This window comes from Acipenser ruthenus, chromosome 23, assembly GCF_902713425.1.
Source record: "Acipenser ruthenus chromosome 23, fAciRut3.2 maternal haplotype, whole genome shotgun sequence".
Taxonomy (NCBI): Eukaryota; Metazoa; Chordata; class Actinopteri; order Acipenseriformes; family Acipenseridae; genus Acipenser; species Acipenser ruthenus.
Window position 1 is genome coordinate 18,579,483 of NC_081211.1, and position 125,274 is coordinate 18,704,756.

At 38.8% G+C, this 125,274-nt stretch overlaps 3 protein-coding genes, 3 long non-coding RNA genes and 1 pseudogene across 8 annotated transcripts in view; 3 read left to right on the top strand and 4 right to left on the bottom strand.

Moving 5' to 3' along the window:
* Positions 1-215: 215 nt before the first annotated feature.
* On the bottom strand, positions 216-5,501 carry LOC131699729 (uncharacterized). The gene is made up of 3 exons (XR_009308280.1): positions 5,373-5,501; positions 4,665-4,740; positions 216-872 (listed from the first exon to the last, which is right to left on the bottom strand). It is a non-coding gene; the product is annotated as an uncharacterized LOC131699729 (long non-coding RNA).
* Positions 5,502-15,993: 10,492 nt separating this feature from the next.
* Positions 15,994-31,849, bottom strand: LOC117412802 (sodium-dependent phosphate transport protein 2A). The gene is made up of 13 exons (XM_058996756.1): positions 31,783-31,849; positions 26,291-26,407; positions 25,689-25,850; positions 25,365-25,499; positions 24,850-24,993; positions 24,314-24,425; positions 23,666-23,861; positions 23,044-23,139; positions 22,655-22,775; positions 21,010-21,177; positions 20,063-20,179; positions 18,819-18,943; positions 15,994-18,183 (listed from the first exon to the last, which is right to left on the bottom strand). Exons 2-13 carry the CDS (start codon positions 26,385-26,387, stop codon positions 17,611-17,613), a joined length of 2,046 nt encoding a protein of 681 aa, XP_058852739.1. The 5' UTR covers positions 26,388-26,407; positions 31,783-31,849; the 3' UTR covers positions 15,994-17,610.
* A 9,905-nt stretch (positions 31,850-41,754) lies between these two features.
* Positions 41,755-61,599, bottom strand: LOC117412741 (uncharacterized). Its single transcript, XR_004545970.3, has 5 exons — positions 61,446-61,599; positions 50,073-50,160; positions 48,312-48,389; positions 47,023-47,079; positions 41,755-46,831 (listed from the first exon to the last, which is right to left on the bottom strand). It is a non-coding gene; the product is annotated as an uncharacterized LOC117412741 (long non-coding RNA).
* Positions 61,600-68,951: 7,352 nt separating this feature from the next.
* On the bottom strand, positions 68,952-95,922 carry LOC117412872 (regulator of G-protein signaling 14). 2 transcript variants are annotated; one of them, XM_058996757.1, is made up of 16 exons: positions 95,732-95,922; positions 92,714-92,836; positions 84,240-84,261; positions 80,495-80,670; positions 79,548-79,640; positions 79,125-79,268; positions 78,586-78,768; positions 77,208-77,352; positions 76,518-76,630; positions 75,993-76,196; positions 75,615-75,688; positions 74,837-74,963; positions 73,960-74,041; positions 73,718-73,764; positions 73,042-73,162; positions 68,952-72,119 (listed from the first exon to the last, which is right to left on the bottom strand). In XM_058996757.1, exons 1-16 carry the CDS (start codon positions 95,792-95,794, stop codon positions 71,683-71,685), a joined length of 2,154 nt encoding a protein of 717 aa, XP_058852740.1. In that variant the 5' UTR covers positions 95,795-95,922; the 3' UTR covers positions 68,952-71,682. The 2 variants fall into 2 exon arrangements, with proteins under 2 accessions (XP_058852740.1, XP_033877378.2); XM_034021487.3 differs by lacking the exons at positions 92,714-92,836; positions 95,732-95,922 and adding an exon at positions 89,952-90,072.
* Positions 91,097-91,409, top strand: LOC131699623 (histone H4-like; annotated as a pseudogene).
* Positions 95,923-117,020: 21,098 nt separating the features above from the next.
* On the top strand, positions 117,021-121,565 carry LOC117412914 (uncharacterized). Of its 2 annotated transcripts, XR_009308265.1 has the most exons (4): positions 117,021-117,451; positions 118,209-118,392; positions 119,861-119,954; positions 121,350-121,565. It is a non-coding gene; the product is annotated as an uncharacterized LOC117412914 (long non-coding RNA). The 2 variants fall into 2 exon arrangements; XR_009308264.1 differs by lacking the exons at positions 117,021-117,451; positions 118,209-118,392 and adding an exon at positions 118,847-119,360.
* A 2,331-nt stretch (positions 121,566-123,896) lies between these two features.
* LOC117412772 (sialoadhesin-like) overlaps positions 123,897-125,274 on the top strand; it is a 12,380-nt gene continuing 11,002 nt past the window's right edge. Inside the window, exon 1 of the transcript XR_009308222.1 lies at positions 123,897-125,226. The gene's annotated coding sequence lies outside the window, so the exon portion shown is untranslated. The remainder of the gene's footprint in view (positions 125,227-125,274) is intronic.

Below are 125,274 nucleotides of genomic sequence, written 5' to 3' on the forward strand. Positions count from 1 at the left end.
GTCAATTTATGACAAGTGGAAGACCACAAAATACTGCCAAACAGGAAACTAGTAACCATGCTAAGGAAACCAGATATGGGAATGGATACAAAAACACTTTTTTCTAGTCTTGATATGTGGGCATAAGGAAGACACAAATGCATGATGACCTCATATGGGGATAAAGCAATGGGAAAAAAAAGTTCAATAAAAAAATATTTATTGTGTGTGCAAAACTGCTTTTTTTCAGCTATTTTCAATATTTCATGCATGAAAGAGTTACGTTTTTCAACTTCTACAGTTTTGAAAATGATCACAGGTGTGTAAACATTTCCGAATGAATGTACATTCAGGGGGTCTACATATGACAGGATGCCCACACAGCCTGTTGTATGCTATGACACTTAAATAATACTTTCCATACACATATTCTTTTGTATTCTTCTGCCATCATGTGGCCATCATTTAATGGAGCATAATACTCTGAATAGAAAAATACAAACAACAATAATAATAATAATAATAATAATAATAATAATAATAATAAAAAAAGAATATTAATTGACTTACTTTAGTTACTTTTAAGTTTTACCTTAGTTATAATCTATAACCAAGTGTATTGTAATTTATAAGTAAATGATTAGCAAGAATGAACTTGAGGCAGTTTTGGGTGAAACAATTTAGCTGCAATATCTTCATACAATTGGCTTGAAAGTTTGGTGAGCAATCATGTACGGATTTAATGGAGCCTTCTTGTTTTTCCGAATCAGTCTCTTCTTCACTGTGAAAATGATGACGTTTAGTAGGAGCTCTAGAAACTCGGCCACTGTGCAGATTGACACTCCGATCCACAGACCAACCAGACCGCCGATACTGGACACGAGATCGATCGCCTGGGGGGGTTCAAGAGACATGTAAGAGGTAATGCATACAGAAACCAGACACCAATCACAGCAGCTGTATACTGGCATAGATAGGAAAAGTCAATGTGCTTTCTGCATAGCATTCTTTCGGAAATGTAATGCAGGGAATTAAAGAATAAAGAGTCAATGGTTGCCTGCTTGATATATACTGTATGAGAATGAATAACGTTGCCGGCACGTATTTGCAGTGGAAACAGGTGTGTGTTCTCCAGTGTCGAAGGTTTCTGTAATGTGGGCATTGTTGCACCTCTATTGCTTGTGACCGGAGTAGTGGTTTCCGGTGGTGATTTTCAGCAAACATTGCCATTCCAGGGACATAAGGGAGACTGTCTTAATGGACATGTTGGTCAATGCAAGCCACTTCATTGAGATGAGCTGATTCCATGGGCAACAACTATCAAGCCCCTTGTGAAGTATCTGATTTCTCATGGTTGTTGCTGAATAGTTGCGCACAACTGTCAAACAGTTTTTCTAGGGCAATTAGATCACAGGACACATCACATAATACTTCACGTGACCTCACAACTTTGCATACATTTCAGGACACATTCTTCCATTTTTGGCCAGACACTGCATGGTAAATTTACACTGTATTTGTTTACTAGTCCTTTCTTTTGTATTTAGCGTAGTGTTCCATAGTTCAACACGCTTTATCATTCTTCACTGTTCTTAACCATGCTTGTCTATGTTAACTTTTACAATGCTTTACAAAATTGTGGTATGCTTTACCTTAGTAAACATTTATAAGAGTGGTCAGATTAAGACAAATCTTGAATTGGGTGTTAGGTCAATACCCCCAGAAACATTTTTAGGCTTTATTTTCAGAAATCTGGGTTATGCAATTATTAACTTGCAGTTCAAATATGTGAAACACATACACAAGTCCACAGTGAAATATAAATTACATAATACAACAACACAGTACTGTATCTGCCACTAAAAAAACTAAACACTTACTACAACAGGAAATAAATGAATTCCAGACTGTCCAGGCATGGATGGGCTCAATCATAGAACTAAAATTAACATCCAGCCAATGCGAAATTGAACTGATTAAGGTAAACTGGCCTACAAGTGACGATCCAACCACTGACCCTCCAGTTAGCAATCTAACTTCATTATAAGGGGGCTAAAATAACAGTTACACAAATCCTGTATCGTGGTAGGGTTGTCTCTATTCCAAACTAATTCAGTAGCTTCACAATGCATTTGAATGCTTCCATATGATTTACTTGGGTAGTTCTGATTGAAATGTTGCCTCAGTAAAACTGCATACTCTACTTTCTAGACATTTTGTTCTATGTTCAAATTATCTCCAAAACTTGAAACACTTAAAATTAGACAAATAACACCAACTGCAATTATTTCAAACCATCTGTGTTGAAAAAACTAAGCAATTTTGCCAGAGGGACTTGCAAGGGTGCAACAGCAAACCAGCAATACAAAAATAAAAAAGGTAGCCTGTGTCATTTAAAATATTATCCAGGAATATGAAAAATATATTCTGGCACAGGGACCTTTAATAACTCTTTAAATACGTTTTAAAAACAATCGTCAGGCTGGCAGACTGTGGCAGCTGTTGCTAACAATCTGCAAGATATACTGTACACTATGCCACTATATTTTTAGTTGGGTTTCATGACAGCTTGATTAAAAGCAGACACCAAATTCTGGAATGTTCAATGACATTGCTGGTTCAGCTGGCTATTTTGGAGCATGCATACCCTTATATGTCCAGCAGAGGATAATTGGTATACACATAGAATATCAGAAGTTTTGAATTTGGCTGTGTTACAAAAATTGCAGCTGTTTTTAATTAAAGGTGTTGGTTGTGTGGATAACGTGTTTTAAAGAACATATTTTTTTTTTATGTTATTGATAAGCTGGTAAATCACTCCTCTGATGCTCCTCCTCATTTCAAATCCTCAACTTTTAAATGTGAAGAATTTCTTAATTACTTTCAAAATAAGATTATTAATATTATGAATCAAATTTCCACAGATGGCTCTCTTTTGAATATGCAGTGTAATCAGATTCGTTTTGCTATGGAATCTTTCTCTCAGATTACAGTATAAGAGCTCAATAAATTCCTAATACCAATGAATTCTTCCACTGGCTTGTTGGATCCAATTCCAACCAACATTCTAAAAGCAGTTTTCAATGATTTGAGTAAAATTATCTTGGCTATAATAAACAGTAAACTGACATCAGGAGTAGTTCCCTCTGCCTTAAAAATGGCCATGGTTAAACCTCTGCTTAAGAAACTAAACCTAGACCCTGCTGCTTTAAACAATTATAGACCTATTTCAAATCTGCCATGTCTGGCTAAGGTTCTAGAAAAAGTGGCAGCAAACCAGCTGAATTCATTTCTTGAAGGTAGCAAAGTGCTTGAAAAGTTTCAGTGGGGTTTCCGTTGTGCGCACAGTACAGAGACTGCGCTCGTCAGAGTGGTGAATGATGTTCTGTTAAGTGCAGAGTCTAGCTGTGTATCTATTCTTGTTATTTTAGATTTAGTGCTGCATTTGATACAGTGGAACATACCGCTTTAACTGATCATCTCAGAAGTTGGGTTAGATTGTCCGGTATTGTCTTAAAATGGTTCAAGTCATATTGCACTAACAGACAGCAATTTGTTTCATTAGGAGACTGTGTGTCTAGATTTTCATTGGTTGTCTGTGGCATTCCCCAAGGCTCTATACTGGGACCCATTCTTTTCTCTTTGTACATGTTACCGCTGGGTGAGATAATCTGTAAACATGGTGTTAACTTTCACTGCTATGCCGATGACACACAGCTCTACATCTCTGTAAAACCTGCTGATACCCTGGCTTATCAGCCTTAGCTGAATGTTTTACTGATGTGAAGAGGTGGATGTTCCAAACACTTTTGCAGTTAAACTCTGATAAGACAGGGTTCTGTTATTAGGTTCTCAGCAGGGACTAGAAGCAACAAAATCTCTAAAAATAGATCTGGGCAATTTGACCACAAACATAAAAATGGAAGTGAAAAAGCCAGGCGTCTTTATTTCACTCTGATTTATGTTTTGAGTCGAATATCCGCAATGTCACCAAAGTGTCCTTTTACCATTTGCGCGACATTGCTAAAATTAGGTCATTTCTCTCTTCGTCTGATGCTAAGAAACTAATTCATGCTTTTGTGTCTTCCCAACTTGACTACTGCAATGATCTGTCCGCTGGGTTTCCGGGTCACACCATAAAACGCCTGCAGCTGATAAAGAATGCAGCTGCTAGGCTTCTCAGCACAATGAAAAAAGGAGACCATGTAACTCCTGTGCCGGCTTCACTGCACTGGCTCCCAGTGAAGTTCAGAGTGGATTTAAAAATGTTACTTCTGATTTATAAAGCGCTTAAAGGTATGAAATCAGATGATATAAAGCAGCTTCTCGTCACATATATACCTTCTCGTGATTTGAGATCAGCTGATGCAGGCCTGCTGTGCCTCCCACAAGTGTGCACAAAACGGAGGGGAGAGAGAGCTTTTCAACACTATGCTCTCAGACTGTGGACTGCACTGCCACCTCATATCAGAAGTGCTACATCAGTTGATGACTAAGTCAACATTGAAAACTTATTTTTTTTATATGAGCTTTTTAAAACTGAATTCTAAACTCTCTTTTTCTTTAATTTCTATACACTTGAATTGTATGTATGATTTTCTTCTGTTTTGTCCATACAGCGCTTTGATCTACTTTTAGTATGACAGGTGCTATATAAATAAAGTACTGTTTGATTGATTGATTACCCGGATGGCTGGGGCTTCCTCAATCAGCTCATAGTTAAGTTGCTGGTAGTTGATAAAAATTTTCACAAGATTATCCCTGAAAAACAAAAGAAAAAAATCCATTTACTGTAAATGTATTTTGGTATTATAAATAATATACTTTTTTTGTGCCAGGACCTAGAACGTGCATTCTTGGTTCCAGAAAACCCTACAGTATTGGATTTATAAATGACCAATGTTATGGGACTGAGGTAAATATACCCATCTGATAGGATTTTCATATTGTGGGGGTTACCTCACTCTTTCACTTTATGAATCGAGTTATAAACTGTTTGAGTAACATTTGGCAATGCTTAAGAAATATTAAAACCATGATAAAGGTGGAGTCTATTTAATAGCTCTTAAAACTCTTGTAGATCGAAATACCACAATTGCTTCGATTTTGGGATGTTTGTATTTTAGTCCTAACAGAAACACAGTAACTTGCATGCACTGTTAGACGTTTGATTTTCAAAACTTTGGTACATAAATAAAAAAATGATTTTCATTACATGAGAGTAGATGTTAAAACTTCAAGCTAATTTGAACTCGGCTCTCGCTAAGGGTCACATATGGCCAAATTACCAAAAAAATCAAAAGACCAAATAAATCAAGCACTTTCTCAGTTAAATGTCTGTTAATATTTGTCTAGTAAGAGCAGCAAATGGAAATGAGATCATCATGGCTTACCTGATACTGTTGCTAGCTACTTGTGCTAGCTTCCCATCGGAGATCTTGAGTTGTCTTGCAAATTCATCCTGCAAGAGGGAACACAGAGGGTCACTGCAAAAACTGAAGATTCATCCTGCAAGAAGGAACACACAGGGTCACTGCAAAAACTGAAGATTCACCCTGCAAGAGGGAACACAGAGGGTCACTGCAAAGACTGAAGATTCATCCTGCAAGAAGGAACACACAGGGTCACTGCAAAAACTGAAGATTCATCCTGCAAGAGGGAACACACAGAGTCACTGCAAAGACTGAAGATTCATCCTGCAAGAGGGAACACACAGGATCACTGCAAAGACTGAAGATTCATCCTGCAAGAGGGAACACAGAGGGTCACTGCAAAGACTGAAGATTCACCCTGCAAGAGGGAACACACAGGGTCACTGCAAAGACTGAAGATTCACCCTGCAAGAGGGAACACACAGGGTCACTGCAAAAACTGAAGATTCATCCTGCAAGAGGGAACACACAGGGTCACTGCAAAGACTGAAGATTCATCCTGCAAGAGGGAACACACAGGGTCACTGCAAAGACTGAAGATTCATCCTGCAAGAGGGAACACACAGGGTCACTGCAAAGACTGAAGATTCACCCTGCAAGAGGGAACACACAGGGTCACTGCAAAGACTGAAGATTCATCCTGCAAGAGGGAACACAGAGGGTCACTGCAAAGACTGAAGATTCACCCTGCAAGAGGGAACACACAGGGTCACTGCAAAGACTGAAGATTCATCCTGCAAGAAGGAACACACAGGGTCACTGCAAAAACTGAAGATTCATCCTGCAAGAGGGAACACACAGGATCACTGCAAAGACTGAAGATTCATCCTGCAAGAGGGAACACACAGGGTCACTGCAAAGACTGAAGATTCATCCTGCAAGAGGGAACACACAGGATCACTGCAAAGACTGAAGATTCATCCTGCAAGAGGGAACACACAGGGTCACTGCAAAGACTGAAGATTCACCCTGCAAGAGGGAACACACAGGGTCACTGCAAAGACTGAAGATTCACCCTGCAAGAGGGAACACACAGGGTCACTGCAAAGACTGAAGATTCACCCTGCAAGAGGGAACACACAGGGTCACTGCAAAGACTGAAGATTCATCCTGCAAGAGGGAACACAGAGGGTCACTGCAAAGACTGAAGATTCACCCTGCAAGAGGGAACACACAGGGTCACTGCAAAGACTGAAGATTCATCCTGCAAGAAGGAACACACAGGGTCACTGCAAAAACTGAAGATTCATCCTGCAAGAGGGAACACACAGGATCACTGCAAAGACTGAAGATTCATCCTGCAAGAGGGAACACACAGGGTCACTGCAAAGACTGAAGATTCATCCTGCAAGAGGGAACACACAGGATCACTGCAAAGACTGAAGATTCATCCTGCAAGAGGGAACACACAGGGTCACTGCAAAGACTGAAGATTCACCCTGCAAGAGGGAACACACAGGGTCACTGCAAAGACTGAAGATTCACCCTGCAAGAGGGAACACACAGGGTCACTGCAAAGACTGAAGATTCACCCTGCAAGAGGGAACACACAGGGTCACTGCAAAGACTGAAGATTCATCCTGCAAGAGGGAACACAGAGGGTCACTGCAAAGACTGAAGATTCATCCTGAAAGAGGGAACACACAGGGTCACTGCAAAGACTGAAGATTCATCTTGAAAGAGGGAACACACAGGGTCACTGCAAAGACTGAAGATTCATCCTGCAAGAGGGAACACACAGGATCACTGCAAAGACTGAAGATTCACCCTGCAAGAGGGAACACACAGGGTCACTGCAAAGACTGAAGGCCTGAATTACTCTTTCTAGAATACCAGCTGACATCACTTAGCCCCTGCAGTGCTTGAGCTTGATTACTAAGTCCCAATGCCTCTCGCTTGTCTGCCTATTTATAATACATTGACATTTTATTTTTCCTATTGGATCTGAGACATTGCTTTTAAAATCAAGTGATAGTGCTGCATCTGCCATTACAATACTACAAGTACTGTATACAGCCCTTTCATGAGAGAAAAAAACATTACAAGGAGCAAATGTTACAAGGTGATTCGTTTCAGTACTAATTACAAATTTAAGTATGTATTATAAACAGTAAATACAATGCATATATAAATATAGCATTTACAGGCTCTTTTTCTGTGTGTTCTTAAGTGACAGGCCAGACTCTGTGAGACCCAACAGAAGATATATGTCACAAATTACATTTTGAAATAACTTTCAAAAGCATTTGATGTACTGGTTCTCTCAGGCCAAGTGGCTGGCAGTCAAAATACATATTAATACACTGTACCAAAAATGATAATGCAAGTACATGACAGTATTTACTAAGAGTATCTGTCATTCTTACCATGTAGACAGCACTGGGCCACTGGGATGAAGACAGAGTCAGTTCAAATATCTCCTCCCTGTTAAATGAACATGATTGCATGGTGAGTTTACAGGCACTTTACCATTATTATTTACCATACTGTTCTTATCTGTGATTTAACTCTTCACCTTGCTTTCATTATGCTTTGCTGCACTTTGGAGAGCTTAGCTTTTACCATGATATGCCACGGTACACATTTATAAAGAGATGTGATGAACATGTTCTGAAGATCCTAAAGATGTTAAATAGAATAACTATTTACTAAAGAAGGAGGCAGTACACACAACATCAAATCCTGAACACTATACAGTAGATTAGGTATCACTAGTGAAATGGCATAGTTTACCAGGTGAAGTAGTTATATAAAAATCATTAAGACCATTAAGAAACCTTTAGATAAGGAATTACATTCCATTAGAGGCAAATAGTGTGCCAGGAAGGAATGGGCCCAACAGCTTCATGTCATTCACAACATTTTCTGATGCCATCACGTTTTAAAATATGCAATGTATTTTTATTAAAAGATGATCCTTCGGAAAACTACAGCACAAGTAAAAGTAAAATTATCATTGAACTGACGAGAGCTGGACAACGTTGTTCACTCACTTGCACTGCAGTGGGCAGCCACAGTCCAACTCATCGTGAGCAAACATGTCTTCGAAGATCTGCACACAGCGATCTAGAGAATAGCATAGCATCATTAGCCGTTCAGTGGTCAAGGCAGCAATTCAGTGTGGTTTGAATGTAGGAAAGGTATAGAGCTAGAAGATCAGGGGCAGTATTCACAAAGCTTTTATTTCTAGTCTACACCTGTTCTTTCTGAATAGAAATCAAAACATTTCAGAGCTTCAGATAGATCATTTTAGAATGCCTTCATGCATGTTTGCCTTGCTTCGTGTCGCACATCAGCAGCTTGATTTTTGTTTATACATGTGAATAAAAGCTCTTCAGGTCTGTTCAGTATGAAGAGGGCGATCACACAGTAACAGGCTATTTCACTTGAACTGATGCCTTCATGGATTATCTACTTACTAATATCCTTGTTAGTAATGTTGCAGAAAGGTACGTTCATCTCTTTGGGAACAGGGAACTCCCACATCCCACAGCCACAGTTGTTAATGATGTGCATCTGCCCACACGTCTTCTTACAGGCCTGGGTTAAAACAGTTTGTTTACAGCAATATCGTATATGTCGAAGGCAGGAAAATTGCTAGCTTGAAGAAAGGATAAATGAGCTACTTATCCCAGCTGGATCAATAAAATGAATACAAAAATAAAGCAGAAATAAAAATACAGATTCCTTATCTTCACTGACAAATAATCGCAAAAAAAGTACCCTCCTCCCGTTACACCTCGGGCACACCATAGCCCTTGTTAATACCTCACGTCAGGTACCATATAATACTGCTTGTTACTGACCTCCCGGTGTACCCAACTTTGTATGCATCTCGGTAGTAGTTTTGGATCCCATCTCCATTACTGCATTTGCTAGCATAGGGGCCTTCAGTCGATGCACGTGAAGCTGTCAATAATAGGACCTACCTTATATTATTGTCTATTAACATAATTTGACCTATACGTTATTTATTTTTAATACTGTATATAATCATTTCCTGTAAACATAGTTTAATAGTGTTATTGTTCAGTAGGTTTGCAACAACTTAGATAACAGTAGATATTAAGGCTTCAGACACTTAGCTTTAATTAACATTGCCATCAAACCTGCAACAAGAGTTTGGGATGAACTTGAATTTCATCAAATGTAGGAATACGTTCTAGAGCTTTGCAAAAATAATCTCATGGTGTAATTTTGTATTTTCAGTACATTTATTCTTATGGATACTGTTACAGTTTGTTAAGTGATTGTGTGAATGTACACCTGGGACCTCATGGTGTTGCACCTGAAGAGCATTCTCAGTATGGACTATTTTAAATACAATTTCTTACACATCTGCTCATGTTTGACCAGCAGCAGAACTCCAATAGAATGATGACAGACTAGTACATTAGCTGTTCTTGAGGAGTACTTTTAAACTTTTGTCTGTTTGCTCAGCCAGGCTGTTGAGAACATTACATTCCTTATCAAGTTTAATCTGTGAATTATCAATAAGTTATATCTATAGCTATTTTGTTTCTCGGACGTCTATTTTGATAATTAACAGTTAACCAGTTAATATTTATGGGTGTGTTGCTACAGTGAAAGGATATACACTTGTGTTTTGCAACATAAAAAATTACATTTTAAAGGTTTTTGTCCAACATTGTGGCATCCCACTTTTCTTTTTATCCTTGACGGCACCTCTGACATATTTCTGCTAAAGATTGCTCTGTCCAGTTAGTGTTTACATGTTTAAATCGACCAGCCTGGCACCCTGGAGACAGGCTTCAAGCAGAAGCATATTTCACTGATTAGGGGCTTTCCATGAATCGGATTAGGAGGCAAGAAATGATGTGAATCATTTTATTAGAAACATATTTCTCTACTTTACCTTCACAATGGAGAGGTCAGACTCCTGCCCAGGAGGGATGTTCACTCCATCGTCTTCAGGAAACGGCATGTCCTTCTGGTCATGGATGATAAAACGTAGTCCTGCCGCATGACTCAGCAGCTCCAAATACTCATCCTGTTCTATGAATAGCTCCAAGACTAGACCTAGTAGAAGCGAAACAAAATCCCTACCCTTAGCTGAAGCCAATTGAATTTCCCAACAACAGCGCTAGTTTTTGCTTATTTGCAATGCAACTGAAACTTATTCGCTTCATCAACCTTTTCCCTCTTTCCAATGAAACTGACAATGGACTAAAGAGTGGGAATGATTAAAAGAATACAGCTATAGTTGTATCATTAATAAACCAGCATATAATAGTTATAGGACAGTGAAGTCTGTTATATTGACACTCATATTGCTTAAATGGACCTCAGCTTTCAGCCTCATTCGCTTCTTCTTGTGGTGAGGATATTTTCAAGTATATGGCCAGTGCAAATAGGAAATATAATGCCCTTGAAACAATTACATTATTACTCAGGTTTGTTACAGCATTCAGTGACAGCATTAAAAACACCCTCCTTACCTTAACTTTGTCGATGGCATTAAAAAAACAAAAAGAAAAAAAAACTACAAAGCGAAACAAGGTAATGGGAGTGATTATTTTAAAAAAGGGATGAAATTGTTAACAATGACACAGCACTCACCGTAACTGAATCCTGCCTTGGTGGCATTCAGAACTTCCCGTCTCATCAGCTGCCCACGGCTTCCCATTTTCGTCAAGCTATTGAACGTGTAACAGTTTCCAAACTTGTGATGCAAGAAGGTACTGAAGAAACTGTAAGCATTTAACAAAAATTATTAGACAAAACACACAGGGATTTTAAACACATACAAATTTAAATATTCTGAAAACATTGATGAATAAAACAGGGGTGTACAAATCCAGTCATAAAGATCCTCCAGGTTTTAAAGGTATCATTAAATAATGAATTGATGAGGACCTGGAAGATGGTTAAATTGGTTGTATTAAATAATTCAGGGTACAGGTGGAACAAAGACCAGGAGTAGTTCGGACCTCAAAGACTGGAATTGTGTGCCCCTGGCATGAAGTCTCAATGGGTGCTGTCAGAGTTGATATCCCTACCTCTTGTTACATCTGCTTCCATGGAATTTACAAGACAGGAGCATGTCTTCCAGCAGATGCCCAGCCTCTGCCTGATTCTCAATGCTCAGTTTGGACAGCGCATAATCCAGGCTGTAGGAATACTCATGATCGTTCTCCAAGCTCCTCGTCAAGTTAGAGCCAAAGTCATTGTCCAGAAATGGCAACTCCTTCTTCAGGAAGCTGTACTTGGAGTTCAGAAGGGATTTGCGAACCTGGTTGAGGTCGCAGAAGGTCACAGCGGGAAACTTCAGCTTGGAATTGTTGACCAAGGTGGTCCTCTCTTGCGAGGGATACTGGAAGAAGGCAATGATGAGTTCACTGCATTGCCACAACATGCATGTTATAACAAAGATGACAAAGACGATCCAGCAGTTCTTCTGAAATGTGGACTTGGAACGCAAAATGCTGGAGATGCCGTGTGCTGTTGTGTGAGTCATGGTCTCTCTACAAATCCTTCGCAAAGATGCTTTCTGGCAAGAAGACATGTTGGCAAGATTTCCTTGGATACAGCTGTGGTACCACGTTACCAAACAGCTGGTCTTATTGATGGAGAATATAAGGACAATTCTTTATATTCTCTTCACTCACACACCTGCAACTCCAATAGCTCATGGTTTACTACAGGGAGAACAACATGTAATACACCCTGGTTAATTCAGTGCTAATGAGCTATGTGTCGCTTTGCTCATTGCATTTATATAGCATGTATGGTTGTAGAAATTACCATCAATTGATTTCCTGTTTTTTATCAGAAAATGAGCTACACTCATTACTTGAGTTAATTGTGCCTCAAGAGAGGTTTAACATATTAACCAAATAAGATTATGTAGTCCTCACTGTATTGAAAAAGGGATTGTTTGAATAATACTTTTTTAAGTATTCAAATCCTCAACATGGAATATACCTCATTCCAGTTTATAAATCCTGTATATCATAATGATGGCAATGGCACTCAGCAGAAGTATTTATTTACATAAAATTGATTTTATTTTAATGATCTAAACAGTAGTAAATCTAAATTCCACCACCTTTTAACTATAGTATTATTTCTCATGGTGTTGCTCCATTGGCTTCCACTTTTTGTCCCACTCCAGACACTGCAGGATATAAAATAATCACATGACTTTAATTAACTCCTATTTCTTGAAAGGAGATTCCTCTGTAAACATCTTGAGTGCTTAAAGTGTTACACAACACCCTGTAAAGATGACATGAACTGCATTACGTTACCTTGCCCTGACTGTCTGTACTGTAATGTTATATTTTTAAACATATCGCTGACTCATTTGAAATTTGTAATCACACATCATGGGTCATAATCAATAGGGCAATACATTACCTCTGGAGTGTTCGCCAGGAGAAAAGGCTTCTAAGGATCGAGCCCTAGCAATGCAGCTGATGGGAGCATGAACTGGATGCACTGCAAGGTTTAGAAGAAGAAATCTCTGCAGGTGAAATATGCACAGCACAGGATACAGCAAAGATAAAGCCATGTGTTTCTTGTAAGCATTGCACAGGGTTATGTAACACTTTAAAGGGTTTTTTAAAAAAAAATTATATTTCATAGTAATTTAGTTTCATGTCTGTAAAATAACAGATGTTTCTCTCCTTCAATAAATATAAGTCAAGCAGACAAACTTTTAGGAAGTGCTTTTTTCAGTGTACATGTACCTTAGAATTCTACCTTAGAGTATTTTTGAAGATATAGATAATAAACGTAAGTTATTAAAGGCTTAATAGTGCTGAATTTAGAAACACTGAAACACACTTTGTATTTCTAAATAAATATAAGTAAACTAAAGAGTAATCTTTTTAAAATATCCCCTGTACTTTTACAAAGTGTAGTTCAGCAGAGTCTGAATTCAACCTTGATTTTGCTTCCTTAAAAAATTAATAAATTGCATTTGCTAAAAAGAAAAGAAAACTACCGAGTTCCAATAGCTAAAACACATACAGCATTACATTACAGTGTGTATTACAAACTAGGGAATGCAAAAGTTAAGGTACTTATAAAGAGAGGTTGGATAGCTTTGGCAGAGCAATTTTTTTTTTGTTATATGAAGTGTCATCCAAAATTATTATCCTGCTTGATCCGTGATTCATAACTGACGTCAGCTCTTCAAAGAGTTTGAGTGTTGCAAATGACAATTATTTCGTATCATTGTTTGAAAGAACTAATGCTCCTAAATTCTCCACGGGAAAATATGAAATTATACCTCTAAAGTGTCCAAACATTGGCAATCACAAATTACCTTCATGTTCCATTGTTTAAAGAAGCTGAGAAGGGATATACACAGGATGTCAGTTTCATATAAATACACTTGTGAACCTACCAGTATGAGATATTATATCTGCACATTTAGGAACTCAAGCTTTTAATATGTTCAGTGGCTTAATTTATGCATCAATGTTATCAATGTAAATAAGTAAAAAAAACCAAATCTAAATAAATTGCTATGCACGGAAACAACAAAACACACACACACACACACACACACAGCTTCCATTATACCAACATTGCATCTGCACTGAGCCTTGTGAAAGAGAAGACGTGGTGGCATTTGTAGGATTGCGCTGATGTGGGGTGCAACACCTTTTGCCATGTACCCCCATCCCCATAGACAGTATGCTGGCCGGGTCAATTCAATCAGTTAATAACTCTTTGGGGTTTACCACAGAAAATAAGTGGTTGATGTAGTACAGGCAATGCAACTAATCCAGCCATAGATATTTCAGCTACGCTTCAAACTTCAGGTGGTATAACCTTAACTGGTACCAATTAAGAAAAGAAAAACACTCATCTTTAAAACAGAGGCTATTAAAACATGTCTCAAATCAATCTGGATTTGCTTATAGAACATTTTAATATATTTACAAGTAAACATTAATAATATAATGTTTTTTTGGAGTTGATGCTTCAAATAAGTTTAATTTGCACAAGAGAGACCTCTGCTGGCCATTCTGATAACATTAAAAAAAAATGCTCTAGTTGGACAGACATGAAAAACTGAATTAGCATTAGTAAGTAATTCAAGAGTTTACATCAATTTATAGATGAGATTGTTTTAAGTGATGTGTCTTAACTGCAGACTGACCCCTGTGATGTAAAGGAGTAATAATTCATTAAGTACAAATACAAACATATGCTTTTCAGTCTCCAATTTCAGAGCCCTCTTCTCAGTGTTCAGTTCAGATATTAATTTTTTAAGCTTTCCTCTTTCAGGGTCTCATTCTTTACTTCAATGACATGCCAGCTAATTCATGACAAGAGTCTGCCTTTTGACTTCTAAAATAGGGAGATACCAATTGGACTGTCAGACACTCTATTTATTACAAGGTCTTTAAAAAGGTCAAGTACCAGTACGATACCACAAATGTGGAGAGTCGTCAATGGAATACTGCAATTTCCTTACCAAAAAGAGTTGTGATTAAAGAGGTCTTATTTCATGTTAAATCGTGACATGACTGCTTTACATTCTGTCAAAACAAAAAAATGACCTTTGCATACCAGTTGTTACACACAGTGGAAGATACTAGAAGAATATTGTATTTATTCACCAGAGGAAGCTTTCTCTGACAAAAAAAATGCATCTCCGTAGAAACCTGTATTTTCCCCATGATTTGCTAAGTTATTATGGGCTACATCTTAGAAGCTGCTTGCCCTGAATTTCAGCTGCTATAAACAAGATGTGTAAACTCTAAGATGGATGCTAATTATGGAACCCAGGGATTGAGGATTAAGTCAGGCAGCGAATGAGACACTCAAGCAGTTAGTTATTAGTATGTTTAAGGCATTGGGGGAGCTTCTAATTTCCACATTTGGGAATTCAAAAAAGAGAGTGGTTTAAAAATGTATGAACTGTGGATTAACCATTTATTTCATAGTCCAACCTCCCACCAGACTCATATTCATGACTCATAATCCTGCTTTGATTTACTGATTAGCAGGTGTAAGTGAACACTGGGAGCTTCTGCATCCCTACCTGGTTAGCCATACAAAAGGATATGAGAATCCAGGGTCAGGATTAGACTGTTCAGGAAGGAAAATGTATAATTGTTATACTCATGCCAAACCACTATCTTTAATAGTGGTGTGTTCGAGCAATTCTTAAAATTAGTAAAAATGATCCAAAAGTGTGCACACAATAGTAGCTAAACTGAACAGACTCTCCACAGGGGGTGTTCACAACACCAAAGCATGAACCCCATTCAGAATTTCAGATGCATGTGGGTAGTGAGAGAGCATGCATACATCATGCACCCATTACAAAACACATTTCTCAATAAATACAATCATCAATGAGCACATTATTTGCTATCACTGGTTTATTCTGAAATGGAAACACCACCCCACCCCACCCCCGTCCCCGTCCCCGTCCCCGTCCTGTCCCGTTACCTGTAGGCAAGGAGGACACTGATTTAAATAAGACACACAAGAATAAATTGTAGAATTCAGATTTTCATTTACAAAATACAACCAGCGACTATAAAATCTACAGTATTTTAAGACTCATCAAAAAAAAAAGAGGAGACCAACAAAGTGAAAGATGTAACAGAGCTTTTATTGTTGACTTTTGTCAGATACATTGAGTTCTACAACCATGTATACAATGTAATGCTATTAAAATAATATAGTCATTGATACAAAGTACAGTCTAACCCTAATTATTATTTATTTCTTAGCAGACGCCCTTATCCAGGACAACTTACAATTGTTACAAGATATTACATTATTTTTTACATACAATTACCCATTTATACAGTTGGGGGTACAGCAGCAGTATCCCCCATCTGGGATTGAACCCACAACCCTCCGGTCAAGAGTTCAGAGCCCTAACCACTACTCCACACTGCTGCCCCTAATGCAATCACATGGTCAAAAAAGAACAAATCATATTTACTTACTACTGACATTACAGGAATGATACTACTAGTAATACTTGTACTTGATAACCAAAACTGTTGAAATGTTACCTTTCCCAAAAAAATATTATAGCACCGTTTAAAAAATAAAGAGACTAAACAAGACTGCTCTTGAGTTTTGTGCAGTCTTTGAATTGTGTGACTGCAATGTCTGACAATATTGTATTATGAACACCCCAAAAAAACACCCATCATGTTGTATTAGTATTGCTAAGATGACATATATTTGAATATTTTAACTTTGAAGTTGATAGAAAAATGGTTACTGTAGACAGACAATTTCAATATGTTCAAATTTAGCCCAATAAATGTGTGAGCAAGTTGAAAAATGTCGGATCATTGAGCCCGAGATGAATTAGACTGTTTGCCATGGAGGTGCCTGCTATTAGGTACAGTTTATCATAAAGTCGGTCAGCCACAAATCAGATCTGAACTGTACAGCTGCCTCTATTGACCTTTCACTTATTCTATTGCTATGAGGGACTCATCAGTTATCCTGTCGACTGACACACTAGAGACCTTGATGGCTCATATGATTACAAAAGGCACAGCACTGATGAAGCTATCAAAGGTAATATGTAACTATTAAACTCAACTGGGATTCCCTGGGGATCGTTCGTCTAAATTATGAACTGGGAGATTTTAGAAGTATAATAGCTAATCTGCAGCAGTCTTGTTGCATTTCTGAAAACAAAATTGACTTTTTGTAAGTTGATGAATACTTTTTTGTGTTAATTCATGCTGCCACCCACTTATCGATCCGCAGGACTGAAGATCAGCGGACAACTTCCGTTCTAGTCGTCAAGTCAACTGCCTTCCTTCACCCACAGATTCTAAGGCAAGGGAGTTTCTGACTGACCAGTAGAGGTCGCTAAAGCAAACCTGCCCAAGATAACTTTTTTCCCCTTAACCCTGCAGAGAACAAAGGCAACTGCAGCGTTCTGTAGTTCCCAGCCAAGAATATTGGAAACCTGGCACCCTTTTTCAGTTCCTGCTTTTTCTTTTTATTAATGTTATAGCACAATACAAACAATCATAAAAAAGAAAACATACACTTTCCTATTTAACAAATGTCTAAAAAAAACTACCTGCCATTCACAACCACAGGAGAATCAATTGGTTCTTTTGTATACAAACATGCCTTTGGCTGGGATCCTGTTAAAACAGTGTGCAGTCAAACTAGTAAAGATTGATCAAATAACATTGAAAAACAAATCTACTCTGTAACCCATCACCTAAAGCTGTGTGCTTTTCTGCCTCTCAAGTCCGCGGAGGGTCAGCACAGGGGTGGCTGTTGGGCTCTCATCCAGATAGGCAATGGCTGGGTTCTCATAAGCTAGCTTGTCTTTCCCCTGGGGAGACTTCTCTGGGAATGCACACAAGTCTTGGGTGTCACTCTCCTTTGAGAAGCTGCAATGGTCTGTGCAGCACAGCGTGGCGTTGGTGATGAATGTGTCCATTGGCTTCAGAGAATGCATCCATCCGGGGAGGAAGTCCCAGCTCTGCAGTTTCTTTGGCAGGTGGTCTGGGCTTCTGGTCTGAAGGCAGTTGATGAAGCCGATGAAAACCAAGATCCCTGCAAAGGGAGCTCCTACTCCCACCATGACCTGCCACCCAGCCATGGAGAGCCCGAAGACCAGCGAAGGCAGAAGGAGGAAACAAATGATCAGGTAGAGCACTGCGAACCAGCGGTACTTGGCGGTGCGCTCCCCAAGGGTCTTGGCCATACGGATGGGCAAGCGTGTGCAAGGGATGGGGTACCACAGGAGGATACCAAAGATGTTGAAGAAGAAATGGCAGAGAGCAATCTAAAATAGCATAAAATAGGGGGTTTATTCAATTAGGATATACAAGGACTGGAGAACCACTTCTGTGAACTGCAGTAATACCCTAATAATACTATCATGTCAAATGAGACTGATCAAAACAGGTGACAATGGGGGGGTGGGTGTTATCAGGAGTTCACCAATACCCTAGCAAAATAGGTATTACAAACATACTGTTTTGCTATGCAACTCAAAATATAGTGCTATGTATTTGCATTGATTTAAAATGATGTATTAATGAAGACTATTGTATTCAGAAAAGAATGCAGGACATGCAAATTAGTGTTGACATGATAGTCAGAAATGTAATACTTTACCTGAACCTAAATTACATATAATTCCTATCATGCTTCACAGTGAGACATTTCAGTGAGATAATGTGGAGATGGTGGAGAGAAGATGACACTAGCAGATATTGAAAGTGTTAACAGTTTGCAATGTTTCTTAGACTTCTCATTCTTAGACTTATCGCTATACTGCTTTGTGCTTTACTACGCAATTTTATGCTTTTTTTTAGATGGCACACTGTTGAACATTTATAAGGGATCAAACCTGGCAAATGAGGTAACAAAAAAAAAAAGATATCAAATAAGTATCACCACTCCAGTAGCTGTTACCTGAAAAGCTGCTGCCAGCTTGTCCCCCGGACTGGCCAGGGCAGCGAGAATGGCAGTGGTGGTGGTGCCAATATTGGAGCCGAGAGTGAGTGGATAGGCACGTTCAATACTAATCACACCAATACCTGAAACCAAAAGAAACAGGAGCTAAATCCTACATTTCCCTTTCTAACGTCATCTTAATGATTAACAGTTCAATGATGTAGCTCAGCTGCTCTGAACCAGGTGGTTTGAACTTAAGCTGCTTGTTAATTACAGGAGTCAGGGAATGAGAATTATTAAATACAGATGAGTCACCTGCTAGTTAATTATCAGCAAGGTAATTAAGCTATTGGGATGCTGCAAATTTCCTCCATTGGGAATTAGAAGAGAACTGTAATAAAGTTATGAAGATTAGACAAATCCTTATCTGCACATATTAGGCAGTTTCCACTTGACTTAAATTGTGATTTTGTACAGCTAATTAAAGGAACATTTCAGCAGGATTTTTTTTTCTTTTTAAATTCTGTAAATCTATAATTGAGGACTTAATTCAATCTAGACATTACATATCCAAGTCATGGCTAATCATCACCACAGTGGAAATGAGGACAGACAACAGAGTTTAAAATAGCGGACGTGGAAAAATTTTCAATTTTAAAAAGGAGCAACATAGTAACTCATGGATGAACTATTTGTAGGTCATGAAAGCAGTTCACTGAGTGCAAAGCATGTCCAGTACATTGGGTAAGCAATTAGAAAGGTGTCGTTGAATGGGTGGAGACACACTGGAGGACCTAGGAAGCGCATGACAGGTAAGATTATTATTATTATTATTATTTATTTCTTAGCAGACACCCTTATCCAGGGCGATTTACAATTGTTACAAGATCACGTTATTTTTACATACAATTATCCATTCATACAGTTGGGTTTTTATTAGAGCAATCTAGGTAAAGTACCTTGCTCAAGGGTACAGCAGCTGTGTCCCCCACCTGGGATTGAACCCACAACCCTCTGGTCAAGAGTCCACAGCCCTAACCACTACTCCACACTGCTGCCCATTGGAGCTGCCAACTGATTAAAGAAAACTACCCCACTAAATAAAGTGACTATTTTAAAGTAGACTGGTTTAATGGTATTTCAAATGTTATGTATGTTTAAAAGTGACGCCATGTTTATAGTTTAATGGTCTTTGCTTCTGAATTGGAACCAAAACACTTCCCTTAGACCCACAAGGCCTAAAAAACCCTGCTGAGTCTTACCAATAAGTGGGGTGATGGCAGACGTGAACACTGAGCTGCTTTGAACGATGAATGTCATCCCTGCTCCTACAACCATGGCCAGGTATCCTGTCAGCCACCCAAATGGATATGGAAAATCTGCGGAAGACAACAATTCAACAACTTTGCTCATCTTAAATTCACTTACCAAAGAAATGGATGGCAGCATGCCGCAACAATCCACTGAGAGTTAAATTGTTTACTTGGGATGACTTAAAAAGAAAACCTGTTACAATTCAAAAGTATATTTATGGTAAAACTTATGAGGAATGGATGAACAAAATTTAAGGGGTAAACATTTAGGAAATCAAAAGGAAGAATGAAATAAAATCCTTCAAAAATATGTACATTTTGTACTATACAAATCCCTCCAGTACTGATACTTTACACATAAATATAGACTTTTACTCATATGGTGTAATACATTACAAACTAAAAAACTAATACATTGAATTTGAAATAAATGACCTTAAACCAGGGGTGGCCAACGCTGGCCCTGGAGAGCCACAAGGTCTTCTGGTTTTCGTTCCACCCAAGTTCTCAGTTGAACCTATTTTCTTAATTGGTCAACACATTAATATTTTCCAGGTGTTTAGCCACTGATGATTTAAAAAGATACCTAGAAACCCTGCAGGATTATGGCTCTCCAGGACCAGGGTTGGCCACCCCTGCCTTATACTGTACAATTGCTATTGTATAAATAATAAGGCTAACACTTGTATTTGATGTTTTTCACAACTGTTAGGCAACATTCAAAATGTTTATAGTCATCAAACATTAACTGCTAGTTTCACATACAATGATTAGCACTCATTTTGGACTGCGATTGGTATCATTTGGTAGTCCAAGATTAGTTCTAAATTGGGTCTGTGAAACCACCCGTGAAGCCTTTAAATGGTACACCAGTGATGGGATACTGAGTGACTCACCTGTGTTGATGACTTTCTGGATCACTTTAGCAACCTGCCCCTTCAGGACAGAGTTGAGCAGCTTGACCAGCAGCAGCAGGCAGGTGCAGAGAACCACCAGTGAGGCAGCTAACAGAATGAGCCCCACCACCAAGTCTGGCATGCCGGAATTCACAAAGAGGTGATTACCTGGAAATGGACACAATGACAACAGGGTTGAAGGGCTGACACAGTATGGTTAAACAAGGTTTGGTTATTCAAGTTGTGGTTATGAATAAAAATGATATTCATGTGAGTTATATACTATTGCAACAGGGAATTCTTAATGAGAAATAAAGCAAATATGACTAACTCAATCTCTTTCTTTAAAAGTACATGGTTCTGTGACAGGGTAGATGATTTCCCTGCACTGAAAAGTTCACCTCCCACCAGCAGAGGGAACAGGAGGAATCTGTCCATCCTGCAGGCTCTGGCAACTACGGGGTTAATTTTCCGTAGGCGTTGGCTTGATAGGAGGCTGGTGGAGGGGAATGACATGCACCTGCCTCCAATCCCAGGTAATGGGGAGGGGGCGGAGCTAAGGTGTACAAAAGGAGCAGTTCTCCACTGTTCAGGGCAGTGTTCATGAAAATAAATGGAAAACATCTGGAAATGGTTTCAGGTTTAAAAAAAATAACAAAAAGAAATAAAAACCCTCAAAAAAGACATTCAGATTTCATTTGTTTCCCCTACAAACTCTCAGAAGCAAATTGTGTGTTGGATGCATTCCTTCAATGGGAAGTGCAGCATGTAAAAGTCTGCAAAGGGCAGTTGCCAGTTGTATGGATTACAAATGCTATGAAAAATACCATAACAATCCAAAAATATGTTACAGTTATGGTTTTCATCGCTACTCACAACATCTATTTTGAAGAAACTAAGGAGACATTTACAGTGCACATAATCTAATCATCAAGAATAAATAGGCAGCATAGTTTATAATCTGGCAACATATTCCCAGCTGTCCAGTGCAAAACAATCAAGCAAGAAACAGGTTAAAAACTGCAACTGAATATGTTTCAGGGCTCCTCCAGTCTGGTGGGCTGTCATTTTTTTTTTTTTAATACAATTCTTTATTTTTTTTTCATAAATGTGTTTATTAGCTATAATATTCATGCTAGTGCCTTTGCATATTCCCATAGCAACATCTAGCAATTTAAAACATATTTTAAATTTTAAGCTTGGAGTTGATCAGCCTATAACACCCCCTGGAACAATCCATGGCTGGATTTGTTAGAGCATTAAACAGCCCTGGGGAATCATGTGGTTATCACAGGATTAGCCCTAAAAAGAGGTGCTTAATGCAATCCAGGTGGATTCCCTGGAACTGTAGAATGTTCTTATTAAGATTGGGCTTATCCAGGGAGACATAAAATTGATCAATGCTGGGTATTGATTAATTTCACCACTCAGTAACTTTTCAAAAATACAACTATTAATAATCAAATAATGTCAGACTCTTAAGAAAATATGATATAGGGTTATACTGGTACCCAACTGTTGATGCAACACTAAGGAAAGGACAATAAAACTTCTGTTCTACAGAATTGCCCACAGAGAGAGAGAGAGCTAGACATTATTGTACACAGTTTCATTCTAATATAAAAGTGGGAGGTTATAGACCTACATTTATCAGTATGGGTATCCAGTGTCTGGTTAACCGTGGTCCAGGTTGTGTCTCCCTCTGTCCAGCAGAGTTCAGATGAGGTGCAGTTCAAGGGAGTGCTCACTGTGACATTCAGAGAGGACTAAGGATGGATAGAAAAAAAAGGGAATTGGGGTTACACTTCCAATAGATAACCATTACATGTACAGTATGTTGAGGACATAGCCTCGATTTACTAGGAAGCAAAAAAAGGGGGGGGCATTGCATGTATCACTAAACTAAAGCAGAGAATATCTATGTGAAAAGGTAGCAATGCTACACATGTCTGTTCTACATGGGGTTAAGCAATGGTCTTCAGTGTTCTATGGAAGTAAGGTGCTGGCTCTGTGTGTGGCTGCAGAGACTCTTACCACAGAGACGCTGGTCCTACACCACACCTTCACCAGACTCTTATTCCTCAGACTCTCGTCTCCAGTCGCAATGCCTGTGATCACAGATTTGTCCAGCTGTATAAAATAAATAAAAAAGAACAGATTCACTACTGTATATGAAAATGTATTTCTTGTCCATCATAATCAACCCTTTAAGTACAGAACACTGTAGCAGTGCTCTCTGTTGGATGCTAAGAGGGAAACGTTTTTTTGTTTTAATCTGCAGTGTTTATCAGAATTTGGACATTGCTGACAGTACGCACTGACAGCAGTAGGATGTTGTGGGCCTTTTTTGTTTTGTTTTGTTTACATTTAAAACAGGAAATTCCATAACTGACATTTTCTAATGCAACAAACATCTACTTAAATATACACTAAACCTACAGTGCCAATACTATAAATGAAAGCAACATTTACTAGGCTTTGACAGAAGTTAACTCTGTTTCAATTTAAGGGAAACTTCAAGCACCCTGCCAGTTATTTTTAACATGTTCTAGAACATTACCAGTTTAACAACAGCGACACAATTTGCACTAGAGTAAGAGCCTAGTAAATCTTTAGTTTCTGCACACTTGGCATGTCCCCGAGTAGGAGGCATTACTTGTATGATGAGTTTTGTGAAAGGCTCAGTGATGATCTTCAGCAGCTCAGGAGCGTCCTCTCCGCTCCGGATCTGGAAAGTCTCCACTACAATCACAGTGAGGTGATACAGGAGCCCGCTGGCAACCTCGAGGGGCAGCAGCACCAGCACAGAGAGCCAGTTGAAGCAGTCGTGGACTGTGGCACCAGCAAACGCACTGCAAGGAAAAAGAAAAAACTCAGCAAGGAACAACTGAACTTAAAATATATATATTTTTTTTTTTAAATCCCTCTATGTCCTTAATGAGTCATGATACCAACAGTTATTGGAAGATTTATAGAACACAAGAAGCACTATTTTGGATGAAAAGCAAAAGGCACATTTTCTTAGAGAAATTAAAATTAACACATTATCACACTTGCATGAAATTACTTTGAACTGTTACTTAATGCAACTAAATGTAAGTTGTTCCTTGCTAGATTTATTCCATTGCGATTGTTTTTTTTCTCTTAGAAAATGTACTGTTAGCCTTTGCCTTAGGTTGTTGATTTGTTTACTGCTAAATGCTCCAGGAACATCCAGACTTTGAAATAGTATTTCTCTATGCAATAAATGCTGTTTAATTGTCAGGGTTGAGCAACCCACAAAGAACCCTGAAAAGCTGCTTACCGCTTAAATTCATTCCTATCTCCAGCCTGCATTAGCGCTACTATGGTATTTGTGACTGAGGTCCCAATGTTTGAGCCCATGATAATAGGAATGGCAGCTTCTACTGAAAATACTGCAGGACAAAAATAAAACAATACAGGCATAAGAGGTCATTGGCAAGACATTTTAATATGCCGATACAAGGTGGTTATACTGTAAAGTGAAATATGGTTTTGGAAAAAAAGCCTAAAAACTGCAACAGTATTAAGTAGTTAACGTAAGGCTATAAACTCACAATGTAACCTGTACTATATTGTATTTTTTTTAAATGACCAGGTGCTAGGAATATGAGCAACCAGACCCCTGCTAAAGCTAACCATGTGTTAAATCTGAATTGATCGTACTTATCACAGAATATTTACTATGATCTTCTTTATGATTCATCATTTGGTACCTGTCAAAAAACAAAACATGCTGTACCATAAATAAAGCGCTTTAAGAATTAGTCAATATCTTTTCCACCTTAAGCCCTTTCTATGAATCATAAAAAGGCTTACATCCTGAGGATACCATGCTGACAATGATAGACGTTGATGTGCTGGAGCTCTGAACCAGAACAGTCACCAGGATCCCCACCACTAGCCCAGCAACTGGGTTTGACAGAATAGCGTTGTCCTTGAAAATATCTCCAGCGACTTTGCCTGCAGGAAGAAAGTGGTAATACTTAATAAATGAAAGATGCTCATTCACAACACACCTGCACAAATCCTGACAGTTTCTTTATTAATTTTCTCAGTTTGTTGCAAAGGGTCAGTTAGGCATCCTACCGCTGCCACCATATGTAAAGCGATAACAACTGAAACCAAGTTGCAAGGTTTCATGAACAAACTGATTTGAATTCAAACCCTTCTGACTTGTGAGCTTCTACTCTACTGGGTCAGGTGACGCGAAGCTCCTTCAGTTTGTTAGACTAGCTGTCCATTTCATTTTAGTACCCTATCACACTGCAACATGGGAGCATAGCCCTTTGCTAAGCCTACGGTACTTTGTCATAAATGAACATACAAATTACCTCCTGCCAACTGGAAGGCTGAGCTAAGGACATCCAGGGAGCACACAAACATGTAGAGAAATAAAAGCAGCATTGGGACCTTCATGAAGGAGATGAACCGGGACTTTATTGTCCATGTCTCTTCTTGTCTTGGCTCTGAAAGGAAACCCAACACGTTACCAACCTAACACACAAGTGATATTCTAAAAGCCCCGAAGCAGGCAGATTTAAATTTAGTTTACAAATTGCTTGTGTAAGCTTCATAAGCAGTGCTTCAATTTTTCTTCATGGCCTTAGCCTACAATATCTTGAGCAGCATATGGCCCTATCAATGTGACCACTCACCTTGCACCTTAGGCAGTCTCTGGCATTCCCATGCTTTGGGCAAGTGAGGCTCTGGTTCGAATCGGTCCACACTGCCAACAAGATCTCCTGCTGACCCTGGGCAGAGGTATCCATGGTCAGCAACTGGGAAGGGGTAGGGATGGGTTCCTGGAAGCCTCATGCCTGAAATAGCAGCAGAGTATAATCTTGTTAGATTTGTGAAGGTTAACAAGGTTGGGCCTGGTCAGTACTGCATAGAGCACCTTTGAAGTGCTTCAGGAAGTGGTGCTGGTGATGCTCTTTAATCCAAGCCAGAGTTACACCAACTCCCCAGCAGAGTGTAGGGGGACAGTGCAATGAACATTCAAGACCTCATGATTCATCCATATTTATAAAACACTCAAATATGTAGCAATACTAAGAAGCTTTCTATAACAAACCACATTTCTTAAAGACCTTGATAAATCTGTCCCCTTGTCTCAAAGAGGCCAGGGATTAAATAAACCTTGAGACTGAACTACTCTTGGGTCCCTCCAGGGCAGATTCGACGTGTGTGGACGTGACAGTAGCAATGCAACTGTTTTCACGAAACCTTTAAAGTGAATATATTTACTGATGGTTACCATTGCAGTTAGCCAGTGGGCAGGGTGCTCCTTTGTGGAGGGCCGTCTGAATTCTGGACACATGCGGACTGGAGGTTTCAAGAGAACGGGAAGCCATAACCCCTTGAGTCTGGGAGACTAAACAGAAATTCACAATGACATCCTATTAAACATTAAAGTGATACTTTACAGAATCCACATTTTCCTGTTTGTTCTCCTATGATGTGTGTTCAGTATGGATTCCGCTTGAATCATTATTTGCCATGCTTACTAAGCCACATTGTTGGGAAGTGAGGTGGGGAAGCAGATCAGTCATGCACAGGCTTCAGTGGACAAAGCTTCACTGGACTTCATTTGGAAAGTGCAACAATAATATTCTTCCCCCACAATCAGCCTTTAAGAGTTTTTTTCTGAGGCAATTTATGCAGGAATAGCATGGTAAATAATAATTTTACTAGAATCACAAACCACACAGAACACATTTAACAATATATTAAACTGGCAAGAAATGAAAATATAAGTCCCTTTACATGGGGCAAAATGAGGTACATTATTAAATTATATAATATGACCATTTTAAAAGATGATCTTTAAATTAAAAAAAAAAAACACACACACATTATACTGATAATTGATTCAATTAATTTAAATTACTAATTTTACAATAGATCCAATCCCAAAATATCCAATTGTTCCCATTGTCAAATGTATTATTACTGTATACTGTTATTGGATTATAAAAAAAAATACATCATTTAACCCTATTCTTAAATTGAAAAGCCTCCAATGTGTTACTTTGAAAGCAAGTATACAGTCATTCATTGCAGATACTGTAAAAAGTGTAATGTTGGTAACATCCATAACTATTAAACACTTTATAGGGCTGAATTTAGAAATACTAAAAGAAACAAAACATATTCTGACAAACATTTGAACGAGAAGTCTCTCAATGTTACACTGTGGTGATCCACATGAACATTAGACAGCATGTCCTATTACTTCCTGTGGCGGAGTGTCCCGCCCCTATTTATTATTATTTGTATTTTTGTTTGCGGCGCGGGTAAAAGCGCCGCGTCTTTTGTTATTATATTTAAAAACCCCGTGAGGATGCATGGCTGATCAGCTACTGATTATTTAACTAGCTGACAGTCATGCATCCTTACCAAACGCGTGCAGACTCTGGCCGAGGGATAATAAGATAATTACCAACTAGTTAATCCCTCGGCCAGAGTATATAAACCAGCAGCACTCTGCACTCGGGGTTGAGAGTGTAGAGGAGAGTACGGGAGAGCGGAGAGCGAAAGCCATATTTAGAAAAACAATTGCTAAGACGTGCTGGATTTCCCAGCACATCACTTACTTGTTTGTTTGTTCATTCGTTTGGCCCTCGTGCCCTTTTGTTTTGTGTTTTGGTGTTTTGTTAAATCTTTTGTTTTTGTTTTGTTTATTAAATACGCTGAGTGCACCAGCACTCAGCTTCAACCGCCCATCCACTGTTTTGGTTTCTACTTCCTGGTCCGTGACGTCACCACTGCGAGCCAGACTGTCACATATGGTGTCCTGCGTGGGACAAACAACGCCTCCAACAGCCGGACCAGGATTGAAAAGTGCGTTTTTTTTTTGTTTGTTCGTGTTTTTTTTTCAAATTAAAAATGGGGAAAAGTAGCCGGAGGAGAAAGCAGCAGCAGCAGCAACAACAGCAGCATCAGCCTTACCTTGCCACACTGGATATCTGCCTCACCTGCCTGAAGGGTGAGGAGTGGTGCTTCGCGGTTGGTGAGGTTGGGCACGTGGCACCAGACCAACCCCCTCCATGGCAGGAGAAAGAGGAGCCAGAGCGTCCAGTGAGGGAGGACCTGCATCCTCCAAAGAGGACGAATGCACTCTCCTCTGAGGGAGTCTGGGACTGGCTGGTGGAGCCGGGGAGGGATTATGAGGAAGCCCTCCCTGCAGTGATCAACCTCCTGTGGGCAAGAGATGGGGAGCGCTGGGAGGCCTGGGAACAGCAACACCACCCAGCTTCCCTCCCAGACATCGCAGCCATGGTGTTCAACTACCTGGCTGCGGATATGGGAGAGACTCTGCTGCTGCCATCTCCAGCATCAGAGGGAGAGGAGCCATCGCTGCCGTCTCCAGCATCAGAGGGAGAGGAGCCATCGCTGCCGTCTCCAGCATCAGAGGGAGAGGAGCCATCGCTACCGTCTCCAGCATCAGAGGGAGAGGAGCCATCGCTGCCATCTCCAGCATCAGAGGGAGAGGAGCCATCGCTACCGTCTCCAGCATCAGAGGGAGAGGAGCCATCGCTACTGTCTCCACCAGCAGAGGGAGAATGCCTGCTGGTTTCGCCTCCACAGCCTGGGGAGGAGCCCGAACGTCCTACGCCCGAGTGGGAGGAGCCCGAACGTCCTACGCCCGAGTGGGAGGAGCCCGAACGTCCTACGCCCGAGTGGGAGGAGCCCGAACGTCCTACGCCCGAGTGGGAGGAGCCCGAACGTCCTACGCCCAAGAGGGGGGAGTCGGTGCGTCCACAGCCCAAGAGGGAGGAGTCGGTGCGTCCACAGCCCAAGAGGGAGGAGTCGGTGCGTCCACAGCCCAAAGAGGGGGGAGTCGGTGCGTCCATAGCCCAAGAGGTGGAAGTCTGCGCTTCCACAGCCTTAGGACCCAAACTGCAGTCCCAAGAGCCAGAAGGGGAGGAGTTACAGGCTCAACCCCCTGAATTTTTCTGGGGGGGAGAAGGGCAGGATGCTGGTGTTCCCCAGCAGCCTCTATTTATGCTGCTGAAGGGAGCACGGCACACACCAGCCCAGCCGCCACAGCAGAGGGAGCCAGCACCGCCACAGCCTCCCTCTGAGTGGCCAGCATCCGCCCCATCGCCTCTGCCTCCACCACCACCAGGAGCAGAGCAGCAGGAGCTGCCTCTGTCTCCACCACCACCAGGAGCAGGGCAGCAGGAGCTGCTTCTGTCTCCACCATCACCAGGAGCAGAGCAGCAAGAGCTGCCTCTGCCTCCGCCACCTGCACCAGCAGAGGGTGAATGCCTGCTGGTTCCACATCCACCGTCGTGGGAGGACTGCTTGCCCCTCCCACCTCCACCAGCAGAGGGTGAATGCCTGCTGGTTCCGCCTCCACCGTCGTGGGAGGACTGCTTGCCCCTCCCACCTCCACCAGCAGAGGATGAATGCCTGCTGGTTCTGCCTCAACCGTCGTGGGAGGACTGCTTGCCCCTCCCACCTCCACCAGCAGAGGATGAATACCTGCTGGTTCCGCCTCAGCCGCCGTGGGAGGACTGCTTGCCACTCCCAGCTCCACCAGCAGAGGGTGAATACCTGCTGGTTCCGTCTCAGCCGCTGTGGGAGGACTGCTTTCCCCTCCCACCTCCACCAGCAGAGGGTGAATACCTGCTGGTTCCACATCCACCGTCATGGGAAGGACTGCTCCTGCCCTGCCTCGCACCACCCAGGGATGCCTGCCTCGCATCGCCTGGGGCTGCCTGTTCCACATCGCCTGGGGTCGCCAGGGATCCTGCTTCGCCTGGGGTCGCCAGGGATCCTGCTTCGCCTGGGGTCGCCAGGGATCCTGCTTCGCCTGGGGTCGCCAGGGATCCTGCTTCGCCTGGGGTCGCCAGGGATCCTGCTTTGCCTGGGGTCGCCAGGGATCCTGCTTCGCCTGGGGTCACTACACTGTGGTCGGAGCCCCACGGAGGGGAGCTGCCGGCCATGAAGAAAGGGGGGGAGGTCAGGAGACCAGCTCCCCCAGCCGCACTTTCGCGGCCGGAGATCATGTGGTCAGAGCCCCACGAAGGGGAGCTGCCAGCCATGGAAAAGGGGGGGGAGGTCAGGAGACCAGCTCCCCCAGCCGCACTTTCGCGGCAGGAAATACTGTGGCTGGAGCCCCGTGAAGGGCAGCTGTCAGCCATGAAGAAGGGGGGGGAGGTCAGGAGACCAGCTTCCCCCGCAGCAATTTCGCTGCAGGAGAAAGGGTGGCCAGAGCCCCACGGAGGGGAGCTGTCGGCCATGAAGAAGGGGGGGCAGGTCTGGAGACCACCCCCAAAAATTTTTTGGCCAGAGGAGCTGGCCGGTGCGCGGGCCATTGGAACACTACGGCTGTTTGGGTGGGAGGAGGACATCCCACCGTGGCCGCCACCTTTGGCCCGTTGCTGCCCCTGTTCCTGCGCCGGGACTGCTGACCGGGACTTTGGGGACTAAGGGGGGAGGTGGCCGAAAAGGCCATGTGTGCTGCGCACAAGGGGGGGCATGTGTGGCGGAGTGTCCCGCCCCTATTTATTATTATTTGTATTTTTGTTTGCGGCGCGGGTAAAAGCGCCGCGTCTTTTGTTATTATATTTAAAAACCCCGTGAGGATGCATGGCTGATCAGCTACTGATTATTTAACTAGCTGACAGTCATGCATCCTTACCAAACGCGTGCAGACTCTGGCCGAGGGATAATAAGATAATTACCAACTAGTTAATCCCTCGGCCAGAGTATATAAACCAGCAGCACTCTGCACTCGGGGTTGAGAGTGTAGAGGAGAGTACGGGAGAGCGGAGAGCGAAAGCCATATTTAGAAAAACAATTGCTAAGACGTGCTGGATTTCCCAGCACATCACTTACTTGTTTGTTTGTTCATTCGTTTGGCCCTCGTGCCCTTTTGTTTTGTGTTTTGGTGTTTTGTTAAATCTTTTGTTTTTGTTTTGTTTATTAAATACGCTGAGTGCACCAGCACTCAGCTTCAACCGCCCATCCACTGTTTTGGTTTCTACTTCCTGGTCCGTGACGTCACCACTGCGAGCCAGACTGTCACACTTCCTCTTACAAATTGTTCATGTACAGAAACGTTTGATCAAATACATTTTGGCTGCAAGGCATTGTTTTAATGGAACTACAGTACCACAGGGCAGGGGTTCCCAGACTTTCTTGACTCAAGGCCCCCCCCCCCCCCCCGCCATAACATTATGCATCTTGTCCCATTTACAAATAAGGCACTATAGGTTCATTTCCAGGAGCCTCCAAAATTGATGGTAAAAAATATCAAAATTCATTAAAATTCGCTGTGCAGCAAAGCTACTACTACTACTACTACTAATAATAATAATAATAATAATAATAATAATAATAATATTTCAAACATTGACAGAGGCAGATTTGGTAGATGGATATAAATACAATCCAAGCAACTGGGTTCTTAAGATATAGTCTTAATTAGCCCAATAGATAATAAGCATTAGAATTAGGAGGTGGAGTTTGAAATTGTGAAGAGTATAAAAATACTGTACTGGTCGGGATGCTGAATAAACTGGAGTCGCTTCTCTAAGCTCCACTTAAACCCAGCATTACTAAAGCCTGTCGCCCTTCCTTCTTTACTGTTGTCTTCCATAAAGCAATACATTCTGTATTTGAGACTGCAGTCAACAATAATTTGTATAGCCGTACTGGTTAAATAAGGATAGTGAAGAGGCACTATAATTCAACAGAAATAATATAAATAAATCAAAGTAAATAAATGTTCCTTACCAAGTTCAAATGAATGCTTCTGTTGTTACATTCACACATGCTCGCCTGAACCAAACCATAGACAGAGAATAACTTTGCAAATATGTTTTTTTATATATACCAGAGTCCAGTACCAAAGTCTGAGAAGCATTCTGTGCTGTTCCACACTAATTAACTTATCATTGATTACAAATTAACAAACTGGAATTTGATTAAGTGAGCTAGAGTTTACAAGAAAATGACTAAACATTTATAGCTGAAAATTCAGTTTGGTACATAATGTAGGTTAGTGCTGTGTGTATGCAAAAATGTGCTTGCATGTTTTTTTTTCCATGAACAGCTTTTGCTTTTTCCAATACCAAAATGTGTTCTATATAAATATGTTTATATAAATGTACTTTATAAACCAAATGCTCCAAAGCATTCATAGAGTGCCTTGGTTATGAGGACAGCCCTTCAGTGACGTACTCAATCAACAGCAACACTGTACATGGGATATTCTATAGATTTCTTAAGATACATCTGTTACCATTTTGTACTTATTAATCAAAGTCCAATTCATGCAATTCCTAAACATTCCACGCAATAGAAAGGTACCAATATTGTAGCTAGTTCTACAACTGGAAGTGTATCCATATTGGATTCATTCTAAAAAAGGACCAGCCTGCCATTCAAAGGCTTCCAAAAATCCATGTACCTGTGGGACTATGACCTCCGTGACTATCTTGATTGCACGATAAGACAGATGGACAAACAAATAGACAGCTACAATTTAGTATTCTGCGTCTTTTACAATGAGACATGGTTACCTGTGTACAGTACCTTGTTAGTGTTTACTTAAAGTAAATCCCTATATTTAGACTCATAATATGCATGTTCCTAGAATCTGCCTTTAATCATTCTCTAATGGTTGACACAATGCAATCAAAGTCTAAAGAGTATGTTTATTGACCCTAGATTTTTTTTTATGTATGGTCCACTTGCTTTAAGGTGCGTGGTACATCAACAAAATATTAAAAAGTGTATTTATAAGTTCACCCTTTGAATTGATATGGAACTGCATAAAGGACAAGGTATCAACAAGTGACTGCCAAAAACACCACATTTACTGTAAAATAAACCCTATGGAAGGGGATCCCAAACTGGGGGCCGCGAGAGGATTTCAAGGGGACCATAGCACATACAAAAATGTTCTCTCCCAAATGACCCAGACCGGGGGGCATCAATTAATGTACACAAATGCTGCTGTTATTTTTTTTTTTTTTTTAATGTAACATTGTTTGTAGCACTATGCAAACATCTGAGAAATAACACTGAAAGCAGTAGCACTTCTACCTGTACCAACAAACAGCCTCTCTCACTAAAGGTATCAAAATCTAAATTTCAGGTGGGGGTCCTCAATGACAATGCCTTATGTTATGGAGGGGCTTGGAGCCAAAAATGTTTGGTCACCCCTGCCCTGTGGTACAGTAGTTGTGCAATATAATGTAGGCAGAATTCCTCATCTTACAGACCCTTGTCCTTTAATGTTTGTGTACATTTTATTTAGAAAGGGTACTTAACCCAGTATACTACAGAATGTACATCATGGTTGTTGACCTTGGTGGTAAGCCATGGTCAAAAGTATCATGACTGGACCATGGTCCACCATGGTAATTTCTTTGTATTTGCACATTCCCCAAAATATAAATAACAATGATTTGGGCATTCTTTTAATTGAAAAGGTTTTTTTTATTATTATCTAAATGTTGTTTCTTTATTCTCTTTACATATTGACCATTTAAATAAAAAAAAAAAAGCCAGTCAATTTCAAAATATGATCGTAAAACTACATTACATGTCTGTACTTAGTACAAGACTACTTTTTAATAAAACACATTTCATGGTTTCCGAGTGGCGCATCCAGTAAAAGCACTCGCTAGAGTGCAGGATGCGCTCTATAGCCTGGACGTCTCCGGTTCGAGTCCGGTCCGACCACGGACGGGAGTTCCCAGGGGGCGGCACTCAATTGGCCGAGCGTCGTCCGGGGGGAGGGAGGGTTAGGTTGGCCAGGGTGTCCTTGGCTCACCGCGCACCAGCGACCCCTGTAAGCCTGTAAGCTGCCCAGAGCTGCGTTGTCCTCCAACGCTGTAGCTCTGAGGCGGCTGCACGGTGAGTCTGCAGAGTGTAAAGAAGCTGACGGCACATGCTTCGGAGGACAGCATGTGTTCATCTTCGCCCCTCCCGAGTCAGCACAGGGGTGGTAGTGGTGAGCTGAGCCTAAAAATAATTGGGCATTTCAAATTGGGGAGAAAATAATAAAAAACTAATTGGCAACGACTAAATTTAAAAAACAAAAAACAAAAAAAAACAAAACACACATTTCGGTTCCTGAGGCTGCAGCTTATTTTGCAGGTCATCAACAAGTGTTAAACCTTAACTGATCCATTCTGGGAATATGTGGTCAAGCCTGATTGATCATGATTACTCACAACACCAGCAACCATTGTCAGGTACTGAAACAACCACTGTAAACAATTTCCTGCCTGGTTTTGAATATGGTACCATGGCCTGCTGTTGACTAATGTCAGTGACACCATTTCTCAATGTTAGGTCAACTGTGATTTAAAAAATAAATAAATAAAAAAGCAGTTGGCTTATTTATGGAGGTGTTCTTCGACATTGCTCCATAAATGTATTTATTTTATAACAAATAACTGATAGCCCCAAGCTCAGCTATTTGATCATCTGAAACTCCCTTTAGGAATGGAAATAAGTTGCAATATTATTTCGTCAATAGATTATTTTGGAAGAATATACTAAAACAGAAATCAGGAAACAGTTTTAGTGTCCAATTATTTCATTGTGCCATAATGCAGCCTGAAACACAAAAGGCTACGATCAAAACAACCGATCTCCAGTCCTCCTGCTCCGTAAGTTACTTTAGTTTGTAGCAGTTAAACAAACAAGCAAAACAAGTGTCTCCTTTGGGTTCCATCTTGGGACCCATTCTTTCCAGTGACACATGCTGTCCCAGTCACTTCTGGAGGTTAGTATTTGAGATCCCAGTACACTGCCCCAATCTGTTCTACCTTGACCTGTCAGGTAAGGAATGGAGTTAGCGCTCTTCTTTGTGCCCGTCCTCACTGGAGAGTTCATCGCGCATACCTCCCCGAGGTATTTTGTGGAGGTTAAAACACGCTTCACAGCACAACAAACTCAATTTCTCCATCTGCTCTGGAGGAAAACATCTAAAAAACCATTGTTACCATATCCCCAGCAAGAAAGGTTTTATCTGAACCAGTTGTTAGGTAAAGCACATTGTACATGAGACACATAGTATGAGACTACAGAGGGAACTTGTACGTGCTGTCCTCTGAAGACCAGGGCGAGTTCAGCAGAATGCCTCCAAGGTGAATCGCTTCATGGTCTTGAAACCTATTTCACGCTCCCTGAAGCACAGAATCTGAACTCCATGCCACTGGACTTACAAAACTGGATGGGTGCCTGGCATGTTTTGCTTCAATAAAGGAAAAGTGTGCAATCATTCAGCTCATTGTTGTGCTTTTTTAGAGAGAATAAAATAAACTTTTAAAAATGTATAAATCAAAATGATGCTAAAAACCTCAAATTAAGTAAGGTTCAAAATAAATACACTGGAGATGCTTGCTCTTTGGCATAAGTTGCAAATCTCTAGCACTTTGCAAAGGCGACTATGGCCATTTTGGTAAAAGTATTTTCACTCTTGGATAGCAAGAGTAGTTGTGGGCTTGACATGTCATCACACAATGTTTTTTTTTTTAATAGTAAATTAAGCAAACTATTATTACAGGGGTGCAAATCATTTTGAAAATTAGTGCTAAACTGTTTTGAAAGTTTATCACCAGAGAGCCTACAATAAAGCATTTTATTGATATGTACGCTGGAGCAATTACTCAAGATGGCTTTGGCAGCATGATATAGTACAATGGGGATATTGTTGTGTGTTTCTCCAGTCTATATTATAACAAGCTCCTGATGATGAAACACATGGAATGTGTTCGGTAGCATTCCCAGGGTACGAGAAAAAAAAAGTACAGTAGGGATTCAATATCTATATTGCCAACACTAATCAATTAATAAAACAAAACAATCTTGAGTAGTAAAAGGCATATTTAAGGATATTTCAAGTTGCAGTCACAAAAGGTTTTTCCAGAACCTAAATTAGTAAATTATTAAACACCTGATAGCAATGTCAGCATTTTCTAAAGTTACTTTCAAACGCTGTGCTTGGTATTTGTGCCTGCAGCATAGCTGCGCTGTTTGCCAGTTTACCTTGGGATTAATGGTTTACTGCAATTATACAATATATTCAAAGTAATACAAGACCAGCAAGTTTCTAATAAAAATAAAATTACTTATTACAAGTCTGTCCCCAGTCTGACTCTTTCATTCCAAATGGTACATACAGTACACAATTACCAATACAACCCACATCCAGCTTCCCTTGCCTATATGAGGAAACAGAGCATTGCCATTGTGATTAGGATCATACTGTTGACATGGTGTCATGATTGCAATAATTTATTAAAATTTGCTCATGGTTTCTTAACAGCTAAAAACAGCCTTGTCTGGCAGGACTGAGTGTCTTAAAGATGAACAGGGTTCATGATGTTTCAATACTATATACACACACTGTCAACATCCCGGTCTGTACGCACCAGTGAAGTCAACTCTTTTGTCATAATAAGAAGCGAGCGCTGTGTAACTGCCTCCAATACGAAAATCATTTTATGTTGCAACAAAGCTCGAAACTATATTGATCTTTTGAAAAAAAGCAGTAACGCCATGAATATAGGTTGTCACAAAGCATTCTTTTTTGGCTTGTTCAGCAACCATTCGGCAAAGCAAAATTGATTAAAGAAAAAAGAAAGTTGATGATCTCATTAACTTTTCATAATCTGGATGATTTGGAATAAAAGCACAGTTTGGGTTTCTTGCATGTTGGATTAAGATTTGTCTTTTACAGTTGGTGGTTTTAAAAATGCACTTGATTCAAGGTACACTACCTATGAAACATTTTGAGGCCTGGAGAGAAGTGTTAAATGTGTCAAGTTGAGAGCTTGGGTGGAACAAAAGCCAGAAGACACTGTGGCCCTCCAGGAACTGAGTTTGACACCCCTGCGCTTTAACGAACAAGACAAAAATAAATTGCAGGTGTAAGAGACCAATTCTGTTATATTAGTTGTTTGGCTATATTTAGTTTAATATGTTTTCCTCCTTCCATAGACTGAAGTAAAAACTTTGAAAATATGCCCCCACATAATGTTACCCATCAATTCTGTCTGCTTTGTTCGTGCTGGTTTGTCTTGGCCAGGCATACAGTACCGTAGTTGTTCTTAGAAGTTTAGTTTCAGGATCAAGACAAAACACCACGATATTTAGTAGAACATGATTGTATTCTACAGATTTGTGAATACAATGAAAGTGACAACAGTGTATTGATACAGTATTTGGCCTCTTGCCTGCTGGGCTTCTTGAGAAAGTCGTCCAATAGGTATTTTAGGGTGACTGGAGACCCCCACATATATAAGACAGGGCTGCTGTAGAGGTGGAGAGGCGAGAAATGAAGAGATGTTGATGCTGGCACGGACGCTGTTGGATGAATAGAATACTAGGAATGTATTCCCTGAGGGAAGTGGCGTAAAACACTGAGAAAGTGACGTCTCTCCTCCTGAAATCAGGATAACAATTATCATTTGGTGGAAACTTATTATTGAATCTTCAAATTATTGCAGCACAGAAAAGACAATGCCTGGCACACTGATCAAGTTGGACTGAAAGGAATCCCCAGGAGAATAAACACTAAAACAACATTGGGCACCAGGTTCTGGAATCTATCCAGCATTCCACTGTAGCAATGGCTGGACTGCTTTGGAATGCCAATTGAGAATTGGCAGGAAAACCATATAGTATGGTTGCAACTAAACCAAGGTTACAGCCAATTTGTTTAAGCAGATTATCTCACATTACATCATTTCAATGGAGAAGTCCAAAGCACATACTAAGGTGCCAAGCAATGAGTTACAACAGCAGCAAAGAAGTATTCAAACAACAATTATTCTTGTTCCTGACCTGCCCATTGTTTTTGTTTAAAACACAGAATGTAACTTGGTTTCTGGACAGTTCAGAAATTCCAGGACAGTGGCTAGTTGCCTTGTGAACTCTCCAGCTTGCTTATTTATTTAGTAAAAATGAGATACAACAGATACAGACACTTTGTGTTTTACTCTTTTGTTTTAGTGATTAAATGTTCCACAACTTATTTGGTCATCCCAGCTCTAGCGAACAATATGAGGAGGGTGTTTCCTCCATTTGTGGTTGATGATTCTAAAACCCGACATGCGATTGAGAAACTGATGCTGGTGTTCTGTGTAGAAGAGCTGTGTAACGAATGGCCTGAAGGTGGTAAAAATGGCTATTTTGGACACCTTTGACCTCCTTTTTATCCAATGTGAGGAGATGACCCATTATGTTATTTTTCAGGTCAGACGGTCAAGTAAAGTAAAGTATCATAATTCATGTAAAGAGCATTGGTTTGGAAACATTACGCAACAAGCATCAAGGACCAATTAGCAAGTCATCTCACATGCCGTGGACAGAATGTAAAATAATGTACGTGACCCTGCACAATTATGCATTTCAAAATTGAATTTAACATAAGCAAGCGTTCATATTGTGAATGTCATTTTAGATGACACAGCAAAGGCAAGGAAACAAACATTTCAGTTATGTTAAGGACAACAAAAAATGTGTGCAACGCAGCTAGAAACAGGTCCTTCCAAATTTCCAAGTAAGATTGGTGTGCATGATGGCAACAGCTACAGGGTTAGAACACACATTTAATTGCCTATAGTCAGGGTCAATAGTTGAAAAGGTCTTGCCATGGGATGAAGCATGTGACCCCTATATCGTACAGTGGCGATCACATGCAGGTTTGTGTTGCCACCAATCAGAACCTTTAGAAGCATTTTAGATTCTGTTTAGAATACTGAAATGTAAAAAATAAAATCCATATAAAACAGAATCTGTGCTGTATGCAGAATAGTAAGTGCATGTAAATGTATTGAATACCTATTGCTGTCCAGACCAGTTGTGCAACATGCAGAAGTCAGACAGCCCGGTCCACGCTCTGCTGCCTCCCTTATTAGAACATGTGTACTGGAAGAGGGCAGATTTTTGCTTAGTACATAAAAAAAATAAAAACAATTCAAAGTAATAATTTTAAACTTAGAACTGACCCAAGGACCTTGGCTGAGGAACAAGTCCAGTTAACCATTACAACAGTAGGTCACCGTTTATAAAAGTTATCATGTGTTTTAGTTTCAACTGTACCTTTTTATTTGTGGCTGACTGTGGCAATGTGCCCCGCCCCTGTGTGCATGTGTGTGTTATATGTTGTATGTTGCGTATGGTGTGTTAAATGTTGGTGTATAGAGATTGGTACACGGGATTTAAACGGGTCTGTGTTTCACGTGTGATTTAAATTGTATAATTATATATAGGCACGGGATTGCACATGACTGCACGTGCATTTAAAGTATAGTATGTGAGCACGGGGTTGCACAGAATTAATTCACGTGCTGGGATTCAAGTGAATAATTAATTAGTAATTGAATCCCAGCACAACAGTATATATAGATGCACATTTCTTTCACTCGGGGTTGAGTGTTTGGTGAGTGGAGAACGAGTGTGGCGAAGGAGAAACTAAATAGTAAAAGAAAGTAAGAACGTAAATATAAGTGTTTCACTCACCGTGTTTGTTTTGTTTGTCTCTTTATTTTGGCGTATAGTGCCGTGTCCTGTTTTGTGCTTGTGTTTTGTGTTTAAAACCTTTCATTTTCTGTTCTGTTTATTAAATGCTGAGCGAAACCATTCGATCAGCTCCACCAAACCACACATCTCTGTTGTTTTATTTCCTGCATCTGGTCTGACGCCACCCACTCCGGCCGTCTTTGTGACACTGACTTATTAAAAAGATATTAAAAAGATATTAGTATCTTGATATATTTGTCAGCAGCAAACATGGTTGTACATATGTAATAACACGGATTTAATAACCACATTTAGTGCTTGCTAACTTGTATTATGAATTTATTTACATTTGCCTTACTATTGTATGCCGTTTGCAATCGATCCGAGTAGCTCTGGGTTATCTTGTTCCAGTATGTAGTTTATCATCATGTTTGCCTTTAACTGGCTTTGCACATGTCTGGCAAATCGTTATTGCCACGACTGTGACAATGTGACCTTACCTTTGCCAGACCCTCATAATCTATAAATATATAGACAGGGGAGGCTGGCAGAGTTGAAGGTAGATCCATGTTTTTTTTAAAAAAGCAATAAAATGACATTTGAAGCCAACTACTTTCATACCCATTGTTGTAGCGAATACTTTTCCACTCTCGGTAGAATATTGTGTTTAAAATGCAGGGCTCAAAAGCCACCATCATCATAAGCAATACATTTTTTCTAAAGTAGCAGGGTCAACATGAATGATTCTACCCTTAGAGATATTCAGAATAAGACATTGGCTTTATAAGATGCAGCCAAGCAGACGGCTAATATTATTTTACTGGTAATACAAAGTCATGAGGATAATTCTTGAAAATAAAAAAAAAGGTCATCATCTGTGCGAATTATAATTTTTCTGGACAGCAGACAGCTGAAAGCCATGCCTATATACTGTACATACAGAGAACATAATTTTGCTGGAAATGTGAATATTGTCATGAAAATTCCAAATGCTAAAGTGTTTGATTCTGCACCTGATCAATCTAACATCACAAGCAAACAGCTACTTGTTTCATTATACAACAATAACAAAAATCCAGGAGATGGCAGTAATGTATTGTATGAATTGTGTTACTGCACTATGTTTGTAAGGAAAAAAAAAGGGGGTTGGGGGGTTATTTTCTGCATGGTAAAAATTATAATTTGTTTTCTAAAGACTTCGAGTCATAATTTTTGTCAAAGAATGTTAATAGTTTTTAAAACACCCACCCACACACAAACACACACAAAAATGAAGATAATCTTTCCTCATAGCAAACAAAAATAGTAACGGTGCTGATGTCCATTTCAATGAATTAGCAAAATACCCCAAACAACCTCAAAAGAGGCTGTGTGGTCCAGTGGTTAAAGAAATGGGCTTGTAACCAGCAGGTCCCCGGTTCAAATCCCACCTCAGCCACTGACTCATTGTGTGATCCTAAGCAAGTCATTTGTGCTCCGTCTTTCAGGTGAGACGTAATTGTAAGTGACTCTGCAGCTGATGCATAGTTCACACACCCTAGTCTCTGTAAGTCACCTTGGATAAAGGCGTCTGCTAAATAAAAAATACAAAAAAAGAATGGCACTTATCTTCAGAAATCCAGGGCTTGATCCTCCTCATGGATAGGCTCCACAGGTATGCCCTTCAATTGCAAATCCCTCCCTTCACAAGAGGTAACAAGGTTGAACAATATTTATTTTTGTTCCCTTTAGAGATCCTTCCAGGAGGCCTTTTACCAAACATTCTCTCGCCAAAGAACCCCCACCAGCTGACTTTCATTGCTTAATTGATCATAATTGGTTAAAAGACCAATTCTCTCATCTCAGTAACAAATAAAGTGACAGGGGGTGCAGAAACTCTCTGGTATTTTTTTTTCTACAAAATGAGGCCAGCACTTTTCTTTTAATCCATATCTGGCACAAAAATAAACTGAGACTGAAGTTGCATATACATTTCTTAACAGACAATGACAGATAAACCAGAACACACGTTATACAAACAAGACAGGGAATCATCCTTTTTGTATAACATAATACAGTAGCCTAATACATTTTGTGTTTCTGAAGAACCTTACTGTATCTCACTATACATCCCATTGTTCAATTAGGTAGATTTGATGTGGGAAATGGCACTAAACAGTATCAGCTTGTATCTTTTTTCATGTATTAGTCAGTAAATTTACTACAAAATATGTTGGAATCGCAGCAATCCTTTTAACCCCTGCAGATTACAAAGCAATTGTTAGCAGGGCAGTTGAAGGCAAGACAGTCATTTCAGTCACACCGAGTAATTGTGTATTGTCGGTATTCTGTGAAAATGGTGTAAGTAATAACAACCACTTAAAAAGAAACACTATTCCATTCCCAATAAAAAGCAGAGCATGTTGCTTCATAATACGTTTAATTGATAGTTTTACAAAAATAATCCACACAGCACACAGCAATAAACCATATACACTGACATCACAGAATTAAGAGAGCTACGCTTTGGATGGATTGGCTGAACTTCAGATATTAAAACAACGCTGCCTGGAAATAGAATTAATAAAACACCAATACTGCAACATGCTGCAATTAAACCAATACTGTAAAGTGAAAAAGGAAAAGTAATGTAATACATGTTTTCATTTAACAAAGCAGAAGCAAAATATATACACCTGTGGCCAAACGTTTAACATCACCCTATAGAATTCACAAATTTAGCTTCATAAAGTCAGATGAAACCTGCTGAATAATGTTACGTTAACATACTGAATTACACACCGCTTTGTAGTTTTCCATATACTTAACGAAAAATACGACATTTCAAAATCTAACATGAAATACTGTACTACTATTATGGCTTCTGGTAGACTTTTGCAATATCATTTAGTAGTTTCTTTGATTACATGATAAAATATCTAAATTATGTTCATATAGTTTTTCTTTATTTATTTTTTTAAATTATTTCTCTATCCTAAAATTCTAGGTAATACAAAACTTTTGACCATAGCCGTCTATATATATATATATATATATATATATATATATATATATATATATATATATATATATATATATATTGTAAGGTAGTGTAGTCCTGGGGGAATGGGACTACATCTCCCAGAGGGAAAAACCTTTAGTTTGGTTAATTGTTTAATTTAATTTGTTAATTGGTTTATTGTTAATGATCCCCTGCACCTGGTAGTGATTGTAAATTAGGACCAGGTGCAGGGTATATAAGAGGTGCAGTCAGTCTGCACAGGGCCGCTGTCTAGAAGGAGACAGGTAGAGTGTTCTGTGTCCAAGCAGCCACTGGAAAAAGTAAGGGTTTTGTAAAAATACTGTGTGTTTTTGCTTTGTGTTGTGGGGAAACGGCTTAGCCGTCCCACTTTATAGTCAGGGTGTTCCTGAGGTTTAGTTAGCGCTCCGAAGGAGCTAGGTGTTGTTTTGTGTTTGTTTATTTTTGTGCTTATTAAAAATAGCGCAACCGCGCTGAAAACTCAATTTCTGTCTGCTGGGTCAATTTGTAAAGGGGCTAGAACCGAGTGAGTTGCAGCTTTATTACAACGTGGTGTCAGAAAGTGTGGGCGCCCCTACGACCCTAGGAATGGAAACCATTGAGGAGTTGGTTGCAAGGATCAACCAGAATACCGCTGCTCAAAAGGAACAGACCGAAAGGTGGAGACTGGAGCTGGGACTGCCGGATCCGGAGCCAAATAGGCTGGTGCTGCTGCTCCAAAAGTGGGAGCAGGCAAGAGAGGCACCGCTGGCTGCAGCCCTAGAGGGGGTGGAGCTACCATCCCGAGAGCCAGAGGGGGTGGAGCTGTCACAGGAACCACCGGATGCAGTCAAGGGGGAGGAGGTGAGCAACCCACCTCCAACAGAGCCTCAGCAACAGGCCGAGGGAGACACTCCGCCACTTTCAAGTGCGGTCCCGTGCTCCAGCTACATGGACACCAGTCCGGAATGCCCCGACCTCCCTCCACTCGACCTTATGCCCAGGTCGCAGCACTGCCAGGCACAACTGTGTGCACGGTCCCCAGCTCCGCTCCTCCCGGAACCTGAGACGTCACGCCGTGGGCGTCAGACGTCGCGTGCGCTCCCCCTTCCTTCCACTTTGTTCCCCTCAGGGTCCCAGACGTCGCTGCGCCGGTCCCGAGCGACCCACTTCTGCCTGTCACAGCTCACTCCCGGTCAAAGGCCTGCGTTTCGGTCACCCAGGACAAGCCGTCCTGGTCCCTTCTGGCTGGTGCGTGGTCCCTTCCTGAGTGTGCCGGAGGAAGGACCGACCCACCCTCAAGCACGCCTGTGGAAGAGGCTGAAAACCAAAGACTTGGGACTTGAGGGTGGGTGGGCTTTTAAGGGTGGGGGGGGGGGAGATGGCCGTTAAATGGCCGGTGTCTTGTAAAGACAAGGGGGAGGAAGTGTAAGGTAGTGTAGTCCTGGGGGAATGGGACTACATCTCCCAGAGGGAAAAACCTTTAGTTTCGTTAATTGTTTAATTTAATTTGTTAATTGGTTTATTGTTAATGATCCCCTGCACCTGGTAGTGATTGTAAATTAGGACCAGGTGCAGGGTATATAAGAGGTGCAGTCAGTCTGCACAGGGCTGCTGTCTAGAAGGAGACAGGTAGAGTGTTCTGTGTCCAAGCAGCCACTGGAAAAAGTAAGGGTTTTGTAAAAATACTGTGTGTTTTTGCTTTGTGTTGTGGGGAAACGGCTTAGCCGTCCCACTTTATAGTCAGGGTGTTCCTGAGGTTTAGTTAGCGCTCCGAAGGAGCTAGGTGTTGTTTTGTGTTTGTTTATTTTTGTGCTTATTAAAAATAGCGCAACCGCGCTGAAAACTCAATTTCTGTCTGCTGGGTCTATTTTTAAAGGGGCAACGAACCCGAGTGAGTTGTGCTTTGTCACAATATATATATATATATATATATATATATTGAACAAGCATGTTTTAGTCATGAGAAAATATCCACATTTTAAACACATATTCCACATACAAGGCATGTACAGTTGCTCAGATGCAAGGATGTGTTTTGAATTGGCATAGTAAACTGGTTTTAAAAGGTACTGTAAATAATGGCAACTTCAAACTAGTTCATACAGTTGGACTTTGTTCTACATTAGAGCACAATGGTACACCAAATAAAAGTAAGCAAGGCTTTAAACACCCATCTTCCAAACTGCCTCTACCAGTACAGCTTGTACTGACCCATTCTCGTTTAGTTTACCTTCGCTTTGAAACATTTCTGTAGCTACAACCCTACAGAGCAGCCCTCTCTCTCGTTCTCTGGGTTAGATAGTTGGTCCATTTTCATGATCTAATCAATTACAGATCTAAATAACACTACTCTTCAACTTCAACGTAATCCTGCAGGTGTTGTCACCAGGTGTCATTTATTTACCGTATTCCTTCGAATTTAAGACACCCTCGAATTTAAGAGGCAGCCCAAATTTCCCACCCTCAATCTGAGGAAAAAATAAATCATCAAATAAATATTAGGGCTGTCACTTGATTAAAAAGGTAACAATCTTATAGTGGCTGTCCTGCATATTAATACATAAAAAAATCAATAGAATCTAAAATAACATAAGCCCAATGGGAATTTGGTCATTTTAAAAGCGTTTTTATTTCAGTAAATGTAACACATTTTCACAGAACAACGTCAATCCATGAAAGAGTTTAATAGCAAAATATAATGCACAAGAACTGAGAATGGGCTTATTTTGTTTGTCTTTGATGCAACCATACCATATATAACACTTATGCCTCCTTATGAACATCTTTATTTTACTAATTTTTTACATTATATTTAGGGCTTCCGGACAAAAGAAATAAAATAATTCAGGACCATGAAACAGGTAAACATCAGTTAAAACAACTCTACTACCCATGTTCCACAATATAAACTAGTAAAAATCGATATACATGAACAACTTGAACAGTAATGTAATATTAACAGTACTAACATCAATAAAACAAAACGTTATAGTCGCAGCTTGTGACACTAGTAAAATACATTTACTCTTGTGTGTGTGTGTGTAGCAACAAAAAAACAGACACGAACTGCCACGGGAAGCCTTCTCACTCGCATTCTTTCTCAGCTGGGTGTGTTGGGAAATGGAGTTCAAAATGCCCAGCCAAAAAAAAAACTGCCCAATTAAATTGTAACATAAATTAATCTGCGATCAACTATTTAGTTGATTAATCGGTCTGAATAATCTGTTAATTGGAGCAGCCCTAAAAAATATGCATTTACAAAGGTACAACCTCAATTACGCATATGGAGGCAGTCTGCGGCCGTCTGCTATCACACAGAGCATTACAGTTATGTGCTGCTTCTCATTTCCAGTCGTGATTACTCACACCTGTTTTTCTCCCTTTTTGTGAACTGCTATTGCTTGGCATGTCGAAAAATACGGGGGTCTGATCAGCATTTCTGATCTGTCAAAGCTGGTACTGTTTGTTAGAATGGAGCCTAATAACAAAACGCTGAAATTGTAAAAGCTTCTCTTCGAATTCCTCAGGAAGCTAAATGATGCTTCTTTGAAAATGGCTGCCTGTATGTCATGGATGATTCGAGATCAGGCAATAACATTTGTGTTCATCTTTTCTCGGCAGTAAGTCATGTTGCTGTTTGTGTACTTGGGTAATCATGTCTTTTGTTGGCGATTTTAATACATGCATCACTATACTCGAATTTAAGACGCAGGCCATTTTTTAGAAGAAAAAATTGTTTAAAAAGTGCATCTTTAATTCAAAGGAATACGGTATTTCAGAGCAAAATGGAGCTATGCCCATGTTTTATCTTCCAAGACTTCCAAATGACTAAAATGATAAGGGCAGCAATAAAAAGGTACAGACAACATATTTAAGGGTTTGAAAAATCCATTCAACAACACAGAATAAGACTTGGCTAGTAAGATGTCACCCATTCAAGCACTCATGCCAACTCATGGCAAGACTTCACATGAACAATGCCAAGTCATTTTACTGTTAATGTACATTCAGTACAGGTGAACTGGCATTGCAATGGCATTACATCAGCGTTTGTAATATGATAGCAAGAATGAAAAAGGCAAAGCCCTACTACCACACCCGCAATATGGTACCCTGGTCCATTTTGACTGGATTAAGAGAGAAATAAGTTTGCAAAGATTCCTTGGTTTCTGGAAAAAATAATGAACCCATTGAGGGGAAAAAGTAGCCAAGCCAGTTGCTTGTGGTCTTTCAGTTCTCTTCTGCTCCAGTTAATTCCTCAGTTGAAGACGATGTCTCCAAGACTTCACTGGTCTCCTGAAGTGGAAAAGAAATTAAACCAAAAACAGTAAGCAATGCGACCTCAAGCAGGGATAGATACGCCATACATTTGGCATAGATTCGCCACTGTATGTCTCAATTTTGCCTAACCTTAAAAACACTTTGAAGCATTAGATTCCCAATACTGTATCTCTGGAAATCCACTGGAATTTAGGAGATGAACTGACCTTCAGTTTCTCCAGTTCCGTTTTGCCCGGCAGGGACTTCTGTGGTGTGTGGAAAGCCTGCAAACAAGCAAAGGAAATACAATAAAAAAAGATCCTTCTATAATAACTTTCAGGTACATTGCAAGAGTTTCAGGGTCTTTTCAAACAGGGCTTAACTGGACCATTGCATCAATTAAAGACATCTAGGCAGTTTGTTCTACAAACACAACAGGAGATATCAGGTCATTACATGGGGCAGCATATAAATAAGTGTCTGCAAATATCAATAAGCAACCGGGTGGGTGATCAAATCATATAGGTAAATTAGCAGTGTAACATTTAATTATGCAGAGAAATTGTGGCTGCGTATCAGCCACACTGCACCTTATTCCCAAAACTTTAAGACAGTTTTAAGAAATGTTTAAATAAGAATACATTTCTAAACATTTCTGAAACAGTTCACGAAACTTGATTAGATAAAAAATGGTTTTAAAAAAACTGTCCTTAAAATAATTGTTATGTTTTGAGAACAGGGCCCATTGTTTCAATATGTACCTCGAGTTATTCTATATTAATTTGTACGGGTGGAATGAATGGCTGACTGACGTCGGCTTCATTGCAAGGAAGTGTAAATAATGATAAGAAATAAATAGAACTGTACAGCTACTGTTTGTAAAAAATAAATACATATGTAAACAAAATCTGTAAAATATGGTCATTACTATAAAAAGAACAAAGTTCTAACCAATGATTTAGTCATATTCAGACAGTGAATTATAACATGTATTTTGGGGATTTACTTATTTCATGCCAATCCCAACCAAAGTGGAATATATTTGTACTTCACAGATAATATTTCAGTAGAGTAATTCCAGCTTAAGTGGACTGGACTTGCTCCACTTCATTATTTTTTGTTGAAAAGCACTTGAAGCAAGCTTAAAATTATACCAACATAGTGTCTGTCTCTTCCCACATAGATACAAAATCAGGGCAAAGCTCTTTTTTGGATATCATGGAAATCATTTTTTTTGTATCAAAACAAATGGAAAAAAATAGTCAATTTGAGCATGAACATTCCTCATAATTTACGAGTTAAAAGGATACTTTATGTAATCTTCCTACTATATAATGTCTTACCTGTTTGATATCCTGTTATGTGTTTTCTATATGATTACATATTGTTATTTCTCCTTAGATCATTGTTTGCCATGCTTACTAGCTATCCCAGCAACATTGTTTCTGAAAAGACTCGAAGACTAATTGTGTGGAGGCTTTATACAGACCTGTGTTAGCTACACAAACGATATTACCTTCTTCGCTTGCTGGACCTCATCAGTGGATTTGGATCGATTCTTCACTGTTTGTTTCTGAGGGGAAGATGACTGGCACTGAGACAGAGAGAGACAGAGAGGCAAACAAGAATTTCAGACCTTTAAAAAACATCCCTGCTTGATTTAAACACTACCCTCCACGTTGACTCATGCTGAAAGGAAAATACGAAATGCCAAATTAAAAATGAGCAATTTTTGGCATTTACAGAATTTGACCCAAGGTGTGATAAGCATTGATAATATTCTGCAAAAAAAGTTTTGAAGTTTCAGTGCAGTTCTTCATAACTCATTTACATTTTACAACTCAACAAATGTTTCCTGTCAAATCATTTCCTAAACCACACATTTATTTATTCACCTCATTGTATTTGACTAATACATGGGTAAATCACTGAGCAGCTCCTCACTATCAAAGGTGTCTTCCACTACAGTATTTTAAAGAGGCTGCCTTTTTGTAAACACAGACTGGTTATAATCTGGTTATAATACAAGTCTTTTTTGTAAAAGGAAAATCATTAGTGTTACAAAACTACTGACAAAAACGCATAATACATTATATTAGTTTTACAACACAACAGGCCATTTGAACTACAGTGCTCCCTCGTTGTAAGCTGGCCCTTTATACCAGGAAACTAGTTATAATGCAGTTTGGTCGTGACTCAATTTGCTCAATAATGGCATTCCAATAGCACTCTTACAATAAGGCAGAATAAAAATAGTACCCTCTCATAATGGCTCCTGACTGCTGTGTTATAAAACGGGAAGCACTGTATATATTGAGCTAGGAAAATAAGACTGAGACATGGATACAACTGGCCACATACAGTAAACTCCTTTTATTGTGGTCACACATTAAGCAGCTTGTCCAAAATAAACAAACTTGCAAGAAATAGACTCATGTGATGCATCACATCCAATCAGAAGCACAGCAGCAGCCATGGGGCATTTTTCTTTCTTTTCTTCCTGTTCAACTCAAACACACTCTACAATCATAAACCACAAGAGGTAATAAAGCTCTTGCACAGAGCTGTATAAGTACATAACATTTTTGTTTAATTAAAAAGCACCAGGAAACCCCTTTACAGGTTTTATTGATGCGCATACAGCACCACACAACACACAGAGGCATAAAAACTTGCCAGCGTGTTTGTTCAGCAAATTGTCCACATATTGTAAAGCAGTGTATATATGTAGTCATTTTGCTTTTGCCCGTAAGTGGAGTGCACTCAATTTGCATGTTCAGAAACTGCAAACAGAGTAGGACAGAAACTCAAAAAGAGCAGACAGAAGAACCATGTGTCTATAAAATCATTTCAAATCAAGATATTCGACCCATTACTGTGATCTGGGTGAACTGGCTGTCTGGTCATTGCTGTCCTCTCATAGAATGAATTCAACTGTTCTAATCCACTGATTCCACTTGCTGTTTTTAAATTGTTGCATCGTCGTTACCCTCGCAGTTGGAACAGTTAATGAGTGTTGTAAAAAATCTGACACCTCCTTCACTCACATACGGTACACTAATTCCAACCCAATATGGCTTGGTAAAAATGCCATTACCTACAAACTGCAAGTTAACGAGAACAGGAGCAGTCTGTGTGTATCTGTTAACAAGAGGTGTACTGTTGAAACAGTGGTAACACTGTAAAATATTTACAACATTGATTTAAGAAGTGTGATGTTCAATCAATTTCAGTACTGTTGCTAGGTTTTGTGCACTCCATGGTAAATTCTACTTACCTTGGGGTCCATAGCTACTTCCTTTAGAGATTCAAGGTGCTATGAAATGTGTTGGCTTCCTCTGCAGAGCTGACAGATTTAAAACGACCTGTGGAAGCATAAAATGTATCATTATCGTTTGTGTCCTGCAGAATAACAGTAATGCCTGCTGGAAGAGGTTCACTGAAATGTAAGCATCTTAAATAGACTGATCTGTGGATTAGGTATTGTTTCCTGTTCAGAATGGAATATATCCCAATTATTTTAATGCATTTCCCACATTGTTATTAGAAAGCCCTAGAACTGTAAAACAATTGCTCTAGAACTCAGTCCAGTTATACGGCAAGGTTCTGGAAAGAAGTAGAACTCTGTAAGGTAGTATTTGCTTGTTTTGTCCCAATAAATGCAGTTAGTGGCACATGCCAGTACATGTACAATCTTTAGAAATTGCTGGTGAATTCTACTCAGAAGTACTGTATTCAGGAGTACGTGTTGGCAGTAGTGTAGAGAGAACAGTAAAGGGTCAGTCTGGATGTGAAAGGAGGATTGTGGGTATCCGCAGGAAGTTGATGTTGAAATGATGAGTTGGCACCCAGGATTTATTTACAGGACCATTTGATGTTACCAACAATGGTAGATCACAGGTGTGCATACAAAAATGTACAAAAAGGGGAAGAGAAAATTAAACACTGAAAACAGCTTAAAACAAAAAATGCCATGAAGACTGCTCCCGCTATAAAGGGAGATCCTGCTGACACACTTCACTGTACTTTGCGGGATTTAAAAATCCCTAAACTCATTTGAAAAACCTTGCTCCCAGTTCCACACATGGTGGTCAGAGGTTTGGTTATTGTTTCACCAACTGTAAACAAGAAAGAAAGGCTTGTTGTCTGGGGTTAGCATGGACTTGGTTGGCTCATCAGCCTCGATGTGTGTCAGCATCCTCCTTATATAGCGAGATGCTCTGCCGGTCAAGGAACCGCAGCTGTCCAATCATCGGTTGCGATTCTCTGTAAAAACTGCTGGTGTCTGTTTGGCTATAAATATTGAGAGAATAGTTACAAAAAAAATAAAATACAAAACACATTCTTATTCCCATGTGCGTGGCCTCAGCTCTGCCACACTGGATAATTCAGGTAAACCATGCAAGTGAGAATACTGATGTTGAAGTTAATAAAAAGTAATTTTGTTTTATTTTGCAGTCTTGTTCAACATTGTAAATCACCTCCTGTCCATGCAAGCACTAACGTATTTATTCCTGGTTACTGGAGTTGATAAAAGGACATCCCCTGTTGCCTATCAGTTAATGTACACTGTTCTTAGCTGTGAGCAATAATAACCTTAAATTTCACGAGTCCGTAAATTTAACAAGCCTGTGCTTTTTTAGGTCATGTTTAACAGTGATTAATTCCCCCTGGCATTTAACCCCCTGAACCTTTAGGTTTGGCAAGTTAGCTGAAATTAAATTAGACGCCTCAAGAGAGAGCACAGCACATAGCTGCACCAGCCTTATATTATGACTATTCAAACTGTGGTTATAAAGCATGCACTTTGGAGGTGTTCCATGTTAAACTTCATTCAGCTCAAATAAAGGACAAGGGCATATAAAAGGAATTTAACCTACAAATGATGGCCAAACATATTTATTGTGGAGTTGTTTCACCTTGGTACAGTATATCTGCGGAAATGCAGTATGTGACTCTGCAGCTGATGCATAGTTCACACACCCCAGTCTCTGTAAGTCGCCTTGGATAAAGGCGTCTGCTAAATAAACAAATAAATAAATAAAGCATGTAATAATAGGTACTATAAGGTAGGGTTTCCCAATCCTGGTCATGTGCTTAATTAGACCTTTTTAATTGTTCTCGGCTCCTAAAAAGTTGCCGATTTCAAGTTACTTACAAAATTCTATAGTTAACTTGAAATCTTCAACTGTTTAAAAGCTGAAAACAATTAAAAAGGACTAATTAAGCTAATTAAGTTACATTAAGGGTTCAATTAGGTAATTGAGAACTCAGTTGGCATGAAAACCAGCAGACACAGGGGTCCCCCAAGACCAGGATTGGGAAACCCTGCTATAAGGCATAAAACAATGCCAAAATATAATGTTTGGAATCACAGTACCTAGAAAGGGATGCTGTTTTCAATGAATTTTTGGCTGCATCTCTTACATATCCTCACTATTAATACCTTTCTAGATTAGGACTGTTTTATCTTCCTCATCGGCATTACAGATTTCTTACCCTGTATTGCAGTCTGGAATCCTCTAAAGTAAACTCCCTTGATGTACTAGCTAATCATCGAACAGCTCAAGGGAGTGAGGACTTGTCCCCTTTCACTGGCTCTGCACATTATCCGAATATTAATGTGCTCTGAGATACTGCAAAATACAGTACTTATGCATTTTTTATTAATTTGCTGCTGTGAAATGACAATCCCATTTCATTTAATGTTTATATTGATTTCTGAGCTTTGTCAGCAATACTGGTAATGTGCGTTATATATGAGCTTGCCAGACATTTCTTATTTTTACACTTTTCTTTTTTTTTATCCGTCTGGAAGAAAGTGCAAAGGGACATTTTCAGAGACAGGTTTTGACAAGAAATCAAATTTCTTCAAGACAATGAAAACGGCTTGTAGTCAAAACATTTCTCATTGAATTTATGATGTTTTTTTTAGTAATTCTTTTTTTCATTGTATTACTTAACCTATTAAGTACCAAATACAAGCTGTATTTATGAAATTTGATACATTCTAAATCAATATTTCTGCACAGAGAAAAAATGAAATCCTTTTGATTTGGCTAAAAACAATTGTGTCAAATTAGACGTGTCTGTAAACAGACCAGTGAAATTACACACCGGCTGTTAAGCTCAGCACATAGAAAATTGAGCTTTATCATCACTATGGGTAGGAAAACACCAAGAAATGTATCATTTTTCCAGTATCTTATTTTATATTGCGATATCAATTACATTTAGATTTAACTTTTGCGGTTAACAATATAATTAAATAGAAAAAAAAAACAAAAAAAAAACAGGTAGATGCCAGTTAAAAATTCTCAAAAAAATTACAAAGTTAATGAACAACAGTATACATCACAGTAAATTCCTAAAACCTGTCTGGCTCACTGTGCTGAAAAAGAAAGTCTTGATTTTACACTTCAAGCTGCTCTGCAAGATCCTGAGTCTGAGCTGTTGCAAGGTACCATACTATTTACTGTGGTACTGGGGCCCTTCTTTATGGGACCCACTGTAAGTATTAACACCTGTACATTTCAGACACATCCTCTGATCCTGTGAGTAAAGTGAAAACTGTGTATTGCTCAACTATCCCTTTTCCTGGTTATAGCCAAAACTTCAATTTGTTCTTACTTCAACTCATAGTCCAGCTATCCGTCAAGTTTGATTGTCGACGTCCAAGTCAGATTAACTGAAAACACAATTTAGTAAAAGGTAAAACTGATTTCATTCCATTTCCAGTTGAACATTTACGCATGGGTTTAACACTTAGTTCTTCATACTGCATAAGAAGCACTGGAGTCCTTATAAAGCAAAAACAGAAGTAAAATCTGCACTGGATGTGGATTATATTTCACTTGAGATCAACAATAGATTCACAACAGGCCTCCGAAAGCATAGCAGTTGTCAAATAAAACTGCATAGGACGAAATATTGGTATATTGTGGTGATTATTTTAACAACAACAAGGACCACAAAACAAAAAACAACATCACAAAAACAAACATTTTGTCACAGATTTATTTCCTTGTACACTTAACCAGTCCTAAAGTTGCTTGAGGGCAAGACAAACAATCAAGTTGTGAACCTGCATCCCAATCCCCAGACTCGATGATAGTCCCAGACGCGCCGCATAGGTGATATTTCACAGCGCAGTGAGCACAGCGTGGCGCATGAATGAGTTTGTATAAGGAAAGTGTTTGTGCCTTGGAGATTTATTTAATTTAGTAAAAGCAGAAGTGTAACTGTTGCGTGGTGTATTTTTCAAAACAGCAATGAAGCCTTCTGGTAAACACTTGTATATAATAATTGCGAATACGCTCTTCATAGAAAATCATATACATTTCTTTTTTTATTAAAAGCCAGCTGTAGACCTATGAAAAGAACTAATTGAGCCTTCATAGATGTTTATGTAATAAATAGCAGGGTATGTTTTAATTAAGCCTGCCTGGTAATGAGTCCCCTCTTTGCAATTGAAAGAGGATGATGTCTCAAGAGGGGTGCGGAAGGGCCCTGCAGGGGTTGTGGGTGCCACAGTTGCAGCTGCTGTTCTGGTTCCTCTTGTCTAGAACAGCAGTGCCCATCAATAATGAATACAACTCATTGGAAATACTAAGAAAAATGTCAACAGGGCAGGCAGAGCTACGGTATTGAGAGACCCCATGGAGAGAAAGCCTTTCTCAGTCGACTGTACATGCAACATTAGCATTCCCCTGAGAAGGTTCATTTTTAGTCATTAAAGCAAAAGAAGGGGCGATGTTTTAGTGTGTGCCTCCTCCAAGGATGAGCTGACTTGGGATGAGCTGTATTTTTAAATGAATCTATGAAATAGTGGGTTCTATAAATGTTTTTTTTCAAAGCATTGGAAACAAATAGAAATAGTATGATTTTCCTGAAGCTTTTTATATTCACGTTGGCTTCTTTAACAGGTAAATGTGAGTAGTCTGATTCAAATGGGACTTAAACAGCATGCAACACAGCCTACCACCTGAGAAACTGAATCAAACATATGAAGAATCCCCCCCCCCTCCCCCTCCCCCCTCCCCCCTCCCCCTCCCCCACAACAACATTATCTGCTGATAGATTCCCCCTGCAACGCTACCTCAATGGATGTAAGAATCGCCACATTTGTTCAAGGTGTTATTTCTTACTGACCACAGTTCTTGACTACGGTACTGTGGTGGGAGTCATTGATAGAGTTGGAACTGCAATGTTATGTCAGGGTAATTCCTTGCAATTATAATAGAATCCCAATAGCACTGTAAAGTAAAACTCCCATTCCCTAATTCAATCTAAGGGAGTGACCACAAATACAGGACAATGAGCTCTGAATAAGTAGTTCAAGCAGGGAAGATGCAGCATGAAGTGGCAAGCCTGGTTGCTATGCAATTTTAATACCAAACAGACAAAGAGAAAATTCTGGGATGTACAGTAGCAATCCTTAAGGCCTATATCATCAAATTAATGTTGTCTCCCCCTCAGTTTTTTCATCCCAATACTTGTTTCCTCATTGTTTTTTAGGAAAGAGTTAAAAAATGGCACAGTGGCACAGTGTTCCTGGTGCTGCTACTGCAACCCACTATTCCTGCAGGCCAGTCACGAAGATATGTCACCATAGCAACCATGAAGATGCACTGTGTATCCAGTCTGCAGAACTTGACAGCTTGCTTTGGGTGAGTATGATTGTGGGACTCCTGTCAAACTCACACATGACAAAGTGCTTTAAACAAAGAAGGTGGAAATGAATAGAGGGTTGAACCAATCTTGAAGGATTCTTTTGGCATTTGTGTCTAAAAAAAAAAAAAAAAAGTGAAGCAAATGTATATTATATTAGAGTTGCTATGGTGTCATCTTCCCTTCTTTTACTTCAGGTTACAGTTTCTAGTAGAATCCCAAGTCTCTAATTTGTTGGATAGTAAAAATAAAATCTTCAGCATAAAGATTTGGTAGGTCAGTTTATAAAACTACTGTATAGTGCTCACACTACACTACACTATTACATCTAGGAATAGCACAACCATGTGGTGGGCAGGGAGAGCATACATTCGCTGGGGATTCCACTCATCTCATTGGCTCTGGCGCTCCCAGGGGATACCAATGCAAAATAAGCAGGAACCATTTCTCCTTACCACATAGCAGCACACCCTACTGGACAGGCAATTTGCTTGGAGGTGGGATCGGAGGATGCTCACTGACTTTCAGTTCTCCTAAGCGGTTATGAGGAATTGCTATGGTAAGGAAACATAAATGGACATTCTAAAACCATTGTAAAAAACATTGGGCACTCTTATTATCTATTGGACATGCTATTTGAAAATCTGTGGTTTCCAGGACCCATTTTGTAAATGAGGCCTCAGTCTCAGTGAGCAAATCTCCTGGTTAAATAAACAAATAAATACAAACAACTAATAATAAATACCACGTGACAGTGCCACTTAATTGGTTTATGAAAGTTCTGGGGTTTCTTATTAATTTTATTCATTACATTTTAAACTGGGACTGCATTGGTGGATATCTTTTTAGAGGACATTAAAAAAATGATTCCAAAAAGTTGTAAAGCACGGGGAAGTATGGTAAATAAATATGGCACCCCGCGGTCAACAAAATTTACCTTGAAAAACATTTATAAGGGTACCATCTGGTAGTTGACCAGTCGTGAAGGTCAGGTAAACAGTGTTTGTAGTGTTATTTTAAACATTTTATATCTCCAATTTACATGTTTTTTTTTTATTTACATTTTGCTTTCCATCCGCTCAGCTCTTTTAAAGTGAGATATTCTTTTTGAAAGTGTTGTGGTTAACAACTCTGTGGCAGTGACTTGCTATGGAATTTGATTAGTGGATAAGAGTTCTCAGTTTTGTTATTCATTATTTATTCTCTGTGCATTAGAACAACCCAATTGTCACATGGATCTAATGTGGAAAATGCAATTATTTATTAACCATTTTAGTTTAAAAACATTACAATCCCCTAAAGATAAAAATATAGTTTGCAATAACCTGAACCCATGCGTTTCCGTTTCCATTTAAAAGGTTGCTTTCTCCATACATCAAGCTCACAATAGACATTTTTAAATGTTTATAAACTTTAAAAGGTTAATTGCCAATAGATAGCCCTTGAACAGCAAAAGAGCTAATGGTCAACGCTAATTGGCCCTTTTTTCTTTGTGCTTATTGATGATGCATCAATAGTAAATCATATTTTAACATATGAATAAAATGAGTAAGTATGAATTACTACATATTAATTTAGTAGGAAATATGTTAGTTTTAACATAGTTATATTTTAATTTGACACTTGTTCAAAAAAGTTTAACAGAAAATTGCCCTAAAATACACAAGATTTCAGGAATGTCAAAATTGGTCATGGCTCAGTAGCTTTTATACATGAGACAGGTGTACAAGACCATATCAAGATGGCTGCTAGCAAAGTCATATTGCCCAAGGGCACTTTTGCTATGGCATGCTTGCACATGGTTCTGCATCCTACTCCAAAGCTGCAAAGCTGTCACTGTGGTCAAACTAGCCAGTAATGCAATCTGCTCCAGATAACCTTTTTTATTCCCTGGACTACTTAATATGTATTGTACGATTCTCATTACATAGCAGAGTAGAGTACGCAAAAAATCATAGATCAAAAATCAGTGAAAACCCATCCTGAATATGTTTATTTAACCAGATGTAGTGCCTGCAGTATATTAGATTAAAGCATATTCAATACATTATTGAAAGGTAACAGTAGATCTTTTTTTTATTCTCACCAATGTGTTACAGGAATATGATCTACCTCAGTGACTCATTTTAATAGCAGCCATTAATGACTCTTATAACCTTACAATAAACGGGTAACACTTTACACAAGGTGTCTCAGATTACTGTGTATTTACATACTAGTTGCTTGGTAAATACATATGCACTTGTCATTACAATGTGGTATGCATACTTACAATGTACTCAATGTGTAAACTTTTTGCACCATATATGCAAGTACACAATTGTATCATAAAAGGGTTTGAGTTAGGGTAATATGCAAAAAATGTACACATTAAGTACATTATAACTATGCACAATAACAGTGTAATAACAAGTACACATGTTTACTAAGTTACTACTACATTTCACCTCCCTATATTAGGATTTGTTCACAATTTTATAAAAACTGGATATCTGCTACTAAATTAGATTAAAGAAGGTATGTTCTAGATTATGTTTACAAACAGAAAGCCACAAACAACTCATCGTCATCATCGATTTTGGGGGGTGAGATTTGGCTTTGATGTGGTAGGCAATTTTACTGATATTTAAATCGAGCAGCTTTTGAGCTCAGACCTTGAGTACTGTGTGGGTGGCACAGACTGGTATCTCTGTGAATGTATATTGTGTTTGCCTTCTAATTTATATTCATGTGAATATTAATTTGAATTAAATTAGTTTCAAATGAATCACAATGTCATTATTCTGAATCTTTAAGGACCGGTACCATGATGCAGTACATTCGCTGTTCTTTGATTAAATCTGCCGCGGTACACATAACACACACCTGACTAAAATACAAAATAACTCCCTCTCTATAATGCATATAGTGAAGCAAAAATGTAACTTTCTGTGAATTAACCATGCATAAAGCACCATGTAATCAACGCTAGATTTTTTACAAAAAAAAAGGGGGTGGGGGGTAACATTTCCACTCATGGATCATTTTAATTAGCAATTTTTAAACTTTAAATAGACTGGCTAAACGGCGTTCGAAGCGACAGACAAGCAAACCAAGTGCAAGAAGGAGAGCGGGTCGGGAGAGGGGAAGAGGGAATGGGCTCGCCCCAGGTTCGGCTGCCGGAGCAGGGCTGAAGCGAAGCTGAAGCGTCTCGTCTCCCGGAGAAACCCGCAGCTCCTCTCACAGCAAAAAAAGTAAATGCATTAGGAAAGATAACCACGTAATAGGCCTAATATTTATTTAGTTATAAAACGAATGCTGAATAAGATGTATGTGTTATAAAGTCCCAGCTTTTCTTCAGTTCAGACACTATCAAAAGGGAGAGACAGAAATTAGACTTAGAAGTTGTTTATAGTTTGAACAACACCGGTACTGTATTTACTGTAGAAATATTGCATGAATCACTAGTATAGGGAATTGGGGGACATGCGGTAGGTGTGTTATATCCGAGGTGCATTATAATCGAGAGCCTTATAGCGTGGGTGCACTGTATTACATATTTATTTCTTAGCAGATGCCCTTATCCAGGGCGACCTACAATTGTTACAAGATATCACATTATTTTTACATACAATTACCCATTTAAACAATTGGGTTTTTACTGGTTTTTACTCTAGGTAAAGTACCTTGCTTAAGGGTACAGCAGCAGTGTCCCCCCACCTGGGATTGAACCCACGACCCTACGGTCAAGAGTCCAGAGCCCTAACCACTACTCCACACTGCTGCCCCTACATAGCAAGAAACAACGTCCTGGATTACTTAAAGCTTTAAAACATCAATGTTTTATTCAGCTGCTCTAATTATTTTTCTCCCCGCCCCCCACCCCCTTGTAAGGAACACATCTTCAAACAAATCACACATCCACACATAATTGCACAGATTAACACTGAAATTAATGGTTTGCAAAATGGCAGTCAGCAAAGCCTCAGCTACTGTATAACAGGACCAAAAATCAATGAGATATTAAATCAATCATTTATACACTTTTCATTCATTACATCATTAAAATATTTGTGAATGCTGTTTCAAGACCAAAGTGCAAAATAAGGGTCCATTTTCACCAATTTCATTGCAAACATCAGGGACTTCAAAGTTCAAAGCATGGACAAATCACTGCTGGAAACCAGCAAACAATTAGGGTAATGTGGTAATTAATCTAATTATTATTATTATTATTTATTTCTTAGCAGACGCCCTTATCCAGGGCGACCTACAATCGTAAGCAATTACATTTCAAGTATTACAGTACAAGTAATAATACAATTAAGAGCAAGATAAATACAATGACTTCATAAACAAAGCTGCACCAATATTTACACAAGGATAAACATATCAATTTACTACTACTCCTACTACTACTAATACTACATGAAATACTCTGTACACTTTTTTAATAAGACTCTAACCATTCCACTGGAGCAAATTCCAAAAAAGACATGCAGTCCCACATACTGCTCACGCTCACACATGCATGCATACTGTACACACATGACCTCCCTCGACCAGTTGCTGGTCAGCAGTAGCCTCCAGTGTTTCAGCAGCAAAGACTCTGATTATTTCAAACGTCTCTTTCATCATACCTTCCCCGAAGGCAACCTCTAATTGGACTGTACCACTATCACAAGCAATCAATTCACAAAGGAGAGAAACCCTGTAAAAACACACCACTGCACTACAAAAACACACTGTGAACACAGTGCTACACACATATATACTTACATACACATTTACACACACACATACATACAATGCAATACACACACACAACCCAAAAACTGGACAAATTAGGTCATATTCAATACATTATAAACAATAGGTAAGTCTAACATAGAAATCTATAGAATGAATGTCTTATTTCATGTATGCATTTCTTGAATGTTATGTAGCATTATTATAAATGAATCCCATATTGAATGTTCAGCTCTTATTTGAGTAGTCTGAGGGATAAAACCATTTTTCTTCCAATCTCATCATAACCTTCTGTGGGATATATTAATGTAAAAAAAACACACAAATGCACCTGACTAAAAGCACACCATTAATAATCCAGTAAATAACCCTTATGAAAAGCAATACATCAAGGTATATACATAGTTTTCATGCTAAAGTTTTACAATATTCCTCATATACATATTTTTGGCTACTTTAATACTTTTAAAACATATTCTAAACACATATAAAACTGATTCTGTAGGTGTAATTTACTTCAAATCAATGTATTCATTCAAAATATGTTTGAAGTGAGCAAAACAATTCCAAGTACATTGGAACAATTAAATACCTTTACAGTGTTTTTCAGAACACTAATTTTTCACACGAGGCGTTGCTGCCGATTACATTAACAGACAATCAAACCCTCTTACTGTTTGATTATGTAGGTTTCAGTCTCCTTAAATTCATATCTTCATATTCAAGGAAACAAATCGTTACATTGCAGAACGTCAACCAGCTTCTAAATTAACATTCTTAACCTCCCTTTTAAAACCATGTATACCGTTCTAGTTAGGTTATACTGTGTAACACAAGTCAAACATTCTAGGTATCTGTTAAATCAATTTAGCAAGGTTACTGTATACAACAGTCCGGTGTCAAGGTTGAACTGTCAAGGTTTGTTTTTATTAAGAAAGAACACATTAATATCTAATCCATTAAATAATTCATTTTCTATTCCATTATATCTATTAAAGAGTGGAATCTAAAATGCTGCTTCAGTATGTCTTTCAGCATTCAGTATGAATTTATATACAGTCCACCGATCTCTTGCTGTGCACCACCAACCAAAAACTGTAGCCCTGGAGAAACAAGTGAATCAAAGCAACAGATTATTTGACATATACTGTATTAAGTGAGATGAATGCCATATGGCTGTGATGGAATGTCATTCATTAATAGAATGAAGCAGCAGCTGCCACAGAAGCAGGATAAGATAGGAGGCTTTTACCTTTTTCTGCTGAAAGGAGGATGTGCAGCTCACAGACTTGCAGTTTTTATTGTCATGCTAGTCTCACTTCTTTAGCACTCCCGGCAGCCTGTTCATAATTCCAGTGACATTCCAACCAGCATCGCTCCAGCTAGCACAGCCAGGGGGTGTCAGGTGGTCACCGGTCCACCAATCAGAAGGAGGCAGGGAGCACTAGCATCTATTCCTCTACTAGCATGAATCCAACCTTTTCATGTATATGCTGCATGCATCTTTAAAGGATATAGCAATACATGCAATTTAAATAGGTTTTATTGAGATCGCTATGGCTGCCATTTTGATGCCCTCTGCTTCTATTCTGTACCATGAAGCAAGTGTGATGCTGGTTGGAACTGATGGCTTGCTGGTTTTCAGCTGGTTGTGCTGGCCCAGGAAAACAGTGTTTTTCATACTCCTGAATTCCTCTATTTGCTTTAAACCTTATGCGTCAATTGCAGTGTTACCACATTTAGTCCACTTGATTAGTTATTCTAGATAGAAGAAGAAGAAGAAGAAGAAGAAGAAGAAGAAGAAGAAGAAGAATGCTGAAGGAGTAAAAATACAATTACACACAGGGACTCAATAATCAGTGTACTAGATGCCTGAGCTGCTCTCAATAATCACACATTAGTTTTCTTTCACACTTTTGACAGGCACAGAACTAAAGGTGGATTTAAGTACTCACTTCCCACTCACATTGAGAAGAACATTACAAGTTAAATTGTCGGCAATTAGTTAAAAAAAACAAAACAGTTGCCCATAAGCTTTTTAATTTGAAGCTGGCCTGGTTTTATAGCGTTACCATATCTATCTATCTATCTATCTATATATACATACACACACACACACACACATACATACACATACTGCTGTGCAAAAGTCTTAGACATGTTGCATTTTTCTACTCTGATGCATTATGAGCATCAACAATTTACTCAAAGCCTCCATGTTTTCTACTGTTATAACAACCTTGACTTGCATAAAGAAGAAAAAACATTGAGTGAAATGGCTTGCATCACTTGATTTTCAAGGTGTGGTATCTGAAGCATAATCAACAAGTACAGAGAAACATCATCTGTAATTGACAAACCCAGGACTGGAACACCCAAAAAGCTGTCTAACAAGGATGAGCAATACTTGAAGATAATATCCTTAAGGAATAGAAAGAAGACAGGTGTTGAAAATTGACAACAGAGCTGGTAGAAGGCAAAGGTGTCGTTGTCCATTAAATCAACAGTACGAAGATCACTCTTGAAATCAGGACTTAAAGGATGTGTTGCAGTAACAATACCTCTGGTAAGAAAGGGGAACAAGACTAAAAGGCTAAAATATGCACAAGAACACAGACATTGGACTATGGAACAAGGGCCAAAGGTGCTTTGGACTGTTGATGGATGGACAATGACTACTTTGTTTCAGTATATATGCTTTTCTCCTAATTATGGAGCTTCCTAACTTATTTTTCTTCTACCACAACTGTCTTTACAAAGCATTTTCCAACTGTTTTCATTTAAAAAAAATGTAGGTACTGTCCCGCATGACCTTTAACATTGTACTCTGTGTGCTTGCTTCATGTAGTTCAGACAGAACCTGTTCATGGGTACTGCTTATAAACTAACTCAAATGAACATGTCTGTATTTGAAGGGAAATGGTTTTCTATGTGAAAATAACCAATGTCTGTAATTTTGTGCACTGAATTCTGCACCCTTGTGTGAATTCTGTATTGATTGAGCAATCAGAGGGACTGGTTAGAATTGTTAGCTGATTGAAAATGGAATACAAATTGTGTAGTGTTCAATGTAAAAATGCAATTCAAATATGTGAGTAGAAAACTTTCACGTGTACATGCTAATATTGTGATAATTAAGTACTGAACACGGATTGGGGCCAACCTTTAGTAATGATCAGTTTATGGATTAATACTTGTAGAAATGGTGTAAACGTCTCTGTTTAATTGATTTCCAATTCTGCAATCTACAATAAAACTAGCACTCGGCATCTTGCAGGACTGAATAATTTATTCTGGATGTTTTTATACAGGTTTGCAATCACAAACTGACAATTCCATTCGGGTCCATCGTTAAGGCGCCCTCTTTCTTGTATATACAGTGCAAGTCTTTGTCAATGCACTGTGCTCTAGGCATGCATATGCAATTAAAGAAAGTGTGGAAGAGGCCCACCGATATTATTGCCTTACTGTTGATGCTGTTGAAGTCTAATTTGGAGTTTTAATGATGATTGCATAAGAAAGGGAGCCCCTTTTTGACAAAATACTGTTTGATATTGTTTATTTTACTTGTGTAAGTTACCTATACTTTCCCAGAGTCATTGTCCTCATTCTGCAGAATGAAAGAGTTAATAAAAGTAAAGACAGTCGTTTGCATAAGCGCGCACTATGTGCAATTCACTGCTGGCACAATTTACACAGCTTTAGAATTCTTTTTATATAAATTGTATTATATCCTTCTCAGACAAGTAGACTGCCTGCAGTTTGCACCTGTCAATAAGAATTAGCAACAGTTTATTTTATCTTTTTTTTTTTTTGTCAGTCTGGAGTAGCATGGCTGGAGGATGCCCCTTTACATTTTCACAACCAGATGTACGATGAACCTTTTACAGTAGCTCTTGGTGCCAGTCTAGAGCTATAGTGTCATTATTGGTGGTGTAAGTAACGAAAATAGTGGGTAAAACATTTGAACCGCTGCAGGGTTCGCCATGAGCTTTGGAGTCAACCAATTTAAAAAAAAAAAAAAAATGTTAACAGCTAAAGCTTACTGAGATCCACAGAATGGATCTAACTTGTAATCCTGTATGCAACTACAGTAAGACACCCTGGACAATGGTTTATAAAATGTGTTAAAGACACAGCTTCAGTTGTTTTGGGATAGTGAGGTTGGGTGTGGGCTTGAACAGACAAGAGTTCAAATTACATTTATTTCACAGTTCACAATTCTTGTTAATGATTCTGCAATTACTCAAATATATACATACATATAAATACACACAGTATGCAGTTCCAGGTTGAGGCAATGCATAACCTGGAAAATGACCTACCTCATTTCCATATGTTTGCCATGTTATACAGCACGGTATAAACCATTTAATGACAATAGTGACAACACAGTGAAAAAAGAAATGCAAGTCAGAAACCACCAGAACAGCTCTGCAGGCAATGGTCAACGTAACCGTTAACCTAGCAGAGATATATTGCATTGCAGTTTGAACGTAGTAATCAGCTACTGTACCACAATTATTCTTATTTGAAGTTAAAAGTACAGTTCATGATAGCCTATGTTGCTATTATTGCTAGGTCACCTACAAGATAAGCCACATAAAACTGAGAAAACAAACTATTAAATTGGTAGATTTTGGCTGCATTTCCTTTGACATTGCTGTTTTCACACAGAGACAATTATTCATGTCAGAGATTAGCAACTCACACTCAGATCAATGAATGGCTTCTTGAAAAAAGAAAAACTCCAGCACAAGTTTGCTGGCATAATGACCCACATGGTTTTGAAATGAGTTCCTCCATATTTTAGAAATGTTGCACTTCATGCAACCATACTAAAACTCAGATTTGTGGGTGTTGATTGTAAATTACAACACATACAACAAATGCATTATATGCAATTAGTTGCAATATTGCCAACAGTAGATTCAGCAGTCAGATTAATAGTGTGTAATTTGCAATTCAAGTGGACCACATCCTGGAGAGTTGTATCTTGGATTGGTGGCTGATGATTCATAAACCACATGTGATTGATAAAATGGTACCAGGGCAGAGGTTGTGTGAATGTTACCTTTCTGCAATCATATTTCAAGGGCTTTCTAATGAAAAATATAAAATTAAAATGGTTTGATGCACAAAAAAGGGAAATCATTTTAACTGCAGTATTCTGCTTGTTGCATGCCTCCGAATCACAAATGGTATCCCGGTCAGGCTAACAGTATGAGTCAGAGTCCTGCTCCTGTCAGCACACTCATCTGGTCACAAACATCCACCAGCGCTGAATCAGACAGAAGACAACGCATCCTGCATGGTGGGGGATGACGAATTATTAAACTGGGAACTGCTGATTGAAAATTCTGATAACTAATAAAACAGCAAGAAAAAGTATACGACTGACAGTATTTGAACCTTTTACCCCACTCAGACCTCCTGCTTATTTAGAGAGTACGTATCTTCTAGCTCTTTTTACCTGTACCATCCCCTTACGTTGTATGATGCTTGCCATCATTCCCATAGGTTCTTATTACAATTTCTAGAACATTGTGGGTTTGTCTTGTGTGTGTCAAGCTGCTTTGACGGAGTTCAGCTGCAGCTTTTTGTCTTGCCTAAATCATGTAACAGTCAGCTACATCAGCCAAAGTGTCATCATAGAAGTAAGCACCAGCCGCGTTTAGTGAAAAGCAGTGTATTGCCAACAAGTCAAAAAAAGCAGCAAATGGCAAAACACATCTTTTCATTGTCAGTTTACAGCCTCTGTATGCCAGTACGACAGTAAAAAAGTCAGCGCCCCGGATGAAATATTCTGCCAATAAAACCTTCTTAAAAGACAATTAGAATACAAGTAATACATTTGTGCACACCTTTAATTCTTACATATATAGAATATGTGATCACAGCTTGCAATAAAGGTCACATAACGTTAACAAGTTAGTGATGCAAACTACTGTACACATCTGAAGTACAATGGGAAGAGTTTGAACTTAACAAATCTAGCTGTTGAGCGCTCACACAAATCATTTTTATAGCCTCATTGTATGGACTGCAATCTCCTGGGAGGCTCAAAGCCATTGATTTGCAAAGTTCAACACATTCCTTCCAGTTGATACACATAGCAAGCACCTTACCACTAGTCTTCTGCAGTATGCATGCCTTGACCCATTTCCACACCAGGAATATTCATTCTCAAACCATTCTCATGCTGTACCATTATAAGGTGAATAGTGCGCAAAAAGGCAGCTGATTTAAAAATATATCAATATTCAGTTTCTAATAAATTCCAACATGGTGTCTACTCTAGTCCCAACAATTAATCTTATGTCAATTTATGTATTTTTGCATTTCTTCTAAATACCTTTGCATCTGTTTTGAATGCATTTTGACTTAGTGCTTTTATGAATGTAAAGAACTGAGTTGTCATCAACTAAATGCTACATTTTTGGTGGGACAGTATACTGCCATACCTTGCACATTGGATTATTAAAGATTAGCTAGAATAACTATATACGTCAATACAATGACAAAAAGATCGCAAATTCAATTTGCTACTTTGCTGCACTGTTTGCATTTCTAATTTCTATTGCCACAATGTTCTAGAACTGACATCTACTGAAGATGTGTGACAAGTGCAGAAAGCCAAGAAATTAAGTCAATCCTACCTTGAATTCAGCACTATGGGTTATGTTGGTCTCAGATTCACAATTATCAACAACTTCCCCAAAATCAAGTCTCCATTGAACTGCCTTTTAGTGGAGTAACAAAGGGATTACATAACCAGATATTTGCTGTAATTGACAGATTATATAATATTTAGCATCCCTGGAGACTGGGTAACCAGCACTCACATAATACAGAAAACAGCTCTGCAAAAGGCTAAATCTTATACTTCCAGTTATCTGTAATGTTATGTAATTATAGTCGGCATTGTGTTAATGTGATTCACCCGCAGTAAGCTATGGATGGTATAAACTCCCACACAATAACCTGACATTCAAAATGTCCCCCAATCACCAGTACAGTAATCATGCATGTATGAAGGGAACAATCTTTATTAAGACACTCATTACACTAATAAAGATGTATTAAAGCATATGAATGTAATAAAAATAATGCAAGTACAGAAATGTACAGTACAGGTAGGCTACATTACTGCACATTGTTTCCAGTTGCAATTATGGACGGCAAACTCCCAATTCAGCTCTATATCCGGATGCTGCTCCATAGCACGCCAGTGTTACAAGCACACCATGCACACTTACTTCAATCGGTGTCTGTTTCAGGCAAAGCGTCCTGGTCGCCAAGGTAACACAGCTGAGAATTCTTCCTCGGAGATCCTGTCTGGTGTGGTTTTGGTTGTATTTTCGTAAGCACGCCCCTCCTCAACTACAGAAACCCCAGCTTTTTTGAAGCAACGTTGCATTGTTTGCTGACTGAGAGTTCAAGCATGCTTTAGCACAGCATCTAACACATTTTATTAGCACTTTTCTCTTTCCAGCCATGCTTGCTTGCTGTTGCAGTCAGTGCTGTTTTTTGACACTGCATACAGAGATTAAAATAGCCAAGGTACATTACAGGGGTAATCGCTCAGTAACGAGGAGCAAACAGCTGATCGATTGATCTGTCAAGCTTTTACTACAGTAAAGTGCTACCTTTTGTATTGAAATGTATGTGAATGGAAAGTTAACAAGGTGAAAATTAGTGGATTAGTAAGAGTGATTACTACAGTAATAAACAGTGTGTTATTTAAATCTATGTGAACGGCACATAACGAGATCCAAACAGCTGAGTTTGCCCAAAATATGGCATGCTTAACAAGGTATAAACAATGCCTTTGTTGTTGAAATCAATGGGAATGGCAAACGGAAATAGCTATTTGTCCGATGTAAACGGCTGCCCGAAATAACCCTGTACAAGTGGTAGATACTGCATCTCCTTTTACATTTTATACACCATGTAGAGATAAACCAGTTTAACATTTTACAGTATCAGTGAACCCTCCTGTATTGCATCAACAACCTATATTTAGGGGATGACAATATAAACATTTAAATCATGTGTCAAACATTTGGAATTATTATTTGTTTATTAAGCAGGTGCCTTCATCCAAGGCGACTTAGAGACTAGGGTGTGTGAACTATGCATCAGCTGCAGAGTCACTTACAACAACATCTCACCCAAAAGACAGCGCACAAGGAGGTTAAGTGACTTGCTCAGGGTCACACAGTAAGTAAGCCGGGATTTGAACCGGGGACCTCCTGGTTACAAGCCCTTTTCTTTAACCACCGGGCACATCTAATTACAACATATCTGATTTACACACCAGATCAAAACCATTCTGGAAAGTTTACAAAATTAATAACATTAAGTGGACGTGAAAGGGTACAAAAAGGTCTAAAGTTTCCCTTTCCCAGATTTGCCTAAAATTAAGAAAATTGCAAGTGAACCTCAGGCTAATTAGAACACTAGTTCTCTTATTACGTTCTAATGAAATCTTAATTCATATACTAAAGTGCAGGGGAAAAAAACACTTGCACAATACTACAAAACAAATTTTACTGTAAGCAATACAATGCGCCCTTCAGTGTTTTCCGAAGCAGATTCCACATCTATTTTAAACCCCACTGCTTAACTTGAGCTGCTACCCCCAGCTTCCAAGATAACAAATGGCCAACAATAATAAAACAATACCCCATTCAACCAGAAAGTGGCAGTGGATTATTTTATCCCCCCACCCCCAAGAGAACACTTACAGGTTGCACACTGTTACGACTTTTATTTAACACATGCATGTTATTAGCACATTAGATTTCGACAGGATGAGACTGCAACAAAATACAACTCGAGTGTGCATCACAGATTTTAGCATAGGGAGAGGAATTACAGAAGCCCATCATAGGTTGCCTTCAAAATAGAACAAATCTGCTTGTTGAATGGACCCAATTTAATGCTAATCTTGGTCCACCTTACTTGATGTGGAAGTACAGTCAGATTAGTGCTAAAATTGGACTGATAAGATGGCTTTAAAAATCACACTGCTTTTATGTGCCCAAATGCTTATGTTCAGGATTTTAATTTACAACAGTATCAGCAGTACAACACAAGAAGTGTGTCTCCTTGATTTAGAAAATGGGGCAATTTCCTACGAAATGTATCAAATTTCAGGATTCTGACTGCCTTACATTCTAGGAGTATTCTTCTCCTTCTGCCTTTGCGCAGTTCATTATCTTTGGAATTCAGATTCTACACAAAACCCCTGTTGTGGGTGAAAAGGCATACATAATTTAAACCTAGTTTCACCTGTCATATCTTCCAAAGTATGCACAATAGTCTTGCCATTTTTTAACACTGTAAAAATGTTATTCTAGTTTAATGACCTGACAAATGGACCTTGGTTATTGTCCTACCCTGCCAACAAGCCAGCCCCCTGTGGTCACTGGTATCAAGTGGAGCCACCTGCTGCAGTCCATCACACTTAGAAGGGGCTCCCAAGGCATAGCATCCTGCACCATTACATTTCAAAGCCTCATACTGAACATGCAGACAGTGCCGTATGCTTGCTGAGGTTGCCTTGGCTGGGGATCTTGGTGAAGTTCCCATGCCATAAGGCATTCATTGAATTGATATCTAGCAATTAGACACTTACCTCTTCACACAGGAACTGTGCAAATACAAAAATTGCATTACATAAAGCCGACATATTTGATGCACTAGCAAGCTGCTTGTCATGTCATAGTCAGAAAATCCCTTCATTATGCAACAGTAAAAGTGTCCACTATTTCCTGTAAAAGTTAGCTTTTCAAATAGAAAATTGGTGTTATTTAAGCTGGTTTTGCCCCAGACCCCCTCAAAGAATATCAAGTATTCAAAGCACAGTATGTAGCGAGGTAGGAACATATAGTGGCCGAGAACAAACTGGGAATGCCAGAGGAAAGCAAAGCATGACTGCATTCTCTTAATTCTAAAATAAATACACATTGGTAGCAAACTTACACATAGGAACAAATCACATACACAATAAGAGAAATGTAAATTAATGAAAGAACAAAACAAGAACAATACTAGAAATATATTATTTAGTGAGTCCACATGCATCTTGCAGTACTTTCTCCTGGTGCTCCTTGGTTCATTCTTGACACCGCTGTGGTCGATGTGGGAATACACCGAAACTAAATCAGATTCATGCTTTGCTAATATTTTTTGCTGGTGTGTTATTTGAGAAGTTGAAAAGGGTGCTTTATTTGAGTGAATAATACAATGTGATATTTCCTGTTGTGGTACGCCAAAGCATATCAAATTCCAAAGTAAGGTAATGTACAAATCTATGCAAATGTATTATGGCAAACTTTTGAAAACATTCTGAAGGTGGTGCTTGAGTAGTGTAAACTATAATAAAAGTATGGCACCTGTCTAAATTTAACAGACTGCCCAACTAAAAATGCCAATTACATTTAATTTTCTTTGCACTCCCACATTAAGCAACATCCTCTATAGGTTAGATAGTTTATAATACAAGTGTTAAGAAAACAATATTAATGATTAATTGAATTTTGATGGATAAAACTAGACATGCAAGATGTACACGTTAATTTTTTTCTTTCAAATTGGTTGCATTTAAATCTAAATGCTATATTACAATGGTACAACAGAAAGAAACAATACAAGTGCTTGAACAATCTTTTAAGTTCTTAAACACAAGCCAAGTGCAAACTAAAAAAAGGTAAACCAAAAAAATATATATATATTTGCAGTGTCAGTTGGGAATTGTGTGGAATGCAAGTTTACGGTAGATTCCCCAACTGAAGAGTGACAACAACAAAAAATACCCAATTGCGTTACTGTTGGCTACACATGTGAATTTAATTGAATCACATGTCTAATAGTGTCAACATAGAAGATGTGAATGAGTCATGTTGCATTGTGTTCACATTGAACAATAAATTAACATGGCCCAGTCCACATGCATGTATTTCTTACCACATTCTTCAATTACAGTAGTTAATCTTCCAATACATTAACGACTCATGTTTTCCTATTAAAAGGACACTGCACTTCACTTACCTTCAGGTTGGGATTTTGATCAATTTTGACAATTTGTGCTATTTTGCATCGATAAGTAAAAAAAGGAGTCCAAGAGTTGCTATCTGGCAATACGGACCAAGAATTCCTGGACATAGAAACTGGTCTTCGTGTGTTGGCAGGTCTGCCTCGAATTAAAATAAGAAGGTTTAAAGTGTGGTTGGTTCTGGGGGTGTATCTTCCTACAGTACATGGATTAAATAAATAGAAATATAAATAAAAACTCAACACTGTCCTCTCACTGCTGCTGTCCTTCCCTGTGCAACTCAGGATCATTCAAATACAATTCACTGGTCAACATTTAAAACGGCTGGATATCTTCCAGTCAAAGCAAAAATGAAAGTGAAACCCATCAACATTCAAATGAAATCTATATTTATTAAGGTGCATCCAAGTTCCATCTGTCTCTCCGGTCATGGAACGCTTTCAGTACCAGATTCTGTTTTTGCACAGCGAGCCAGTGTTGAGGGTCCATTGCTGTCTGCCGTTTCGCTACTTGGTTGCTTTTGCGAGAGTTGACAGTCTGAATCACTGTCTGCTCCAGCACTGTGGTTTAGTAGCTCATTTGTATGCAGTTCCTTGGAAGGAGCCTCTTTAGACCGTGAAGATGCAGAGATGGTTTCTGCGTTCGCTTCAGTGTGCGGCCTGCAGCCCTCACCCGTGACCATGCTGCTGGCAGGTCCCGGACTAATCAACGTCTCTTCTGCTGTGGTGCCTTCATCTTCATCTGGTTCCTCTTCCTTCACAGGCAGCTGCAGGAACTGGGGGATAACCAAGTACTCCTTATTCAGAAGTCCCCGCTGGTCATCCACTCGGCAGCTCTGCACTTTCGAAAGCAGATCGATCAGTCCTGTAGGCACAAGAAGCAACAATAAGACCCCTGGAGAAACCTGCTCTGAAATTAAAACACCATGAATAAGTAGGTTTACTCTTTAGAGTACAGCTGCATGAAGAGTTGGAGCCATTTAACAGGGGCTTGATTGCTCAGCGCCTGATCATTTAAATATACTCAAGGGTTTTGTGGGGCAAAGATACCAAAAGACAAGGGTCATAAATGTCTATGAAGCAGACTAATGAGTGCAGCACCGGCTTGATGTGGGCACCTTTTGCAATGAGGAAAGGATTTGTTGGGATTAAATTAAAAACACTCTTGGTCAGGACAGCATCAGTTCACAGTGGTATGCAGAATCACCCTGTAGTATTTATTGTTGTATAAAATTTGTACCGATTTATCTGTAAACCGCTTATTTCTTCCATATGGCTTTCAAGGACAGCTTCCCTCTATAAATAATCATTGTATTAAATGTGGCCTGAATCCAGCATGTCATTGTAGAAATCAACGCCAATCCTCTTTTTCACTTTTATTAAAAGGTTATTTAAAAGCACATAACATAGGAGACAGTGCCAAATACATAAAAATTCTGTAAATGCCGTTTATTATCCCTACCGGGTGATAATAGTTAGTGTACCCACCTATGTGTATGACCAGCTTACAGAGCTGTATCTTGAGGGGAAAAATCATTGAACTTGACATGGAATACTTAAATGATCCGATTGGCCCAGATTTAAAATCGAGACTAGGCAATATCTAGGCTATAAACTGCTTATACATAGTAGGGTTAATCTTTGCATGGACATTTGTTACATAAGTTGATCAACAGATTGTGAATTGTCCAGTTTTGATTAAACTGTAGGCAATATAACTGGACAAGGATTGTTCCATAATTTTTTGCTCCTTCATGGGATCGTAAAAAAAAGCCCAACACAAATACCGTCCACTTCGTAAGTTCTCCTCTGCATAGCATTTCTGGCTTTGGTGTTCCCTCTGATTTGGTTTCTGGCCAGCAAGGGCATTTCTGCCTTCTTCACATCCACAGCTGCTGCTGATCTCGCCTATACAAAGTTTATACAAAAGATTTCTTAAGCAAACACATGCTTACTGTACACACACCAATATACTGCAATAAGTTCCCTTCTCAATATACTAACACAGAGATTGTAACATTTTAACCACTCTGTGGTAAGAGCACCTTTTACTTACAGTTCATTATTTAATTTGCCTATGAAAACTTATCTTGGAACTTGCTTCAAAATGTGGCTTCACTGACAGCCAGTTATGTATTAAAACAACATTGTGGTTGTATTGCGTTATCTTCATGCAAGTCTTATAGTCATGGTGACCATATTGCTCAGTGTTCAGCAGGACAGTTCAGGCATTTCAACTCACAACCCAATGCATTCTGGTATGTTTCATCTGTCTCTGGTACCAGTTAAGAGAAGCAGGACTACGCATTCCAGAATGTATTGGTTTGTGAGTTTTTTACATTTGTCAAATAACTTTACAAAAATATTACCTTTATTATATAGTTGGGTGTATAGCTTTACTGTAAAAAAATGGTGAACAAAGATTATCTTCCCTATACTGTTTAGAGGGAAGGCAGTACTTACATTAACCTGGATCACTGGAGCACAGGGTGGGGTTGTGTTATCTTTACCTGTGAATTTTAAACACCAATATCAGACCAGAATATGTAGGCTTGTTCTCTAAAGACCACTCCCATTACAATGTGGACACACAAACAAAAAGCACTGCTTATACTATACGGACATGCAGCCTGCTGCTGTTTGATTCGGTAAATGCTGTTCCATTTTTGTTTGGTTTAAAACACCAAAAAAAAACAACCACACACCTTTTACTCTGTCCAGAACCACTTTCTTGTTGGCCAGGGACGTGACTGGCATGTTCATTTTTAAAGGATGTGTTTCTCCACTCTGGATTAAAAATACGGAAATATGATCAGTAAAGCAAAAAGTAAAAGAATCTTTACACCATTTAAATGATGCAACATCCATGGTTTAAGTCACTCGCTTAACAGTTTATCCATCTTTCAAAAGCATTTCATTGTGCCCACAGTGTGTCTGAAACCTTGTGCAACAGCAGGTGTGCTCTTGGTGTAAGAAGCTACAGTTTGTATGTAGTGATAATATTTTAATGTTTTGAAAAAAAAAAGCTGGGGGTGAGGGTCAGGAGCCTACACAAGACAGAGGACCACAACAGCATTGTTAGCAAAGAACACTGCAGCACAAGAGGTCAGAGGTAAGTAAGTAATCCATTTCTTTTTTAAAAAGTGTTGTTAGGATGATCCCTGTTCCTGGGGTTGGCTAAACACTGGATATTGAGATCAATAACCTGCTAAAGAATGTCCTATGAATTGGATAAGACTTGCTCTAGCTATACTGTATGTGAAGTGTTACTACAGCCATTATATGCAGTTCCAGTAATGTACAGAAAGAGCCAGAAAAAATAATCAAAACTGTATGTTGCATATTACATTTCTTTGACAATATAATCTAAGGGACAATAATCCACCACCCCATTACACTATACAGATTCTGAAGTCTCAGAACACTGAATGTAAAAGTAGCCTACAATTCACCACATGTGAAGTCTTCAAAACACAAGCCAATGAAGAAATAATTCTGTTATAAAACTGATTTATAATGCTGTCAAAATTGCACTTAAATTGCCTAACATAACAGCAAGGGAAACAAAAGAAATTAACTTACAATTGTAGCTTCCATATCCTGCAACTTCAGGCCATTCTTCCCCAGGATGGGTTCCAGAGCTTCAAGCAAGCTTTTACTGGATTTAGCTGCAATTCCTATGGTTTTATTGAGAGGCACCATTTCTAACCTAAAATTGCACACACACAAAAAAATAAAAAATAAATAAAATCAATGTCACCAGATCCTCAGGATGCAATTATTTATAATATAACATGGGTGTGATTGTTGTAATTGAACGTGCCACCAATTGAAAAGTGCTGCTTTTTCAGACGACAACCTCAATACATTGATAATTAAATGATCCACATGAATCTGAGCCTGAGTGAGTACATCTAGCTGGAAAGAGTATCATATAATGGCAGACACTCTCCAGCCAAATTTAAACTTAAGGATTTTTCTGCAAGTTCTTGCAAGTGAACTTGGTCAGGTTTGTGTGTTGGAGTGTTTTGCCTGCAGCATATGTTTGCTCCTTGTTAAAAACAATGCTTGGGGTTAGACTTTATTGAAAAGTTAGTGCATGTGCGGTTTCATTAAGATGTTTTATTAGGACACCATACGTTGAGAGACTCTCAATTTATATATTAAATACAGTAAGTCGCCCTAGAAATAAGTAATAATAATAATGTATTGTATGTTAAATTTACCTGAAAAAAATTAACAGTAGGTAAAATTAAACATTAACAATTTATTTTCTTTTGACCACTGAAACACAGAAAGCATTTTGTGCAAAATCCTGTCCACTTTACCTTGCCATAGATGAATAAAAACACAGACTCACGCAAATGTTATCCTGGTCTCCAACAGCACCTGCTTGTCCATCAGGACAGAGCTGTCTTGGTCAAGCGAAAGAGGCTTTTACAAAGAGGAAAAAAAATTAAAAAGAGAAACATGGTTATAAAAGTAGAAATAGACTCCTGTCTTGATGCATGACAGGACTTAGAATTCCCTAATAGATAGCAGTAGGAAGCATGCCTGGGTAAATACATACCAATAAAGCCAGCCATTCTATTTCATGTAAATGCCCTTTTGCATTTAAATTAGTCACACACGGCTTAAAAAAAAAAAACACACTTGTAGGAGTGCTACGGTACAACAATTGTTGTTCTCGGGTGTTCTGTTACAGTATTCTCTAATCATGCCACAGGAGATCCTGTACCTTGTCCTTGTCCTGCAGATAGATCTTGACTCCAGACAATGGGATTCCTCTCTTCTCACAGATTCCAGACAGCATGTCCCGGACGGTGAGCCCGAAGCGTGCTGGGGCCAGGGAAGCAGTGCCATCAGGGAGGTAAACACAGCAGTACTTCACAGTGCGGCCCTCCTTCTCTGCATCCTGACAGCGAGGGCTGGACCTGCCGTTCTGTTACAAAAACACAGCCCCCAGGCACACCTTGAGAGCTTCGACACAATATTACAGCAAACAGATGACCATGAAATATTATCATAGGCATAATTGTTAATATTGGTTGTCTGCTTCTTTTAGGTGTGAAGTGTCGATAAGCAGAGAGGGACAAATTCAGATTTTGATGTGAATGTAAGCATGCAAAAAAACGATGCTTCATTTGACTGATATTCTACATATAATTTAAAACTTATTTGTTATATGATTTTTTTTATTTCATCCACTACTTAGATATTTTTAAGTGGTCCTCTCCAGCTGGGGAGTAGAAGACAGGTGTACCTCAGATTTGTTGGTAAGGGACCCAAGTTGTCCTAGCTCCAGGCTGGCAGCTGAATGGACTGAGGACTGGGACTCACGGCGCCCCACCATCGCTTGACTGTGGTCAGAGAATTCTGCCATAGAAACAGGTGTTAATACAGCAGTCCATCTTTAGTGACTGAATGCTGTTAGCCAAATGTATGATGTCTAAAAAACAGCTGGAGTGACAAAGCTTTTCTTTATGAAAAGACTGCTTTGAGAACCTCGAAGTGCCGTGATATTCTCACACCTCACTGTGACTGTGTACCACCTATTTCAGAGATTTTACACAATTCAGTGGGTACATCAAAACAGCAAAACATGTTAGCTAGTATATATGTGGTAACCCCTGAAGGTTAAGCAGAAATATCCATTGACCTTAAAAACTGAAAGTGAATTTATTTAAAAACATAATACAAATAAGATGGTTGTTGTTGTCTCCCTCTGTGTTTTGTCTTCTGTCACTCATTGATTGTGTGTGTTACCCACATCACTCAACTGTTAATGGAGAACAGGATTTTGTGGTATGAACCTTGTGGTTATAAATAAATAAATAAATAAATAAATAAATACTAGAATATATAGCAGGTGTACAGTAATGCGGATCATATTAATGTTAAAGAGGTGTTTAGAGACTCTGCAAAAGTCCTGTCTCCTGTTCTCTGTTCCTACCTCCCCAGGAGCCTCGCTTCTCTCTCCTCTTGTCTCTTTTGCTGGATTTCTCTGGACCCTGTCGACTGTCCAGTGTTGCTCTTTTTCTGGATGCAAAGTCTTCCGAGTCAAATGGAAGAGATACCCCCACTTTCAGTTTTTTCTTCTGCAAAAACACAAAACAAGAAAATTTCATATATATATATATATATATATATATATATATATATATATATATATATATATATATATATATATATATATATATATATATATGCCAGGTGTCAGCACTTCATCATGCTCCAATTATCAAATTATCTAAATACAGTAGTCTCCACATATAGGAACACCTCCTAAGAGAACACTTCGCCTAAGGGAACACCCTTCTGGTGAAACAGATTCTTCCCATAGTAAATGCTCCGACAAAAAGGAACAGGAACTTTGCTTAAAAGTACATCTTCTTGGCACCGATAGCAATTTGTTCACAATGGATACAGAACTGTTTTGTAACCTGATAACTCAAACTTAAATTAAAATGGTTTATTCAGTCTTTTCAAAAGCTACATGTCATCACGAGAGTGTCTAGAGGCACACGGATTGGTTTATTCAATCTTTCCAGAACCGCTGTCATATCATTGCCTCGTTGTGTATTCTGATTTCCTCATCGCTACGAATTGGCATTTAAACAAACGGCGAAACATGCTGCTGTTTCTCTGGCTACAAAAAGTTAGAAATTGTTCGAGCACCTGAAAAAAAACCTGAATCAGAACAAACCTGAACAAGGTCGCAGAACAATTTGGTGTTCTCCGTTCTGGTGAGTTGCTTCACCATTCTGTTAAATAATGTGCATATCTTGTATATTGCCACTGCATTTTTTTAAGTGTGTAGGGTTGCTGTGTAAAATTTAGTTTGACTGTTTATTTTGTCTGTTACTTTATTATTATAGTTTATTAACATACACTTGCCTATTGCTTTTCTTTTACTTATTCAGTTCATTTCATATGTTGATGCACATGCATCATGACAAGTAATACATATTTATTTATATTGTGTCTAGTGGCTCTCCATCTTAGCCGGAGACTACTGTATTTATTATTATTATTATTTATTTCTTAGCAGACACCCTTATCCAGGGCGATTTACAATTGTTACAAGATCACATTATTTTTACATACAATTACCCATTTATACAGTTGGGTTTTTATTAGAGCAATCTAGGTAAAGTACCTTGCTCAAGGGTACAGCAGCTGTGTCCCCCACCTGGGATTGAACCCACAACCCTCCAGTCAAGAGTCCAGAGCCCTAACCACTACTCCACACAAAGCCGTACTCATACTCTTAATATGAATGTGTTTATGACACACTTTTCAGCCAGCAACCATTTACTGAAAAGACATACCTTCTTGGAGGAGTCACTCAATGCTGGGCTGTGATTGACTGGGCTTTTTATAGAACCTGGGCTCCTGGAGCTAGGGCAAAGGTCAGGCAGGGATCCTCCTTCCACATTGGCAAGCATGCAGCTCTGGTACAGCTGGGACTTTACAAAGCGGGTATAGCTGTCGAACTTCATGAGTTTAAAGATCTGAGGAAGGAGGAGAAGTAAAAATAAAAGGGTGTCTGCAGTTCAATGCACACAGACGTGGTGACGCATGATAGAATTTAAACAACTAGCTTCATTACATTTTTTGTTTTTTAAACGTATCCTTAACTTTATTTGCAATTGTTCCGAGTGCTTGAGTACCTTTTCTTGAATACTTATTATTGTCCCCCCCCCCCCCCCTCCCCCCAATACCACCAGAAATTGTAATTTGTCTTGCACTTTTGTGAATTTTTATGTCTACCTCTTCATGTCTAAGATAAACCAAGCTCTTTAAAAGAAAAGTTTTTTTTGCAGGAAGGAAGAAGCCTTTGCCACAATGGACCACTCCACTCCAGTACCTGCTGCTGTGGTTTTGCAAACATATCTGTCTTGGGGTCCCTCAGCTCACTCTCCTCCATCCGGGCCGTGTCATCAATGTTAATGGCGTTGAACGCACTGATTGACAGGTAGGTGTCGTAAATCATCCGAGCTTCCCTGGCAAGCTGCACCAAGCAAAAGAAACACAAATCAGGACAAAAAACAGACCCACAAGCAATATAGTATCAAATACATCTTACTGCCGTTACTAGGTTTCATTATACATTTTGAGAAATTATTACAGCAAACTAATTTTATATAGATATAAATATCCATTGATCACTACATATGAATGTAATCCCCCACTCTCATTTGAAGGAACAGATTCCATTTTGTTGGGCTATATTTGATAAAATTGCTTGAATTAGCCAACCAAAAAATACATTTAAAAAAGAATGCAATACCTCATCTTTGCGATCTGCCGGGATCTGTCTGAATTTCTCACACGCCTGCCAGAATAGTATATTCTCAGCACTAACTTCGGATTTCAAGAACTCCTGCAAGACAACAGAATCATGTGTCAATGATGTGGACTTGCACAGGCCTGAGGTCTCATTACCAGAGCTGGAAGCAACATCCATTTAAAAGAGCACAGGGAAATTTAGTTATTTTTACAGAGCTACTTCCCAGATGCTGAAGAACATGAAAGAACATCAAAAGTAACAGCAGAAATGAAATCCGTCGACATACAAATCACAATATTAAACTGGTTTCACAATTCTGGGTGTAATCGCGTTAAATCATTTAAAAATGTAAGGTGTTCCATTGAAAATTATTAAATTAAAACACGCACTACATATATTGATGAGTTAAAATAAAATGTAGGGTTTTATAGAAATGTTTATAGTGATATTAAGAGTGATTTTTTTAAAATCAATTTTAAACTAAATACAGTAGAGTACCTTTTAAAATAAGGGATGTATAGGGCAGTGTTGCTGTTACCACAAGTGGAGCCATTTCCATTGCAAGCCTACAGCAGCAAAGACAACAAAAACCAAAATACCACACAAACGCTTCACCTCATCAAGACATTTCTCAAGTTGGTTTAGCTGATCTTTTTCGGCAGGGAGCTGGGTCAGAGTCTTGCCTTGAATTACATTGCTGGCCATTCACTGTATGTACTGCACCCCCCCAAATATCATCTTTGCATTTTGCAGAGAAACACACACTGCTTCATTACAATAGTCTTTGGTTTCAATGGTCCCTTCAGATTGTTATTCCGAGTTAGGCAATTGCATCATTTCAACACACCCAAACTGAATCTGCTGCATGTCACAGAACACATGATCTATGCTACCTGTTGAAAAATGCATCTTAGGAGTTTTCACAGTTGCTGCTCTGAGCTTCTTACCGTAAAGTAGCGGACCCCAGTGGGATCCTCAAGGAGCCTTTCAAAGGAGACCGCCCAGCTGGCCACTGACCCCTCAACACCACGATGACCCCCACTCTTCACACTGGGCCTGCTGGCGTTGCTGTTCAGGCTCTGACTGCTGCCACGCCGCCCATCCACCTCAGGGCTGTTCAAGTCTGTGCACAAAACAAAGCCTGCTCATAGATCTACAGTAAATCAGACAACAGGTGCTATAGAGGGGTGCAAACAGCCCCCCAGCCAAGATACTACTGCCCAGTTTGTTTGTACACTGGTGGCCATGGACATTGTGCCACATTTTCTCTTCAGACAAACAAAACAAAATGCATTCCATGCAAACCTGAGGTCAGAAAGGGTTCTTAGTACAGACGGCTTATTTTATTATACACCATGCCTTATGTAATGTGGTGTCCAACTAGACTGTTTCATGAGAAGTTAGAAAGAAGGTGATTTATCAACATATGTAACTTGAAAATTTTAGCAAAAAGAACGTTTTAGGATTTCAACAGTGATAGCCAAACTGGGCTAACAGCCAATATATATTCTAAACTCTTGAACGAGTGCATCATTTTACGTGCTAAATTCTAGCAGCATTTTAGAAGATATAATGAGGAGTAACAATAAGGGATCAGAGTCATTAATACAGAGGTGAGGAAATCAACTTGCACTTGTTAGGAAACAGCACATGTGCAAGCAGTATGAACAATCAGACTCCTTGCTAAATATGCTACTGTCAATTAATTGGGAACGGCCATTTTAGGGCTTGAGAAACTGAAACCACAAAGTTTCTTCAGCCTACCTATGTTCAGTTTAGTGGGGGAAAAAAAAGGAAAGCCCTGCATTTTGAATTTCGTCACTGCCTTATCAGAAATAGAAAAAACACACAAGTCATGGCTCCTGGCTTTCAAAGCTGTTTGATTCAATATTTAGAAAAATCATCAGGAGCCAGGAGTTCGAGAAGTTAGCCATCTGTTAAATTGTTCCACCCCAAGAGCTGCTAGGACAGGAAGTCTCCTAATAGTAAACCTAGAGACTCAGGTGAGACTTATTTATGATAAAGAGGAGAGTTCTGAAACTCATCACTAGCTGACTTTTTAAACACATTCCTGAACAGGCAGCTTTTATTACAAGAGCATGTAGCTCTATAAGAGACACTGCTGGTTTTTAATTGTTTACTGACCGGACAAGATGAAATCCTGGTAAACATGTTTCTAGTTTAGAGCCGATGTAGCCTGGGCCTTCGCTGACATGAGAAGGGTTATCAAACTCAGAATATCAGAGCTGGTCAAGTGGATGTCCATAGCCCTGCAACACTGATCAGCTTCTCACTCACCGTGTTTCTCTGGATCCCCCTGCAACTCATAGAAACCGCTGCGCCATGGACACAAGGTGTAAATCTCAGATAATAGAAACATGTTCCTCAGCCAAATACACTCAGAAGCAGTTCTACTGTACAGACACTGGGAATGAACCTTCTATTCCATGCACCAAGCAGAGGAAGTTCAAAAACAATATGAGGGAAGCTAACAAAACATCTGAATTAATTAGATCGCACTGAAGCAGCAACAGGTGAAGTACTGGAAATTGCGGTCATTATTTTGAAAGTTAAACGAGAGCACTTTTTATAGTGCTTAAACATTCAACAGATTTAACACTTAGATAATGCCTTTACTGGGCTTGAAACTCGTACTATCCCTGCACCCAGCCCTGGGTTTCAAACTTCCCTGTTCAGGTTTACTATTGAAATGGCCAGGCACTTGGTGTTTGAACAATCAAGCCCCAGGTAATGCTGCTGTGAACCGATTGCACAGAATGAATAACTATTTTAGTCTGTATGTTAACTGATAGGAGTTATTGATGAAATACATTAAACAAACTCCTGATCATTTAAAATACACTTATTACAAGGTAGGACTTAAACCCAGGAATGGGTACACCACCAATGAAAGTTAAGTTACAGATGTGTATTAATTAGGGCTTGAACCTTTCGGATTATATTTTCCAAATCTCTACCTCCCTTTAAATGTTAATTAGTAGTTGTTAAGCTGTCTCTGCATCCCAATAAATTAATATTTGTTACAAACTGGGTTAAGATTATTTTTGTCTTTGCTACGAATCAATGAGATTTTAAATGATGGACTTGCTATCAGTGTACACTCCATGCTGGGTATTGTAGGGTGAAAAGAATGTGCCAGGGCAACTATTAAACAAGTACAAATAACAAAAGCACAACGATAAAACTAGGCGACTTCAAGAATGAAATGCAATTAGGATCAGGGATGAGCAATTAACATCATTTGTCCTCTGTTGGAAATACAAATAAAGCGAAACAGAATCAGGCCAAGATATAAAAGGTAAAAACAAGGATATTGTTTTGTAATTAACAGCTTTTTCTGAGTTTAATTAGAAAAAATAAATCTGCTCAAAATAAGTTCAAAGGGACACCATAGAATCAAAAATAAAACCCTGGTAAATTCAAGCCCCAATTAAATGGGGTGTACTGTTGTGTACTATTCCTAAACCCTAACTGGATCAACGCACACCAAAAATGGATAAACCGAAACGGTTTGATTTTAAAAATACTAAAGCATCAACCTAAAAAATGGCAAGAAAGAAAGCATGTCACTGTACATGCTAACATAATACATACATGTAACCTGTGATTCATTAAATCATTTGTCATATGGCAGTAATTTGTTAAAAGAAATCATGTTACTTCAGTATTAAGTGCATCCCTATTAAATGGTCAATTAAAAAAATTAAAACCCAAACACTTTTGGCCTTAAAATGTGTCAAAACACATAACCTACATGCTTAAGTAACCTACATGCTTAAGTAACCTGCTTGCATAACCCACATCACTTGCACATGTGTTTTGTTAAATCAATTGACAGAACAGTTTCCACAGCCTACAGCACATGGAAGATCTCTTGTTGGACACCAGGCATGTTGCATGAGATTTGTCAAATGGCTCTCAATTGGCTCTGTACTGACATTTAAAAACTATGTATGCATGTTATGTATTGATTTTTCCAAATTCATATCACTTTCCATTCCATCTTTTAAATGTGGGTATTAACAATGCCTTAAGTATTAAGAAATGCAATTGAAAGAATGAACCAACTGTGTCAACATACATATGCAACAAACATACAACATTAGGCATGCAAAATACATAACCTACTTACAGAACATACGCAATCTAAATTACTACCGTATGTTTAAAAAGTATAGCCAATTTATCTGGTTAACATTTTATTGAATAGTTTAACATGTATTTATATGATTTAATCTAAGTCAGTTTTAGGGTTCAATATACTGCATAGTTTTTTTCTAAAATGAAAATGAGTTACATCACGCATCCAGGTTTTGAGGCTTTTCAAACAAATGGTAGTTTATAACATGGTTAACTTTTTAGGGAGGTGTGAAACTCTTCATACTGAATACAATGGTGGCCTTAATATTGACTCTGACTTTACATCACTGTCAACAGAAGCAAAATCGGCACTCATTGTGTGGCTTCAAGTTTGGCACAGGGATGAGAAACTTCAAGAAAGTAGCCGAATCAAAGTTTCTGGAGCCCCAGTTCACTGTCCAGTACTCAAAACCTTTCAAATTGAAAAGGCTACCATGGTGTATTAGGTTAGAAGCTTGTGTATGCACAATACAAACTATACCAAACAGTACTTGCTCAATATGTGTTTGAAAGAAATGTTACAACACCTACCTCCATCTGAGACTGCCAGGGACTGTAAGAAAACAAAAGAAATATCAGCCATCTTGAATACATTTTATTTATATAATTATATATATATATATATATATATATATATATATATATATATATATATATATATATATATATATATATATATATATATAAACAAACAAACAATGAAAAGAATGTACATCTCCAGACTACTTATTTGAATACAAAGGTCAAGTTGATTGAATACATATCTGTGGGGAAACTTGCAATGAAGATAGATACTGTGAATGCAAAGGGCTCAAAAAAGTTTTTAGTTTAATATAAAACTCCAATATGGGGGTCAGAGATATGGATTCTGTGCTTTTACATCTATCCAGGGTCTGGACATACTTTAGCCTGTGTGTTTGGAGAGGCACCTGTCTGCCTATATGGTAAACTTACATTTTTCCATGTGTCAGTGCAATCTACTTTTCACATTAATGAGAGCTCTAGTTTGATCATTTTCAGCTGTGGCTTTCTGTTAGACCCCTGCACATAGTGGCCAATATGCACGCTGAACACACTTAAGGCCAGAGTCACTGTGACCAGTTTCTCATCATTCCCTCATCTAGCCAACAGAGGATACACATAAAAAAATCTAATAAACTTTTCATAGGAGACGGGAGCAACGCAGGGTCAAAAGTTAAAAAATAACCACACAAGTGCTCCGTCCAAAAAAACACAACAATACACTTTACAAAAAAAGGGGAGGCTGCAGAAGTACACACTGCATGTTTCACACAAATTTTTATACAAATACAAATGTTCAAATACAATACTTGCCAAATTAAACCCCCCTCCCTCATAATAAAACATGATCCAGGTCATTAGTTATCGTTATATTGAATTCCTAACAAGTCAATATGGAAGACTATAGATGTACAGGTTGCTATCTTTACTTTTGGATAATGCACTGAACATGAACGAAACAAGCCCATTGAACAACACTAAAATAAGCTGTTAGCATACAAGGGACTATACTCAAAGCATTTGCCACTGTGCTGTTAAAACCATGCAAAAAGTGGATGTTTATCTTCAAATACACTAATTAAGAGATTAAGTAAAGATATTCCACACGCAGTGGTTATGTGTTAGTTATGTAACTTTAGTAATTTCCAAAATTTGCATAGTACTGAATGTTCAGATAACAATATTGATAAGAGATTAATACAACAAAGCAAAACATGAACAAATCACAACAGCTTGCATTTACTTGCACATCTGATATGACCCTTGCCATGATTACACACAGACAGGATATAGGTGTGTCCATGTCTGCTGCATGTTCCATAGTTATACACGGCTACACCCATCAGCAACCCTAACCTGAAGAAACAAAACCCAACACCATTTCTGTTTTACAACTCACTGGGTATGAAAATACAAATTAACAAAAACTGTACAGCGACGAGATTAGGTTAACCTTAAGGTACAGGTTTTAGGCATTCTAAACTCCCAAAAATAAGACTAACAAACTGTTGATATTAATTGTATTTCAATATAAATGGTTAATATGGTGAACTATTCGCTCTGGATTTGGGCAGCAGTGTGGAGTAGTGGTTAGGGCTCTGGACTCTTGACCGGAGGGTCGTGGGTTCAGGTGGGGGACACTGCTGTTGTACCCTTGAGCAAGGTATTTTACCTAGATTGCTGCAGTAAAAACCCAACTGTATAAATGGGTAATTGTATGTAAAGATAATGTGATATCTGTATAATGTGTACAATGTGATATCTTGTAACAATTGTAAGTCTCCCTGGATAAGGGTGTCTGCTAATAAATAAATAATAATAATTTAAAAAACAATCTATAAAAGGATAGCAGAAGTGCCCAATCATGTATGTTAAAACACATTTTTGTTCTGCTTAAGATCAATTTCCTTCTATCAATTGAATTTACATTTCTATCATTTTTGTTAATGTGAATTCTGTGGGATACAAAAACAAACATAAGGTGTTGCGTAAGATACAGGTAAATGATATAATTATACGAGGGGATAGTGTAGTAGACAGGCCACGTGGGAGGAGGTTTTCAAAACAAAAAAGGGTGCATCATTGTTGAGGGATTTTCCCTTCAAATGTGTCATTTGTTAATGTAGACTGACCATCACCACAAGAGACACCTTGCCTCAAATGTGGCTGGGACTGATGGCTGCTAAAGTACAGTAAGCAATTGTGATTTGTCAGGACCAGCACATATTTGTTTGAAAAATACCAAACTCGTCCAAATGTTTTGTACTGTACTACTAAACAAAACAGCTAAAGGTCCGCACTCAAGTTCTTTATTTTCATTTAATTTAAAACAAATAAAAAAAAAATGAACATATTTAGGTCCTACAGATTGTCCTCAGCGTGTTTAACACTAAAACTTATTTGTTAGCTTAGATTTCCATAATGTTGCAAAAGTTACCTCCATAACTTATAATGGCTCAAACCTCAGAGACCTTTCATTCTCTAGAGATGCAAAATCCACTGATACGGCACAATGTCTTTGCTGGTTTGCTTCAAGTATTTAATGTTGATAACATGGTTTTGTTTTTTTAAATAAAGTATTTTTTAAAATGCTTAACATGTCAACACAACATTTACTCAATACAGAACAGTTTAAATAGAAACTTGAGTTCACGTATGTGGGATGCCTTCCGCCTTCAGTGTGAGCTCAATTATTGGCACAGACTAAAGCCTTAACGGTACCGATCATGCATCCAATTTTAACGTGCGTCTAAAAAAAACTAATGATCATGTGCATTTCCTATTGCACCTTGTACACTGAGTCCGGAGTTGTCGTACGACGGTGATGCCTCAATTTTGGAATCGAAACAAGTTTGATTTGATCCGATTTGATGTGCGTTAAAAATTACAACAACTGGGAAGACATGTGGACTCCTGCAGTTCCCTGAACAAAATGGAATTGTGTGTGTCGCCAAACAGAAATTACAGTATGATAAATCCAACAAAGACTTTGGGGGGTAAAAAAGAACACATATGGAAAGACATTGCCGTGGACTTGGGTGTGAATGATATGGATTATAAAACATGACATTATGAACTGATCGCATACATGAACACGTGGATTTTGTGCAGTATAGGTTATTACAAGCAGATACTTTGTATTTCAATTGTAGTTGAGGAATTAAAGAAACAATGGCCTAACCTGTGAGACATAACAGGGCAAGAGCAGTCAGGGCCTAACAGTCAGAAAAGAAGGGCAGTACATGAAAGTGATGGAATTTCTGGCTCCATACACAGAGAGTAGAAGGTCATTATGGTAAAGTATTTTTGGCAGCTCATTGCTAGCTTCCCAACTTTTAGATGTATTTATTACAGGAGCAATTGTTTGAAATAAAACATTGGTCATATGGTTTCTGACTGTATGCAGTTGCGTAATATGTTTTGGGTTTTTTTGTATTGTGTATTGCATAACATTATTGTAGTTAATAGAAACGTAATAATTAGGAAATGTTTTAACTTCCATCTTAGTGCACTAAAGAATAAAGTGGTTTTGTTCCAGATTGAATGTGTTTAAAAAATATGATTGGTAGTTACGATTGGTAGTTACCTAGCAATGCATGCAAGTACATTTCTAAAGGGAAAGGTACACTATTTACATAATATTGATTATAAATTGTACTGAACAATGTGTAATTGTGTTTGACTCATCTAAAGCTTAAAAAAAGCAGCACCACTGCTAGCTAAATGTTTTGTTCCCTTTACCCTGTAGGCAACCAATCTGTCAGTCAAGAGATGCTGGGGTTGGCGGTGGTTGTTACAATTAAACAGTATCATAAGATTTCTTGAATTCAGTCCCCCTCTTATGGGAATGAACAGTGGTATGGTTTAATTATATATAAAAAAAAAACACCACATGAAAAGAGAAAGAGTACGAGAGGAGAACTACCAACTCAGGAGAAAGTCCATACGAATGGGAATTGTATCATCATCCAGCCCCAGATAAGCTACAGACCTTTCTGTTTTTAATTTGACATCCTACCTCCTCAGAATGGAAATCACCAGAAGTGGGAACAGCACGCAGTACCTCGCTTCAGTTAAGGCATCCTCATAAACACACATTTGACATTTACTAAGCCACAATCCTGCCCACTGCGTTTCCACTACATGACCTTGCTGTAGAAATACGCAGCCTTTATCAAAGGACATTTCCCATCACCATTGAGGTAAAAAAGAAACTGCATTTCAGCTCAGAACTTAAAGTTATCATTCAAACCACAGAAATAATCACTGGGAAAGTAGTTTAATCTCGGGGCTGTGGTGGGATAATTGACTAGGAACTGTGATTTCACAGATCAATGCAGAACTTTAAAATGTATAAATCATCCCAATATTGGAGGAAGGTAATATCCAACCACATCAAAGACACGATCTGGATGCCACCTAATTTAAAGCAGAAATGTTTTTGAATGTCCCAATGTTTGAAGATGCAGCACATTGTGTGGTTTCCAGTCTCTAAGCACCACCCTTACTGTATGTGTAATATTTGGTTTTGCAACCAATCGTCTTTTTTGTTTCATTAAAACTGCAGTGTCCTACACTCGTATTAGATTTTGACACAAAGCATCATTGGTGTCAGTTTACCACAGTTTCCCAGGCGAAACTTGTTCATATTCCAGTTTGTGTAGATTCCCCAAGGTAGTTTTTAATTATAGCGGCACTTCCTTTCCCCGCATGACATCACAATTTGCAGCACTTGGAGGTGATTGTCTTGTTTTCACTAAACCATGCGGACATTGTGCAAAAATATGATTAGATCCAAGATCTTCCACCATCCATACTCTGCACAGAAATATTATATTAAGGATCCAATTATACGGTTTATTTGATAAAATGTCTGTGGAAGCTGAACATACAGTATCTATGTTAAGATTTACGGTATCTTAAATAGTATTGTTTGCACATATCATGATAACTATTTAATAGTTCTTTCTGAATGATTGAATCACTAATTAACTAATTGAGGTGTTAATGTATTTACTGGAGAGCGCTGTGACCACAGCTTGATGAAGGCTGTCTGGACGAAACGTTGCTCGGTTTTTAACTGTTCTTTTTAAATAATAAAATAAATTGAAATTTGATCTACAAGCTACTCTTATGGTGTCGCACCTCTGCTTGCATGAATCGTGAACAATATTGAGATATTTGGGTAACTGATCCTGGAGGTAGTACCCAAAAAAGAAAATACTGGTGATCCTCAAACACAGAATTATAGAACATAATGGTTTACCAAGAACAATCCGTGCCAACACTCCATTTTAATTTTATTTTCACATTACAAAATCAGTTACCTTTGCAATTCCAATGTAACTGTTCAAAACAATTCTCACAGAAATACCAAGTTAGGCTGTATTATTATTTGTTTATTTAGCAGACGCCTTCATCCAAGGCGACTTACAGAGACTAGGGTGTGTGAACTATACATCAGCTGCAGAGTCACTTACAACTACGTCTCACCCGAAAGACAGAGCACAACGAGGTTAAGTGACCCTTGCTCAGAGTCACTCAATGAGTCAGTGGCTGAGGTGGGATTTGAACCAAGAATCTCCTAGTTCCAAGCCTGTTTCTTTAACCACTGGACCACACAGCCTATATAAATTGACAATCTCCCCCCCCCCCCCCCCCCACGATTTGGAATCGTTCTAACATTCGACTCACATAAAACAAAACCATCTCAAGACTCACCAGGTGGCCATTTGGAACGCCAAGATGTTTCATTTTTTTAGACATATCCCAAGTTTAGGGCATCAGTTGTTTCTAAAGTCCCAAACTGTGAAGCGGGTTGTATGAAAGCACCATGTAGGTATGAGGCACTTTTCATAGAGACACTTCATCACATCCTTTTATTCTAAAGTCACTACCATTTCCTGCCACCACAGGAAGTTTTACCATAGCAACGGGCCACAAAAGGAAGTGTGGTTTCTGCAAGAAAAGCTTTCTTCCTTTATTCATCCATAACTTCAAAAATACTCATAAGAAACGGTTTTACCTAATGCCATCAGCTGTGTAAAGGTACACAGTTACACCAATGAGGCAAATAGCTCAAGCATTTATCATCTTCACATTTTTTTTATTTAAAAAATATATATATATGTTTTTGAAAGTGTATTGATCTTAGGTGCTCACAGTAATAAAAGATAGCTAACAAAAGCTTTGTTTTACCATTTTATTTCTCAAAAGGACAACACATGTATTCATATTAATTTCTAGCAAGCAAACAAGTTACGGCCTATTGATTTCCCAGCAAACTCAAACAGACAACTTTTGTGGTGGTGCTATGCCCCCCTATCCTTGGACTTCAATAAAATGGCTCCCATTGTTTAGGAATGCATTCAGCACATCTGGGAAGGGAGCTAGGTTAGCAGACAGAGGCACAATGGATTAAAACACAAAAACTAATTTAGCCAACTATTAATATTTACACAAAGGACCAAGTGGTAAAAAAAAGTTAAGACACAGTTGGGATTATCTTGTGGGGCACCAATCAAATGAAACCAAAACTAAGTCCACCTAACCACTGTTGGGTGCAACTGAAATCGGATGTAAAGTCAACTCTGAGGTAAAGCCAGTCAGCACATTGATAATCACAATCTAAATCAAATTCAACAACCTCTACTGTATAAAGGCAGCAAGCAAATTTATTTAAACTGTATGCAGTATGTGTTGTGTTGGACTGCATGCAACCAATACTTCAATCACAATAATATATTTGTATAAACTAAAGCCCTATGACTATCAACTTCAAAATTCCCCACTATTTGACCCGTTAACAAGTATCCTGTTTCAAATCGCTGTATGCTGCATATTACTATTGTCATAGTAGTATGAAGATGTCTGGTCGTGGAAAGGGAGGTAAAGGATTCGGAAAAGTGGGCGCTAAGCATTATCGTAAAGTGCTCCGTGATAACATCCAGGGCATCACCAAGCCCGCTATCCGCCGCTTGGCTCGCTGCGGAGGAGTGAAGTGAATCTCCGGGCTGATCTATGAAGAGACCCGCGGGGTGCTGAAGGTTTTCCGTGAGAATGTGATCCGGAATGCCGTTACCTACACTGAGCACGCCAAGAGAAAGACCGTCACCGCTATGGATGTGGTGTACGCTCTGAAGCGCCAGGGTCGCACTCTGTAAGGATACGGAGGTTAAAGATTTGGACACAAGAACACTACTACTACTCCTGCTAGTACTACATATTAATAGAACTAGTTTTGGGCCAGTTTGACTTGGCAACCCATTTCATTCTTAAACCCAAACATGCAAGCTTTTGGAAACGAGTGCAGTTAAGCGTTTACTGAACTTTATAAGGTTTGAAATAAACATGCAATATTGTATTCTGCGTACAGATATGCATTTGGAAGGAGTCCAATGTGAACCTGGTGTTAGCGTGTATGAGAGTTTCCTATTGCAGGGACTTAAGGGGTTAAATGCTTCTTGAAATGTATTTGTTTATGACTTTAAGTCGCCCTGGATAAGGGTGTCTAAGAAATATAATAATAATAATAATAATAATGCTGAGAGGGTGAAATGATATACTATTGCATGGGTCCATTATATGTGAAAGTACTGTATCCACTAATGTGAAACAAAACAAGATGTTAGGAGTATGGAATTCCATAACATTAAGACTGCAGATGTTCAGAGCCAAATGAACTGCAAAACTGTATAAAGCTTAGAGGAGACTATTTACTTCTGGACCTGTTCTGAAAGGGTGTTCCTAGTGGAAGGTAATGAATAATTCCTATTTTTAGGCGACTACCATTATTAGACCAGAAGAACGGGTTGCAATATTATTATTTGTTTGTTTAGCAGACGCCTTTATCCAAGGCGACTTACAGAGACTAGGGTGCGTGAATATGCATCAGCTGCAGATTCACTTACAATTACATCTCACCCGAAAGACTGAGCACAAGGAGGTTAAGTGACTTGCTCAAGGTCACACAGAGTCAGTAGCTGAGGTTGGATTTGAACCGGGGACCTCCTGGTTACAAGCCCTTTTCTTTAACCACTGGACCACACAGCCTCCTTGTGATGTTTCTGTATCTTGAATAACCAATGACTGTAAAAAATGTAATCATGTATTTATCTTAATAATCTTTCAGTAAAATCAATAAACTGTGTAATTCGAATAATTATAAAAGTAGAATTGTCCGATTCATTAATAAATAATAAAGTTAACACAACCCTACACCTCGCACTCTGTTTCATTAAAATTGGGGGCTCTTATTTCTTTAAGTGGTCAGTATATGCATTACGATACATAGATTTGGTTTCACAATGTAATGGCGTTGAGATTTGTCCATGATGCACCTCCAGATAATCCCTAAGCCTTCTTAAACTTAAAATTGTGCTTCCCACTCCGGGAAACTGGAACCAGCACACGCAATCACAAACCGTACAGCAGAGGCCAGGGGTGTGCATGCATGCCTCTGCTTACTGCATCTTAACACTCACCTTCGTATCAGCCAATGGGCGGTTCACAATAAACGTGTTGTAGCTCCCGAACTTCCGTCGAAATGAAGCTCGTGGAGTAAATGAACTGAATCCTTTTGAAAACTCCTGGAAATTGATCATCCTCTGTGAAACAAAAACATCACATTATCATACAATCGTGTACACAGTGCTGGAAGTACATGCAAGCAGTCCCAATGTTGAACCGCTCCCGGCCTGTATCACATCAGAAACCTCCGAAATGTAATCCACCAATCAAGATCAGGACCGGTGTTGTGCCAAATAGTGTGGCATGGCAGGATCTGGCACCTCAGGGGCCAAATAGCGTCGCACAATTGTAAAAAATAAAATAATAAAAAACTTACAATATATTGTGTAACCGTAGTGATTTGATATTTTAAATCATTTAAAAATTTTTTTTTTGATCTGCTAATTAGCGCATTTACTACTGTAGCGGAGCAGAACACGGTCTTCATTTACTTCAATGTGTGCAATCTGTGCTGAGGATACAAAAAAGTTCTGACACTTTTTTGAAATACATTTTTATTTAAAAAACAAATAGACTAAAGTTAAGATTGGATACTCAGCAACAGGTTCTTACAATAATTAAAACGTGTACTGTATACGTTAGGAGCATAGCTTATTTAAAACAGCAGTGTCCTCAACCAAGTTCAATGTTACAGTATAATTAATTTGTACCTGTTTAATAATGCATTCTTCAAAAGTTTAGCCTTCAGTACACACTACTGTCCAGAGAAACCAGTTCTTTCGTTGACTTTCATTATTACATTTCAATACAAAACCGTTGAAATGCAACAATTTTTTGCAGACAAGATTCAAAAGATAGCAAAAAAAATTAACTAGGCATGTGAAAATGAATTCTCATGTGCATGGCTACAAAGGCGACACGTCCTATGACACTAGTATTTGGCATAACACCACAGGTACAGGAAATTCAGAACCTGGGTCCCTTTGAAGTTCATAACTTTATTGTATTCCAATATTCGTTATTGTTCTGTACATATTAAATTAATAATCTTTGTTCCAGTTCATTATAGTTAGAATTTGTATATATGTTTATTTATTTCATAACTTCAAAACATTGAGTTAGAATTCCGGGTTCTTCAAACAAGACAGGTAGGCATTTCCGATTGTGATCTTTATATTAATAAAAAAAACCCTGATCCTAATTTCCAAGCTGTGATTTATTCCCATTACAAATCAAATGTTTGCATTCCAATAACAAATTGAAGTTGGAAGAGATTCTTTGTTTTTTGTTAAAGAAATTGTAAGCCACCATTAAATTAAGTATCCGGACTGAAATATGAAAAACTCATTTAAATGCCACCTACTTTACAGGAGATTCTTTATGAGGCGTCATTCAGGAAATAATGAATTGCTTAATTTATAAATATGGTTAATTTATTTAAGATGCTTAATTTACCAACACTACGGCTAATTTATTTTCAGGACAGTTAATTTACAAACAGTATGGTTTATTTATGTTCAAGATTTATAATTTATAAACAGTATGGTTGGAACATTAAATGGCAATGTGAAGGACACACTTGGGGTCCTTACTGTCATACCATATAGATGCATAAATACATGGTCTTATAATTGGATGCTTCTCCTTTTCCAAGCAAATGACTAAAATCAGTATTTCACATTTGCCATCTCAGTATTAACACACTCCAGTGACGAAGATAGGCATACACTTTCCACGAAAAGGCTCAAATGATGATGCATTTTAATACAGAGAAGAAGAAGTAGTATGTATGTAATATAAAATAAGTAGCTTGAAATCTAAAGGGCTTGCTCATGCGCCACAATTCTTGGCCAATTAAAATGGACAAAGTTGATAACTTAAGTAGCAGTGCATCACGTTTTGGGCCGGGATGAATACATATGGGGGACGTAGAGGGGTTCCCCCTCTGTGAGAATCAACTTTGAAATAAGTGGCCCAAAGCAAGTTTAACCCTGAAATACCCCAGTTACTTATTCAATTTGTGTTACATTTGCGGGATGCAAATAAGAAGCTGTTCAAATAAGCAGCCAACTTCAGTATCGTGTTGTTTGGTGTGGCACATCAAAAGCTGGGGTCAGCCTTGATGATCGTTCACCGAAATTAAAAATACTCCTGACTATCTTCAATGTAATTTGAGGACCGGTGTGTTGGGGACACACTGTTAAGATTATTGTCCAATGCATCCGATATTGCCTTTTGCAAATCAGGATTCGGCAGCAAGTTCGAAAGAAAGCTACTATTAGCTGTTGTGTTCTCCATTTTGATTGGCCACACATTTTCTGGACAATCTGTGAAGCAGGAAAAAAATATTATGGCGAATGAGCAAGCCCTCCAAAATGATTTCAAGCTACCTTTTATTACAGACGTACTTTAGAGAATTATTATTATTGGTATTAAATAAAGCAATTAGCTTTCTTATCATTCAAATCCATAAAACACTATAGTTTTAATTTAATGCCTCATCAAAGTTTGCCTATCTTCGTCATCGGCGTGTTTTAACACTGAGATGGCAAATGTGAGATTCTAAAGCAGTCATTTTCTTGGAAAAGGACGAGCATCCAAGTTTAAGACTATGTGTTTACTTGTGTGTCTATATGGTATGACAGTAAGGACCCTTAAATGGCAGTGTCCTTCACAGTGCCATTTAATGGCCCAACCATGCTGTTTATAAATTAACAAATTATTTCCTGAACAGCACCTTATAGAAATTATCAACATTAGTAAGAAATTAGCAAAAATACTACTGCCAGTAGGTGAAGTTTAGGGAAAGGGAAATGCTTAGTTTCTTTGAGTGTGTGTTTTGCGAGTTGGTTTTACAGCTGTCGTAGTGCCACTAAAACTACTTGCTACTGGTACGATTTTTCTACACAAATTAATAATTACAAAAACTAAAATAAATAAATACAAGATGCCTATGAAAAGTTAGAATTTCAATATACACAAGAACTTAACAAAGTTAGTATGGTACTTAAGATACACTTCCAAAATCTTACCATTTTCAACGGCATGACCTGTGTAATCCACCCAAAGGCGTGCAAGTGAAAAAACATACACATCTGAGAAAATGCACGTTTGGGTCCCAAAAAAGGAACCCCCAATAATATCAAAAATAAATCAAACCAGTTGTGTAACCAAAATATACAAGGGTAATAACAAGGGGTCGCATTGATGTGAGAAACAGAACAACCAACAACTCTTTCTTTTATCACAGGTGTGTGTGGTTTAATTGCCCCTTCAGATTATTAATGAGCAAGAGTTTTGTCTATTAGAGTTAATTGTGGTTATACACAGAAGAATGGAATCGCATAAGTGGAGGTCATTTGTTAATTAAGCAGGTTAACTACCAAATTTGAGTCAGAGTTGTGTTAATGAGCAGTATGCAATAGTTGCTGAGTGTTGTGTTATTTAATAGAGTTTCTGTTATAAAAAATGAAAATAAAATGAAATGCTCTGTCACAGCTAAATGTCATTGTTTTTCCCTCCCTCATTGGGATTGTGCTTTGAACCCGCTACACCTGTAGACATAGGGAGGAGTAATGATATCCTCACCAGTCTATGCCATCTTGTCACTGCTTCTCCTTTCGCTCTCACCTGTGCAATAAACCTTGTCTTTCTGAAGCAGCTACCTGCTCTTTCCAGCCAGTGAACTTGAAAAGGCAGGTCCTATTGTAAGTCACTCTGCAACAGCACTTGTGATGCATAGTTCACCCCCAAGTCTCTGTAAGTCACTTTGGATAGTCTGCTAAATGACTAAATAATAATAATAATAATAATAATAATAATAATAATAATAATAATAATAATAATAATATAGCTTCAAATAAAACAACACATAAACACCATCTTCAGCTTAGTTGTTTCTTTCTAATTCTATATACACAATCACACATTGAAGGTATTTCTAGCTACAGTAGTTTTTTTTTTTTTTGTATTAATTATTAAAGCACATTTTTAAATTAGGGTTATTACCCTTTCAGCATCTCAACGTGATTCATTCCCTCCAGTTCAGGTTTTTCTGTCTCAGCACCGTGGGTCAGAGAAGTAGAACCATAGCAACCATGATTTATTCCTACTCCAAACTGTTTATTTCCTGTAATTTATCTCTATGTGCCAAATGATGTCCAGGTTTTCCACAGGCTAGCTATAAACTGCAGATCCTTTTAACCAATCGGAAACAGAGCCTGTTTATCTATTTAACAGATAAACGACAAACGCTTGCAGTCCCCCCGTCCCCCCCCCCCCAATCACACAATATCCCATAGCGACGGTCTTTCATCATATATCTGTATGTGTGCAGCATACAAGACCAAAGGAGTTGGACACGAAGGCTTGCAGCAGCTATAGCTACATAGAGGGACTGGATAGAAAATGAGAAACACCGGAGATATGTAGCACACACTTGTATTCAAATTGTCCGTCCTTCACATAACTGGTTAGTTTGTTATGCAACTAGAATCGATAACATGTACAGTATGTTGTCATATAAAAAGCTCTCCCACTGTAAGTCAGTTACAGTTATGACTGACAAGACAGATAACTAACTTGTAGTAGAGGCTTGGTTGGCAGGTGCTTCCTTGCCTACTCATTCCTTTCGTGAATCACGTATGGTTGACGTAGAGGGGTTCTTGACAAGTCCTTGACATTCAATGTGGTCGAACCACACACGGTTTTTCCAGAGTTTAGTTATTTATGTTTTTTTTTGTTTTTACAATGACTGATTATCTGCCTACTGTGATACAGGGGACCAATCAGATTGTTTAATATTTGCACAATCCTGTTGCCTTGACGACCAGGACTCTCCCACGTCAAACTCGGTTTGTTCATTATGAGCCTCCTTAGTGCTATCCGTATCATAGGAAACTCTCTTGTTAAAGGGACTTCTATTTTCCATCTAACAAAACATTATAAACCACCATACAGCTTATGTGTCTCGTGTTTTTTTGTTTTTTTTTACCTGGAAGGTTTGAAGTTGATGCTTTTTTTCCTAAAGAGATTACAAAAATTAATAATAATAATAATAATAATAATAATAATAATAATAATAATAATAATAATAATTTAGTTAAAAAAACATTCACATCCAAGTTAGACTAACAGGGGTGGAACACAAAGTATTTATAATGTAAGTATGGCTTGCAAACTGAGCTTTCTTGAACCTAGCATGGTCCCGGATATCATTTTTCTTTTTTAATGAAAATAAATGTTCAGTCAAAACTTCATTCAAAACTGTATGTGTGAGATCAATATAGTGAATGGGTTTATTTTATTATACACTGTAGAACCACAGTAAGAGGAGTTTTAATTAATAACCCCATTGTGAAAAACGCGTATCCTGTAAAATGCTACCTGTGTTTAAATGTTTGCTTCCCTGAGCTATTGAAAATACAATATGTGATTGCACAGCATGTCATACTTTAAGTGATGTATATTCAGGGCACAGACTGGTCGTAAGTGGTTGTCCTGATCAAACCCTTTCCTCTTTATACAGCTTGAATAAGCAGACATCATGCTCAGTACCTGGTGTGACCGGGTGAATCCAGTTTCACAGGACTTTTGAACACTAATAAATTCCCCTGTTTCTGTATATACAAGTGCTGCCAGTCTGCCATCGCCTTTTTGCATATCTATATAAAATAGGTCAATATACTTTATATGTTAACATGGGTTCATATAAAAACAGTCATCCAGAAACTAATATTGATTCAAATATATTATCATACATTAACAGATGTGGGTCTATTTTAATGACTTAAAGAGTGACAGTATTTTATTGCAGGCAGTTATGTAAATGAGTCTATGAATAAACCCCTGCAGGATTAATATAATGTTAAAGAGTAGCAGTAGGTGTTTCTCTTGACCCGTCCCCCTCTGCTACTCTCAACACATCTCCCTGACACCCACCTGCCGCTTCTTTCTTAGCAACCTGCTGAATCCGTCCTTTTCTCACTACTTATGCCACTCAACTCCTGGTCCAAGCTCTTGTACTCCCCAGACTGCTCTACTGTAACACTCTCCTTGCTGGTCTCCCTGCTTCAGCTGACCGCCCCCCCTTCAGCTCATTCACAATTCTGCAGCACATCTTGTATTCACCCAACCTCGCTACTCTCACCCCTCTGCTTCACACTCTCCACTGACTAGCTATCTCTGCTTGCATTCAATTCAAGACCCTTGTTCTTGTCTACTGCTCTCTTCAGCACACTGCCCCCTCCTATCTCCAATCGCTCGCGTCTCATACGCTGTATTTAAGTATTGTTTTTGCACTGTAACCTTGTATTGGCCTGTAACACATGTAAGTCTCCTTAGAAAAGGTGTCTGCCGAATAAACTAATAATAATAATAATCCAGAAAAATATGAGGGACTGAGAAGTAAGTTAAATATTAGTACTTAGGAGATAAATGTTAAGATCTAATATTTGTGTTCATTTTTGAGTCAAACAGTTCTGTATAGGAGGCTGTGTGGTCCAGTGGTTAAAGAAAAGGCCTTGTAACCAGGAGGTCCCTGGTTCAAATCCCACCTCAGCCACTGACTCATTGTGTGACCCTGAGCAAGTCACTTAACCTCCTTGTGCTCCGTCTTTCGGGTGAGACGTAATTGTAAGTGACTCTGCAGCTGATGCATACTTCACACACCCTAGTCTCTGTAAGTCGCCTTGGATAAAGTCTTCTAAATAAACAAATAATAATAATAATGTGGTTGAATTGTCAGCAAGTGGTAGTTATGTTGGCTAGCAGCTGACCTAAAATGGTACCCACAAAAACTCATGCTGCCCTTGCTATAAACCTTGGTGCATTTCTAGCCAGCTCTGCCCTTTAGAACATAATCTATAACAAAAAAAAATAATAGAAATTGACCTGGCCTATAAACAGAATCAATCAGACTTGCCTTCCATCATGAAGAAAGGCCTGTAAAGTTAATACACTGTGTTCAAGTTTTATATTCTCATTCAGTGTGGGCTCTGGTGGCACCCTACATTCAACATATTACATTATTATAAATCACAAATCAAAGTCCATGCTCAGGAACTGCTACCAAAGATATAGATGCACATCAGATGCTCTGAAATGTGTAGGAATCTGTCATTTCTTATACGTTACTTGTAATAATAACTCATGTCTCGAACTCACAGCAACTGAATAAGCCTTCCCTCACTTGTGGTGCAAAGTCTGAGCCCCACTTTGTATACCCTGTGCTGTGTAGACATTTATGCAGCTCAATACAGTGCACTAGTCACTGCAAAGACTGGACATCTGTGGCTGCTCAAGGTGCCTGTCAACCACTTGTATTCACCAAAATATTAGTACTTTGTTTATTAAGACAGGTGACTTGTCAGTTCAGATAATACATGTTTCTATCTCCAGCATACTGTGCATACAGTGTGTGCTATGCATTTGTTTCTCTACAGAAATGATCTGTGTTTTACCACCGAAACCCACTACAGAAGATACAAGCAAATGATATTCCTTCCCCATTCATCAAACCCTTATGTGAACCATTTGCACAGTCATCATATTTGCCCCAGCTCTGCCTGCAGTGTTTGATTTTGAAGAGCTTTCTTTCAGGGCATAAAAGAAGTAGGGGGTCTTCGTTACAAGTCCCTGTGATACGTGAAGAGCACTCAGCATTTACCCTGCTTTTATCCACAGCCTTAAGCATTAAACCATACAAACAGACAAACAGATCTATGATTAAATTACCTTTGCCTTGGATTCACAAAGCATCGTAGATTCCAGCTACAGAGAAGAGACACCACCTGGAGAGCGAGTGGCAGGCATCTGACCGTCATGTGGGGTTTACTAATGCTGGATAAACAAGGATGGTGATGTTGACACAGAGGCCTAGACACCAGCACTGATCGCTGACTGAAGAGTAAACACTTCAGGATAATAAACCTCAGTTCTCATGAAAAAAAAGAACTGGATTTTCACATCTGATGCACCCAGGGACCCGGACAGTGTGTCTCTCCGTAGTTTCATAAAGGATTACATCATGCTGATAAGTTAAGGAGTAGGTAGCTTCATTTTTTTTATATAAAAAAGATTTTTTTGTTGTTGTTGTTTTTTGTCTTTGACTGTGAGTTCAGGAGCTGCCTTGCAGTTCTAGTTGCCATAGACATCTGGAACTCAGGCTAGGCTGTTTATATGAGTAATCACCGGGACTGCACGACAGTGTATTACTGGAAAAACTAAAGGAAACTTGATCTAAAGATCCACAGCACTACATGGCACTGGCTCATAATTTACCTTATGTAGCAGATGTTACAGATATCTGTGGCAGACAGCTAGTAGTGAAAAGGAGTTCCTGAACTGAAAGTACCTTAATAAGTAGCAGGGTTCTGAAAAATATAGCGTTACGTGTTGCTACAACTGTTTAAATAATGTACCTGTAATTTTTCTTTTAATTTTTAACATCCTGACAACTTTTTTTACACTTATAATTTTAAAGTCTGTTTCAAAGCTCTTTTCAAAATGTCCACTGTAGTGCACTGATAGTGTAAGGATTATTGCCCACACTTTGTCAAGCAGGTAACACAGCAATAACGATCCACGATGTGGTACGGAACAGAAAAGCCAGAGCACTTGTTGTTATGAGGTTTTTTTTGTTTGTTTTTTTTCGCTCTTCCTGCAGTGATTTAGAGAACAGATCTCAAACCCCAGTGCACTAGAGTGGACATTTTGAAAAGAGCTTTGAAACAGACTTTGAAGTTATAAGTGTAAAAAAGTTGTCAGGATACGCTGTATTTTTCAGAACCCCGCTACTTATTCTTTAAGACATGCTACCAAACACACATACACACACACAAGTTGTTAGTATATGCAATTGAAATCACTGAGAATGATTGAAAACATTACAGTACATCTTATGACGAGTACATAAATAAATAAATAACACATTTGAACTGCCAAATTATTTTAGGTTCTCAATATGGTTGTCTCAAATTCAATATATAGTATATAAATAGCAAAGATTGCATCGCACATTTATATTAAAGACTTTAAAAGAAGAAAAATAAATAAAATGTGATGCTTCAGACATGAAAGTCCTTTATCAGAAAACACTCCACATAGCGCTGCCCAGAGTTTTAATCATCAAGTTCTTGTGATGCGAGAAACGTCTTTAAAAAAGGTTACCCAGTTTCAGTTCAACATGCTATTTTTGTTTCATGACACTGTCTGTTCCATATCATTGACACCTTCCACAAGCAGTAATGCTGGTAAGGGGGAGTCAGTATAGTGCTTTATAAGTTTTCTACAAAACTGTTTGTTTGTTTTTTTCGCTCCAATGTCCAGCAGGTACATTTTTTTGCAGCAGATGCAGTGAACAAAAAAAAAATCCTAATAATTCAGAAAAAAATATTACAGAAGGATTTGAATGGCTCTCAAGCATGTGGGAATTTGAACAAAACTATCAGCAAGGTCATGTGCCTTGACCTCAGCTGTTGTAATAACACCACACCTATGATCTGCAGACACAAACACCAAGTCCACACGTCCATCAACATTACATGTGTTCCTGTCCACCGTCACTGGCTTCTCATAAATCTGAAACAAAATGAAAAAGTCTTTTAAAATGTTTTAAACTTAATGCTGAGACCTATATGAGCGTATCACATCGTTAATCAGCTATGAAATACATAATGTGGCTACAGCTTTATATTTAGAATGGTTTGATTAAGTCTAAAGACAATACAATAGGTGTGTGTAACCTTTATATTATACATGTTCTTCTTACACAACTGCAGGCTGGTAAAGTGGTTGCTAAAGGGGATGTTGCAGTAACACATGCACTCCTCCAGCAGCAAGTTACACATTATATTTTTAATAACACTTTATAATGTACTACGTAAAAACACATTCATTTTGTGTTTTGTTTATTGCTTCTTTCTCTCACCCAACATCATTATGCAGTGCTAGTTCTGCAAAACTAAGCTGTAAGTACAACGTTCTCATACAACTCATGTTTTAAAAAACACAGGTTGCTAAATGTTCATGGCTTGCCGTCATTTCCTTTTGTCACAAATAATAAAAAAAAAACAGATAACACCCTCTGCGCTGCCACATGCAGACCTTATCAACTGTAAACATTGTAAAAGTGTGCCATCCACAAGCAAACGACAAGTTAGTCAAAATCTCTTCTACAAAATGTGAGATTTTCCTATCATGTGTAGCGGGCAGTGTGATGTGATTCACTGCCGTTACAGATTCTGTCTCCTGTCAGTGAGATGAGATGAGGTTAGCTCTAAAATCGTACATTTAATTTTCTTTTTTTTTTTCTTCTTTACTGTCACATTGTGACATTGTATAATACAGTATAAATACACTTTGGCTAATCAAGCCTGCATCACAGAGGTCTGTGGAAGGGAGCCTGAGTGGAAGAGCAGCTGGTGAACTCAGTCAAACAATATTTGACCAACTGAGTGCCTAAAACCTTCAAATGTATTGCTCAGTTGTTTGGTTCTAGGTTTTTATTTTCCTGGAGTAAACAGAAAATATGCCCCATAGTATTTAATGAAGTAATATTTTGTAAATATGGCCCACGGTTTTCTGTCCTTTATGGAAAGTACACAGGAAATTATAACACAGACAAATACGAACTTCAACTCTATGAATGAATATCAGAAAATATCCCCCTCCTTTTCTCACAAGAGATGGCATTTTTGCTCAGCACAGAGACGATAAGTTGAAAGACTGAATCTCCCACACATGTTGTGCGGTGGAACCCTTTACTAAAGACAAATCCTGTTGACCTTTTAGGGCTGAATTTATCATGACAACAAAAAAAAAAAAAAAAAAAAGAGAAGTGGTCAACAGAACAGGATCTTCAGCTTGCAGCCTGCTCACATTTGTTATGCATTTTGACTTTAGTTTATGAACTGTATAAAAGTCGCTATTTTATAGCATGTCTTGGTGTGTGCCTAATGTAACGAGGTTAGCTTGAGTTTAGAAAAAGGTTATTGAGAAAAGGTGTTAGCTCTATGGTTTTCAATCTCTTTCCTTTCTTCTGTTGACAAGGACAGACAAGTTAACAAGTTTGCAAACCTGAAGGGAACTTTTTTGTATGATATATTTTTACAGCTGAAACACAGTGTGGTAATTAAAGAAAAACACAAAGAGCTTAAACTCACAGGGAGGCTTTACAATAAAACCATCTGTACTGAATGGAAACACATGCAACATATAGCACACACTTTGTTGAAAGAAATAACGTGTACTGCTTGTGTTCTACAATCTATAAATGTTGCATCTCCCTGTCAGCTTCAGTCAGATGGGCAGGACAGCAGATATGACAGACAGTGGTAAACTAAATACATTTCCTCTCTCAAAACGTTTATGAAATGGAAGCATACCACATTCCAGTGTAAAGCTTGCAATTTGTTCCTAAGAGTATGTTAAATTCCTGGTATCGTGTGCTTCATAATACAACAAAACCACTGCAGTATTAGACAACAGTATTTGTTGTTTGGAAATGATTTAAGAAAAAAAAAAGCAAAACTGCAATCCTTATTGTGTTTAAGGATGAACGCCCTAGAAACCTGAGCTGGCATCTGAATTGCCTTGTTTGCATTGTCTAATGCTTTTGAGTGAGTTGGTGTCCAACTGTTGCTATAGCTACCATGGGAGAGCTTTTAGTAAAGACAACAAACCAGTGGAGAGCAGCATGGCAGTGACTGACTGAGAGAGACTGTGTGTACTTCATTATCCACCTCTTAAGGAACAGAACGGGGTGACAGACTGAGATCAGGCCACAGGTTTCGGGTGAGACTTCAACTCCACTGGGTGGTTCATAGGATCTGGTAAAGCTCAGCTGTCTTTTATTGGATTTAGCGTGCTCATGGGGCTAAGGGGCAAACTCTGATCCTAACAGCAATACGAAAGAAAATCCCCACTGGCAGCTTCAATATAAATGATCAATTTACATGTAAGCACAATCAGGGGTCAAACACACACAGAGAAACACTGTAAAGAATCTTTGCTACAGGACTGCATGCAGGAAGCGTGTTGTAGGCAGCGTGTAAGAGCCAACATTGTATGTTCATCCTATTTAAATATACGTGTTGTAGTTTAAATACTGGTATACAGTAGTTTTGCCAGACCTGCTTGAAGCAATGTATTTGAAATGCAGGACTTGGTATATACTGAAGAAATGGAGTCACAATTCCCTCTTTCTTTCAGGATGTGAAGATAAGACATGCCAGCGGGGGTGCTGAGTGACTTTGATGAACAATGTCGATGCAGAAGCAGCTGTCTGTCAGGGATGACTGTCGCTCCATCACCGCTCTGGGGTACCACCCTGCACGGAGGGAGGCACTCACAGGCTGCACAGATACTCTACATGCAGGGCGGGTGGAAACAAAGGGCCAGGTTTATCAACGGCTTTATGCTAAAATGCAATTGGCAGCTTTGTGAAAGGAAAATAAAACTGGCAATGTTACAAAACTAGTACCAAACAATCCACAAGATTAAGGATTTTCAACTGTGTTTTTTTTTGTTTGTTTTTATTGTTGTTGTGTAACATTTGAAAGTGTCTAAATACCGTAATTAGCTGAAATAAATAAATAAATAAATAAATAAATAAATAAAGATTTAAAAAATGGGTAAAAACCATCTAATCATTTACTCCAAAACAAAGTTTGAATTAAATAAACAAATTTAAATAAAAAACAAATAAAGGCTTTTCATCCTTTTTAAAATGAAACTCTAAATACCAGGACTGTTTAATGGAAATGCTGTAATGGACATTGTGTTTATTTTATTCCACTGAACTCTGTATTAAAATCTATAACCATGCATCACAATAGGACACCATCACAATTCTTCACAGACTGGAACTTATAATAAGGACAGGCCACACAATTAGCTCACTGAACCTAAAGCATAGCTCATGGAGACAACAGGCAGAATAGTGCAGCAGCAGATATACAGTCAAGCACAGCCCAACAGATATAATACAGATAGACTGCATGTAACAGGCATTAACATAACAGACATGCTTAATACAAGTGAGAGAGTTCAACCAGCTGGGAGTAATTATAGAACGTCATCAGAGATACCGGTATACCTTTTTCTGGTGGGCTTCTCACTAGACGAGGCCCCTGAAAGTGACGACCCAGTTACCCCCATCCCATTTCCTTCCCTAACCCTGTGGTAACACAAAGGCCAATGCTTAGATCCCTGTGGTGCGCACATAATTCAAACCATCTTGTATGACTCCCTAAGCATGTCAGCATACCAAGCAAGGGGTTTACTTATTATTATTATTTATTTCTTAGCAGGGCGACTTACAATTGTTACAAGATATCACATTATACATTATTGCACATAGAATTACCCATTTATACAGTTGGGTTTTTACTGGAGCAATCTAGGTAAAGTACCTTGCTAAAGGGTACAACAGCAGTGTCCCCCCACCAGGGATTGAACCCACAACCCTCCGGTCAAGAGTCCAGAGCCCTAACCACTACTCCACACTGATGCCCTGTTCAGCCACTGAGTACCCCGAAAACATTGAGGAATGAATCTGTTAATAAATAAGAATAAAAACAAAAAATATATATATTGTGCAAAACTTGCATCTAAGAACCCTCCAACTAAGCTGTTTATGTGTCATTTTGTCACATGGACAGAACTAAAGCTTAGAAAGTTGGCTTAGAAAAAGAAATGGACTAAATCAGGCCCTTTTTTATGAATAATAATATGTAAATTCAAGACGATGACATCTTTGTTTAAATAGATTGGGGATGTGTGACTCACCAGTTCCTGTGTGTTCACTTTCTGTTCAGATGGAGTTATTAAATGGTGGGTTATAGAGAGCGGGAGGAGAACAGCCAGCTCCACTTAGGAGCATTCGGGAATGATCACACACTTCCTGTACTGGGCGGACTCCAAACTTCTCCTCTCCGCCTCAAACGATGGGACAGTGGTAGTGTGGACCATCGGGGCCACCGTACTCAAGAAGATACTGGTAGGAACACTTTATACAGATGTGATATAATTTACCATTATAATACCTGTGTATTTGGACCTCTAACAGAACAGCCAGCAGACTACAGCACTATCCGCAAATGAAATGGCATGGTTTTGAAATATTGCACAGATACTGCAGAACACCTGAAATGGAAGTGTATTGGTTCATACATACCATTATTATACCATGTTATTACATTCTATAAGGCTATTATAGCAGCCCTTGTGCTACCATTAGCCCTTAGTATCTCACAGCACCATTGCCTTTGCATTCCACTCGCACTTTCATTCTCGTTAAAAGGCACAGTACAAATAGCACTGTCTCGTAACTATGGCTCCCGGCTAGAACTATTCCCAAACTTTCTTTGCTCAAGGCCGCCCCTGTCCCAGCATGACATCCTGACTGAGGCCCCCCACCCAACCAATCCAATAGCGCAGTCATTAGAAGATTATAAATGTACGATAGAGCAAATGTCAAGGCAGTATGTGTTTTGGGACATTATATCATTCCTTGATACGGCGTCCTTGATTTATCAGTTAATGAGGCCATCTGGAACACAACTAATCCAACTTGTCTGGCATCAACTTTTACAGCTCCCCAAAATCTTAGATTCTGCAGCTAACCACCTAAAAGCTAATGACTCTAGGTCTTATATGCTGTACAGTTGATAATGTGACACTTCAAGCACAAATGTAGTAAATCTGTGCCAGCCTTTTCTTTTTTTTTACTGCAGTGCCAAGACTCACACATATGACACATAAAATAAACCTCATAAGCACATTAATGAACATGTAAACCAGGGGATAAGGGTATTGATGTGAAGAGAATAAACTCAGTCACAGTGGACGGGGAGAGAGAAACAAACACGCTTTGTATTCTATTTGAAGGCCACTAGTCCCTCGTTCAATAGAAGAAATAAGAATTGATTTGTATCAGTAGTGTGAAAAGAAAGCAGAATTCCTAATCAGCGACAGAATAAGGAAGGTATCAGAGACAGAGAAGGAGCTCAAGAAGGACAAACTTGAAAAGGTAAAGAACATTACAAAGCATTGCTAACAACAAAAAAACTGAAATGTGATTACATACGAAATTAGATGTCTATTTTTGCATTGAAGGCTTACATAATTATGAATTCCACATTGAGATTGCAGCGTACATGGGTGGTAAGTGAATTATGTTGTCTAATGTTTAATTTCTATTTTTTCAGCTTTGGTCAATTTTTGCCTTGCATGCTAAAATCTTAAACTAGGCTCACTTTCTAATCAGGTTGCAGACTGCTGCCACCTTGTGGCTACACAGTGAATCACTAATAGTCTAGTATAATGCTTAATTAAGTAGGCGAACCTCATGTGCTACTTCATGGGATGTGTAATGAATTGGGCATGGCACACGTAAATCCATAACATACTTAAAGTGTATTGATAGCAATCAGAAAAAAATGTATTACATGGTCATTTTATATCCCATAAAATTTCACTTGATTGTGGGACACTACAGTTTTAAAACCTGAATAAGACAGTAAAACAATATAAAAAACAAAGCACAAAATGTGAGCGTTATTTCGAGCAATCTTCTGACCTTGCTTCCCGTTCTGTACCCTCTTCAGCTGGGCCGACCCGTTTTCTCCATGGCGATCAGTCACAGGCGCCACCAGCTGGTGTGCGGTTTTGCAGGGCGCGTCACAGTCTACCCGCTGGATGAGAAGAAGGGGATCCGTACTGCAAAGAGCTCCAGCGATCACAGACACAGCGATATTGTCTCCTGCATCGTGTGCCACGACAGCCAGGTTTACACCGCCGGGTAGGTGAAAAACACACCGCGAGAATATGGTGTTGGGATTAAGCATTTACAATAAAGAGTGATCCAGTACAGTATATTGGGACGCTTAAACATTGCATGTTACACACATTTCCACTGCAAAATACTTCTTATAGACACTACTACAGTGTACAATACAACTGCAATGCAAGGTATAAGCTATGCTTCAATATCCTGACCCTAACCTTAATAAAAATGATCACATATTACATACCCCTTGCAAGTGGTCGAAAGCGATTAAGATAAGAGCTGATCTTGGTGTTGCATTTCAACGTTACTTACAGAACACTGCAGTTGTTTAAGGGTGGCACTCGCATTTAAAATGGATAAAGTAGGAAATATGACCTTGAAAATTAGCAAATGGGGCTACATAGGATGCACATGGGAAATATATAGAATGTGGCCATTTCTTTTCTTAAAATAACATTAGGTTATCCAAGATTAGTGCTAAATCGGGGTCTGTGAAACCAACCGTATGTCAAAGAGACAAGTGTTTTGATGAGGCCATCACTAGTTTTACCATCAATCAACCTATATATAGTAAAAGAAGCGTTGGGGAAGTTACTTTTAAAAAGTAATCTGTTACATTTACAAGTTACAGTTGCTTTGGGGTAAAAAATGAACTAGTTACAGTTATGTGGCAGGGTGGAAGCCTGCACAGGTAAATAGTGTGTGTGTGTGGGGGGGGGGGGGGGGGGGGGGGGGGGGGGGGGGGTTCATTCCATCCTTGCTGAATACACCTGAGGTGGAATGTGGCTGGATCCATTGATTGAATGAATTGATTGATCATCAATCAAGTGTCAGCAACAAGGTATAAAAGCAGGAGAAATCCTTTGTAAAGGCTGTAAGCACACAGGTAGAGTGGTTGCATGTTTCTCGTGTTTGTATAGTTGTTTTGTTTGTTTAAATCTTTTTATTTCTATTAATAAATTAGCATTCTTGCACTTCTGCTGCAAAACTCCTGTTTCTGGGTCTGCTTCCTGGGTGTGTTTAACATACCTTTGCTAGGGGAAAGTGTGTTTGAAAACAACCAGTTTTGATGCCATGGTAACTACATATGTATTCATTTAAGATCCAGATAACAAACCCACTTGTTCCCTCCACTGACTTTCTTGCAAGATGATATGAAAAGGGTGTTCATGTGATTTAAGGTTTGACACTGTCGCAAGCACTTTCGCTTCCTATGTTATACATTAGCCGTGCTTCTTTTTTATGTACTATGTTACATTAAAATGTAATACCACAAAAGCGACCTGTCTTAAAAGGGAACCGTTACAGTTACAAGTTACTAAAAAATGTAATCAAACTTCAGTAATGCTTTACATGTCACCAACACTATACTTGACTAGGACATATTGAGAAGCAATTATGTGCCCTGTGTCTTTTTAAATAAACAAATTGGCTTTAGTTGCCTCCCTGTACTGTCTATGTATTATTATATGGTATTTTAATTTTAATATAAAAAGTCTATTGTTTTGACAGCTATGACAGAAAGTTAATCATCTTTGACACCAGCTCGTACCCCAATGTGAAGGGCCTGACAGCAGTACACTGCATCTCGAGAGCTCACGAGGCAGGGATCACTGCCCTAGCTCTGGTCAAGGAGAAAGAGAGCACACGGTGAGACTAGCTGGCACCAAGAGAACTACACTAACTAGACTAGCTAGACTAACTGACACCAAGAGAACTACACTCACTTGACTGGTGAGTGTAGAGTGTAGGGTATATTTGCAGAAATTAACAGATTAATAACCCATTTATTAATCTGAGTGCCATCTGTAAACAATATCGTAATTTAATGTTGATCACATCTCATAATGCTAAGCAACATACTGAATGCTGAAGTTGTTTAAGGGTGGCACACATTTAAAATTGATAAAATAAGAAATATGCCCTTGAAAATTAGCAAAACGGCTCATGTACGTACCAGAAACCAGCTCTGTTATCGGTAAGGGAAACATCAGCATTTTTGTAAACCTCCTTGACAAGCTAGACCAATGTTAACCTTTTTCACTCTGCATGTATTTTATTTTTTGTCTACCAACACTCAATTCAGGACAGAGTATCTGCAATGGATGATTTCAATTGCAATTGGGCGGTCAAATTAATGACAGATGATGAATTTGGCCGGAGACCTTGTCCATGGGTGCTGACAGCTATCCGCAATGATGGCCGACTAGCGAATACACGATGACATCATGTAGTCAAGTGCCGCAGATAGGAAGTGGCTTGTAGGATCACCTCCCCCAAAGACAAAGCCACCAAACCATGACTGCCAAAAAATAGGAAAAGGATGAATGAAAAGCAAGCAGCTGAGACACAGGCCTGCCCCCGAGCATGAAATGCACTGAGGGAAAACCTCTCCAGCCAGCCACGCACCCTGCAGAAACTGAATACGAACCGCTCGGCCCTCAGGTTAGGAAAAAACCCTACTCGCTGAGGGTAGCCCTTCCTCCAGGCTCTAAAGACAGCCGTCTCCCTGTTTGCCTCGCTGCGCGTGACTGAAAGGCCAAACAAAAGAAGCGACATGAATGAAAGCCACATTGAGTTTTTATGGTGCTTGGAGATAACGTGTTGATTAGTGGGTAGATTTTCCTTCCAGAAACACACACAAGTTTTCCAAGAAACATTTTTTGGAAAGAGGACCTAAAAAAAACAAAATAAAGAGAGACCCAGAATGGAGTGACAGCTACAGCTGATAAAACATTTTGAAAAACAGTTTATTGTGCGCTGCACAAAGTTGTAACTCCAGAGTTAATTATAGGGCATGTTTTCAAAGTCTGATTTCACAAATAAAAAAATGAATGGTATGTACAATACTTTCCATAATATGCTATTAAAGACACCAACAGCTATCCAGAACAGTTTCATGAACATCACAAACTTTATGCAAATAACTATTTTTGAATATTGTAACCGTCAAACATAGTTTATTGTTTTTCATTTATAAACTGTGGTCTATTCGTCTATTCTCATATGCAATCATACCTGTTTCTTAGTGAGGTTCGTTTTAATCATATTTTACAAAGCTGATGCAGCATACAGAAAGCAAAATAAATACAGTATTAAAACCCAGGTACACATACAGTATCGAGAGATGTGAGCAAATGAACCGCAAAGCATTGCTGTGTGGCTCTGTCACCCAAAGCATGAGAGAAAAAGCATTATCATTGCAGAATCCTCCTAATCAAGTCATCTCTGCGATTATTGACTTCCTTTATGTGCCAACGGCAGGAAGCAAACTGCAGATTAAAGCAAAGAGACTCTCCCCCCATCAGATTCACAAAATAGTTCCTATAGGGTTGAATCTCATTAAGAGCATGTTTTTGATACTTGTATCACAGTTTAATTGAATGGATCAGTGATTTGCAATGGGTTGACAGGCTGAATATGAATTGTTCAATAATATAGTGGTGTCAGGGTTAATTTTAGCAATTGGTATTTACAATTAATCTTAACACTTATCAGTTTCGGGCTTCTTGGAGAATTGCCCAGTATACTCTGGTTATAGTATTCTATATGGTATATAGTGTTATTTTTATTTTAAGGTACGGTAGTATACCTATTTTAGGAGGTGGACACAATACAAGGGGTACAACTATACAATGTTGCTGAACATGGAAGTTATACAAAGAGTGCATATTACATGCTGAAGATTATGGTAGCCAGTTTCTGACTTTAGATGCCTTTCTATTTCTTAGGCTCTGCCGGTCAACGTCATGTGATGGTCTGGAGGTACAACAAGACTGGGTGTGTCACAGTCCTTAAGAACAGACAGCCAACAGAGTGTCTGGCCTATAGTGAGTATTAAGAGGATACACAAACACTGGTGCAGAAAACAAAATGATACTGCATCCAAAAATCTGGAACAGTTACTGATTTGTAAAAATGATTTTAGAGCCTATGCATTTAGATTTGCTTCTGTGACAGGGCACAGGCCGTGCGCACTTAAAACATGTGTTTTGTGGCTGGCAAACATCTTGGATGGCCGCCACACCCTCTAAAAAGACTTTGCCCAGCCTGGCCATAGAAAGAAGAGACACCGAGAGCTTGGGCTAGGGAAGCTCTAAAACTGAAGTGTCTGAGCCTGGGTTTGCTATTTCTGTCGCTAAACTTCATTTAAATGTGGTTAATATAAACAGCAGTAAAATTACAAATTAACACTTTAAATAGGTTTCCTAAAGTCATATCTTAACTTTGAAGGCTTGAAGAAATCTTTGTCTATGTGAGTGTCTCCAGGTGGAGTTTCGGGCTTGTTGAAGCAGGCGTCATATTTAATTCTTTCTTATTTAATTCTTTCTTGCAAATTTTCAGCCATGAAAAAGCCTATTCTCCTGTTCAGTGGCCACGGCGATGGGACTTTGCTGAAATGGGAAAGGTTCAACTCCTCCCACTTCCTCTATAGGTGTGTACTGTCACTGATGAAGGCATTAGTCACAATAATATAGACTTCATTTCTTACATGTAACAAGAAACTGATGTGAGCTCCAATACATACTGAAAGAGACCAAACCAATCACATCCTTAGGAGTGGCTTCCAATCCCCTGCCAGCTCCATCAAGGCCTTCCTATGTTGGGGGGTGGGGGGAGTCAAAATACAAGGCCTCTCCTTATACACACACGTCCTCCTTGTTTCAGTAAAGAGCTCTTCAATGTGTTTGAAACACCTCCACAAGGCAGAGGGAGCCGTTCGAGTTCCAGAGCAGACTCCAGCACTGTTTCTGATGAAATGAAGCGCAGAGGAACCTCGTTGAGGAGGTGCACAAGAAGCAATGAGAGTGTTCCTCCAGCTCCAGGGGGCAAGACTGCAGGTTTTACAAGGTGCCCTTTCTAATGCTTAAGGGGGTGGGGTCCGGCTCTGGTCTGGGCCAGTTCAAATGAACTGTGGTCATTTTATATTGTGTACATTGTAATTCTGTTTAACTTTTTATCATGACTTTAAAAAAAGAAAAAAAATTTGCACTGTTGAAATTGATCATTGTCTCCTAAGAGTTAAATTAAATTGTGTTATGTGAAAATGGTGGTGTATCCCTCATGTTTACCTTTTGACTTCTGTTTTTTTTTGTATGTGTATACTGTGAAAAAAGCTTGCCTTTCAGGAAGTCTGTTACTTTTTCACTTCCTGGTTCATTTCGCCTCAACGGTGTCTTCAAGGTCAAAGCATGTTAGTCAATAGGGGATTGGTTGATTAGCTAAGCATGGGAAAGAAGGCCCTAAAGGGCCTCTCCAAGTGAAAAGACCAAGGAAGTTCAAGACCTACTGAAAGCAAGGCTTACAAAGCAGAGATTTCTTTAACCTACTGTAGAACAAGACATCATGTTTTAAAATGAAAATGCTTGCTTTAAGATGCGTTTCTTTTGAAACTGCACATATGAGACCTCTATAGGGAATGGAAGTGTTAGCTACCACCGCTATCAGAAGCATTGAAACTCCCTCATTTTAAAGGAGTGTGTTTGTTTAGGAGCTGGATCTGCTGGCCCTCTCCTCTGAGAATGGAAGTGTTTACCTCTGGGGCTTCGACAATTCTCTCTCCAGCCTTCTCAGGATGATGCCGTCCCAGACTGAGATCGACTCAGACCCAGCAAAGGCAAGAGAGGTTTCTTTCCTCCCCTTTGAGGTAGCAACCCGCATAGCTTGCAAAGGAGAAGAATAATGGTTTAACTGCCTGATAGGGCTTTATACACACACTAGTACGAAAGAGCAGTGGTTGTTTGGTATATTGTAGGGTATACAAAAACATTTATTATTATTATTATTATTATTATTATTATTATTATTATTTCCACAATGAAAAATATTTCCCTGTAGTAAAGTTTCTGTTTAATACAGTGTCATACAAACAGAATATGTACCAGAATTGTGACTGAATCTGAAATCTCCATTTACCAAAGTTATCTCGCAAGCAAGAGGCTTAGCACAGAGCTACATTTAAGATATTGACTCATTATTTATACTACAGAGAATGAATGTGGTAAATGAGTGTGGTAGTGAAAAAAGAAAGCTACGGCCTCCTGGCGGGAAACTTTTTTCACTGAAATGCTGGTGAAAACAGTTGGCATTTTAATCAATCCTGTATGCTACAACTACATTGATTCCAGATATTTTAAGCCACGAAGAACCAGATCTCTAATGGAGATTAACAAAGACTGTGATTCACTGACAGCGAGTCATCATTGCATTATAATTCAAACAATATGTATACCTGTACAATGCAAAGTGGTTACAGGCAGTTTTAAAGTAAAACAAAATTCCATTCATTTGTATGAGGTGCCATTCAGGAAATAAGAAGACAGTGCTCCTTGAGTGGGAAGGTCCCTGTGCTGTAAAGTCTCACTGAGGCGGAGGAGCTATTTTGTGTTTGGTATTCTTTGAGAATGATGACCTCAGCCGATAAGGTTCCATCACATCTCTAAGGGTTTAAGCACTCTGTTTGTGTCAGTGCAATGTGTTGGGTTGTGATAACCGCGAACCTACTCAATTACAAAATGGTGCCCCTCTGGAACTGGTGTACCATAAATCAGTGAAAACCTTTTCTAAAATCTGGGACCACAGACTGTAACAATTTTGTGGCTGACGATGTTCAGATCCCAGTTGCGATCGTAGTCAAATAACAGAAAGCTAAAATGCGGTTGGGGTGGTCATCCTAATGCCTGCATCACAATGCAGAAGTTTCCCTTTTTGTCAGTCACATCTGTTTTCAGTCACATCTTGGTGTTATGGGCGATTCATTTATTATTGGCTTAAAATGTCAGTCTGGGTTCCACAGCTGTATGCTTTGTCGCAAGCATAGCAGATCCCCAGATTTCTCTGATTGCAATTGGTATTGATTTGTATTAGATTTTGACTTCGGTTACTAAGGTACATGTATAAAAAATATACAAATTAAGAATAATCCCAATGCTATCCTCCAAATAACTATGATAAGTAACTTACTGTGTTTATACAGTAATATATGTTGTTCATAGTCAGCACTGCTGAGTGAATATATTTTGTACTGGATCTTATTTTGGCATCCTTGCATCCATTCAAATCCAGTGAGAGTGTGTGGGTGAATCGCACTGCTGCAAATTGCTCTGTGTTGCTAAGCAGATTCAGAGCTTGATCGAATGAAAGGATAAACAGTTTGATAAACTGTGTGTATTTATTTGTAGGTCCTGGTCCGTCTTTAACCCATCGTTTTGAGTTAGTCCAGGTCTGTCCAGGTCCTTATGGCTCTTTCTCTTTCCTCTCTCTAAACTAAAATCATCTTGCTTTGGTAAATATATTATTACACGATTTTCACAGCACAAATATAACTGAAATCACTTTACTTTTAGACTCGCTACATTTCACCCAACATTCACTGTTTTGAACATCATTTCACTTCTTCACCCTGTAGAATTGATCAACCTATTTCTTTATTTCCCACCCCCTACACCCACCATTTCCCACCTTGGTGCATAAACCCCAGCAAGTCATGCAATAATAATAATAGTCTTTTACACAAAAACATTTTTCTGCTTGACTTACATATTCTAAAGTGTTTTATTCCTGTCTGTAATGTACTCCTATTTTTCCAAAATAACTATTTGATATTACAAAACAAGAAATACACTTTTAGAGAGTACTGAAGAGACCTCACATTAAAATTACAGAAGGGAGTAAAACTCTTTGACATGGCCCTTATATTCTTCTGGTTTTACCCTTCGCAGAGGTTTGAGTTACTGTTGGACCGAGCAGGTGGGTCACGGGACAGCACTACGACTGAAGAGGAACGCGTTTCAGACTCTGTAACAAACCGGGTCTCAGGTACTGAGCACTCCATAAATTCTGGGTCCAGTGTAGTTTCTGCCCCATGAAGCAAGTGCTCTGTAAAAGAAAGATGGGTTTATTAAAACTAGGCACAAATAACTTCTGGACAACGAGTTAAAGGAGTTATGTCAGTTATGTCAGTAAGGGCTTCTCATAGCATTGATATATTTGTGCATGCTTACAATGCAGAGAAGATATTTCTATGCTTTGCATACCTGAACTTTTTCTAATACAATGCTTCAGTGCCCTCTAGTGGGCGCTTAAAATAATCGAATACTTAATTTCTATTACAGGGTCTGTAGTAGAAATGAAGTAATGAACTATATGAATGATACACAGTCTCCTTGTATCATTGTATCATCATGTATCTTGCAGGGTTTATTTGCAAGAAGGTTTTGGCAGGACACTTTCACACTGTCTCTGGGCTTGCTGTGGTAGGGAAAGGAAGTATATAGAGTACTGTATACTTGGTAAGTTTGAAATGTTTCAATAGATTACATGGGTCTCACTTTGATTTAAACAAATCAAAGTGAGCCTTTAAATACAGAATAGTTTAAATAAAATTAACAGATTCTAAACAGTTTTAATAGTTGTTGTTTTTTTGGTCTGTGAACAAACTATTTCCATGGTAACATTGCCTTTACCACTTTGGTTTATGTGTAGTATTTTATAAGGGCCTTGCAAATTACCCTATTAAAATTAATATAATATAATCATAATCTTAAATCTCTTCAATTTAGATTAGCAATCCAGATGGCAATCCACGAGTGGGACTAAAACCCAACTCATTTTGGTTATTGATAGAAAAACATATGCTGTCTTAATGTTTAGTACATCATAAGAAAGTTTACAAACGAGAGGAGGCCATTCGGCACATCTTGCTCGTTTGGTCAGGACAGGAATATGATGTGTAAGTGTATCAATAACTTCATATTTGGCCTTGCTTTTTAAATTTTTTTTTGGTGTTGAACTTTGAACTCTGTCAGATCAGCGGTGGCTGGGACAGGAGACTGTGCATCTGGGATTTAGAAACTGGTGAACTACAGGACACCTTCTGCAACCCGGATCTTGACGGCTGGCATGAACTGAAGGAGGTGGCGTGTGATGGAGTCATTTTAGACCTGGCCTATTCTCCAAAGAGGTGCATGTCTACCACAGTGGAACACACATGGGTTTTCTGTTTTTTTGTATGGTTTTTGTTCAATGGAGACTAATAGTCCAACAGTACGTTACACTTACTTATTATTACTATTTGTTTGAACATGTCTGGAAAACCATGTGGGAAGGTTGAATAATGGGAAGTCTATAGCGATAAAGTTTGAAGACGTATTTCAATACTGGGCCCACACCTTTAACTTTAACTAAGCTTCTATTCAGTTCTGCTGTTTACATCGAAGCACCTCACCAGTATTATGACCATCAAGGGCTATCTGGTGCGGTACATTTGCATGCTTTTGTCTAAATGTATTTCCTTATGCAAGAAGTTTTACCACTTCCCTGCTGACTGTGCTCTCAGGAAATATTTGGCAGTTCTTGAAAAGCCCATTTTAATGTGAGTTCAATGATGCTTGAACACATTTTTTTTCATATTGTGGCAAAAGGTGTCATTTTTACATGGTTGCATTCATATCTGTATCTAGCTGTTTTACAGCCAATTGTGCTACATTGCTTAAAACTTCTGAATAAGACCCACCGTTTTCAATACTAAAGAGGCTGAAAAAGAAGGACAACCTTTAACAGATCTCAAGAGTTATGGTACAGCACGAGTCATTTCAATTAATTTACCAATGTCAGTTTGGAATTCTCCAAGGATCTTATTTTCTGCTTCATTTCTTCCCCTAGCTACACCTGTGATCAGGAAATACATTTGCTTTCACACAGTTCTGTGTTGTTCTCAGAAACGAGTTTGCATACTCCTCCAGTGATGGGCTGATCTACATACGGCAGTTCAGCCCTGTGGGCCGGGAGATGAGGTTGGTCAATGTGCTGCAGGGGCACCAAGCTGACATCACCGCCATCGTATGGCACCACCTGAGCGACAAGTGGATCAGCGGCTCTGAGGATGGCACTATCCGGATATGGGTAGGGACAGGCCACCCACAGACACCATACCCTTTATTACAGACTGCACACACAAAGTACAGTGGTTTTGAAGCTCTTTAACTCCTATTTAGTATCTTAAGATGTAAATAAATAGACCACATTATTAAAGGAATATATATATACAGTTATAAAATGCAAAGTTGTGTGTGTGTGTGTGTGTTTATATATATATATATATTTTCCCATTGTGTCACTACATTTTACCACTTCCCTGTCCTCCCAATAAATCTCTAAAAGCCTTTTTTAAAGGTGAAATCTTGATGGTGATAAGCATAGTTATTTTTTTTTGTTCTCTCTCCAAGGTCCCTCTTCACAGAACTTGTTTGAATGAATGTTTTCTTAACAACCTCTTTTTTTTTTTAGTTTGCAGTTCATGAAACCGTTTTCATGATTTTGAAGCTCACCTGCTTAATATACTATGCGTTGTGTTTGATTCTCTCTCTAATAAATTTTTCCATGGTAGATAACTACAGTATTCCAGCAATAAATAAATAAATTCAGAAAATACTCTAAGGGCAGATTGGGGGAAATCATGTTAGAGTTGTGTTTTGCACTGAAACCGACTGGTGAAGCATTTTGCTGGAAAAGTTAGTAAGCATGGCAGATAATGACCAAAGGATGACAACAACATGGAACACACATACATACAAGGATGTTAAACTTGCAAGACGTTTAAGGACAGTGACAGCGATTCAGATATGCTCTTTAGAAGATGATTAAAATACACCACATCATGTAGAAGTAGATGGCACCGACACATTGCTGCTGTGGAGTTTATTTTGTTTTAAACCCTAAGCAAACCTGCCTCCTCTGCCCGCTGTCTTCATCCCACAGAGTGCAGATGGTATTCAATGTGAGCACACCGTAGTTACCAATGGGGCGGTCACTTGTCTTAGTGTTGACTCGCTCAATGGCTGCATCATTGCTGGAGTCCACAATGTATTAAGGTAACTTTTAGCAACATACTTGGGTCTTGTAAATATATACATATTTTTGTAATAACCGTATTCGGGTTTAGGAACAATAAATGCTATATATTGCATATGCTTGGCTACTTTTATTTAACATACATTTATTATAAATGGGTATTAAATTGTATTTCAAAGCTATTAGCTAAAAATGGTTCTTAGCCCACTGCAACTGGTTTGAACTATTTTACCCCAGCAGAAAAATACAAATACAGTACTACAATGTATAAAAAATAAAGCATAAACAAAATACACATCACATATAATTGCAATAATAATCAACACATTATTGTTTAATTAGAATTTGTTAGATTTCACTGTCTATAAAGTAAATAACTATTTACTGTACATACACACTATTTTTTAGATGTAAGGTGTATACTCATTTCAGTAATCTTTCTCATGTGCAGTAATTTATAAAATGCATAACAGGTATGTGACAGTCTGCATTTTAAATAATGTAATCTGTTTCTTCTCAGGGTATATGACCCAGAGTCATATTTACTAGTTCAAAGAAATGCTGGGCACACCGATTCCATCCGCTCTGTGCTGCACATCCCAGAAAGGAAGCAGGTAACGTCAATAACCTTTCAGAACGCACGGTTTAAATTTGTGACCTCAGAACTGCATTTAACAACATAGTTCTAGGTTTTAGAATTACAGAAACTCAATGACAAACATTTCGTCTAGAAGTGTTTTTCAATGTCTTCTAAAGAGAAGGCACTGAAAAAAGACTTCCAGTTGAAATGTTTGTCATTGAATTGAAGTTGCTTTTAGTAATTCTAAATTCAGTACTGCTGAGTGTTTAAAAGCTATGCAATCTGTCCCCCAACTTTGACACCAGAGCCCCCTGGTTTGAATTACGGCTTTATAGTGTCCATTATTTTATCTATTTTGTACTAATGTTAGTTTTATTATTATTATTATTATTATTATTATTATTATTATTATTATTATTATTATTTATTTATTAGCAGACGCCCTTGTCCAGGGCGACTTACAGTTGTAAACAAAAATACATTTCAAGAATCACAGTTTAAGTATACAATTAAGAGCAAGATAAATATATTATGGAGTTCCCACAATCAATTGCAATTTTTTTGCTGTTTGAACTTGCTAGCCAATTTACTATGGGGTCTGTGGATCTCCCAACCCCCTTCAACACCCCAGCTTTATGGTTCCGTTAGTTTTTATTCTGTTTTTTTTTTCTTTCTTGTGCTTTAAGGGTCCAATAACTCATTACACTTTAAAGGGGAGGACTATACTTGGATTTATGCACATGCCTAGTTTATATCCATCAGCATATATTCAAGTGTATTTTCCTATTAAAATAATTAAGGGTCGTAGTGTGGCTCACCTGGTAAAACACAGCCACATGGTGTGCAGCGTGATTCATGCAGTCAGGGGAGTGCAGGTGCAGTGTCCCAGCTGTGTGAAATTGCCAGTCTTCGCTGGGGATTCCACAGGGAGAGTGGCATTTGCTCTGGTGTTCCTGCCTGTTAGGGAGACTTGTCAGGTGCTCACCACGCTACAGCAGGTCCTTCTGGCCAGGTGCTCAGTGAGCATCTGCCTGGATGGCCTTTATCCTCCAGGCAGGTAGCTGTAGAGCTCCTGGGTGTAGACAAGCAACTGGCTTGTGGGATTGAAGGATGCTCACTGACCTTCAGTTCTCCTTAAGTTTTGATTTCCGCAGTCAGGAACCCTAACAAATTATTCAGATAATACAATAAAAAGAAGGAAACTTTTTAGTAGTAATAAGTCAAATAATTAGGTAATTAGTTGTATCACAGACTTGTATCTTAAAAGCTTATGTAAAATCCATACTTTATATAAACTGTTAGGTAAAACTAAAACGGTTTAGCAAGACAGTCATCTTGCAGATAGTCTTTTTAAAAAAAAAAAAAAAAACATTAAAAGGGGAAATCAGTATTTAAAAATGTTACTGTTTCTGTGGTTTCTTCACTTTAGTATGTGACAGCTTCATCAGACATGACTATACGGATGTGGAATTCTTACACCATGCTACCTCCAAACACCCAGCTGAGCTGAGCAAGGAGCAGCACAAGAGATATCCTGTTCTGCATTGCAGCCCAGCCTCCATGAGCAGCACAAAAGATATCCTGTTCTGCATTGCAGCCCAGCCTTCACGAGCAGCACAAGAGATATCCCATTCTGCATTGCAACCCAGCCTTCATGAGCAGCACAAGAGATATCCCATTCTGCATTGCAGGCCAGCCTTCATGAGCAGCACAAGAGATATCCCGTTCTGCATTGCAGCCCAGCCTTCATGAGCAGCACAAGAGATATCTTGTTCTGCATTGCAGCCCAGCCTTCACGAGCAGCACAAGAGATATCCCATTCTGCATTGCAGCCCAGCCTTCATGAGCAGCACAAGAGATATCCCATTCTGCATTGCAGGCCAGCCTTCATGAGCAGCACAAGAGATATCCTGTTCTGCATTGCAGCCCAGCCTTCATGAGCAGCACAAGAGATATCCCGTTCTGCATTGCAGCCCAGCCTTCATGAGCAGCACAAGAGATATCCTGTTCTGCATTGCAGCCCAGCCTTCATGAGCAGCACAAGAGATATCCCATTCTGCATTGCAGCCCAGCCTTCATGAGCAGCACAAGAGATATCCCATTCTGCATTGCAGCCCAGCCTTCACGAGCAGCACAAGAGATATCCCATTCTGCATTGCAGCCCAGCCTTCACGAGCAGCACAAGAGATATCCCATTCTGCATTGCAGCCCAGCATTCACGAGCAGCACAAGAGATATTCCATTCTGCATTGCAGCCCAGCCTTCATGAGCAGCACAAGAGATATCCCATTCTGCATTGCAGCCCAGCCTTCACGAGCAGCACAAGAGATATCCCATTCTGCATTGCAGGCCAGCCTTCATGAGCAGCACAAGAGATATCCCATTCTGCATTGCAGCCCAGCCTTCACGAGCAGCACAAGAGATATCCCATTCTGCATTGCAGGCCAGCCTTCATGAGCAGCACAAGAGATATCCTGTTCTGCATTGCAGCCCAGCCTTCACGAGCAGCACAAGAGATATCCCATTCTGCATTGCAGCCCAGCATTCATGAGCAGCACAAGAGATATCCTGTTCTGCATTGCAGCCCAGCCTCCATGAGCAGCACAAGAGATATCCCATTCTGCATTGCAGCACAGCCTTCATGAGCAGCACAAGAGATATCCTGTTCTGCATTGCAGCCCAGCCTTCACGAGCAGCACAAGAGATATCCCATTCTGCATTGCAGCCCAGCATTCACGAGCAGCACAAGAGATATTCCATTCTGCATTGCAGCCCAGCCTTCATGAGCAGCACAAGAGATATCCCATTCTGCATTGCAGGCCAGCCTTCATGAGCAGCACAAGAGATATCCCATTCTGCATTGCAGCCCAGCCTCCATGAGCAGCACAAGAGATATCCTGTTCTGCATTGCAGGCCAGCCTTCATGAGCAGCACAAGAGATATCCCATTCTGCATTGCAGCCCAGCCTTCACGAGCAGCACAAGAGATATCCCATTCTGCATTGCAGGCCAGCCTTCATGAGCAGCACAAGAGATATCCCATTCTGCATTGCAGCCCAGCCTCCATGAGCAGCACAAGAGATATCCTGTTCTGCATTGCAGGCCAGCCTTCATGAGCAGCACAAGAGATATCCCATTCTGCATTGCAGCCCAGCCTTCACGAGCAGCACAAGAGATATCCCATTCTGCATTGCAGCCCAGCCTTCACGAGCAGCACAAGAGATATCCTGTTCTGCATTGCAGCCCAGCCTCCATGAGCAGCACAAGAGATATCCCATTCTGCATTGCAGCCCAGCCTCCATGAGCAGCACAAGAGATATTCCATTCTGCATTGCAGCCCAGCCTTCACGAGCAGCACAAGAGATATCCCATTCTGCATTGCAGCACAGCCTTCATGAGCAGCACAAGAGATATCCCATTCTGCATTGCAGCCCAGCCTCCATGAGCAACACAAGAGATATCCTGTTCTGCATTGCAGCCCAGCCTTCACGAGCAGCACAAGAGATATCCTGTTCTGCATTGCAGCCCAGCCTCCATGAGCAACACAAGAGATATCCTGTTCTGCATTGCAGCCCAGCCTTCACGAGCAGCACAAGAGATACATTACATTTTTATTGAAGTTAATTGACTTACATTAACGAATTTACAAGAAATGTAAAAGGTCTGCAGAAAATGCAATAATCCTACACTTCAGGATTGTCAATCATAAAATGTAAAAGAAAGGGAGCAACAATTGAGTTTGAAAGAAAATAAAAAAAAAATACTACAAATATATATATATATATATATATATAAATGTAAAATAATTCTTGATCTGTGTGCATCGAAATGTTGTTTCTATCATGTTTTGTTACCATATGATTATATATATATATATATATATATATATATATATATATATATATATATATATGTTGTATATTTTTTGGGAGCCTGTTGGTTGCATTGGTTATATACTGTTTTATATTAGTAAAGAAATGAAAAATAAAACAATACAACTGAGTGAATAGGTTGTGATGTGGATGCAGTAATGTTGATGAATGCTAAGCTGGTTCCACGAAACACATTTCACTTGTGAATTAAGCTGGATCCAAGCCCAGGAGGTTCTGCTATAGACAATCTGACAGATGTCTCCATTCTTCTGAGATGCCTAACAATGAAGCTATCTAACTTAGGCAACAAGGCTCACTGTTTTCCTTGCACTTTTAATAAAAGCTGAATAGGTCTGGCTGTATATATTGTGGTACATTTACATTGCTTGTTGTGAACATTATACTCCACCAGCATCAACTTCCCTTCTGTTTTAAGAAAAAAAAAATACAGATTTGCATCTTATTTACTGTAATATGACAGCTTGGTGCCACTCTCTGTAGGAGATTGATTTCCATAATGCATTTGCATTGATGTGTCCATTTTAATTTTAGAGCAGTACAGGTCCACTGTCCATTGTTTATGAACAGTAATTTCACCCTTCAGCCTTGTTGACTTGAAGTGTAACTCATTCGAGGAAGTAGCAATAGCAGGCAAGTATTACTTAAATGCATGGTGTATTTATGAATATGTGTGCAAAAATTTTAATGCTTGATATATTATAATGTTAATACGGTCAACATTTGTAATGTACCGTTGATGATTAATTAGATAGAGGCTGGTGCTAGAGTAAGTACAATAACATGAATTCTAAATGCATTATTAAATGTGTTAAGTAATGGAAGATGGAATTATTATTTAATAGTATTTATTATTATTATTATTATTATTATTATTATTATTATTATTATGATTATTATTATTATTATTATTATTATTATTAATTAAGTAGGGATTTATTCCATTCTAAAACCTGTCATCATTTAAACCCTCTCTGGCATTTTCCAGATTTTTACACACAGACATGTGCTGGTGTTTCACATGCACTATTTGAGGTTTGATTTTCATAACCATGCTACACAAAGAGCTGTTTTTGCTGGTATTTAGATGCTGGATTGGGGTTGTTTTGTGTAACTGATTGTCATTGTCGTCAAAAGAAATTATTTTGCAATAGCCAGAAGCGTGTGCAATTTAGGGAAATTCAGAATTATTTTGCATATTTGTCAAAAACATCACCTGAACTATTTACCTATATGACTGTAGCTGGTTACTTGAATTGTTTTAACTGTTATTTGTGTGTGTGTAAGGATGAATTCATGTATGCATCAATTGTGTTTGATGAGCATGATTATATTTTATATTGATTTTCTTTCAGTTCTAAAGTTTCAACAATGAATGAAGATATTATTTATATAACTGCTTTGCTTCTATGCATTGGTAAGTGGCTTTTAATGGTGCTTTTAAAATTAACAAAACAATAAACCT

Coding starts and splice junctions, on each gene's coding strand:
- LOC117412802 (XM_058996756.1), bottom strand. CDS start 26,387: ATGGCTTCCCGTTCTCTTGAAACCTCCAGTCCGCATGTGTCCAGAATT. Junction 24,994..25,364: donor AGCCTTCCAGTTGGCAGGAG/GTAATTTGTATG, acceptor TTCTTCCTGCAG/GCAAAGTCGCTGGAGATATT. Junction 24,426..24,849: donor CAGCATGGTATCCTCAGGAT/GTAAGCCTTTTT, acceptor TTTGTCCTGCAG/TATTTTCAGTAGAAGCTGCC.
- LOC117412872 (XM_058996757.1), bottom strand. CDS start 95,794: ATGTGTATGTTTTTTCACTTGCACGCCTTTGGGTGGATTACACAGGTC. Junction 78,769..79,124: donor TTGCAAAACCACAGCAGCAG/GTACTGGAGTGG, acceptor CTCCTTCCTCAG/ATCTTTAAACTCATGAAGTT. Junction 76,631..77,207: donor GAAGCGAGGCTCCTGGGGAG/GTAGGAACAGAG, acceptor TTTCTATGGCAG/AATTCTCTGACCACAGTCAA.